Source organism: Oryctolagus cuniculus, chromosome 7, assembly GCF_051225735.1.
Source record: "Oryctolagus cuniculus isolate XC-2025 breed Fujian yellow rabbit chromosome 7, ASM5122573v1, whole genome shotgun sequence".
Taxonomy (NCBI): domain Eukaryota; kingdom Metazoa; phylum Chordata; class Mammalia; order Lagomorpha; family Leporidae; genus Oryctolagus; species Oryctolagus cuniculus.
In genome coordinates this window covers 7536929-7677498 of record NC_142873.1, presented here as the reverse complement: position 1 = coordinate 7677498, position 140570 = coordinate 7536929, and the positions used below count along the sequence as shown (strand labels likewise).

Genomic DNA, 140570 nt, shown 5'->3' with positions numbered 1-140570 from the left:
TGTAGGTGTCGTCACTGAGGCTGAGGTAATGTCTTCTCCACAGAATGTGACCGAAAAGAAAGCAAACATTAAGGAAACTGTTACAACTTGTTTTCCAGTCATGCAACACTACTGGGTCCTCTGTTCTTTCACCTGTAATTTCTTTCATCCTGCCCTAGGGGAGGCAGCTTCTGTGGCTGCCCAAGTTCAAGCTCACAAGCTTGACTGATTTAAAAGCCAAATTTTAATCATGGAAGCTGTGCCTCCAGGGGCTTCGTCTTTTTGGTCAGGGGAGACACAGAAGCAGGGTACCATTGTTTAACAGACGTGGATTTATTTCCAAGGACACAATCTCAGGAAGAACCGAGGGGACTCAAAAGAAGTTTCAGAATAGGAAAAAAAAAAAAAAAAAAAAAAAAAGCTGCACCAGCCATATTTATAGCACCAACCTGCAAAATATATTTCTGAATCGACATCTATATATTTTAAACTAACGATATGGAGTGGGCATTTGGCTCAGCAGTCCGGACGCTGCTTGGGACACTTGCATCCCATGTTGGAGTGCCCAGGTTCAAGTTTCTGCTCCACTTCCAATCCAGCTTCCTGCTAATACACAGCCTGGGTAGCAGCAGGTGATGGCTGAAGTCCATGGGGCCTCTGGCACCTGTGTGGGAGACTGAGACGGAGTTCAGGGCTCTTAGCTTGGACCCACTCAGCCCCAGCTATTCTAGGCATTTGAAGAATGAACCAGCAGATGAAATTTCTCTCTCTCTAAGTTTTAAAAATGGAGGGACACCATAAAAAACAGAAATGGGCACCTCATTCTTATTACTGCTTCTCTTCCTCATCGGCCCCTGTGCCCCTGTAGGGACAGACACTGACACAGTATTTCTGTCTTTGTAAAGAGAGGCTGGCACCTGGGGAGATGACCTTGAGATCCTGAACTGTAAATATGATATGATTCAGAGCAATTTGCTCCTCGTTGTGTCTCTTCGCCAGTATCCCGAAGCAACACTAGGAGAGAGGGGCAGGAATGTACTAGCCACTGAGTGAGTGTGAACCTTAAGGTCAAACATTCTCAGAGAGTCAGTGACTCAAGTCCTGCCTCCGAAGCAGGTTATTTCCCCAAGATCAGCTAAATCCGAGAAGATCCTACAGGCAGTGTCTCTGTGCCAAGTGGTCTCTGCTGGGTGTCACAGAGCAAGACATTTAACTGGACACCTTCGCTCTTAAGAACAGCAACACAACCCTTACTCCTGGGACAGCCGTCTCGTGGAGAGCTGGGCTCTGGGGAGTCCTGGGCAAGGAGGAGGGACAATGAAAAGTGAGTACCAGTCTATTGTCATTAACAAGAAAAACAATCACAGTCTACTGGCAGTGAGAATTGCCCATGACATCAATTTGTCCTACATTCTCAGTGGGCGTGAAAATAGTTTTATAGGTCAAATGAATGTCCATATCCAAAAGACCCCACATCAATGTCCTATCCATAAATCTCCTCCAGTGCCCACCTGGTTCAGCATCCAGCTTGAACCACAGAAAGGGGAGCCCCTGGTCTCCCCCTCCTTGTGTAAGAGCCTCAGAGGCCAATTTAGCTGCTGTTTTACAAGTCAAAAGCTGCCTCCACGTGAGACTGGAAAATTGAGCAGCTCTTTCCCTGCCTCTAGCGACCTGCTGAGTAATTAAGGTTTGTGGAGTGGCTTTGTTTCTTTCTCCTTTTCTGTTGTTTTTAAGTCAGAAGGAAGCTGATAGTCTTCCTGATGACGATGAGGAGGTCATGGGCAAGTTAGAATCCACCCCCAGCTCTCCGGGGAACAGAGCAGCAGAGGGGCTCATTCCTATCAGCAGGTGTGAGTCAGACACACAGGGAGAAGCAACACTGAGGACGAAGGTGCCATTTTGTCATCACTGTTCCCACCACCGCCGCATAGAAATAAATAGTTTGGGAAAAGGACCCAGGATGAAAGAACGATCTGGGTGGGAGTGAGACTGAACAGAGAGTCCCCAGTGCGTGCCGGTTCCACGCAACCCTTTCTTTCATGGAAGGATTCCCACTCTTGTGGAAGCAACTGTGACGAGGAAGTGCTGACAGCCCTGGGAACCAGCCGTGCTGGTTTCATTTCACACTTTGAAATCCAGTCCTATCACTGCATCTTTAGTTGAGTGTAAGAAAGAGAATTTTTTAAAAGAAAGTATTTTTATTTACTTGAAAGGCAGAGAGAGAAAGCGGGAGAGAGAGAGAGAGAGAGAGATCAATCTTCCATTTGCTGCTTCACTCCCTAAATACCCACAGGAGCCAGGGCTGGGCCAGACTGAAGCCAGCAGCCAGGAGCTTCATCTGGTCTCCCACATGGGTGGCAGGGGCCCAAGCACTTGGGACATCTTCCACTGCTTTCCCAAGTACATCCTCAGGAAGCTGGAATGGAAGTGGAGTAACCAGGACTTGAACTGGCACTCTGCTATGGGGTGCTAGCATCCCAAGTAGCAGCTCAATCCACTGTCCACAATGTCGGACCCCATAGCAGTGTTCCACACCATCTATCATTTCCATGTGCTTCAGTGTTAACTGGGAGAGCTATATATAGTTGATTCAGAAAATACTTTGAAAGGAGTACCTACTCTAGTGATAGAATTGTATATGTGTATACATATGCTTATATAAATGCTTTCTCTTGTTCCATCCATTTTTTTAAATAAAAAATTACCCCAAATATCATTTGACAATTCAGTGGTTTCCCACCTATCACAGAATGCACCACTAATGCCGCTGAGATTCTCTGGCAAATCTAATTGACAAAGCTGGTCCAGGGGATTCTGATGACATTCTTGGATAAGAACCACAGATAAAGTTGATCAGATCGAATGGACCCTAATGGGCCCAGCCTTCCCTTCCTCTGTTTATGTTTTTTCCTTCCTTTCCGTCGCTCAGGCCAGAGGTCTTGGAGTTGTCTGTGATTTAACCCTATTGTCATACCCCACATCTAATGTATCAACAAATCTTCTTGGTTCTACTTTCAAAATGCACCCAGAAAAAAATATATACCGAAGATTCATGACTTTTGCTAATATCCTGTCATAGCTAACCATCTACATAGCAGCCAGGGTGATTTTGTTAAAACTCAGATCATTTTAATTCCTTTGTTCCAAAACCTCCCTGAAGGCCAGCTTTGAGGGGCAGGAGCTCCAGCCACTGCCCATGACGGCAGCACTTATGAGTGCCAGTTCAAGTTTTAGGTGCCCCACTTTCTGATCCAGCTCCCTGATGCTAAGTCTGGGAAAAGCAGTGTAAGATAGCCCTAGTACTCGGGTCCTTGCATCCACATGGGAACCCCAGATGGAGTTCCAGGCTTTGGTCTGGCCCAGCCCTGGCTGTTGAGGCCATTTCAGGGGCGAACCAGCAGATCAGAGTTCTCTCTCACACTCTTTCCAACCTTGCCTTTCAAAAATTTAGAAATAAATTTAAAAAAAAATCCCTCACTGTCAATACACACAGGCTCCAAGGTCCAAAGCCTGTCACCTCCTTGCCCTCTCCTCTTATGCTCTGCAACTCCAGCCTTTGTGGCCTCCTCATTCTAGGCACGTTCACGTGTCAGGGCGTCTGCATTGGCTCTCCTTTCTTTGGAGAATTCTTCTCTATAGATGTCCATATGGCCACCTCTTTCACTTCCCTCAATCGTCGCTGCACAGCTTTCCCTGTTACCGCTATTTTGATCTAAGTTTTCTTCTTTCCCTAAAGGACTCATCACCTTTTGATATATAATCTACTTATTATGTTTTCTTTATTATCTTCCCCAGCTAGGCCTCAAGTCCCACAGGCACAAGAATCTGTTTTACCTACTGCCACATCCCAAGCATGCAGAACACTACCCAGCAAACAGTAAGTACTCAGGCCAATACTTGTAGCATTTGATGGTTGAAGATTCTTGAATCAAAAAGGAGCAAACCAGGTAAGTGACACACCTTGCAGAATGCTGCCTCAACGCAGTTTGCTCCAAATTGGGCTTGTCACTATGGGGACACACACAATCACAGCTTGTATGATATTTTAAGATCTTTGTGGTGCTGGATCCTACAACACCATAAAATATGCTACTCCTGTTTTTCAAAGCAAGAACTAAGAGTTGTTGAACCAATTCTGCACCAACAGCTAAATCATAATACTGGCTAGAAATTTCTCTTTCATGGCACATCTGTGAATGGGGTGTAACAGAATAAGGCATTCAGACTAGGATCTCCAATCCCACCAGGTCAGTAGGAGTCAGGGACTGAATCGCTGGAGGGCTATTGTCTAAAACAAGTTAGTAATAGAATAAATGGGGGGGGGGGATTTTACTTCGCATGTCTATTTTTATTTTATTGGACTTTATCTCCATCTTCCCCTGTAATGGTTAGCCCAGCAGGGCAGAGAGATGAAGACCATCTCAAGTGGTTGCGGCTGCCAGGTCACCCCCGGTGGAAAGAGCCCGGCAGCCCTGCCCCTCCCCTCCCCACCCCTCCCCTCCCCTCCCCCTCCCAGGACAATGCTCCTCACCATATTTCCCGAGAACAAAAGCTCCCCACCCTTCACAGGAAGAGCTTTTACGGGAGCTATCTCACTGGGGAAGCGCCAGGCACACAACCACACAACCGGGAGAGAACATACAGGCTGTTCTGAGCTCTGCAGAGAGACACAAACCCTGGATTCTCTGGGGAGCCTCTGAGGTTAGCCGGGCACATTTTCCCTGCACGTGACCAGCATGTGCCTCACATGGCCTGCGGTGGCCAGCCTCACCGGGCCGCTCCTCCTCCCTCTCCCTTGGCCCCTCGCTGGGGTTAGGAACCTCGGGGGGTAGGGGCCTGGGGGAGTGGCAAAACCAGCTTGAATAATCTTTAGCTTGGAGCATCTGGGAAGCAGGAGGGAAGGAGCTGGGAGTTTATTTCAGGTGACAGACATACAGCAGGCCCCTATTTTTTTTCCTGCGACTAATAATATTCCTGGAATGGAGCTGCTTGAATCATATGCCTCTTCACATCGCTGTGTGGGAAGTCTCAGTTACCAGCCTGGTGACTGAAGACATGGTGGTGCTTTTAGGGCGCCATGGGGGGCCATGCAAAGCAGTCCAGAAATAGGCTGGGGGTGGGTGGTGTCGCACTGCCAGCATGGCTGGCCATTGAGGGCTTGCGGTGGGGGCTACTGCCTCACCTGAGCCTGTTGGAGGCCCAAAGCATGGGGGGGGTGGGATGCTGAAAAGCCTCTCTCTCCACCCTTTGGATGTGTTTTTGAAAAGCACAGAGGAAAACAAAACAAAACAAAACAAACGTTATTTAAGTGCCTCTTCCTGAGTAAGCTCACTGTCAGGAAAGGAAAATCCAAACGCTCCAGTATTCTATTTTTGGGCCCAGAGGCTCCAGGCCCTGAGCAGACTCTTCCTCACTCTGCAGGAAAGGAAGCTGGCCTGGGGCCTCCTGGGCCCAGAGGCCGGCGTTAAGGAACCTGAGTTACCCGAAAGGCCTGTTCTCCGTGCTTTGGCTTCCCTTTCAGGGCAGGAGGATAAGGGGCAGGCAGCTCTGGAACAGGCCTGAGGGTGGGGTTGCTTTAAAAACACAAAACTGCTTCTCTGGTTCTCGGCTCCTCCAACGAACGGAACCGGAACCGGGAAGCAGAGTTGAATTAAATGGAGAGTTTTAAGCAGCCACGGGAGGGGCAGGTGTCTCTTGGTCATTAAAGTTTACAGCCAGCACCTGCTCTCATCCTCGGCTTGGCTTCTTGGCTCTCCCATGTAGATAAGGACAGGGCCTGCTCCTGAGTCTCACACTGTGATGCGTGGGGGAGTGAAAGTCCCAAGGCAGTAATAGGAGCAATAAAACGGCAGAGCCCTGGGCAGATAAAGCTCTCTTTGAGCACTCTGCATATACTCTGTGCACTGAGCCCTCAGTCTGGGTGCTGGCCCCCACCCCCACAAACCCCGCATGCACGGCCTGTAAGCACTGGGGAGCGCTCAGGGCATCCTGCCTGGGAAACTGGCTGCAGCCCCTCTCTTCCTCTGCCTCCCTCTGCACTTTGCCAGAGGTCGCCTTCTGCGAGGCCTTGCGCAGGCACGTTGGGCAGGGCTGTCCAGCTTGCTACCGTCCCTCTTGAGGGCTATTCCTGCCTCCTCTGCTCTTCACAGGAGGCAGACCTTAAAAAGAGACCTCTGTTTTTGAAACGGTTTCAAAGGAAGCTGATGAATGGGGACAGAGGAAGGAAACCGGAAAGGTCCAATTAAAGGGAGAGACTGATGCCTTGGCTTTGCTTGTTTATTAATATTCCAAGGTAGCACTGACCTTGGCACACATCGGTCCTTCTAAAATGCAGATCTGATCCTGGCACCTCCACCACCCTGCTGTTAACCCTTCCATGGCTCGCATCAGGATTTACAAGGCTCCTCCTGAGCCCCCGCCTGCTCTGTGCCCTCCAGCACTGCTGAACACACCCCTAGTTCCCCAAAAACGCTTTGCTGCTGGGGCAGCACCATTGCATAGTAGGTTAAAGCCTCCGTATTCCCGCGTGCAAACAGGGCATCCCACATGGGCGCTGGTTCAAGTCCCTCCTGCTCCAGCTTCCTGCTAGTGTGTCTGGAAAAGCAGTAGAAGATGGCCCAAGTGCTTGGGCCCCTGCACCCACGTGGGAGACCCAAAAGAAGCTCCTGGCTCCTGGCTTCGTCCTGGCCTAACTCCAGCTGTTATGGCCATTTGGGGAGTGAACCAACAGCTGGAAGATCCCTTTCTCTCTCTCTCTCTTTCTCTCTCTCTCTCTAACTCTGCCTTTCAATACATAAAATCTTTTTTTTCAAAATGCGCTTTGCTGCTTCTCTTCCCCAGACAGATGTCAAACTCGTTTTTCGTTCTCTCTGCTCCTAACTTCTCCTTACGTGTGTCCCTGGGACACATCTGCTCCGGGCAAGCTTCCTTCAGCAGCCTGCCTCTTGGGTTGGGTTTCTCCTGGCAACCTCCTTCTCTACCTGTCCCTAACACACTGCTTTGTTTGTAAGTGGAAGCACCCAAGGGCAGCCCTAAGCCTTGGTCTTGTCCAATGCAGAGTTCCTAGTGCTTGGCTGGTGACCGGCAAGTGCCAGAGCGTGGCACTTATTTGCTGAATAATGGCGACTGGACCACATGACCACTGAGTCATGAGGAAGGGCCCCAAATTAGAAAGCCTTGTGTGGTGGGTGGGTGGGCTCCGCAGACCCCCTTCTTCTCCCTTTCCTTGCTGGTTTCTCAGGGGCCCTGGTCTGCAGTTACCCCATTCTGCTTAAGGGCTACCCGTAGACCTCCTTGTTTGTGCACATACTGGCACCTGTTAGTAACTGGCTCAGGTTTCTAATGATTAATCTGAAAATTATCAATTTTAGTGATTTTTACTATTTTATTATTTTTTTAATTATTTGTTTGAAAGACAGAGTTATAGAGAGAGGGAGAGACAGAGAGAGGAAGATCTTCGATCTGCTGGTTCACCACCCAATGCCCGCAATAGCCAGGGCTGGGCCAGACCAAAACCGGGAGCCCAGAGCCCCATCTGGGTCTCCCACGTGAGCGGCAGGGGCCCACGCACTTGGCTATTTCTGCTGCCTTCCTATGTGCATTAGCAAGGGGCCGGATGGGAAATGAAGCACCCAATACTCAGACCGGTGCTCGTATGAGATGCTGGCATTGCAGGCATTGGCTTAACCTGCTGTGCCACAATGCTGACCCCGTCATTGCTTTTAAAGTGTTTAGTAGTTGTTTTATTTTTCGCACATTTTTCTTGAGTAGGAAGAATTGTCTGTTTTATCAGTTCTTTCTATACCTACTGTTTCTGTGGCACACAAGCTGTAAGTATTTAATAAATAAACACAGAATGACAAAACCTAGTTACTCTTTAGAAATTGAATTTACTACAGCGCCATTGCAGAAGCGCTTGGAGGATATAGTTGGTGATGTGGCAACTGGACTACGTTTCCTAAAGGAAACTGTGGCATTAGAAGCTGCAGCCCAGAATTGTGTGGGCAGCACGGTGCTGCTTGGTTGGCTGGGGCAGGAGGCCTGCAACCTAGGGAAAATGTTGTTCCAGGGTGCCCCCTAGTGATGCACTGACCAGTGTGTCCCTGGGTCAGAGGCAGGGCCGGAGAGGCTCTTGGTCTTGAGCAGGAAGGAGAATCAGCGGGGGGGTGGGGGGGTGGGGGGGTGGGAGGCCTGATGAAACTATAGGTACCAGCGTCTTCCACAGAATGCCAAGGCAGCTGGGAGATTCCTTTTTTCCAAAAGTTTATTTATTCATTCATTTGAAAGGCAGAGTGACAGAGAGAGAGAGAAAGAAAGAGAGCGAGAGAGAATCTTCCATCCACTGCTTCACTCTGGCTGTTCTGGCCAGGGCCAGACCTGGCTGAAACCAGGAGCCTGGAACCCCATCTGTGTCTCCCATGTGGGTGGTAGGGAACCAGGCACTTGGGCCGTCTTGCGCTGCCTTCCCAGGTGTACTAGCAGGGAGCTGGAGCAGAATTGGAGCAGTCAGGACTCCAGCAGGTGCTCCCATATGGAATGCTGGTGTTCTAAGCTGTGCCGCTTGATGGCCCTGAGATTGGCCCTTTTAATCAACATCTCCAGCACATGGACTTTAGAATGCGGTATGCTCATCAAAAAATAAATACGAATCTCCAGCCATGTAATCCGAGAACAGCCAAGCTCACGCGTGTGCTCCTGGGGACGGATCATGGGAATCTGAGATGAAGAGAGCGCGAGTGTGCTTTGCCTTCCAGTGTGAAGCAGTCGGGCACGCGATAATAGGAAGCTCCCCCAAAAGGGCTGGAGTGTTGAGCACGTATTTTAGGAATGTGTCTCCCTCTCTTGATGTGTCTCTCCAAGGCAGTGGGGCGGGTGGCTAATGAGGATGGGCCCCTCTCCTCTCTTAGCTCCCTCCCTAGCAATGAGGGTGGGCAGGTGCCTGTTTCCGCCCAGCACACACTGTCCGGCCAGCGCCGGGTCAGGCTCTTCATTTATATCATCTCTGAGTGTCCCTGGAGTGAGAGCGAGGAAGGCATTCTTGGCGCCACCCAAGCGCAGGGAAGCCTTGCCAGACAACTGTGTTCAAGCTTCGGCAGCAGCTAGCATTCACTTTCGTGTGTCTGTAATTACCTTGTGTTAAGCGAACTCCCTGGAAAGATAAATAAAGCAACAGCCACATCTTTTCTCTACCATAAAAGGGGCCAATTTGTGTTCAGTAATCCAGCAGACAGTGTCCATCAATGGCAGAGGAAGTGCATAAGTGCATCTCAGCCCCCACCCGGGCTGTTCTTCCCACCCCCACCCCCACCCCCCTTCACTGAAGGCTGCTGCTTTAATTAGGGGCTGTTAGCGCTGTAAGCTGTTTGTTGAACCTTGTAAGGTGATAAGTTACTCTGATGCGCAGTTTAGCACTCACGTCTCATTCTTTTGTATCCATTTTCATGTACTAACTGCACCCAATGAAAGTGGCAAAATGAGAAAACCACACGTGGTGGGACTCTGTTGTGGGTCTGGACACCCTGGTGCCCCTGGAAATAAAGGAGTGTGGATCCCACCGAAGTCAGAGCAGCCCCTCTCTGATGCGGTGTGGCGGGTGCCCAACTAGAAATGAGACCCCAGGGCTGGGGGAGCAGGGGCTAATGATCTCTCTCAATGGGAACGGGCTGAACAGAGAAACACAACCACACACTTGCACACAGACTCTGCTGTTCCAACAGTCGATCACGTTTGTATTTTCATGAGGGCTGGCCCAAATCACACCGTTTGCAGATTTTCTTGGACAAAAGAGTTACTGGATCTCTTTTCTCACGAACCATATTTCCTTTTAGGACCCTCCCCGCCCCTGCCCTGCCCCGCCCTTTCCGCTATACCTTGGAAACAAGCGATGTGGAGCCGGGATGTTGCTGTCTGATTTGGACCCTGCTTGTTTGCATGCAGGAACATCTGAAGCCTAGCCTCTCGGGACCCTTAATGAGAAAGCTCATTAAAAAGCCATCTGGGGCCGGCGCCGTGGCTCAATAGGCTAATCCTCCACCTTGCGGCGCCGGCACACCGGGTTCTAGTCCCGGTTGGGGCACCGGATTCTGTCCCGGTCGCCCCTCTTCCAGGCCAGCTCTCTGCTATGGCCAGGGAGTGCAGTGGAGGATGGCCCAGGTGCTTGGGCCCTGCACCCCATGGGAGACCAGGAAAAGCACCTGGCTCCTGGCTCCTGCCAGGATCAGCGCGGTGCGCCGGCTGCAGCGGCGGCCATTGGAGGGTGAACCAACGGCAAAAGGAAGACCTTTCTCTCTGTCTCTCTCTCTCACTGTCCACTCTGCCTGTCAAAAAAAAAAAAAAAAAAAAAAAAAAGCCATCTGAAAAACAGCGAGACAAACGCCATCCACAGCGCAGGCCACTCTTCCTCCTCATTTCCTTCTCCCCTTTCCAGACAGCCGGGTTCCAAACCACAAGGTGAAGTGAGTCGGTTGTCAGGCCGGGAAGAGGCAGCTCCGAGCCTACCTCGCCGCTTTGATGACATTTCTCTTGCTTCACTGCCGCACTACAATGTTGCCCAAACAGCGGGAGGGCCCTGTAGGCTTAATGATGGCCTCGGTGAAGCCTTTGAGTGTGTGTATTTGGGTGGAACTTGATCTTGTAATTGGCGAGTGCACACATTGTCTCATCTCAGAGCCTGTCCCTGGGAAGCTTGCTTGTTCCCGGGGAAGGCGACTTCTCCTTCCTTTCAGGTGTCTCTCCAGCCCTGGGTGACGGTTTCGTCAAGAGTGGTACTGCAGGATGGCGGAGATCATCCCCCGACTGGCCCCGACACAGAGCATCCCATTAAACCACTCCCTACCTGTCTCTTCCATGAGGAAAACGGTAGCAAGCTGGGGCTTTGTGAGCTGGGGTAGGCTTCCTGGCTTCCCAGAAGTGATGGTGGTAACTGTGCAGAGGAAGAGACAGGAGGTGGGTCTCTCTCTCTCTCTCTCTCTCCTCTTTATCCTGGAGTATGCAAGCGGCAGGCTACACATGCTAAGCAATTCTTCCACACCTGGTGGCTGGGACAAAGGAAACCCTTCCCGCCTTCTTGCCCTTTGATTGACAGGACTCACTGTGAGGCAGCACTTACTAAATGCTGGTACCATTGCTCTTTTCTGTACCGATGCATAGAGACCCCATCCTTTAAAGTCAGAAGACTGAGGTTTAGGGCCTGTCCTTGTCATTTGCTAGCTGTTTGACTCTTGACGGCTTTGCCAAGCACCTCCAATTTGAGGTGCCTACCATGTGCTGGGTACTGAGCCGGGCCCTGAAAATGCAAAATTAGGGAAATCATTGCCTCCGCCCTGAAGTGGTTCATAACCTCCTGCGGAAGACAGCTATGGCAACAGCCACATGTTGTGGCGCGTGCTGCACTGAAGCTATGGGAGAGTCGTTAGTGGAAACAAGAGGAAGAGGATTGTGCAATCTTTAGAAGACTGATTTCATTTATTTGAAAAGGCAGAGTGATGGAGAGGGGAAGAGACTCCCAGAGAGAGAGAGAGAGAGAGAGAGAGATGTTCCATGTGCTGGTCACTTCCCAAATGGCTGCAACAGCTTGGGGTGGGCCAAGCCAAAGCCAGCAGCCTGCAGCTCCATCTGGGTCTCCCACATGTGTGGCAGGAACCCAAGCACTTGGGCCATCTTCCTCTGCTTTCCCAGGAGCATTAGCAGGGAGCTGGATTGGAAGTGGAGCAGCCGGGACTCGAATTGACAAGCAGAAGGGATGCTGATGTTGCAGGCATCAATGCCAGCCCTGATTGTACATGTTTTTGAGGTGGGGGAGAAAAATGAGAAGGTGAGAAATGGTAAGGCCAGTGGTTAGAGAATGGCTCACAAATCAGAGAGGGAGAGACAGACGGCAGCACACACGCACGCACGCGCGCACACACACACACACACACACCCTCTGGGTGATTATGTTAAGAGATGGTAGAGGAAACCTGAGAACAAGGAGGAGTAGGGTAAGGACAGTGGAACAAGCAGCGAACAGCTTCAGATGCTGCCAAAGCCTTGGGGACTGATGTGCATCCCTTGGACGGGATAAATGGGCAGTCCCTGGTGACTTTAGCAGGAGCAGGTTCACCCACACTCGGGGGATGGGTGGGTAGAAGAGGAGCAATGGAGCTAACAGACTGTTAATGTCTAGCAGATGTGGATGTGGGGAGAAAAGAGGGTGTTGGCAAGAGGGGGATACAGGTCAAAGGAAGATTCTCCTGGTTTTTGTTTATGGCTGAGTCTTGGGCACAGTTACATGCCCTAGGAAGGAGGCAGTGGAGAGGAAGGAGTTAATTTAAAGGAGCGAGGGATGGGATTACACCAGGTTAATTCCTACCTCAAAGAGCCCTTCTAAGGATTAGATGAGATCCCCTTGGCGAGCCCTTTCTGGAAAGAGGTATACACACGTGAAGTGCATTATCCTGCAGTTGACATAAAACCTCCAGGCCTCAGCAGGGCATTTGAGCTCACTTATCACTTGGCCACCAGATAGGCAAATGGCCCTCTCTGTAGCCCTTTTGTGTGAGGTTGCTTTCCTATTTCCTCTCCCTGGGCTTTAGACCTCAGACCCAAGCAAGACTAGAGCCCTCCTTGACACTTCTTCCTGCCAAACAACACAACCCACCCGTTCCCCTGGATCACAACAGGAAGCTGGGGCCTGATAAGTGGGAGGTGATTAAGGCACCGGACAAGAGCCTTCTGATTGTTATTGCCCAGTGAGACAAGAGTCCGATCCCTGGGCAACGTTATTTTGCCAGGGTGTCAGCTTTTTATGGGAGGACCTTGGAGCCACAGATGCCATGAAGTGGATGGACTCCCTCCCAGACACCTGGGCCCGTCTTTCCATCTTAGTTCAGGAACTTTCAACCCTAACAGGGCAGAGATTTTTTGTAAGATTTCATTTATTTATTTTGAAAGAGTTACAGAGAGAAAGAGACAGACAGACAAACAGACACACACACACACACACACACACACAGACACACACAGAGAGAAATCTTCCATCTGCTGGTTCACTCCCCAAATGGCCATATGGCCAGGGCTGAGCCAGGCTGAAGCCAGGAGCTAGGAGCTTCCTCCAGGTCTCCCACATGGAGGCAGGGGCCCAAACACTTGGGCCATCTTCTGCTGCTTTTCCCATATGCATTATGCAGGAAGTTGGATGGGAAGCGGAGCAGCCAGGACTTGAACCCATGCCCATATGGGATGCCGGCATTGTAGGCAGCAGCTTCACCTGCTACACCACCGCACCGGCCCTGTGCCTGCAGTGTGACTGACCCGAGGTCATCTCCTTTACAGCAGAAGCTGGGCAGAGGGAAGGCTTTTCCGCTTAAAGCCAACAAGCTCTGCGGCTCTGACCTCCTGGCTTTCCACAGGGAAACCAATGCCACTTGTGGGTGACTGGCCTGTGGGGTCTCCTTGATGGCCAGTCACTGTGTAAAGCCACCTGTCCTTACGTTGCTCTGGCCGCCTAGCTTGCTCCTCTTCCTCCTGATCTGTTAAAGTAGAACACAGAGGAAGGCTTTAAGAGGATGCGAGCCGAGGGGCTGCTCAGCCCCCTCTCTGCTCTTTGGTGGTCACGGGCCTGTTCTGACAGCATTCTTCCTGTGAGATAAGACGATGCCCCCGAGGAGGTCAAACATGATGACCACCTTTTCTATAAATTTTGGAGACATTAGTAAAACTTTTTCTCTCTCCCTTAGTTTGGTTTGAAAAAGGGAGGTTTTGCTTTTTTACTGTGCCCATGGCCAAGTAAATCTAGATGTGAAATTATAACTTAAGCTCTCCTTTAGGCTATGCTATTTGGTCTTCCATATGTGGCCAGGCTATTATTACAGAAAAATGTTAGCTATCTTTTATAAGGTCTAAAGGTCAAACTGTACATCCTGATGGAAAGTCCTCAGAATAGAATCAGTTTTTCGTCTTGAAGAAAACAGAGAAATGAGGAAACAAGTCGGGCTTCCCAGATCACTCACTGTCAATAACTTAATATCAAGTGAGAAGTTAGCAAGCAATTTTAACTGTCAAGTATATCAACTTGGGAAAAGATTTACCAAAAGGTCCAAGGCCTTTCATAATTTTTAAGACAGTACTCTGCATTTGGAAACAGCGCTTAAATATCTAACAAAAGTGTAACTTGTTTGACCAGCAAACCCAAGAAGAAACATGTCAATGAGACATTTTTAGTTTCTTTCTACCAACTAATTTAAAACACTTGATACAGAGATTTATCTAGGTCACATGAACCAAAAATGTATTTTGGGTTAATTTAGCAGTTTAAATTTGTATGAGTAATCTTTTATCTATAAGCCAATTAAAACAGAGTTCTTAATAAATGTTTCACATAGACATACAATAGGTACACAAGTATAACCCATGCATTAAAGGATAGAGTGATAAAGCAGTTTCAGTAATAGCTTCTCAAAATCTTTAGCTTTTTAAAAAAATTACCAATTGATTTGAATTACTTCCTGTTCTTAGTAACTTGAATTAATCATACTTTTCCTCAGTTGGAAAACGTAGTCCATTATTGGCTTTATCTGTTTACAGAACTGTCCCAAAATACTGAACAAGAGAGGTCAAGGAAAAAGAAGTCCTTTGGAACCTAAAAGAGGACACATTTAAACACAGAACCAACGATGTTTTAACTTCCATGTGCAGTAAATCTGACTTTTAGTGTTTGGAGAATACAAAACTGTGGATGACAGAAGACTTTCAGTAGCCATGTTTAAAATTATAAACTCGGGGCGGGTGCTGTGGTGCAGCGGGTAATGCTGCTGCCTGCAGTGCCAGCATCCCATAAGAGCACTGGTTCAAGACCCTGCGGCTCCACTTCTGATCCAGCTCTCTGCTGAGGCTTAGGAAAGTGGTAGAAGATGGCCCAAGGCCTTGGATGACTGCACTCGCTTGGGAGACCAGGAAGAGGCTCCTGGCTCCTAGCTTTGGTTCGGCGCAGCTCCGACCATTGTGGCCAACTGGGGAGTGAACCAATGGATGGAAGACCTCTCTCTCTGTCTCTCTCTCTCTCTCTCTCTCTGTCTCTCTCTGTCTCTCTCTCTTTCTGCCTCTCCTTTCTGTGTAACTCTGAATTTCAAATAAATAAATAAATCTTAAAAAAAGTTATAAACTCAGTAACCAACAAGAAGTCACTTGCTTACTCCACACAGTATTTTTGAAAGAATCTGTAGGATTTTATAAAACATTTATCCCTTTTAGGCCTCTGAGCCTTTCTCATTAAGATAACCATCACATCTGATAGCAACACAAAATTTTTAATTTTTATAACTTTTCAATATTTGTATCAGTAGCATTTTACATCATCATAACTTAAAATTTAGCACTTCACATCTTAGTACCTTTAATATGATTTTTTGAATGCTTGTCAAAGATGCCAAGAAGGTTTAAAATATCTGGTAGAAACAGGATCCCTAAACATCATGGCATAATATAGACCATGTTTGATCATTGTTATAAAGTGATCACCCAAATGCTGTAGAATAAATGTATATGCAAACAAAACATAACTCTTTTTAATAAAGACTCAGCTGTTTTTAACCAATCAGAACAGAGTCAGTAGACAACACAATAGATTCAACAGAACACAAAATCTGTGTCTCTTTGGTTTGTTACCAAAACGAGAAATGAAAACCTTGAATAGCAGAGCACATAGAATCTAGTTCTGACTTTGTTAAAAGTGTTTAAGTTATGAGACCTTGCTGGAGCTGGAAACTGAGTCACTAATAAACAAAAACTATTAAAAAGAGATGCTGCAGTTTTAAAGCATTTTTAAAGGTGATTTCAAAATATGTACATATATATGTAAATATATATACATATATATAGCAAAACCCTCAGTGCTGTAACAGAGGATCAGATTCTAATCCTATGTCAAAGAAAAATAGATTAATAGCTTTTATTTTTGACAGGCAGAGTTAGACAGTGAGAGAGAGAGAAAGGTCTTCCTTTTTCCATTGGTTCATCCCCCAAGTGACTGCTACGGGCGGCGCGCTGCGTTGATCCAAAGCCAGGAGCCAGGTGCTTCCTCCTGGTCTCCCATGCAGGTGCAGGGGCCCAAGCACTTGGGCAATCTTCCACTGCACTCGCGGGTCATAGCAGAGAGCTGGACTGGAAGAGGAACAACCGGGACAGAATCTGGCACCCCGACCGGAACTAGAACCCGGTGTGCCGGCGCTGCAGGCGGAGGATTAGCCTAGTGAGCCCCGGCGTCAGCTGATTAATAGCTTTTGTTTTCAAAAAATTCTTTCATAAACTTCTGTGACCTCCTCACACCTTCTGCAATTTATTTAAACATTTCTATCTTTTTTCTTATTAAAAAAGATGTATTTATTTATTTGAAAGGCAGAGTTACAGAGAGGTAGAGACAGAGAGAGAGGTCTTCCATCTGTTGGTTCACTCCCCAGATTGCTGCAACAGCCGGAGCTGTGCTGATCTGAAGCCAGGAGTCAGGATCTTCTTCTGGGTCTCTCACTTGGGTGCAGGGGCCCAAGAACTTGGGCCACTTTCTATTGCTTTCCCAGGCCGTAGCAGAGAGCTGGATCAGAAATGGAGCAGCTGGTGCTGCGGCTCACTAGGCTAATCCTCCGCCTGCAGCACCGGCACACCGGGTTCTAGTCCCAGTCGGGGCGCCAGTTCTGTCTCAGTTGCTCCTCTTCCAGTCTAGCTCTCTGCTGTGGCCCGGGAAGGCAGTGGAGGATGGCCCAAGTGCTTGGGCCCTGCACCCGCGTGGGAGACCAGGAGGAAGCACCTGGCTCCTGGCTTCGGATTGGCACAGTGCTGGCTGTAGCGGCCACTTGGAGAGTGAACCAATGGAAGGAAGACCTTTCTCTTTGTCTCTCTGTCTCTCTCTCTCACTGTCTAACTCTGCCTGTCAAAAAAAAAAAAAAGTACTTAAGTTTATATTTAGACACATTTATCTCATTTATCTTTACCCAATTTACACTTAGTAATTACACCAAATGACTTCTATGATGCTGATATTATATCATACCTTTATATGAATTAAGGTCAAAATTACATTTTTTTGGTAAAAACTCTAGCTGGAATTCAATGACATAAGGCAGAGACTGCAAAATTCACCTTAGGGGATATAACAAGTGATGATTACCCATTGCTATCTCATTGGAAACCTGTTAAACCAAGTTGCAAAACATGTTTGGCAAGTTAGAAAGCCATTTTTGTAATGGTAGTGATCTTCCTAGATTCAAAATAGAGACATCCCTTTAAACCCATGTCCAGCTACAGTTGAACCAAATTCTCACGCATAAGATTGTTATTTATCAAGTACGTCCTTTAGATTTCAGACTGAATTGGAGCCTAGTCTTTTACCCAACAAGCACCTTAGGCCAACCAAGTCAGATACCTGGGACCATCTCTGAAACAAACATGTGTTCAGGCAGCTGCAAGACAGGTCCCGAGGGTGACTGTGGGCCAGTGGCCTGTGTGTCACAGGCAAGAAGCCCACTGGAAATTGCCAACCTACATTCAAGAGACTTTTAGGTATCACTGTCCCAGGCTGAGAGACAGGAGATCTTCCTCTTCCCTGCTCCCTCAAAGGGGTGGAGTTAACACACTACAAACCAAAGAGAGAAAAAAAGCCTAAACTGCCTCTCTCTCTCTCTCTCTTCTCCGCAAAGAAGGTACAGGCAGAGAGCAGGGGAGTGGGGTTTAACCGTTCAGGCTCTTGTCGGAGCACTGCCCTTCCTGGGACACACTTCGCTGTGCCCTCTGGCTGGCTACTTCTGTTTCATCCTTCTGCAAGGCTTGCCTGAAATGATGCACTCTGGCAGCACCGGTTGGCTTTGCTCCCTGCTCCCTTCCCCCTCCCCAGCTCTCCCTGGTGCAGGCTTTTTAGATGCTTATCTGTGTGAAGAGGCTCAAGGAGAGGGATTGCGTCTTTTTAACAAGAGGTGCTGTTTATTGAGCCTTAAGCCTAGCTCCACAAACTTGCTTAATTCTCACAACCACCACCTGCAGTGGGTACAGTGCATGCTGGCTTTACAGATGAGGAAATGGAGGCTCAGAGAAGTTAAGGAAGTTTCCCAAGGTCACAATGAGCAGGGAACTAAGCCAGGAACTGGATGCTGACACATCCGACTCCAAAGTCTTCTCACATCACTGTGCCGTCACTAGAGTCACCCCCAGCCCTGATGCTCAGATCTTAGCTGTGGGACAGATGAATAACTTGCACCTAAACAATGAGGTTAGCGAGCTAATAGAGGTTTGTACAGAGTTCTTTGAGGGGACATTTATATGGAAGGGAAGAATTTGTTCTTTTGGGGGGAGATGGGAGATTTGCCAGAATGCTTGGGAATTTGTTAGCTGGTTCCACAATGAAGGTTCGAGGTGGAAAATAGTTTTCGGCAGCAAATGCTGGTGGTCAGTATTGGGGGCCACAGCAGCCATTGTCCGGGTCATCACTGCTTCCACATTGGTCAATCTGGGTGCCAGGGATTTAGCCCAAATGCCTGCTGCTACCTGCTTAAGTGATGGCTGGTAACTAGGCAACCCAGGCAGTGCTTTGGTTCGTTAAAATCATATTTGTGTGTGTGTGTGTGTGTGTGTGTGTGTGGGGAAATGACTTTACATAATCACAGTTTTAATCTTACACAATCTACTTGAAATTTAAATGAAATCAATGCACTTTCCAGCTCAGGGCTATATGGAATAATAGGGCAGTAACTCCTAATTAGGTGTTAACTTCCCTCTTGCTCTGTCCCTTAACTGCAGGCATCCCTGGAGTTGCTTTCTCTATATTCTCTCCTTCAGGGAATTAATCTATTTTTTAGGCTGGAACAACTGTAAAATTCTAGAAAATTAAGCTTAAGACTACAAGCAGAGCATGGCTTTAAAATGGATCACACAATACCTTCTTTGTCTGCTCCAGAGGGCATTTGTGGGGGAAGCTCAGTGGGCGGCCGGATACTGTTGGAGGGGCTCTGGCACCAGGCAATTAAGATGATTCTGAACTGCCCCGTTTCCCAGCCGTGTGGCCTTGGGCGCATTACCTAACCTCTTGCAGGCTACATTCCTGGTCCATAAAAGACTGAAAATAACAGGGCTATTGTGAAGATGGATGACACCAGCAAAAGCACTGGTTTGTCTTAAGTAACCAGAAAGTGCTGGTTGTGATGATAATTATTACTCTCATCAATAGCTCGGTGAGGCAGCTTGGATGACAGTGCTTCGAAATCTATGAAGCTCTATGAAGATGCGAAATATTTTGATTATGGTGTGTTCTGATGAGGATTGAGATCCAGCATGGTGGACAGAGCAGCAAACAGGAAACCAGGAATATTGCAATCTGATGCTACCTCAGGCTCTAACCAGCACTGTGGTCTCGGGCCGGCCTCTTTCTGAGCCTGTTTTCTCACTTGCAAATGAAGCAATTTGATTAGATTATCTCGCAGCTCCATGGGACATACTTGGCAAATCTTGACGTTTCTGGATTAGAGTGGATGGTCAATATGCATTATAGATCAATGGCCAAAATACAGTTTTTTTTTTTTTGACAGGCAGAGTGGACAGTGAGAGAGAGAGACAGAGAGAAAGGTCCTCCTTTGCTGTTGGTTCACCCTCCAATGGCTGCCGCGGCTGGCGCGCTGTGGCTGGCACATCGCGCTGATCCGAAGCCAGGAGCCAGGTGCTTCTCCCGGTCTCCCATGGGGTGCAGGGCCCAAGCACTTGGGCCATCCTCCACTGCACTCCCGGGCCACAGCAGAGAGCTGGCCTGGAAGAGGGGCAACCGGGACAGAATCCGGCGCCCCGACCGGGACTAGAACCTGGGGTGCCGGTGCCGCAAGGCGGAGGATTAGCCTAGTGAGCCGCGGCGCCGGCCCAAAATATACGTCTGAAGTTGATAGAAGTTGACTCCAACTGCAGGGATCAGAAAGAGCGATCGAGGGGACTGCGTTGACAAGGGAAACTGCTCCTACACACCTCAGGAATTTAAGAGGACGTGGCAGAAGATAGTATTTTATATCTGTAATAGCAATATTGAAGGAATCCAGAAAAAGATCCAGTTATGTCCAGCAGTGGTACACTGAGGAAAGGGAGTGGGTGCAAGCATCAGTTTTTTTTTTTTTTTTTTTGATTTGGGGCTTTGGATAGTTACATTGTTCTGGAAGCTTTCCCACACAGCTTTTGGGGCTTTGGCTCCTGCTTTTCCAGCGTTTACTGAGCACCCACTATGCACTAGATGTGCTGATAAACTCTGAGGCCAGGGGCTGGCTCTGTGGCCCTGTAGGTTAATCTTCCACCTGTGGCGCCGGGATCCCAGATGGGCTCTGATTTGAGGTCCAGCTGTTCCTCTTCCGGTATGGCCTGGGAAAGTAGTAGAAGACATCTCAAGTCCTTGGGCCCCTGCACCTGCATGGGAGACCCGGAAGAAGCTCCTGGCTCCTGACTTCGGATTGGCCCAGCTCTGGCCATTGTGGCCATTTGGGGAGTGAATCAGCAGGTGGAAGACCTTTCTTTCTTTCTGTCTCTCCCTCTTAGTCTGTAACTCTACCTCTCAAATAAATAAATACAATCTTAACAGCAAAAACAAACAAGCAAACAAAAAAAATTCTGAGGCCAGTGGAACACAGGGTGTATTCTCAAAGACCTGGGACTCTCCCGGGTGCCTTTTAACTGTGGAGGAGACATTGTTCATAGCTGGCCTATTACTCTGTGAAAACAGCGCTGCTGGTGTATTCCGCTTTGGCTTGCTTCTGCACCCTCAGCCCTCCAGCAGCTTCTGGATGTTAAATATTATCTCTTCATGTGAGTGGTACCAGAAGGACAGTCATCTGTTGCTCTTTTACTTCCTTAATGAGCCCTCAAGTTGGTGTGCAGGGCAGCCATGGATCCGTCCTTTTTCTTCCCAGAGGACTGATAAGTCGATTTTCAGCTCCTTGGTCTTATTTTCCCTTAGGACTCAAATGTCATTCTTCCTGTCCCCTTCCAATTCAGTCCCAAATAAAACAAAGTAACCAGAAACAGGGGCAGCCAGGGTTTGCAAAGTGGTTAAGGCAGCCTCTTGGGACACCTGTGACCCCTTCCCAAAGTGCCTGGGTTCAAGTCCCAGTCATATTTCTGATTCTAGCTGCCCGCTAATGTGCAGCTTGGGAGACAGCAGGTGGTGGCTCAAGTGTGTGGGTCCCTGCTGTGTGAGAGACCTGGACTGAGCTCTGGGCTTCTGGCTTTGGCCAGGCCCAGCCCTGACAGTTGTGGGAATTTGGGGAGTGAACCCAAAAGAGTCTCTTCCTCTCTTCCTCTCTCTCTCTCTGTGTCTCTGCCTCCCCCCCTCCCCCAAATAACCACATTAACTATTTTAAAAAATAACCAGAAACAGTAACCAAAAGTAGAAGTAAGGTGTGGTGGCAGCACTTTGATGGATAGGTTAAATATCTCTTTTGCTACTATAGCAACTACTATTAAATGCCTTGTCATTTACCTTTGACTGTCCTTTGGAAATGTGAAAATTGGTTTGCATCTGAATGCTTAAATCACCTCAATTTCCTAAAATCCTTTCATCTCCCTCCATGATGCTTCTTACAGGGACTTCCACCCTTTCCTTCAGATATTTCCATAAATTAGAATGAAGTATTGACAGATTTCTCCAAACTCACTGTTTTTCACATTTCCTGAGAATGACAAGAATGTTATGAAAATCATAACAGAAAAAATTTCCATAAAAACATTTAATTAAAAATAAAAGACTTGGTGCTTAAAGATACTTCCAATTTTCTGGAGAATTGATACCACTGAGTGCTCATTCAACAAATTCGTTAGATAAACAGCTATTAAATGCCTGAAAGTGTCAAGTATTATGCAAATACTGCAAACACTGGGGAGCTGAAGGCATGGCAGCTATTTGCAAGGAGCTCAACTAAAAACTGCTCATGGAGCTGAGTCGCAGTGCAGTGGGTTAATCCCATATGAACATGGATCTGAATCCCGGCAGCTGCACTTCTGATCCAGCTCCCACTAATGCACCTGGGAAAGCAGTGGAAGATAGCCTAAGAGCTTGTGTCCCTACCACACATGGGGAAGACTTGGCTCCTGACTTTGGCCTGGCCCAACACTGGCTGTTGTGGGCCTTTGGGGAATGAACCAGTGGCTGGAAGATCTGTCTGCCTGTCTTTTGCTCTCTCTGTAATTCTGCCTTTCAAATAGATAACTCTTAAAAATGCTTGCTTTATGTCTTGCTCACATTAATATCTATATAGGGGCCAGTGCTGTGGTGTAGTGGGTAAAGCCACTGCCTGCAGTGTTAGCATCCCATATGGGCGCAGGTTCAAGTCTTGGTTGCTCCACTTCCGATCCAGCTCTCTGCTATGGCCTGGGAAAGCAGTGGAAGATGGGCCAAGTCCTTGGGCTCCTGCACCCATGTGGGAGACTTGGAAGAGGCTCCTGGCTCCTGGCTTTGGATCGGTACAGCTCTGGCCAATTGGGGAGTGAACCAGTGGATGGAAGACCTCTCTCTCTCTCTCTGCCTCTCCTTCTCTCTCTGTGTAACTCTGACTTTCAAATAAAAAATAAATCTTAAAGAAATCTTTATAGTGATTTATCTTAATATTTTATAACACACTTTCCACATGTAACAACTCATTCCATTTTCAGATCAATCCTGACTTCATGCTTTACACATTTGACGCTTCTCATTGTTCATTTTTGGCAGCCAGAATGTTCCTTCTGATTATGATGTTGGGATTCCTCCATTATTCCTGCCTTCACTACTGTACACCCAAGGTGGGACTGGGTTCTTAGATGTCTTTCCCACCAAAGCTTTTAGGGAATAAACTCAGAAGTTCATTTCCTACTTTATTTTTGTTCTCCATTTTTGCTTATTCCATTCCTGCTCATGCCTTTCAGGTCATTTGCTATCTAGGAATATTGCTTTTCTCAAAAGACCGAAACAGAGGGGCCCGGTGGGTTAAGCTGCCTCTTGGAACGTAGGCATCCCAAGCAGATGGAAAATCAATCAATCTCTCTCTCTGTCATTGTGCTTGTCAAATATATATATTTAAGTATATATATTATAAATATATATTTAAGTATATATATAATATATAAATATATTTTTTAAGTAGAAACAGAGTTGGCCAGCCTGGGGATTATCCTCCCAGTATGCACTCTTTAAGAGCCGCCAAGCGCCAATAACAACGCCACATAAATGGGTGGCAGAGGTGGGCTTGGGCCCGAGACCTGCGCTCTGATCAGATGTCTTTGGAGACATCTGTGTTGTCTTTAAGTGCCATGTGTGCACTGAAACGCCCTTGCCAGGAGGATGAGCTTCTCTGTGTTGCTGGAAACATTCGGCTCCTGTTGCCACCAGGGCCTGTGTTACAGTATTTCAGATAGCATGGCTGTGTTCACTTCCAGCGTGCACACATCCGTCTAGGAATTATGTGGTCACTGCGTCAGCATTTACCAAGTCGTCTGCTAAATGCCAGGCGTCAAACGGGCATTGAGAACACGAAAACCAATAGGCTTTGGCTTGACTGGATATTGGAAGTATCTTGGGAGCTTGGTAGTGACGGCGCAGGTCTACTGTGAACGATCCTACAAACGGGAGACAGTGAGGAACAAGAATCGAGCTCCAGCGATGCAGATACCGAAGCATTTCGCACGTGGAGCATTCTTTATCTTTCTCCTGGCCAGCGGGCTCCACGTCCAGGGAATCCTGGGGGAACCAGAGGCTCGGAGACCTCGGGGTCCAGGCCTCTCAGCCAGGCCCTGGCAGCAGACCCCGAGCGCAACGCAGACCCCACGGCGCTCCGGCCCTCGCCGGGGTAGGGCTGCGCCTTCCCTCGGCCTCCAGCCCGGGAGGCCTCTCGGCGCTCCTCGGGGCGGGTCCCGCGCTGTCCCGCCCTTCCTGCTCTCTCTGGTCACGCCTCCTGGTGACCCACGGAGCAGGGCCATGGCGGCGGCGGTGTGCAGACGGCGTCTTCCCTGGGCGTGGCTGTGCAGGTGCACCTGCTACTCTCCCCCGAGACCCCCGGGCGGGCCGGGCGTGCGTTCGGAGGGGCAGCCCGAGTGACGCGGCCCCTGTTCCCCGTTGCAGGAGCGCCGGGCAGGAGGTGGGCCGGCACTACCGCGCCGCGGTTTGCGCCGAGCTGAAGCAGCCCCTGGCCATTAGAGACGTGGCCCCTCGTCCTGTCCGGCCTCACGAGGTAGGGTGGCTGGCCTGACCTCGGGTCCCCTCCACCTCGCGCAGCCAGCTGGCTTCCTTCCTGAATCGAGTTCCGGGTTCCCAAGCTTTGGAAGCGACCCCGATGCTGGGGAGCGGCCACAAGGGGGCTGGAGGGTTCCCAGAAAGACCAAGAAGTAAGAGTGTGTCCCCAAACGCACCTGTGGGCCTCTCTCTGAAGGCTGCAGGTCTGGTGCCTTAGAAACACGTGACTGGGCGGAGCCACCTGCACCATTACTGCTGTTCCAGGGCAAATGGACCCTGCCCCTGACATCGTTCTAGCCCAGCGTCTCTCCGTGGGACCCAGCCTTGGCCTAATGCAGCAGCGGGGGATGGGTTAAGCTTAGGGTAGCCAGCAGTTCCCTCCCCCTCCCCCGGAAGTTGACCACTGTGGCCACACGGGTGTCATCTGCTGTGGAGATGGGGACCTCAGTGCTGGGGGCCACTGGGGAGGGGGAGAAAGGCAGCTGCCGTCCTGGCGTTGTCCCTCGTGGGGGACCTGCGGCGGGCAAGGCTTGTTCGGTGAGCACACCGTGGCAACCGCGCAGCTCTGCTTCCTGGCGTTCCCATGCTGCAGGACAGTCACCGTGAAGTTTCCTTCAGTCCAGGTGGAGTGACTTGAGAAAGCGTGTGTACCCCACACTTGTCACTAACTCCTGTGTCACGCACAGAAAGTGCACAGCTGGGCCTGGGTTTCTTTGTTTTGTTTGTCCAGACACCGCATTGTAGGGAGTTAGCTCAGGAGAGCTGACTTGGTGAGGTGTTTGCTCACTTTTTTTTTTTTTTTTAAGTTTTTTTTATTTGGGGCTGGCGCTGTGGTGCAGTGAGTTAAAGCCCTGTCCACAGTGCCGGCATCCCATATGGGCACCAATTCCAGTCTCGGCTGCTCCTCTTCCGATCCAGCTCTCTGCTATGGCCTGGGAAAGCAGCAGCAGATGGTCCAAGTCCTTGGGCCCCTGCACCCACGTGGGAAACCCAGAAGAGGCTCCTGGCTCCTGGCTTCGGATTGGCACAGCCCTGGCTGTTGCAGCCATCTGGGGAGTGAACCAACAGATGAAAGACCTCTCTCTCTGTTTCTACCTCTCTCTGTAACTCTTTTATTTATTTATTTGAAAGGCAGAGTTACAGAGAGGCAGAGGCAGAGGTAGAGAGAGAGAGAGGGCTTCCATCTGCTCATTTACTCCCCAGATGGCTGCAATGGCCAGAGCTGGGCTGATCTGAAGCCAGGAGCCTGGAGCTTCTTTTGGGTCTCCCACATGGGTGCAGGGGCCCAAGGACTTGGGCCACCTGCTGCTGCTTTGCCAGGACATAGCAGAGAGCTGGATCAGAAGAGGAGCAGCCGCCGGGACTTGAACCGGCGCCCATATGGGATGCTGGCACTGCAGGTGATGGCTTTACCTGCTATACCACAGTGCTGGTCCCTTGCTCATCATTAAACCCTGTAGTGTGGGATGGTGCCTGGCATGCTCTCTAGCATAAAAAATTGTTGCAAGAATGAATCGTGCAGATGAAAATGTATTCTCACCCACACAGCCATCTCTGTACTAAATTTACACAAACAAATATGGGTTGGGTGTTTTGCAACCCTTGCAGGGATTGCGGTCCATGATGATGATAGTTTTCTGGGTGCATCAGGGTCACCTGGGGCTTGTTCAAACAGTGGGCTTCGTCTCCAGGGTTTCTGATGCAGCACTTTGAATTCCTGGCAGGTTCCCAGGTGACACTGATGCTGGTGGGGTGGGACCACACTGTCGGATCCACAGGCTGGCCTGGAGAGCCTGTGGGCTACGCTCATGCAGTCTGCCTCAGCTGTGGCACTGCCATGAAACACAAAAACTGAGGAGCCAGGACCAGCCTCCAGGAGTCCAGATCCCCCAGACAGCTGATCATGCTACCCTTCTGCTTAAAACCCTGTGGTGGCTTTGCCCTGCGGCTACTCTGAAGGCTGAGACCCTCAGTGAGACCTGCACGTCCCTGGCCGTGGGGTTCCGGCTCTTGCATTCTAGCGTCATCCCCCTGTGCTCTCAGCCCCTGCTGCAGGGCCGTGCTCTGTGGCCTTGCGTTTGTTCTTGCCCTCCTGTCTCAAGTAGTTCACTTTCACCTGCTATTAGTTCAAGTGTTATGTTCTTTTTTTTTTTCTAGATGGCAAGTATTTTATTGGTGAATGGTGATCTTCTAAATCTGTGCCCGCAAATTCCAAATTCTACTTCAAAAAGCTCAGTTATTTTTGCCACCATTCGATACTCTTATAGAACATAAAATAATAAAAACCCAGTGGGACCAGTAATGCTAGGATGTCAGACTACTGTGCAGGTGGTAGCGTCTCAGTGGTGTTTTTCCTGACTCTGCAGAGAAGTCGGATCCTCCCACACGTACTTTCCCAGCACCCTCGATTGCTGTCTTGAACATTTTGTATTGGAGTTGCAATTTAATGCATGCATCTTCATTATGTTTGGTTAACGTCTGTCTTCTCTACTGTATGTTTAGCTCCGCCGAGGCAGACACCTTGTCCGTTTTGCCTCATGATCGTACAGTGGCTATCAGTACAGTTCCTGGCAGGTAGCCACGGTCTGGCAACTATTTTGGGATCCTTGAATGAACTTTGTCTCCATAGATGCGTACTGCTGTGCTTTGCTACTCTATTTGCTTTGCAGGTCAGAGTGGATGTGTATTTCTGCGGTGTTAACTTTGCTGACAATTTGGTGTGCCGTGGTCAGTATCAGGAAAAGCCCTCTGTTCCCTTCGTACCTGGTGAGTATCGGGGCACTAAGTGACCGGAGGTTCCAGAACCACACTGTTCTTCCAGGCACACCCTGTAGTGTTTGCCTGTCACCAATGATGTTTCCATTTGATATGTCGGTCTCCCTGTAATTAGAATCCCTAGACTGTGAATTCTTTGAAGCCAGTTCTATGCCTGCTTGGCTCACCATTATATCTCTCCAGCTTGATATTGTTTCTGGATTATAGAAGATGCACAGTCAGTCTTTAAAAAAATGAAGAAATGAGCAGATGAGTGTTCACCTGTTGTTATGTCCACCAGAATTCCTTTTTTTTTTTTTTTTTTTTTGGCAGGCAGAGTGGACAGTGAGAGAGAGAGAGACAGAGAGAAAGGTCTTCCTTTACTGTTGGTTCACCCTCCAATGGCCGCTGTGGCCAGCGCACTGTGCTGATCCGAAGCCAGAATCCAGGTGCTTCTCCTGGTCTTCCATGCAGGTGCAGGGCCCAAGCACTTGGGCTATCCTCCACTGCACTCCCGGGCCACAGCAGAGAGCTGGCCTGGAAGAGGGGCAACCGGGACAGAATCCGGCACCCCGACCGGGACTAGAACCCGGTGTGCCGGCACTGCTAGGTGGAGGATTAGCCTATTGAGCCGCGGTACCGGCCTGTCCACCAGAATTCTGTCAATCAGACTCATCACTGGCCCTAATCATTCTCTGACGTTCCTTGTTATTGTCTTAATTTTGGTTTTTCACAAGCATGAGTTCACACCGCAAACTTTCAGCCTCATAGACACATTCCCTGAGAAACCCTAGAGCCAGAGGATCAGAATGAAGAAGAAGAAGTTTTTAGCAGCCCGCTCTCTGATTTTCATCATGTCCAATCTGATTACTTCTAGTTCTTGAATAGAGGGACTAAAACTGGCTTTTGTTGCCAGAATTTATTGGATGAGCTAGACAAACAGCTTAGTGTGTCTATAGCACATGTTTATTTTATAAATGTATACTATTATGAATGCAATGATTGCAAAATAGTTGCTGTGTTTTGATCTAAGGATATTTAGTTGTGTCTTAGTAGTTGGAACCGTGTCCTGTTGGCATGAGTTATTCCTCTGGCAGCTCAAAAGGAAATGCACGCTAATTGCATTCAGAAGTTTCGGAGGTGGAAGAAGGAAGGGCAGACAGCACTGATGAGGCAGTTGAGCCACGTTCTTGAGGGCCTCGTGGTCCCACAGAGGAGATGTGGAAGTGAAATCTTCTATGGTGAACGTGGGAGTTGGGGTGCTGGGGTAGCCGCAGGCCCCAGAAATCAGGGTCAAAGTGCTTGTGCTCCTGTGATTCCCAGTGCTTGGGTCCATCCTTGAAGTCTTCACTTGTCTCACCAAGAATGGGTGTGCTGTAGCTTCGCAGGATGTGGTCACGAAGTCACACTCCTGTGCTTTGGGTACAACACACTGACCCTTCTGCCTAGGCGTATGTGTTGGGGGATGAGTGGTACCCAAAAGCTTCCAAGCTCCATAAAGCTAGCGAGATGGTTTGCTGCTCAGGCCCTTCTCGTTTCCGTGGTGTTGTGCTGTTCAGAAACCTAACCTTTAAACACTGTGTTTTAGGGATGGAGTTTTCTGGCGTGGTGCTGGAGACAGGTGCAGATGTCAACACGGTCAAAGAGGTAAATGGGTTGGAGTCGATGTGTGTGTGGCTGTGGGAAATGTGCTCACCTCGTTTCTAGCCAAAAGATCTTGGCTTCTTCTGGCCATTACCACAGACGCCAAAGGGCAAGCGAGGTGGAAGGGGAAGAAGCCGGGGCTGGTGCTGAGGCATAGCGGGTAAAGCTGCCATCTGTGATACGTCTCATATGGGCACAGGTTCAAGTCCTGGCTGCTCCACTTCTGATCCAGCTCCCTGCTGATGCACGTGGGAAAGCAGCGGAGGATGGTGCAAGTGCTCGGGCCCATGCACCCGCGTGGGAGACCCTGAGGAAGCTCCTGGCTCCTGCCTCTTGACAAGCCCAGCTCTGGCTCTCGTGCCATTTGAGGAGGGAACCAGTAGATGGAAGATCTCTCTCTCTTTTTCCCTCTCTCTCTCTCTCTCTCTCTCTCTGTTCCTCCCTCTCTGTAACTCTGTCTTTCGAATAAGTAAATAAATCTTTAAACAAAAGAGGGATGGGGTAGAGAAACTAACTCTGAGTTGGGGGAAGGGATCTGGTGGGAGGTCCTGGCTTCCTTATACTTCTAGGAATAAAAGGCAGCACCGTGATCTTTGGCTACTAAGAGGACAGAGACTTCTTGAAAGAAATGAATGCTGGGATTCTAATTCGTACCACCCCTTCCCATCATCGAAAATGTGCTGGCACGGGCTTGGCAGCTGCGGCTTTATCTCCTAAACACTGACTCTCAATGGATGTAGAGACCACCCCTGTCTTATGAAGGGTCAGAGATATGTATTTTCTTTCCTTTCCTGATGAATTCAGGAAGAGGGGAGTGTGAGGCCATGCATTTAACCGCATCTTCAATGCTGTTTTCCCTCCAGGGAGATCGAGTTATTGGCATGAGCTCCTTTAATGCTATGGCTGAAGAATGCATCACTGACCAGAAGGTATCCTCTTCCTCTCACTGTTAATGCTTGGAGAATTTATTCCCCCCTCTCTTTTAAAATTTTTTCCCACCGATTCCTTGTTCCTCATTCTCTCCCCATTTCTTTGTATTTGTTTGGCCATATCTTATTTCTCAGCCACGCACTTCTTTCTCTTGAATGTGAGAGCCTTCTTGTCCTGCTGGGATGACCTTGCAGAGAGCTCTGTTTGTGTTGAGTGTTTCAATGAGGGAGGGCATTCTCTTTTCTGAGTCCCTGACCAATCGGCTGGCCGTCTGAGTGGACCCATAGATGGGTAGTTTTGGTAGCAAAACTGGTTTGGGGCATTGGACCGCATGTAACGGGCTCCTTTCCCACACAAAGCTTGTGAAAGAGCTACCCCTGGGAATGGAGCCAGCTCCCCGGGGGGCCTGGTGTGGCCTTGGAGATGTGAATGGTGCCCCCTTGCGGTGCACAGTTCGCAAGTTCCTCCTCACAGCTTTCTCACAGCTCACCCATTTTGGTCCAGCCGTCTGCTCTGTTCTTCCTGAGCCAGACGTCGGCCGTGGAGTTGTGAAGTGTGGCGCACCCACGTCCCGAGCTCGGCTGTGGCTTGCGTGGTTGACTTCCCCCGGGCTTGGTTGCAGGCGTGTGTTTCCCTTTGCCCATCAGCCCGCTCAGTCCAATCTTCATTTGTACTGAGCAGCCTTTGTGACCGGGCACGTGTGTTTAATTCTTAAGTCCCTGCCATCTCTTTTTGTAGAGTCTGTGGAAGATTCCAGAAGAGGTCTCCCTACAAGAAGCTGCTATTCTGCCTGTATCTTATGGCACTGCTATTTTGGCGCTAGAGCACCGGGCCCGGGTCCAGCCTGGGTAAGTAAGCGCTATGTGGACAACAGAATGTAGGTGGGACCCTTCTTGGCTAGTGCCCAACAAGTACCCCTAAGCACATGTTCATTTTGACTAAGGGGGGGGGGCAAAGGGAGGTGGCCGCTTGAGACTGGGGTCAGGTGACTGTGGGGGCCTCCTTTTGTTGGAGAGGGAATGGTGGTCTGTGAAGCTGGCAGATATGAATTTGGAAGGCTCTCTCCTAGTAACCTCTGCTGAGGTCACTCCATAGAAAGCCTCGGTGTTTCGAGAACTGGCTCATGTGCGCTGACTCCACTTTGAGGCAAAGGGAGGCCCAGCTATGGTGTCCGTTTCCATGAGGATTGGTTGGGTGAACCACGCAGGTTATTTTATTTCAAGCTCAAAGGCACTGATGTCTTTCCCTGATCATTCCTGAGTGCTGAGCCTCTGGGTGGCTCTGGACTGGGGGTTTAGCTGAGCGGTGGCCGTTATGTGATCACCTAACACCGGGCAGTGTCTAGCCTGAGGACAATTTTAGAATTTCTGAAGCTTACAGTTGGGGCGGGGGGTGGCTCAGATTACGGATCTTCCTGGGAGATCTTCAGAACTGGCCCGTGCTGGCTCTGGTGCAGGAGCTGCATACACAGCGCCTCCTAAAGACTGCATGACAAGAGGTTGAGTGAGGTGACCTCTCGTTGTAGTTTATTAAATCTCCCTGCTGGATGCTTTCGGAGAGCTTGTCCAAGTGACGCTCATCTTTCTCTGGCACAGAGAAACGGTTTTGGTGACGGCGGCAGCTGGAGCCACAGGCCTCGCTGTGATGGATGTGGCAACGAATGTTCTTCAGGCCAAGGTATTTGCACGTCAGTGTCTCTCCCTGAAAAGTCATCCCTGCCATTTTCAAACAGGAACACAGTCATTGATTTATTAAAAGTCACGTGCAAGGCACAGGGCTTGTTAAGTAAGCTTGAACAGGGTCTTGCTACCCATTTGCTTACCCACTAGCAAGGAGACCTAGAAGGAATTCTCTCGTCCTTGTCCTTCCAGTAACCAGAGCTTGGCAGGGTCTGACCCCCTGCAGGGCTTCGGCAGGTGCCGTTTCTCTGGACCTGTCATTCTTTGATCTGTTTCCTGCTGCATTTGCGATTTAAACTCCAATGTGATTTTCTGCAGAGAAGTATGCTCTGTCCCTCAGGCCAGGTCAGTCCTCTCCCCCTTTGTTCATTTGTGTGTCATCTCAAAGAGCCCCGTCCTGATCACAGCACACCCTCCGTGTGTGCCTCCTCCTTTACTGTGTCATCATGGGATTCACGTCTCTCTCTCTCCCTGGTCTGCAATCCCCATGAAGGCAGGGCAAGTGTCTGGTTCATCGCTGTAGGCCTGGCACCTAGCATGGTGCTTCGACCATAGTGGACACTCAAGAGCCAGTTCCTGAATGAGCGCACTAGCAAATGAATAAGCAAATGAAAGGATGAATCAGGTTTCTCCAGGGGCATCACCCCGCGGCTGTGAGTGTTGGAGAAGGTGGACTTCTTTGAGAAGATAGATTTCCTGGACTAGGTAGACACTTAGACTGACTTTTTTTTTTTTTTTTTTTTTTTTTTTTGATTTATGTGGAAGTCAGAGTTACACAGAGAGAGAAGAGGCAGAGAGAGGTCTTCTATCTGCTGGTTCACTCCCCAGTTGGCCACAATGGCCAGAACTGGGCCGATCCGAAGCCAGGAGCCAGCAGCTTCTTCCTGGTGTCCCAGGGGCCCAAGCACTTGAGCCATCTTCTGCTGCTTTCCCAGGCCATAGCAGAGAGCTGGATTGGAAGAGGAGCAGCTGGGACTCGAACCGGTGCCCATGTGGGATACTGGTGCCACAAGCAGTGGCCCTACCCGCTGTGCCACAGCACCAGCCCCTAGGCTGACTTTTGAGAGACTTGTAGCAGTTGAACTGAAGAGGAAGAGAAACGAAGGTTGTTGTTAGCGGCAGGAGACTGTATTAGAAGGTGGGGCGGAAGAGCCAGCATGGTGCATTTCGGGAGTTGCGTCTCCGGGACACAGGGTTATTTGTAGCATGGTGGAAGGTGAATGTAGAGAGGTAGGCAGAGAGAAGATGTTGAGGGGCATAGTGCGGAGCCAAAAACCTCAGACATTTATTGGAGGCTGTCAGGAGCTATGAGAATTTAAACTAGGGAAGTGGCCCGATCATCTTTGCATTTTGAAACCTTCTCTCTGGTAGCTGTGGGGATGAGGGTGAGGGCTAGGTCAGGGTCGTCCATGGAGGCAGCAGGGCAGGCTCTGGGAACAGCTCTAGGCAGGGGAGATGAGAGCTGCGCTGAGAAGTGGAGGTGATGCATTGAGAGCTACGAGGTGAGAAGGAAAATAGAGACTTTAGTGACTGAAGAGCATCCCCCAGGGTTTGCTCTGCCTGACTTCAGGGCATCACTTGTACCCTAGTGCGCTCTTCATTGAGTTGCTGTGGGCATATTGGAATCACACGTGCACTGTGCCTGTTAGAGGGTGCGGCATGTCAGCGAGAAGCTCTTAAGAACGAAGCCTGTTATTATTAGACTTGGAGTGGGAAGGAGGAAACTAGGTTAGCTGTGGCGTTGTCACTTACCAAGATTGAGCACAGGGGAGGAAATGGAGAGTTCGGCTTTGGACAGGTTGGGGGTGAGGTTCCTGTGGCGCCTGCAGAGGAGGCGTTGAGAAGGCAACTACATATGCAAGTTTGGAGATAACGGATTAGTTTGGAATTCTTTTTGGTGGCATCGCTGCTTTGTCACATGAGGTTCCTTTGGGGGAAGGCGCGTGAGTTCTGCAAGCAATCTTCAATACAAGGAGGTACCGTGTGGAATATGAACGCCCTTCATGTTAGCTCAGCGGGGAGAGAGCCTAATCGGTCCCCTTGTCTAGAGCCACGGGCTGTTTAACATTACTAGGACGACAGAACTCTGTCATTTGCTAGAACTAGTTATAAGAGGTTAAATAGAAAATTTCACTTCTGATGCTAAAACTAATCTGAGCTGCAGTGGGCATTTGAGGACTGGGAGCCACTGAAGTGAAGAAGAAGGGAACTGAAGGCTATTTCGGGAGTGGGGTAAGCAGTTAATCTGTATCCCACATTGGTGTCTCTGGGTCTGATTCCTGCCTGTGGCCCCTAACTCCAGTTTCCTGCCAGTGCAGGCTCTGGGAGGCAGTAGTTAATGGGCTCAAGTAATTGGGTTCCTGCCTCCCACGTGGGAGACCTGGGTTGAGTTCCTGGGTCCTGGTTCCCTGTTGCAGGTATTTGGGTAGTGACCCAGCAAATGAGAACCCTGTCTCTCTCAAAAATATAAAAATTAAGTTGTGTTTTCTTTAGCAGCCATAACAATAACAAAAGCAATCAGAAATAAAAACAGTGTTACCCTGCCACCTACTTGGAATCGGACATTATGATAACACCTTCCACCCACAGCATTTCCTGTTGTTTCCCAAGTGCTTCCACAGCAATTATTTTACCCTCGCTCCTGGGAGATGGGCAATCTAAGTGTTTGTTAGCCCTATGGCCCAGAGTAAGAAAGTGAGGACCGAGGGAGAAAATGACTCACCGCAGGTCTCACCGAGACCCAGTGAGAGTGTTGGGATTGAAGTCAGGTGCCTGACCCCAGCCTGGTGCCCGCCTCCTGCTGCGCTAGGTGCGAATGGTCCTCACTGACCTGCAATGGACCGGGGATCCCCCTGGGAGTGCTTGAGGCTCGCCTTCAGTTTCAAATCCTTAAAGGCAAGCGTGGAATCTTTGAAGAGCACTGATGGTCTTGGGGTATTTGAGTGGCAGATCTGAACATCACCTTGGACCAAAGTACTTGAGCTGATGTGCGCCGCCCAGTGATGAGGTGATGCTTCACTTTTTGCAGCATTTTTTTTTTTGAGACTTCCAAAGCCCACACTTCCCCACAGGTGGCCCACAGCCATCTATGCCATCTGTGATGGGCCTTCGGTATGGTTTTCCTCTGTGATGTTGGAGTGGAAAAGTACAGGCTTTGGAGAAAGGCAGCCCTGGGTTTGAACAGATTTTCTCTCTCTCTCTCTCTCTCTCTCTCTTTTTTTTTTTTTTTTTGACAGGCAGAGTTAGACAGTGAGAGAGACAGAGAGAAAGGTCTTCCTTCCATTGGTTCACCCCCCAAATGGCCACTACGGCTGGCGCTGCGCCAATCTGAAGCCAGGAGCCAGGTGCTTCTTCCCGTCTACCATACGGGTGCAGGGCCCAAGGACTTGGGCCATCCTCCACTGCCTTCCTGGGCCACAACAGAGAGCTGGACTGGAAGAGGAGCAACCGGGACAGAATCCAGCACCCCAACTGGGACTAGAACCCGGGGTTCCGGCGCCGCAGGTGGAGGATTAGCCAAGTGAGCTGCGGCGCTGGCCTGAACCGCTTTTCAATACCTACTGCTTGGGTGGCCCCAGTTTGCTGACTTAACCTGTGAGCCTGTGTCTCCATCTATAGAATGGGAGCATTGACTTCCGCTCTGCAGTGTTCTCCTGAGGTTAAAAATAGCACAGATGATACATGTGTACCGAGAGCTTCAGTTCATCTAGTACTTTGTCTTCCTAAGTGCTTCATTTACAGTGTCCCACTTACCTGGTTTTTTTTCTTTTAAATTTAGTTTCTTTCTTCTGAGTGCCATGACTTAAGGAAATGCCCCAAAGTTAGAGAAAGGACTCTGTTTTGTTTTTTTTTTTAAAGATTTATTTATCTATGGAGCCGGCACTGTGGCATAGCAGATAAAGCTGCCGCCTGCAGTGCTGGCATCCCATATGGGCGCCATTTCAAGTCCCAGCTGCTCCACTTCTGATCCAGATCCCTGCTAATGTGCTTGGGAAGGCTGCAGAATATGGCCTAAATCCTTGGGCCCTTGCACCCGTGTAGGAGACCCGGAAGAAGCTCCGGGCTTCTGGCTTTGGATCAGCCCAGCTCTGGCCATTGTGGCCATTTGGCGAGTGAACCAATGGATGGAAGACCTCTCTCTCTATTTTTTTTTTTTAGAATTTATTTATTTATTTGAAAGGCAGAGATACAGATAGAGAAGGAGAGAGAGAGAGGGAAGGAGAGAGGGAGGGAGAGAGGGAGGGAGGGAGAGAGAGAGAGAGATCAGTCTTCCATCCATTGGTTCACTCCTCAAATGGCAACAACGGCCAGTGCTAGGCCACGCTGAAGTTAAGAGCTTCATCCGGGCCTCTCACATGGGAGAAGAGGACCAAATGCTTGGACTATCCTCCACTGCTTTCCCAGGAACATTAGTAGGGAGCTGGATCAGAAGTGGAGCAGCAGGGCCGGCACCGTGGCTCACTTGGTTAGTCCTCCGCCTGCAGCACCAGTATACCATATGGGTGCCAGGTTCTAGTCCCGGTTGTTCCTCTTCCAGTCCAGCTCTCTGCTGTGACCCGGGAGGGCAGTGGAGGATGGCCCAAGTGTTAGGGCCCCTGCACTCATATGGGAGACCAGGAAGAAGCACCTGGCTCCTGGCTTTGGATCGTCATAGCTCTGGCTGTAGTGGCCATTTTGGGGGTGAACCAACGGAAGGAAGACCTTTCTCTCTGTCTCTCTCTCTCACTGTCTAACTCTGCCTGTCAAAAAAAAAAAAAAAAAAGAAGAAGAAGAAGTGGAGCAGCCAAGACACAAAATGACAAAATGGTGCCCATATGGGATGCTGGTGCCACACGTAGTGATTTTATCTGTTGTGCCACAATGCTACCCCTCTATTTACCTTTTAAAACATAAAGACTTATTTTACTGTAAGTAAAATTTTACCATATAAGCCTTATTTTGCTTATTCCAATGAGGTAACTGAAACCTAGAGAAGTTAACAGGTAGTGCAGAGATTTGAGAGTGTGCACTCTGGAGAGAGATTATTTGGGTTTGGATCTGCCTCCTTTTGACTGTTTGGCCTTCTTTGGGCAAGTTACTTAACTTCTTTTGTCTTGATTTCTTTACTTATAAAATGGAGATATTAATATTGTGTATTGGAGCAGGCACTGTGGCACAGTGGGTTAAGCCACCACTTGGGATGCCCACATCTCATATCACAGTTCTGGTTTGAGTCCTGGCACCTCTGCTTCCAATCCATCTGCCTGCGAATGCACTTGGCAAGCAGGACATTATGGCCCAAGTACTTGGCTTCCTGCCACCAAGGGAGACCAGGAGGGAGTTCCTGGCTCCTGGATTTGGCTTGGTCTAGCCTTGGCTGTTATAGGCATTTGGGGAGTGACCCATCAGATGGAAGACCTCTCTCTCTCTCTCTCTCTCTCTCTCTCTCTCTCTGCGTGTGTTTCACTCATTTTCTTTATCAGTCTGCCTTTAAAAAAATAAATTTGTAAAAAAAATCCAGTGTATTTCACTGGGCTATTATGATTACATGGGTTTTTAAAATATGCAAGATATTTAGAATAGGGCATGGGAAACAGTAGCAGAAAGTGTTAGTTGTTACTAAGTCATTTGCCTAAAGTAATCTCGTTAGTTAGTGGCAGAGCCAGGATTTGAACTCATTTGTCCAACTTCAAAATCTTGCCACCGAATCATGTTGTAGGCTTTGGGGAGCCGCTTCTGAACTTCTCCATCTAGCTTGGGGACGTGCGGTGTGCACCTCGGGAGCCCTGGGTGCTCCTCCCATCACACTGCTTTAGCTTGCTTTCTTGATGTTTAGCTTCACATCTAGCTTATGTCCTTACAACTTAACTCACAGTCGGTACTTGAGAAATGGTGGTTTTCATTTGCATTTGGAGATTTTCTGAATGCCTCCTGAACCATCTGCTAGGTAGATCTGTTATGTCTTTGGGGATTCCCAGAAATGTGGCCAATGAGGCACGGAGAGGCCAGTGGGGAATGGACAGGGGGCCGAGGAATGTATGCTGGAGGGTGACACCAGGCCAGCAAGGACACACCGGTTTCCTGGAGTTGTACCCTCTGGCTGCAGATCCTGGGACGTGTCATGGACCGTTGGAAGTCTTGTGTTCTTCTTCCAGGTCATTGCTGCTGCTGGAAGTGATGAGAAATGCAAGCTGGCGATGCAGAGGGGCGCACAGTCCAGCGTGAACTACACCCAGGGCAGCCTGAAGGAGGCAGTGAGGAAGCTGGTGGGCGAAGGTGGGGTGAACGTGGCCGTGGACATGGTGGGAGGAGATGTCTTCCTGGAGGCGCTCCGCAGGTGCGGGGAGTGGTCTGTCCAGGGCGGGCTGAGCTGGGGCTCCGCTGGGCATCTGCACAGCCCTCCCTTCCTTCCCGTTGGCCTCACTTCTCTCTCTCCTCTCTGCTGTTCACTTCTCCTCTCGGCATCGACATCAGCATCGGCATCAGCGAGAACAGCTGAGTGGGCGGGTGCAAGGGACTAGAAGCCGAGAAAATCAGGAAATGCTTAAATATAGCAAAAACAAAATACCCGGCTGGAAGATGTCCAAAAAATGACTGCAGACTTTAGCTGGCAATGTCAAGTGCTTTAGAATTCATACATGTGTTAAATTCAGCTCTGCCGGCCCCCATAGCTACTTTATATACGAGGATGTGGGGGACTTAGGGGGTCACTGCTCAGCTGTCAGGGCCATGGGGGCGGCAGGGCCCCTACCCTGCTCTGTGCTTCCAGGTACAGGCTTTGCCAATCTTGCTGGCTTCGGAAGCAGCCAGCTGTGTCGTTGTTCCCTTGATTTGTTTTATTGAAACCAAAATCCTTGCTGATTCACTGGGACTCTTGTTTCACATCAGTTCTCATTCTGTTTTTTTTTTTTTTAATTATTGTATATTTTCATTTTATGTGAAAGATAGAGCGAGATGGAGGGATGTCTTCCGTCTGTGGGTTCACTCCCTAAATACTCTAAATAGGCAAGGCTGGGCCAGGCTGAAGTCAGGAGCTGAGAACTGAGTCCCGGTCTCCCACGTGGGTGGTGGGGACGCGGGTGCCTGGGCCATTGTCTGCTGCCTCCCAGGTGTGCGTTAGCAGGAAGCTGGAGTAGCCAGGACTCAAACCGTGCACTCTAAAGTGGAATGCGGACATCCCAATCAGTGACTTAGTCATTACGTCAAACACCCACCCCCAGTCTGTTTTTAACCAAGGACTCCGGAGTATTCTGATTCTATTGATTTTTTTCTCATGTCATTCTGGTAGGAATCATGTTGTGGTTTATCTCCATTTACAATAGAAGGAACAGAGCACAGACAGCGGCCCAGCCACAGAGGGGCTGGTTGGTTCTAGAGCCCCTGAGCTGAGAGTAGGCAGTGTTTATGCTTGGTCATAACTGCACTGTGCCCCAAGAAGAAGCAGCGGAAGGGGTGTGTGGACTAAGTGGAGAGCCAGGACGGACAGAGAGCTGGTGATGCTTGCCCTCCGCTCGCCTTCTGGGTAACTGCATTTGGAGAACAACCTCTCTTTGTCTTCTGAAGAAGAAAAGCACCAAGTGAAAAACCAACCCGGGCCGGCGCTGTGGCACAGCGGGTAAAGCCGCTGCCTACAGTGCCGGCACCCCATATGGGCACTGGTTCGAGTCCTGGCTGCTCCACTTCCAATCCAGCTCTCTGCTATGACCTGGGAAAGCAGTGGAAGATGGCCCAAGTCCTTGGGCCCCTGCACCCGCATGGGAGACCCAGAAGAAGCTCCTGGCTCCTGGCTTCAGATGGTGCAGCTCAGGATGTTGCGGCCAACTGGGAGTGAACCAGCAGATGGAAGACTCTCTCTCTCTCTCTTTCTCTTTCTCCATATCCACCTCTCTCTAACTCTGCCTTTCAAACAAATAAATAAATCTTAAAAAAAAAGAAATAGAAAAAAAAGCAACCATACATATATATATATATTTAATTTTTTGACAGGCAGAGTGGACAGTGAGAGAGAGAGAGAGAGAGAAAGGTCTTCCTTTGCCGTCGGTTCACCCTCCAATGGCCGCCGTGGCCTGCGCGCTGCAGCCGGTGCACCGCGCTGATCTGATGGCAGGAGCCAGGTGCTTTTCCTGGTCTCCCATGGGGTGCAGGGCCCAAGCACTTGGGCCATCCTCCACTGCACTCCCGGGCCACAGCAGAGAGCTGGCCTGGAAGAGGGGCAACCGGGACAGAATCCGGCGCCCCAACCGGGACTAGAACCTGGTGTGCTGGCGCCGCAAGGCGGAGGATTAGCCTAGTGAGCCGCGGCGCTGGCCCAACCATACATATATTTTATATCAAAGAAATTTATAAAATTATTTTTATAACTCATTGCTTAGCATGGTCCATAGGGCATTCTTCGTAATGGGCTGCAGAAGTCTTGGGAGTTTTTGTAGAAGACCATTCAAAGTTCTCTTAAGACGCACAATAAATTACAGGTGTTTTCAAGCGAGTCTGTCTGAAGCCAATGATCCCCCGTTTCCACACATGTCCGTCTGCTGATTCCGCTTCCTAAGTTCAGAATCTTCAGCTGTGAGCGGTCTTCAAGTACAGCCTACGGAGTGACATTTGTTCAAACCCAGTTCCCTTCCACAAAGTGGTTAAGGCTGCTAAGTAGTCTGGATTCCCAAGGGGGTTCCCTTACAATGCTGACCTGTTCTGTTGGCCCCGCGATACCTTGCATATGCCTTCTTTTTCTGTTTTTCTACCCAACGTAGTAAAGAACGGTTCATCCTGGCCAGTTTGTAATATCCAGATGAGTTCCTGGCTGTGGGTTTACAATATGTTACTTTTTACAAATTGCAATAACACAACCGACTGCTGATCATTTTAACCATTTATGAGTGTACAATCCAGGGGCATTAAATAAGATAACAATGCTGTGTAACCAATGCCCAGAGAAACCCTACACCCACTGAGCACTGGCTGCCTCTTTCCCCTGGCCCCTAGTGGCTCCTATTCTGTTCTCTATCTTAGGAATTGATGTATATGGCTTTTTGAAAAAAAAAATTGCACTTTTAAAATTGTGGTTAAAAGCACATACTATAATTTACCACCTCACCTGTTTTAAGGGTTTAGTTCAGTTCTTGTGCAGAAATTTCCAGAACTTTTCCATCCTTTGTCTCCATTAAACATCACCCCGTTTCCCGCTGGCCTCTGCTCACCACATTCCACTGTCTTTTTCTATGAATTTGACTACTTTAGATACTTCATGTAAGTGAAATCTTTTTTTAAAAAATATTTTATTTATTATTTATTTGAGAGGTACAATGAGAGGGAGAGACAGAGAGAGAGGTCTTCCATCTGCTGGTTCACTCCCCAAATGGCCACAATGGCCAGAGCTGAGCCATTCAAAAGCCAGGAGCCAGGAGCTTCTTCCACGTCTCCCACACAAGTGCAGGGGCCCAAACACTTGGACCATCTTCCACTGCTTTCCCAGGCCATAGCAGAGAGCTGGATTGGGAGAGGAGCAGCCGGGACACAAACCGGCGCCCATGTAATATGCCGGCACTGTAGGTGGAGGCTTAGCCTACTACACCCCAGCACTGGCCTCAAATATATTTCACATTTTGTTTATCTGAATGTGGATGGACACTTGGGGTATTGATATGCTTTGACTATTGTGAATATACTATGGCTGTGCAAATATCTCTTTAAGACCCTGCTTCTGGATTGGGCACTGTGGCACGGTGGGTTAAGCTTGGGAACCTGCATCTCTCTTGGAGTGCCTGGGATCCAGCTTCTTGCTCATGTACCTGGGAGGCAGTAGATGAGGGCCTAGGTACTTGGGTTCCTGCCACCATGTGGGAGATCCAGGTGGAGTTCCTGGCTGCTGGCTTTCGTCTGGCCCAACCCCAGCTACTGTGGCGTTTGGGGCGTGAACCAGTGCATGGGAGATCTCTATCTCTCTTTCTGTGTCTCTTCCTCATTCTCTGCCATTCTGCCTTTCGAATGATCAGTCAATCAATGAAGCTTGAAAAGGACCCTGCCTTCAATTCTTTTGGATATACTCAGAAATGGAACTGTTAGACCTACGTTACCTGCTTGAGACATCTTCAAACTGTTTTCCATAGCAGACGCACTGTTTTATAGTCGCACCAACAGCGCACGAGGCTTTCCGTTTCTCATTACAGCCTCCCCAGCACTTTCCTGTTTGGTAATGGTGTGAGTGTGCATTGCTTCTTCTGATTTCTTTTCCTTCCCTTCTTTCCTCGCAGCCTGGCCTGGGAGGGCAGGATTGTGGTGCTGGGCTTTGCTGGAGGAAACATTGCTTCTCTGCCAACCAACCTTCTGCTCCTGAAGAATGTCTGTGCCATGGGGCTGTACTGGGGACGCTACAAAGGCCACAACCCTTCCGTCTTCTCCAAGAGCCTGTCCTCAGCTCTCCAGTACTGCCAGCAAGGCCGCCTCCGTCCGTACACGGGAAGCGTGTTTAAGCTCGAGGAGGTAAGACGGGCTTCAGGGAGGTGGTGTGGAGAGTGCCAGGGAATGATAGGTGTGCACCCAGGGCAGAGTGGGTCTCTGGCTGCTACAGGGGCGAAAAGGTGAACTTGCAATACAGAATGGGGATGTCTCAACCGCTGAGGGTCATGGGATTTCTGGCCGTCTTCTGGGCTGAGTGTGGGTCGGGAGCTATGAGGCTGAACCTGGAGGGCTAGGGCTACGTCTGTCTCCAACAGAGGGCAGCTGCGGGCCTTTGGCTCTGAACCCTGAACCACGCTTGACCTGAGATTCGATTTTAAAATGCAGGCACTTTTTTTTTTTTAAACTTTTATTTAATGAATATAAATTTCCAAAGTACGGCTTATGGATTACAATGGCTTCCCCCCCATACCGTCCCTCCCACCTGCAACCCTCCCCTTTCCCACTCCCTCTCCCCTTCCATTCACATCAAGATTCATTTTCGATTCTCTTAATATACAGAAGATCAGTTTAGTATACATTAAGTAAAGATTTCAACAGTTAAAATGCAGGCACTTTAAAGTACAACGAGATGATCTCAGCTGGGCTTCTGGGAGCAGAACCTAGAATTCATCCCAAGCCTGTCATTCGTCCATTAGTCACTGTAGTTAATTTTGCTGGCTTTTCACTCCCTTTTTTCATTCCCCCACAGTCTCATGAATGTGGCTTAAACTTCCTGCAAAGTGTAATTGCGTGTGTGCATATGCAATATCGTTGTAAATGCGAATCTGTTAGGCATTCACCGTGAACTTTTTTTAAAAATTTTTTTTGGTGTAAGTTATTTTAATGTTCAAAAACCCTGTTTTGCTAGCTCTAGGCGGCTGGCGAGGGAGGCGGTGTTTGGTGTGTGCAAATCACTGGGCCCAAGCTGCAAGTGCAGACTTGGTGGCTCACGGGCTTCCAGTTGAGTGTGTGTGTGTTTCCTGTGATGAGACACATTCTCTACACACCCAGTTCACTTTCTTCCCCTTGCTTTTGGTGTGTGAGTCCAGATGATGGTGTTCCGTGGTAGAGAGGGCCTGAGGCTTGGATTCTGGTCCTGCCGTCCTCCTCCAGCCCTGAGGCTTGGCAGGAGTGACCTCGCCTCTCTGCCTTTCGGTCCCCACATCTCTGGAATGAAGGGGTAGGATCTGGCCGGCGGCTCTCAGACTGTGCCCCAGGAGTCACAGCGGCATGGCTGGGGTGGGAAGGTGTGGACTTGAGAGCTGGGTCCTGTGACTTCTTCTCTCTCTGGGCTTCAGGAAATGTAGAGTCTTACTTTTTTGTTCATCTTTTTTCTTTCCAGAGGAGGTCTTGTGGCTTAACAACGTGGAATCCAGCCATTTAAGTCCTTCTGTACCTCCTGGCATCTGAGGTTTTTATCGCGTGGTTTCTGAACTGAGATCTGTCTTAGCAGAGGCTGTGCCCGTCGGTAGAGGAAGGGAGCCGTCAGGCAGTGTGGGAGTAGAAGCAGGCGTGAGTTCCGGCAGTCTGTTCTCTCTGTTCTGCTCAGGCGTGAATGGAAGCTGCAGGTGGATGGTCATCTTCATTGTCCCCACTGAAGTTAATTCCTCTCTTTTTTATATTAAAAAAATTAAAAAAATATTTATTTCAAAGGTAGAGAGAGAGAAAGGGAGTCAGAAAGAAAAGTCTGCCTTATAATGGTTCACTCAACAGATGGCCACAGGGCTGGAGCTGGGCCAATCTGAAGCCAGGAGCAGGGAGATTCTTCCGGGTCTCCCATGTGGGTGCAGGGGTCCAAGCACTTAGGCCATCTTCTATTGCTTTCCCAGGCACATTGGCAGGGTGCTGGATTGGAAGTGAAGCAGCCAGGACTCGAACCGGAATCCATATGGGACGCTGGTGCTGCAGGCATTGGCTTAACCCGCTATGCCAGAACTCTGGCCCTGCAATCTTTTTTCTTTTTTATATAAATTAACATTCTGGAAAAAATTATTCATCAGAACCTGTTTAGACCTGGAAAATGACCACTATACATCACACACACACACACACACACACACACACCGTGTCAGAAACAAGCAACACTGGTGGTTCCTGGCTGGTATTTTCTCCTGTCTACGTGGGTTACAGATCTGACCATGATAGTTGCTGTTAAGAGGACTGTGAGCCTGGCCTTGTAGCCTTCGCAGTAGGCACAGCCTGTGAGCTTCTGCAGCTGTCTGCTCTTTCGTGTGCCTGTGACCTCTAGTTCTGTGTCAGTCCTTCCCATGGAGTATAAAGCCAGATGCTTCTGCACCTTTGTGTATCCAGCCACGTAGCTGTTGAGTGAACGACTGGCATTGTGTGGCTCTGGAGTTGGACCAGCAGGGTCCAGACCTCAGCTGTGGGCAAAGCCCACATCTTGTTTGTTTGTTTGTTTTTTATTTGAAAGAGTTACAGAGAGAGGTAGAGACAGAGAGCGAGAAAGGTCTTCCATTCACTGGTTCACTCCTCAAGTGGCCACAACAGCCAGAGATGAACCGATCTGAAGCCAGGAACCAAGAGCCTGTTCCAGGTCTCCCATGTGGGTGCAGGGGCCCACAGACTTCTGTTGATTTCCCAGCTGGGACTCAAACCCATGCCCATATGGGATGCCGGCACTGCAGTCTGGGGCCCTAACCCACTGTGCCACAGTGCCAGCCCCAAGGTCCACATCTTTATGCCTTGGTTTCCTCGTCTGTCTTGACAACAGTAGACCTCGCATCCTTGGGTAGTTGTGAAGATTCATAAAGATAACACCTGTACTTTCAGCCAGTGAATTTAGTTAACTATTTAAATGCGGAATGTAGCTGCTGATCCCACTTGCTTGGCATTTGTCTCTTGCAGTGGCTCAGTCCCTGCCGTCACACAGCCAGGCCACTGTCCCAGGACACGTCCCCTAGCCAGGGGATTGTCTCCTGCTCTCGCGAGGGAGGCAGGTCCTGTGTCTCTCAGGTGGGAGCTGCTGCAGCCCCCCTGTGCAGGCTTGCATTGCGTGGACCCGTTGAAGCCTGTGGCGTCCCCAGGAACTGTGTGTGGGGTCTGGAGGTGGCGGTGGTGGGGGTAGGGAGGTGGAGAGAAGTCCACCCCACTGGGCAAACTCACAAACGAAAGGCAGGAGACAAACGGTTCCCTTCTCTCTGGCCTCTCTCGTGAAGTCCCAGAGAACAGAGGGCGTCTGTGTGCTCTCCCTGGCGCTGTAGCCGGCCCTCTACACGCTGCCGTGTGGTTTTTCTCTTTCTTCAAGTCATGCCGCTTCCCCCTCACCCCAAATGAAGCATTCGGATGTGAGTTTTGATGAGGCTTTATTTTCCAAGTCTTTCAGGCTGACACTTTTAAAAGTTACTCTTTTGTGTTTGAAAATACATTGCCTGACTTAAAAAATTATTGATTTCAGAGGCAGAGAGGGACAGATGGACGGACAGACTGAAACACAGATAGACATACAGAGGGAGCTCCCATCTGCTGGCTTACTCCCCAGATGCCCACAGCAGTCGGGGTTGGGCCAGACTGAAGCTGGGAGCTGGGAGCTGGGAGCTGGGAGCTGGGAGCTGGGAGCTCAGTCCAGGTCTTCCATGAGGTCGGCAGGATGCAGCCACTCGAACCGTCATCTGCTTTGTCTCCCACCTTGAACAGTCAGCAGGAAGCTGAAATCAGGGGCAGAGCTGGGACTCCAAACCAGGCACCCTGATGTGGGAGGGGGGCATCCTGTTAGACCAACTGCCCCCAGTCCCTGATTCTCATTTTAGAGCCAAGGTTATTGAGATATAATTTGCATTTAGTAAAATTTCACCCTTTGCAGGTGTGTGGTTGTCTGAGCTTTGACTAACGTGATACAGCCTTGGAACTACCACAGGACAGTCAACACCTTACAACACCCCCGTCAGTCACCCCCACAGAGACCCCTGTGTCCCTCCCCGTTTCCTGCCCCACTGTCCCTGGCAGCTGCTGATCTGTTTCCTGTGCGTGTAACGCTGCCTTTTCCAGAAAGTCTCAGAAATGGAATCGCACAGCAGACCGGAAGCTGATGCTCTTAGCAGGGCATGCCTGACTTTATCAGTAGCCATTGCTCTTTGCCTCAGTTGCAGCTTGAGTCTCTCTATCCCATGATTTTGAAAGCAAGGCCACTGTTACTGCATTCCTGCCAAAGCCCACAGCACACATTTTCTGTGTTTTTTTTTTTTTCTTTTAATGTATGTATTTTGAACTAGAAACTACTCCACCAGCATACAAATGTGTCCAAACTGTGTATTTTAACATTTTTGGGGATTTAGCTTGTGCTGATTTGCTACTATACATTGAATTTTTCATGAATTACCAAAATGGTATCCAAAGTGGTTCTACTGCTTTGCATTTCCACCAGCAACTGTGAGAGCTCCAGTTGCTAGGACTCTGCCAGCATTTAGTATTGTGAGTTGTTTAGTTGTAACCATTCCAACAGGTGTGTAGTAGCATCGGGTTGTGGGTTTAACGTGCATTTCCCTAGTGAATCATGATCTCCAGCATCTTTTCGTATGCCCATTTGCCATCTGTGTCTTTTTGACCAAGTTGTATCAGAGATATGTGATGATGAATATAATTCAGCTATGCAATGAAGCACTGACTATAGGTTTTACCTTTTAAAAATAATCCCAGTCAGTCTCAGATGTATGCATTCATTCATAAATTAATTTTATTCATCAGGCATTCACTGAGCATGTTCGTGTGCCTATCCATAAAAATGTAAGACTTGGTCCTGCCTTATGGGGTTTATTTTTCAGCTGGGAAGATCTCAGATAGTGTTATATGGGGAAGAGCCAGTTCCTAATGATGGAGTTGTTGGCTCCTGGCTTCTGCCTGCTCCAGCCCTGGCTGTTGCGGGCATTTGGGAAGTAAATCTGCGGATGGAATACCCACTTCTATCTGTCTTTTAAATAAAAATGAAAATAAGTGATAAGCGACACTCCCGTTTCAAAGTATGTGTGTTTAACCAGTGTCAACAGCACAACCTGCACATCCCAAAGCAGAAGCAATATTCTTCCTCTGCTCTAAGTTCCAGGTTGGCTGTCTCCAGGGACAGCTATAATTACGTGTTCATCCACCTCAAGGCAGCGAACCCAGGTGCTGGGGACCCCGTGTGTATGTCGGCATCCGCACCGTGCAGCCTCCCCCTGTGTACACAGCCTTAGAATGCAGAAGGAGCAGTGTCCCTAGGCAGCTGCAGCAGCCATCAGAAGGCTGGTCAGAGCCGTGCTTTGTGCATTTTGCTCTGTAGCGTCTCACTCAGAGCCTTATCGCCCTTAGTAAACTTCCAGTCCTTAACTCCACTGGTTGTTTTCCCAGCCCGCGTAGACACCACTAGGCAGCAAGGGTCAGTTATTTCTGGAATCAGCTACAATCACAGCAGAAGCGGCCGCTGGACACGGAGAGGTGACAGAAGAGCTGAGAAACACACGTAAAATCATGGATGTGTAGGATGTTGAGATTCCTAAGTCACGGAACAGGACCGTTAGGCATTCTCCCTGGTATCATCTTGTAAAGGAACCAGGTAGATATGTGATAAAATGATCAAGATTCACATGCAAGATGGTTGAAGCTAAGCTTTGACAGTCGAAGGGACAGCTTTCTTTTTATGTTGGCACCTATTTGCAGGAGATTCTTCTTTTTCCTAGGAGGCCAGCTGAACAGCCATCGGTATCTCAGATAATACTTATTTCAACTATCTCATGTTGTTGGGCTGTGACAAATCTCTGGGGTAAGGCAGCTGAGTCACCTGGGGGTCATTGGCAGGGGCTAGGCTGGTACACACACCTGTCTTAGCCTTGCCCACCTCCGCTGAATGAGTCTAAGTAGGTGAACATGAGGAAGGTCTCTGTGAGGCATAAAGCCATGAAAGGTGCATTTTTTTTAAAAAGGTTTATTTATTTATTTGAAAGGCGGAGTTACAGAGAGGCAGAGGCAGAGGCAAGGAGAGAGAGAGAGAGAAAGAGAAAGAGAGAGAGAGAGAAAAAGGTCTTCCATCCTCTGGTTCACTCCCCAAGTGGCCACAACAGCCAGAGCTGTGCCGATCTGAAGCCAGGAGCCAAGGAGCTTCTTCTGGTTCTGCCACATGGGTGCAGGGGCCCAAGGACTTGGACCATCTTCTGCTGCTTTCCCAGGCCATAGTGAGACCTGGATTGGAAGAGGAGCAGCTGGGACTCGAACCAGTGCCCATATGGGATGCCGGCGCTTCAGGCCAGGGCGTTAACCCACTGCGCCACAGCACCTGCCCCATGTTTTGGAGAATTTCAATTGGAAGGGGTTGGTTAATCAAAATTCTCACTTCAAAGCTTGTCTTGATTGTTGGACCACACAAAGACCATCTTTGTATATTGACACATTTATTTAATACTGTTACGTTCATTTTCCACTGCCTCTCTCCATTCTTTTTCTTCCTTACCAAGTCCGTTTCTGTAACGTGTTTAATATGTCTTTGGATATACTTGTATATTTCACTGTGGAGCACACAGAATTTTTGTGGTGTTAACCATTTTTTCAGTTTTTTTTTATTTGATGGAGACCATTTTTATTAGGAACATTTAAAATATATTTCTTGCTTTTAATTATTATGTAGTAATTTCACCTATTTATGGGGGTTGCTGTATGGCTTTCAATCCATGTATACAAGTGTGGTTTACATCAAGGGTAATTTTGGCACCTGTCACCTCAGACATTGATTGGTCCTTTGTATTGAAAATGTTCAAAATCCGGTCTGCTCGATACTTTGAAGTGTTCAATGAATAGTTGTCGATCGTATTTGGCTTGCGGTGCTATAAAGCATTAGAAGTTAGTCTTCCTGTCCAGCTGCATCCCGTGCCCATTAGCCATTTCCTTGCACGCCCTCTTCTCTTATATGCCTCGCGGTATCTGGTAACCCTCATTCTATTCTTTACTTCTCAGATTAACTTTCTAGCTTCTGCATGTAAGTGAGATCATGCAATGTTTGTCTTTCTGCGTGTGGCTTATCTCAGTCCATATAGCATCCTGTAATATCCATCCAGGTTGCTACGAATGACAGAGTTTCATTTTATATGGCTGAATAATATTCCATTGCTCTTATATACCACATTTTCTTTTTTAAAAAAATATTTATTTTATTTATCCAAAAGAGTTAGAGAGAGAGAGGTAGAGACAGAGAAAAAAGGTCTTCCATCTACTGGTTCACTCTCCAAATGGCTGTAATGGCCAGGGCTGGCCCAGGCCAAAGCTTCTTCCGGGTCTCCCACGTGGGTGCAGGGGCCCAGGCACTTGGGTCATCTTCTACTGCTTTCCCAGGCCATAGCAGAGAGCTGGATTGAAAGTGGAGCAGCCAGGACACGAACCAGCGCCCATATGGGATGCCGGCACTGCAGGAGAAGGGTTAACCTACCATACCACAGCAGTGGCCCCTGCTTTCTGTTCTATTTTTAGAATAGAATTGGTTCACATATCTGTCCCTATACTAATATCAGGTCATTTTTACATTTATAGCTTTGATATATGTAGACTACATGGAAGGCTAACTCTCCCCACTTTGTTCTTTTTCAAATGTAGCCCAGCAATTTATGGATCCTTATCCTTTTAGATAACTTTCAGGATACATTTGTTTAGCTCTTTAAAAACTCCGGGAAAACTCTCTCTCTCTTTTAAGGTTTATTCATTTACCTGAAAGAGTTACGGAGAGAGAGAGAGAGAGAGAGAGAGAGATAGAGAGAGAGAGAACAGATAGAGGGAGAGAGAGAGAGAGAGAGAGAGAGAGAGATCTTCTCTCTGCTGGTTCATGACCCAGATGGCCACAACAGCTGGGTCTAGGCCAGGCCAAAGCCAGGAGCCAGGAGTCAGGAGCTTCTTTTGGGTCTCCCACGTGGGTGGCAGGGGACCAAGCACTTGGGCCATCTTCTGCTGCTTTTCCAGGTGTATTAGCATGGAGCTGGGTTGGAAGTGGAGCAGCCAGGACTGGAACCAGTATCCGTATGGGATGCCAGCATCATGGGTGGCAGCTTTGCCTGTTCTGCCATGATGCCGGCCCCATGGCTGAACTGTTGAATGGAATTTCCTTGACTTTATATATTAAATTGGAGGAAAACTGGTATTTTTTCACTGTTAAGTTGGATTATCTGTGAGCAGGCCAATTATTCAGATCTTTTGTGTTTTTTGATAGAATTGATTTTTTTCTCCATAAGGTCTTGTAGATTATTCTTAGTTATATTAATGACCACTTTCCTATTTTATCTCTGTTATATTTCCTAGTTGATTTTTCCTGATGTGCAGAAACGTTGGTGATTTTTACAAGCCAATCCTGTATCTCACAGTCTTACTTTTTTGTTTGTGGCTTTGGTTAGTTTTTCTTCGTAGATTATTGTCTGCAAAGAATGACACTGTTTTCTAGTCCATTTGTTAGTTTCACTTTCTGCATTTTTCATTTATTTTCTTTTAAAAATAGACTTTTAGAGCAGTTTCAGGTGTATGGAAAAATGCTAGCAGGGAGTATAGAGCGTTCTCACATTCCTTTTCCCACTGCTGAGTTTCATCTTGCATTGGTGTGGGACCTTTGTTGCAATTGATGAACCAATGTTGATTCAATACAGATATTATTTACAGCTAGCAGTTCACATTCAGTTTTACTCTGTGTTGTACACTGCTGTGGGTTTTGCCAAATGCATAATGTCATATGTGCACCACTTGGTGTCACCCAGCTCTAAAACACCCCCTGAGCACCACATATTCGTCCTCACCCCTACCCGGCCTCTCTGGCACCCACTGATTTCTTTGTACTGTCTCCATAGTCTGCCCTTTTTCTGAATGTGAGATAGTTGGAATCTTATTGTATGTAGCCTTTCCAGACTGGCTCCTTCATTTCATTATGAGCATTTATGGTTCCATCATGTCTTTTTTTTTTTTTTTTCTTGCTGTGGCTTGATACCTCATTTCTTCCTCTAACTGAATATTATTCCATTGCATATATATAGTAGTGCTTGTCCATTCACCTGTTGAAAAATGTTTCGGCTCCTCCCACGGTTTGGCAGTTGTGAATAAAGCTGCTGAAAACATTCAAGTGTAGGTTTCTGTGTGGACATAACTTTTCGCGTTGTTTGGGTAAATATCTGGGAGTGTGACTGCTGATTCTAAGGTAAGGATATGTTTAGTTTTGTAAGAGAATGTCATCCTGTCTTCTAAAGTGCCTGTGCCATGCTAGATTTCCACTAGCAGTGGATGAGGGTTCTTATTGTTCCATATCCTTGCCCTTCTGGGTGTTAGCCATTCCTCTAGGTGTGTCGAGGTGTCTCATTCTGCTTCACAGTTCCCCAGTGACATATTCTGTTGAACATCTTTCATAGGCTGTTTTGATATTTGTGTATCTTCCTTGGTCACGTGTCTCTCCAGATCTTTTGCCTGCTTTATAATTGAGGTTTTCTTAATGGTTGAGTTTCAGGAATTCTCTGTATGTATTAATATAAGCTCTTTAATCAGTTACATGTGTTCCAGAGGTTTCTCCCCCCACCCCCATGCTGTGGCTGATTTTTTTATTCTTTTAACAGTGCCTTCTGCAGAGTAGAAATTTTTGGCTTTACTCAATTATTTAAATTTTTATTTATTTGTTTAAAAGGCAGCATGATGGGGGTGTGGAGAGAAGGGAAGGGGAGAGAGAGAGAGAGAGAGAGAGAGAGAGAATCTATCTTTCACCTGCTAGTTCATTCCCCAGAGGGCCACTGCAGCCTGGGCTGGGCCAGGCTGAAGCCAGGAGCTTTATCTGCGTCTCCTATGTGGGTGCAGGGACCCAAGCACTTGGGCCATCATCTGCTGCTTTCCCAGGCCAGAGCACAGAGCTGGATTGGAAGTGGAGCACCTGGGACTTGCACTGGCACTCATATGGGATACCAGCGTCATAGGCGGCTTAACCCACGGTGCCACAATGCTGGCCCCACACTTTTAAATTTTAATAAAGTCAACTTGCATTTTTCCCCCCATGAGTTGTTCTTAGATCTAAAAACTCATTGTCAAACCCAGGATGGCCTAGATTTTCTTCCTGTGTTTTCTTCTGGAAGTTTTATAATTTTGCATTTTATGTTTAGATCTATATCCATTTTGGGGTAACTTTTGAGAAGAATGTAAAGTCTATGTCTGGATTCATTTATTTTGTATGTGGATATCCAGTTTCTCCAGTACCATTTGTTAAAAAGACTACTTTTTCTCCATTGAATTGCTTTTATTCCTTTGTCAAAGATCAGTTGACTAAATTTATGTGGGTCTATTTTTGGATTCTCTATTCTGTTCCATTGATGTATTTTACTTTTTTTTTTTCCACCAATATCACACTTTCTTGAGTACTGTTGCTCCTTTTGAATTTATGTTTTGTAAACTTGTACCTATGAAATATGATTTTGAGATAGAGTGATTACAATTTCAATTATATATGAAATTGGAAAATTTTAATAAAAAGAGAAAAATGGTAAAAAGAAAAAAAGAAGTACTGACTCTTTTGCCAGAAGCTCCATTCTTTCAAAAGTGGCAACACTTTTGAAGTGGAACAGCTGGAAGAGAACTATTATAATAGAGCATTATCAGACCTGCGGGCTTTTTACCTCCTGGCATTTATCTGACAACATTGAAAAATTACAGATTTTGTAGGAAGAAATACTGAGGTTGGGTTATTCTCAGATGTTTTTGTTTTCCGTTGCGTTTATGGTGATTGTCCTAGTTGGTACTGCATTGGACTCATAGCTTAATGCTTTAGTTACTTTCCCAATGCAACCAGCAATAAATGTTTGCTGAAATACATTTATACATAAGTCTGATCACATTGTTTTGGATTTTTTTTTTTTTTTAGGTCAATGATGCCTTCCTCCACGTGATACAGCGCAAATCTACAGGCAAAGTGCTTCTGTCTCTTAAATAAGTCCTGGCCTAGCAGCAAGATCAGCATGTCCCAAGCCAAACCCCTCGTCTCTCCCAGAGCCCGCGTTCCCTCCTGTGTTTCTGAAGGCGTCCCCACCTTCCTTACTAACCCAGGTTCACAATCCTAGGGTCACCTCTGATTCCAGTTTGTTCCTGCTCATAATTCATGTGATCATACAGCTGACTGTCCAAACTTGGGCCTTTTTGAGAGTAAGAGAATGCTTTTAGCAATTACCCAGGAAGCTGGGTTCTAGGTAAGCCAGGAAGTGTGGTTACCCTGTTTATTATAACCCATCAGTTGCCACATTCTGTCATTCCCTCTCTTGGATGTCTCCCATCTGCACATCCTGTGTTTTTCATTCTCAGTATGTCTTGTGACATCTCCGCTGACCCTGTAACTGGCTTTCCTATGCTTAAACTACCCCTCTCTCTCCTTTTTATACATTTTTGCCCTGGTGATCTCCTGGAAGCGTAGCTCTATGTCTCATCTTAGAAAACCTACAGTGGCTCACGTGCCTCCAGGGTGGAGTTCAGACCCTGTGAGTAGCATTTCATCATGGCCGTCATCTCATCCCTTTCTCTTTTCCACCCTGCTGGTCCCTGGTGTGCTCGGAGCTTCTCCGTGTCCCCTGTTGGCTCTGCTCCTGCAGTTCTTTTGCGTCGGCCAGACGGAAGCCCTCACGACCCCCATGAAGGCCCTTTGCCCTGTGCCTTTACCTCAGGAGAGCAGTAATCTCGTCTCTTCCTCCTCTGTCCCCTGTACCTTCTCCTTGAGGAATTGCCACGTGCTGCCCTGTGTCATCGGGCATGGGCAGGGCAGTGCACACAGACTTCTCAGTCTCAGGGGTGGCTTTGAATCCCAGTCTCTCCCCTTCCGAGGTGGGTACTTGGGTCTCTGTGCCTTCATTTTCCTCACTGTAATATCTCTATCAGTATCGGTATCCTCACAAAGTTGTGGACCATTTATGCAACGATTGGGAAGTGCCTGGCCCACAGGAAGCAATTAGCAAACAATGCTGATTACGTTCACTTCTCTTCTTCTCCTTTGTCCAGTGTATCATCAGTTCCTTGAGAGCAGATGCTGTGTCTGATGCACTGTTGTACATCCCATAAGACCTATCATAATGAGTTACCCTTGAATACATGCCAAAGTCATACTTTGTGGGATTAAAGTGAGACTGTGTTGCCTGGAAACAACCCACATGTCCAACGATAAGTGAATGAATAAACAAAAAATAGGGAATATATGCACAGTGGAGTATTATTAACCCTGGAAAAGAGGTTAAATTCTGACACCTGCTATAACATGGGTGAACCTTGAAGACATCATGTGTGAAATAAGCCGGACACCAAGAGACAAACACTCTGATTTCTCTTATCTGAGGTCCTTGGAGTAGACAGATTCACAGAGATGGAAAATGGAACAGTGGTTGCTGGGGGTGGGGGACGGGGGCCTGAGGAGGGAGAGCTGTTTAATGGTACAGAGCTTCATTTTAGGAAGATGAAAAAGCTTTGGAAATAGGTGGTGGCGATGGTTGCAAAGCAGCGGAAATTTACTTAATGTCACTGAAATTTACACTTAAAAATGGCTTAGATGGTAAATTTTATGTTGCATATATTTTGTCACAATTAAAAAAGAATGTTATCCTCACTTCTTAAAATAATTAGTGTTGTTAAAGTTCACATTTTTTTTTAAAGATTGGTTTATTTCATTTGAAAGGCAGAGTTAGAGAGGGAGAGACAAAGAGAGAGATCTTCCATCTTCTGGTTCACTCCTCAAATAGCCACACTGGCCAGAGCTGGGCCAATCTGAAGCCAGGAGCCAGGAGCTTCTTCCAGGTCTCCCACATGGATGCAGGGGCCCAAACATTTGGGCCATCCTCCACTGCTTTCCCTGGTACATTAGCCGGGAGCTGGATCAGAAGTGGAGCAGCCAGTACTCAAACTAGCCCCCATATGTGATGCTGGCACCATGGTGGGTGCCTTTACCTGCTATGCCACAGCGCCAGCCCCCAAAGTTCATGTTAAAAAATTTTTTTATTTATTTGAGTGGCATAGGAGAGAAATCTCCCATCCACCAGCTCAGTACCCGAATGTCCAATATGGCTAGGGTTAGGCCAGGCCAAAGCTGGGCGTGGGAGATGCCATCCAGGTCTCACAAATGGTATCAGGAACCCAACCACTTGAGGCATCACCAGTGCCTACGACGGTGTTTATTAGCCAGAAGCTGGAGTCAGAAACCAGAGCCAGGACTTGAACCCAGGCTCTCCAGTGTGGCATGCAGGCATCTTAGCCAAATGCCCCCACCCTACCCTCACTTGTAAGTGAACCTGTTCAGGGAACAGAACTGAGTGCATATAGCTCAGGTTGAAGGAAGCTCCGGTCCCTGCCTGTGTCCTGGTCTGTGAGGAGAAGTCCTGTGTTTTTGCTGATGCTAAACAATGCATTCTGTTCCACCTTCTGCAAGAGTGATAACTCACAGAAACAAGGGAGTGGGCTGGGCTGGGCTGGGCTGGGGATAAAAACAGACACCCAGCACAACAGGGATATGGTCCTGCTACTTCAAAGAAATTTTAAATAATATATTTTCATTGTATTTGTGCAATGCAAGGCATGGGGGATGGAGGAGCCTGGGGGAGAGTGTTAGCTTCTACCTGCTGGTTCACTCCCCAAATGCCTGCAGCAGTCGGGGCTGAGACAAACCAAAGCCAGGGGCCTGAACTCAGTCTGGGTCCCTGTTGTGGGTGCTCGGCACTCAACCATGTGAGCCATCACTCGATGCCTCCCAGGGTGTGTGCACTAGCACAAAGCTGGATTGGAAGTGGGTTAGCCAGGACTCAGCCAGGCCCGCTGACGTGGGGTGTAGGCATTCCAGTCAGCAACGTGGCTGCTGTGACACCTGCCAGCCCCATGCTATGTATTCTTGATGGTGTCCTCTTTCGATAAACGTGATAAGTAACTGAGGCCATATAAAATCCTCTGTCTTCTCAGTTTTTTTTTCAATAGACATAAAATAGGGACAAATGTTGGGGGAGAGAACTTGAAGAACACAGATGCAGGAGGAAGGGCAGGTCTTCCACACGTCCTTGGTGGTGGGTCCATGTGTTGCTTCTGCAAGGGCCACGCTCATCCTGCTGCCGCCTGTGCCTCCCTCGGCGTACTCCAGGCTGGGGGGCCTCACGCCCTGTGATTCCATTTAAAGAAAAATCAGCAGCAGCTCTGCTTTGTTTTCATTTGAGTTATTTTTGTATTTGAATGAAAGCTGATTTGCAAAAAATATCAAGAAACTCCACATGAAGGCTAATTTCAGAAAATCCTGGTCCTTGTTGGCATCATTGAAGACCTGCTGGATAGATCCTGGGAGAGCGGGGAGAGGAATCAGGGTGGGAAAAGGGGCACGAGCCCCTCCAGGAGCTGCCTACTGCGTTGTCGTGCGACGTCAGGATCGATTGTCCCCAGTTTGTGGAGATGCAAAGAGGCAGAGGTTAGGGAGGGTGAGTTTCCCTCGATTTAGCAGTGCTGGTTAGAACCCCGAGTGGCCTGCTCTCTGCCTGCCGCCTTCCTGCCTCCCTGCAGGGATTTGATTTGGAAGCTTCTGACTCACATTTTAGTCACTGTTTGGTTGTTCCACCATCTGAGCCATGACTTAGTCTGAAAAAAGAAGTCAGTATGACTCCCGTGACGGTATTTATTCGGTAGTCATAGACTTTCCCCAGCCCTTTCTGGTAGGGCTGGTTGCTGGAGAAATCACTCCCACACACCTAGCTCTCCTTTTTCAGGAACCTGGATCTGTCCACCTGCGCACACCTCTCTCGACAACCAGCGTCAGGTTCTGTGCTGGCCGTGGAATGCTCCTGCCCACAACCACCGGCGTCTTTGCCCCTGCTCCTTCCTCTGCAATCCGCAAGTTAGTTTAGAAAACTCTTTGCTAGTTGAGCCTGGTAAAGACAATAAAGGCTTTATTCTTTGACAAACGAAGGCAAATTGAGGTGACTACATTATCCCTTGAATAAAAAAAAAAAACTTAGTGAACTTTAAAAAAAATAGTCTTGCTGTTTTTATTTTTCCTTCTAGAATTGTGTAAGGGGATCTGAGAGTGTGAAAGTCGCGGGAGGGAAGTCCTAATGAGACAAACTGGCATTTCCGATTGTTCTATTGTGCGTCGGCACTTACGCCAGACTGAAGATGGGGATTGGAAATGTGCTGCTTTCTGGCCTCAGGTACACAATGGCTATGGTGTTTCTTCCTCTCCGAGATCCGTTTCTGAGCTTGTGTGGATTGCATCATTCCTGCAGGACCGATATTGGTTTTTTTTTATTTATTTATTTTTAATTTTTTTATTTTTTTTAACAGGCAGAGTGGACAGTGAGAGAGAGACAAAGGTCTTCCTTTGCCGTTGGTTCACCCTCCAATGGCTGCCGCGGCCGCCGCGCTGCGGCTGGCGCACTGAGCTGATCCGATGGCAGGAGCCAGGAGCCAGGTGCTTTTCCTGGTCTCCCATGGGGTGCAGGGCCCAAGCACCTGGGCCATCCTCCACTGCACTCCCTGGCCACAGCAGAGAGCTGGCCTGGAAGAGGGGCAACCGGGACAGAATCCGGCGCCCCGACCGGGACTAGAACCCGGTGTGCCAGCGCCACAAGGTGGAGGATTAGCCTAGTGAGCCGTGGCGCCAGGCCCTTTTAGTATGTTTTTTACCCTTACCTGGTTCACGTGAAATGCAAATGAAATGTATATGAAGTATGTCGTATATTGTCATTTTCATAATAGATTACAAGGTTGCCTTGTACCAGTGTATTTAAATTCATTTCAGAGTTGAAGCAGAAAAAAAAATCTATATATAAAGCATATGCTGGACTGACGTGGAGCAAAAGGATGGTTTGATTTTTTTTAAAAGGCCTCTCAAATAGTTTTACATGTTGGCTGAAGTCATTGTAGTCTTACAGAAGAGCAGACACAGTGCTGGGGCCCAGTGGTCTGCTGTACCTCAAAGGCTTGCGGAGGCGGCCAAGGTCCAGGGAGGGGCACCCAAGTGGAGCAGGCGGGTGGAGTGCTCTTCGTGAGCACTGATAAAAGAATTAAGGCTGCATTCTGGAAAGGCACAATCTGAGCAAGGAATGGGGTTGAAACATAGAAAATCATGAGACTTGTGGGATAAAAATATGAATTATTAAATCCCGAGGAACCAGGGGCAATTGGCCACTTTAAAGAAAGACTTTTAGGGCAAAGTAAAAATAGCGCTTTTTAACACAGGAATATAAACGCATAGCACTTAACGACTCTCAACATTTGCTTGGACAAAAAACAAGTATTGTGAGAAAGATCTCTACTGTTAGTGGACAGATTCATAGATTAGCAAGGAAAACTCAAGCCGCTTGGTTAAGTCCCCTTCGGCTTGGAGAGTGACCACTGAGCGCTCCTGTCCCTCTCTGGCAGCTTTGTCCAGAGCATGCTCCCGAGGGGTGTGTCTGAGAGCAGGAACACAGGTTTGGGCCGGGAGAGCCTGGATGCAGTATCAGCTCTGTGACTGTGGGGGCCAATATCTTCTTTACGCATTGGTTAGGGTTGGGGGAGTAATAGCAACACGACACTTGCCTAACTATGGTGAAAGATTCCAATGAAGTGATTTCTGGAAATGCTTTGTTGTTAACAAACAGATAGTGCCCTTTTTTTTTTTTTTTTTAAAGATTTATTTATTTGAAAGAGAGAGAGAGAGGGAGAGAGAGAGAGGTCTTCCATTCACTGGTTCACTACTCAAATGTCCACAATGACTGGAGCTGGGCCGATTTGAAGCCAGGAGCCAGGAGCTTCTTCTGGGTCTCCCATATGGGTACAAGGGTCCAAGCACTTGGGCCATCTTTTACTGCTTCCCCAGGCCATAGCAGAGAGCTGGATCGGAAGTGGAGCAGCCGGGACTCGAACCGGCACCATATGGGATGCTGGTGACACAGGCCATTGCTTAACCTGCTGCTCTGGAGTGCCGGCTTCTGTGAATTTTCTGTTTTGCTGTAGCCTTTCCAGTCCTCTGCTGGCTTTCGCCTGGTCCTTCCCAACCCTGGCTTCGTTACAGAGCAGTATTTGCCAGCCCAGAAATGAGACATGACGACGGACCAGGAGCAGTCTCTTGTCCAACTCCAGGAAGGCACAGTGAGTGCAGACACCCCCACTCTCATCCCCAGCCCCTGTCTGGTGGGAGAGCTACAGACAGGGAGAGAACACAGCAAACACCTCTCCTCTCCTCTTCCTGGGATGTTTGGGGGAGCAACGTGGATGGAGAGTAACTGGGGCTTCCTGTGGATCTAGGAACCCCAAGAAGAGCCAGCACCAAGGCAGGCTGAGACCCAACACGGTGGCTGGTTTCTTACAGTGTCTCACATGTTTCAGATGTAAGAGAGAGAGAAGAATGGGATCGCCAGTTTCCCTTTCAAGGTGGCCCTCGCGGTTCACTGTGGCAATAAAGCTGGCGGAGAGGTGGGGTGAGAGGGTGCGCTGGCTGCAGGGCCCTCTGAGTGCCCGGAGTGTCTCCTGGGGGATCTGACCTGGCACAGGGCGCTGCAGCCGCAGGAGGAGGGAACTGGAGACAGAGGACTTCCCGTGTTGCCCAGAGCACACAGGAACTGCTTCTCCTGGCCTTTAAGCTCCGCATCCCATGCCCTTCCCTTGGCTTTGTTATCTGTGTACTGGAGTGCAAGGAGAACAGTGCACGAGCCAGGCAGCCCTGGGTCTGAATTTTGCCTTTGCCACTAGGTATCCGTGTGAGCCAGGTTCGGTTCCATAGACTGGTGATGCTAGACCTGCCCCCTTCTCAGTGAGGTCAGATGGGATTGTGCAGCACTTGGTGCTGTGGCCGGCACATCACAGACACTGAGTAAGGGCCAGTCTCTCATGACCCACCAGGTACCCGGGGCTTTAAGGAGACTGATTTCACAAGTTCTGTGAAGCCCTGGGTTAGAGATGCAATCAGGGAGCAAATTCCTTAGACCCAGGACCTATATACGGACACGTACTCCTGTTGCCTGGGGGGCCAAGGACAGGAGAGGGCGCCTCTGGCCTCGGACCAGAGAGAAATTTCCTGCTGTCACATGTGACATGGTAGGATGCTCTGCTCAGCTTCTCACTTCCAGGGGTCCCCGGAGACCTACTCGTGGGTGCCAGAGTTCCTTGTTTGTTCCTGTGTCTTCGAGCTGATGAGGAAGCAGCTGGGCAGGCATTTGTGTTACTGCTGATCTCTCCTGAACAGACAGCAGCCCTTGGATATCCTTCTTCTCAAGCAAAACGGCCTCCAGCTGGCAGTGGGTGCTGCTCTCACATAACAGGGCGACTGCCTGCGAGGTTCTCCCTCCTCTCCTTTGTTTCTCAGCTCTGCAAAATCCGGTGGCAGAAACACGGACGGATTTGCGGCTTTGCTTTCTCCTTCTTCCCGGAAGAGAGGAGCAAGGGCACTGCCTGAGGGCAGGTGCAGGGAAGCGCACCTGCACACCCGCTGCCTCCATTTCTGCTCCTTTCTGATGGGGCCTGGAGCCACTAGGACCCCACCCTGCAGCTTCCAAGTCAAGGTCAGTAACCTAGCTCTCCCTAGGGAACAGTTCTCTTTGGACTTCAGCTCGCAGAATTTCCCATTTATTTATTAGATTCTTGGACTTTTTTTCTCCTCTTTAAAGCTTATTTTTTTTAATGTTAAAAATAATGACAGGAGAACTTGTGATCTTCTTCTCAGTGACCCAGATAGTTTAAGAGCAGATATTTTTAAGACATTGACAGCAGGTTCTCATCTGGGGATATAGGCCGGCTCTCTGGAGCCAATGAGCTAAGCATAATAATAAAATATTAATCCTGTTTGCCACACGTGAAACGCTGCTCTTGCTTTTCCTTACCCGTCTAAGCCCTACTCATCCTTCAATGCATTGGAGAAGCAGCCTGGGACTTGAGGCTGGACTGCTGGGGTCCAGCTCCTGGTTTGGAAAGATATGAGCTCTCTGAGCTTGGATAAGTCACTTCACAGGACTGTCGGCCGTAGAACAGGTAGGCAGCGAATCTCCAGGAGCCAGGGGAGGGCTTAGGGTCAGTCAGGCTGGTGTCTGCAATGCAAAGAACATGATCCCCAAAGCCACACTCATCCAGCTCCAGAAATCCCAATTTGAGTCCCGGAATCATGAATCTCTTCCTCTTTTCTTTTTTTTAAGACTTACTTACTTATTTTGAAAGTCAAACTTATATAGAGAGAAGGAGGGACAGAGAGATCTTCCATCTGCTCGTTCACTCCGACAATGGCCAGCACTGGGCCAGGCTGAAGCCAGAAACCAGGAGCTTCTTCTGGGTCTCCCACGTGGGTGCAGGGGCCCAAATACTTGGGCCATCTTCTACTGCTTTCCCAGGCCATCAGCAGGGAGCTGGATCAGCAGTGGAGCAGCTGGGACACCAACCAGCTCCCGTATAGGATGCTGGTGTCGCAGGTGGTGGCTTACCCTGCGAAGCCGCAATGCCAGCCCCTCTTCCTTTTCTTGGAGTTCACATACTGTTGAGTCTATCTCCACCACAAAATTTAACAGTTCATTAAGCCTTGTCTTTAATATGTGGGTCTAATTTTTATTCCCCCATGTCCCGATCAGATGGACAACTTCTTTGTGAAAGGTGAGGAACACTGAATCTTTCTTGTGTTACACATTACAAGGCTAGGACCCTTGATCCTTGGTGATTGGCTGGGGGAGTACACTACATATTTAACTAAATGTGAGTTTTGTAGCACAGCACAGGGTTTTGCTAATTTGCATCCTTTTCTCTCCAGTTTGACTGCTTGCTGCTGATGGTGAGATAGCGGGAAATCTTGCAGGTTTTCATTAGCTTGTCAGTTTGTGGCTTCTCATCGAGTATATGCCACCTGTGTATTCAGATACTGCTGACTGGCTGCAAACACAAGTTTGGGTTCTTTATCCACTTTGAGGCTGGGTTTTCCCTGAGTCGGCTTTGTTTTCCCAGGCCCACCAAATAACTTTTTCTTACTCTTTGCACGGCTATTCTGCAACGCGAGGACCTCTGGCCTTTTCACTCCTCCAGTGGCCTGAGCGCATTTCTGCATCTGGACATGGACACTCATGGTCACTCTGCCTCCCACACCTCTCCCCACCTCCTGCCCTGGGATACCTCTCACTGGGTTCACCCTCCCCCGAGTCCTCTACCCAAAATGGGCTCCTGTGCCAGCCTGACATTTTCTAGCTTCAGGCTCTAACTTCATTTCTTTCTTTTTCAAAAAGATTTATTTTATTTATTGGAAAGGCCAAGTTATACACACACACACACACACACACACACACACACAGAGTGAGAGAGCAAGAGCGAGAGCGAGTGAGCGAGAGAGAGAGAGAGAGAGAGATCTTCCATCCGCTGGTTTATTTCCCATTTGGGCCATGCCAAATCCAAGATCCAGGAGCTGCTTCTGGGTCTCCCATGTGGGTGGCAGGGACCCAAGGACTTGAACCATCTTCTGCTGCTTTCCCAGGTGCAGATTTCCCAGGTGCTTTCCCAGTTTGGAAGTGGAACAGCTAGGACTCTAACCGGTGCCGTATGGAATGCCAGTGCTGCAGGCGGTGGCTTAACCTGCTGTGCCACAATGCCGGTCCCTAACTTTGTTTCTTTTTTAAAAGATTTACTTACTTGAAAGATGGATGGAGAGAGAAAGAGAAGTGCACAGAGAGGGAGTGAGAGAGAGCTTTCTTCTCTCTGCTGGTTTACTGCCCTCTAGGGCTGGACAAGGCTGAACCCAGGAGCCAGGAACTCCACCATGGTCTCCTAAGTGGGTGGCAGAGACCCAAGGACTTGGGCCATCTTCTGTTGCTTTCCCAGGTGCATTGGTGGGAAGCTGGATTGGAAGTGGAGCAGCTGAGACTTGAACCAGTGCTCCAGTATGGAATGCTGGGGTCACAAGGGGCAGCTTAACCCACTGCCCCACAATGCCTGCCCCTCTAACGTACCAGCATGTGATGGGTTTGTTGGTGTTTGCTTGTCTCCGTGCCTCACTAGTGTGTGGAAGGCAGTTCCCTTTGGTCTGCCTGTTTCATCTCCACACCCCGGCTCTGTTCACATTGCGTGGCACACCCCAAGCTCTCAGTGAACGAATGACCAAAGGAATGGGTCTATTGTGGATTTTGAGCTGTTTACTTGGGAGGAAGGATAAACAGTGATTCAGAATTCAAGGTCAGAGCAGGTGTTGGTCACAGTGGTCAAGTTGCCAGGTGGGACCCCCACACAGCTTATCAGGGTGTCTGAGTCTGTGTCCTGGCTCTGCTTCCAACTCCAGCTTCCTGCTAATGTGCACCCCGGGAGGCAGCAGGTGCTGGCCCCGTAAATGGGAGACCTGCCTGGATTGTGTTCTGGATACCCGCTTCACCCCAACTCTTGTGCACTTTTGGGGGCTGAATCAGCAGATGGGGGCTGTTTGTCTCTCTGCTCTTGATCCAACTGGACCTGGAGGCAAAAGTGGTAGTTTTACCCATGCTAGCAGTGGAATGTTGAACAAACTACTCATGCTCTCTGAACTTGAGTTTTCTCATCTATGAAAAAAGGAGCAGGCTACAGGAGCTCCACCACAGGACATAAAATTCTATAGCAACTCCTTTTATGGCTCACAAGCATGGCGGCTGAGTTTGAACACCACTGTGTGAGATGTGCCTCCCTCAAACCTTGTCATGCCATTGGCGCATTTCCCATCTGGTATGAAAAGAAGAAAAAACATTAGAAAGGAAAAACATTCAGCACACAACATGATTCACTGTAAATACTCAACAAATGTTAAATAATAGAACAACAATGATTAGGTAAGAGATACAAACCATGGATTGCAGCATTTTCTTGTTTTTTTGAAAAATTTTAAAAAAATTATCTGAGAATGCCGGCACCGCGGCTCACTAGGCTAATCCTCCGCCTAGCGGCGCCAGCACACAGGGTTCTAGTCCCGGTCGGGGCGCCGGATTCTGTCCCGGTTGCCCCTCTTCCAGGCCAGCTCTCTGCTGTGGCCAGGGAGTGCAGTGGAGGATGGCCCAGGTGCTTGGGCCCTGCACCCCATGGGAGACCAGGAAAAGCACCTGGCTCCTGGCTCCCGCCATCGGATCAGCGCGGTGCGCCGGCCACAGCACGCCGGCCGCGGCGGCCATTGGAGGGTGAACCAACGGCAAAGGAAGACCTTTCTCTCTGTCTCTCTCTCTCTCTCACTGTCCACTCTGCCTGTCAAAAAATAAAAAAAAAATTATCTGAGAGATGAGAGAGTAAGACAGGCAGAGAGAGAGAGAGAGAGAGAGAGAGAGAGAGAACACACTCCTATTGGCTGGTTCACTCTACGAATGCCTGTGATGGGAGCCAGTCCTCCAGGAATTGAATGCAGGTACTCCAGTGTGGGGACATGGGCACCCTAAGTGGTGGCTGAGCTGCCAAGCCACGCATCACCCCCACTGCAGCACTTTCTGAGGATTTTCCCAGAGTTGTTCAATTGCCCGTCATCAGAACCCTCCAGGCCGTTACTGTTAGCCCTGGTTTACCGATCAGGAAACCCATCCAGAGTTCCGTGGTTGACCTTGTTAGGAAAATGGTGCAGTTTTATCTATGGCGTGATCTACACCTTGATTTATATCCTATGCCCTGGCTCCCGCCACCATTGCTGAAAGCCAGGTAGCCACATGGCCCAACTACCTGTGCCAAGCTCCATCCCCAACCAAATGGGATTGGCTAATTCCTACTTCCCTGCCCGCCTTCCGGCAAAGTTCTAAAAGGGCCTGTTCTTGAACACGTGATTCTATTGGCTCCTCTCCTCTGCTCTCCTCCTCTCGTCTCTCTTCTCTCTGCTCGCTCTCTCCTCTCCTCTCTCTCTCATACTCTCCTTCTCTCTCCTTTTTCCTTTTGTCGCCCCACTCCTCTGGTCTGCTGGGTTTTCCCCAATAAACCCTTTCCCTTACTCTGTTTTGTGGCGGCCTAACAGACCTGACATCAGGGAACTGGAGAGTGACATAACCAGAGCCCCAGCCGGGCAGTGCGGCCTCGGAGTCCACGTGGGTAACTCGCTGGTACCCTGGCCCTGCTCTGAGGATGGACTGTCCACCTTTATACAGTTACTGTTTGGGAGCTCAAGACGTTTTGGTCTTGTGGTGGATAAACATGAGCTTTTTGGGTCTCTTGCAAATAAGTGACTGAGTTTAAGGAGTAAATTTCCTTCAAGGAGAAACGTTGCGACTTGTTATTTGTTGCTGTGGGTTTTGTCCAGCCACGTCTGGGCTAATACTTCCAATCTGCTGATGATCTTGGAAGGGACTTGCCTATGAGACTCTCAGGTATGTGTCTGGGAACATATTAGCCACTGCATTTCCCACTTTTTATTCAATTGCTTAGTTACGGCAGGCAAGTCTAGGAACTTCCTCAAGTTACCCAAGATGTCTGAGCCAAGGTAAATGCCAGGGCATGAATATGTATGTATATATGCTTTTTGTACATGGTCCAAATGTGGCTCTTTTTAAGTAAGAAAAATGTATTGGGAATGAAATTGTGAATTGCCTTAGGAGCAAGATCACAAGTCCCTCGGGAACTAAGGCCCAGAACTGTCAATCCTGGCCTGGACAATAGGGGATTCGCGGCAAAGGTGTACCATTCAGAGACAACACGCACCTCTCCTTTTAATTCCCTCCTCTTCCTTTCTCCATTGGCTTCTTTTCTTCCCTTCCCTTCCTGAAATTAATTTGGGTTCCTCTCTGTCTCCTGACCTCTTACAGCAGTTACTGTGGACATCACACACTGAGCAATTCTTTGCACTCTGTTTTTATGGATAGCCTGTTTATTTCCTTCATTTTATCTGGTTGAGTGGTTATTAACAAGATAAAGGAGAGACAGCAAATTGCCAGACAAGACGTCAAATACAGGCCACATTTATCCTTTGTATAAATCTAAGGCTTAAGCACTTTTTTACCCGCAAAGCATGGGTATGTGTCTTTTCTAGTTATGATAAACCAAGTTCAGCAGGATCTGGTCTGAATATTTGCATTGCAATGTGAGTTGACCTCTGAGAGGCAGCAGCCCCACTGTGTGACCTTGAATAAGTTATCCAACCTCTCTGAATTTTCACTTATTTTTATCTAAAATGATGGGCTGAAGTAGAGATCAATGCTGTGGGCTGAGCATTTGTGTTCTTCCCGACTTCGTTGCAATCCTAACACCCAAGGTGACAGTGTTTGGAGGTGGAGCCCTCGTGAATGGGATCAGCGCCCTTACAGAATAGGTCCGAGGAGCTAGACCAGCCCCCAGCCCCCACCCCCAGAGGTGCAGTGAACAGCAGCTGTCTCTGAAGGGGGTGAGCCCTTACAACACTTGGAATCTGCCAAAGCCTTGATCTAGAACTTCCAGCATCCAGGACTGTGAGAAAAAAAAACAATCTCTGTTGCTCATCAGCCAGCCAGGCTAGGGTGTTGTGTTGAAACAGCCTAAATGCACCAGGACAAGGTCCTGTGGGGATCCAAAACTTGTTAGCACTCTACTTGGGGTTATTTTATGGTGGGAGTAAATGAACGTTTCTTTTTAGGAAGTTGTTTTAGGAGTGTAGTGGTTAAACTGCCCCTGGGGATACTCACATCCTGTATCAGACTTCCTGGTCCTCTCCCACCTCTGCCCCACATTCCAGCATCCGGGAGATGCAGATCCCGGGAGGCAGCAGCTGAGGGCCCAAGTGGCTGGGTCCCTGCCACTCATGTAGGAGACCTGGGTACGGTTCTTGGGTCCTGACTTTGGCCTGGTCCAGCCTCAGCTGCTGTGGGCATTTGGGCATTGAAGCAGCAGATGGGAGCTTTCTGTCTACCTGCCTCTCTTTGTCTCTCTGTGTCTGTATCTCAGACTTTCAAAATAAAATACATAAAGAAATTTTTAAAAAATGCTGCTTGAAAGGAATTACGTAATTCAGAAATTTTACTGAAGTCAGACCTTTTCCTCACTTATGTTTAAAACTGAGAGCTTCCTCTATTCCAGGGTGATAGAGACATACAACATATACCTTCTGATTCACCAACCAAGGTGACTGCACATCTCGAATTTTCCCTGTCACAGTTAAAAAAATTCTGTGCTTTTGTCCATGCGATTCAGAGAATTTAACATCCAAGTATGCTCAAGCATCTCACTTCATTTTACGTCAGAAAGTATGGCCAGGAAGTACACCGTGACCTTGCCTGTATTCTACTTACGAAAAATGTGTTGGTTACTTGGGGTTGTATTTTCCAGTCTCAGGCTGTGTTGTTGAAATGCAAGTGTTGGTCGGCCAATTCCAAGTGCCTTCTTTTCCACAGTCCACATTTTCGCGGATGACTTGTGAGTCATCCCAGGAGGCACCCGCTGAGCTGGAGTGGGAGGAAGTGCGCTGTCAGCACCATCCCTGTGTAGCCTGTGCCCTGGGTCCCTCCCTCCGTGGCAGGTCCTGGGAGATGAGACCCACCTCTGACACAATCTCAAAGCAGAGAGGGCTGTGGGAGGTCTGGGCTAGACGAGTGTTTACACACGGCCTGACTGTCTCAGATAAGCGTAAGAACATCTTTAGAATTCTTGAGTGTGTTTGGAACAGAGAGAGGAAAAAATCCCGAGTCTGTTTAAGATTCAGCAGAGGGCTCAGACGCTCGAGAGCTTGGACATGTTGCCACTTGTCAGTGATTTTTTTTTTTTTTTTTTTTACGTAAGAAAAACAGCTTTATTCTTTCTTCTGATTACAGGAAGTTCTTCTTTCAGAAAATTGAAATATGCATCTGGAATTCCACCATTTAAGATATATAATTAACTTTTTTTAAACTTATACATAGTTATCCTGAAGCACACACACAACTCACAATTTTACAGGAATTGGATGCAGTGAGTGCTATTTTATTGTGAAACCTTTGAGAAAGGTTGCTTGTCTCCCTAGCTGCTGCCCTGCAAATCCTCTCCCCTCAAACAGAGGAAGTAGTATTAACTGCCAGGTATGTATCTTTTATATACTTTCGGAACAGCTTGTGTATAATGTTATATAATTACATCTAATTGTATGTACATAGGTATATGGGATAATTTAATTTTTTGCTCAACAATGTATTGCAGAAACCTCTCCAAACCAATTGGTGAAACTTACATTTATGTTTTGTTATTAGATATTCTAATGTTTCACAAGGTAAATGTCTCATAATTCATTCACCCATTTCCCTATTGATGAGCAAAACACTTTTCAATTTTTCGCCACTCCAAAGTCATAATATTTTCAATGAACTAATAATGCTAATAATAGTCCCTAAGTTTCCTTTTTTTTTTTTTTTTCCAATTTCTAGTCCCGGTTTTTTCTTGGTCAATTATTAACCTGGTGTCATGATTGTTTAGAAGGTCAACATTATATTTGAGGTCTGCTTGGAATCCTCGTTACACACCAGAAGGAATGTGTGTAGTTTCTTTTACTTGACCTTCCCAATATGGTGGGTAGATCATGTTTCCAGCCTTGGGACTACATACTGAACATTCCGTTCGGAAACTCTTGCTGAAACAGAAAGGTTCCGGGAGGCTGACGTGGCATCACAGCAGTGCCTGCCAGCTCTCACAGCAGGCTGTCACGATGGGCTGTGGCAGCAGCAGCAGCAGCAGCAGCTCCTGATGCAGGGACCAGAGATGTAAGTACTTATTTCCACCATTAACCAATTCACTCAAGCCAAACCCGAAGTGGAGAATACCAAGCCAGAGTACAGTTCCCTCTGAGACCCTCCTGGCAGACTCCCTGGAGAAACATCTGGTCTCATCCAGAGTAGAAAGGCACCAAGCCAGCACATGGCTTCAGCAAACCGAAGAACTCTTGTGTGAAAAAACTAAGTCCCACGGTGACGAGGCCACTTTTAAACGCGAGCTCCTTGGAGAGCCTGCGACCCCCCGGTGGGGGCTGTGCCCTGTGGGAAGGCGTGTGTTGCTAACGTGCGGGACGTCTGACTTCAACTTACGTCAAAGTTGTAGGCGAGTCAGATTGTGGTCAGATGAAAGGGGTCTGCATGATGACAGCATTTAGGGAGAGAGGCTGTTAAATATTTCAGGGAGGATCCAAGTTGGTGAAAGCTGACTTAGGGGCAGCGTGGAAACGTCTGCTCTCAAGCTCCATGGTTGAGTAGGGGTGTGGTGCCTGCCAGCCCTATAACAAATGAAACCCTGGCACCGGTCCCGTTAGCAGGAGATGGCTCCGTGGCTGCTGTTCCCAAGGCATCTAGGCTGGAAGTCACGTTCAGAATGTTTTCAGAGCTCATCCACCACGTGTTTATGGGTTGGTAACTGTTTTTGTTTTTTTTTTTTTTGTCTTTCTGTTGAGACTTTTTACCATAAAATTCAGCTCTCGCACAGGACCAGTAGTGACCCACTCTGAGTGTGATGGACTTATCAACAGACAGACATTTTTATGGCCACCTAAGTGGGGGTACCTAAGGGATCGAGAGGGAGAAGTTGTCCCCCTGGGGAATCTTCTGCCAACAGGAGAACAGGTGTTAGGAGAGGAGAGATGAGCACAGGCTGGGAGTGGGGAGATGTGGACAGGTCCTGGCATCGTTCCAGGGAACCATATGGCTCCGTGGGTTTCGGTTTATGTCTGTAAAATGAGTGCACTGGGGTGGATAAAGCTCTTCAGTCCTTGGCTCCTCACCTAGGGTGACTTCCTCCTGCTGAACAGCTTCTCCCCCAGCACTGTCTGGCTTCCCGTCAAATCAGGGCCTGGTGCTTCCCGTATGAAATGGATCTCACAGGGCACTAGCCGGGACTCATCAGATCCTGTAACATGTACCTGAAGGATCCTGGGTGGGCCCACGCGTGGTGTGGTACTGACAGGGTGAAAGTTTGCTTTCAAGAAAGATTTTTTTTTCAAGATTTATTTATTTATTTGAAAGGCAGAGTTAGAGAGAGAGAGAGAGAGAGAGAGAGAGAGGTCTTCCCGTTCTGCTGGTTCACTCCTTAAGTGGCTACAACTGCCAGGGCTGGGCCAGGCAGAAGCCTTGAGCCAGGAGCTTCATCCGGGTCTCCCACGTGGGTGCAGGGGCCCAAGCACTTGTGCTATCCTCTGCTGCTTTCCCAGCAGGGAGCTGGAGCAGAAGCGAAGCCGGGACAGGAACAGGTGCCCATGTGGGATGCTGGTGTCGCAGGCTGCAGCTTTACCTGCTACAGTCGGTCCCCCCAAAAAAGATTCCTAAAGGCAGAGATTCTGCACAGACTCGTCTTAAATATCTGAGTTTCTGTTTTCAAATGGCTGTTTATTGGGACAAGTACCTTTCCAACTGCTGCTGACTTTTTGTTTTCATTTGAAGAGGAGAGGAGGGAGGGAGAAAGAGAGGGAGGGAGAGATGGGGAGAGAGAGAGAGAGAGAGAGAGAGAGAGAGAGAGATTCCATCTGCTGGTTCCCTCTCCAAATGTCCACATTGGCCCTGGGCCAGGCTGAAACCAGGAGCTGGAAACTCAGTCCAGGCCTTCCACATGGGTGTTAGAAACCTGGAGCCACCGGCGCTGCCCCTAGGGTCTGCATTAGCAGGAGGCTGGAGTCAGGAGCTGGGGCTGGGATCTGAACCAGGCACCAATGTGGGACACAGGCGTCTTAGCTGCTAGGCTCAGTGCCCACCCCTGTTGCTGTCTTTTGAGGGACAAAGACAATAGCTTGACACTAAGGAAAAGGAAATTGCTTGAAATAAGTGACCCACAGGATTATGGCTGGAAAGAACTTCAACTGAGTCGAGGAATAAGCCAGGCTGCGGTTTCAAACAGAACAGGAAACATCGCCATTGGCGCCTGCGGCGGGTCCCAGCTTCCTGCAGCTCTTCGCCGGCAGCTCAGCCATTTGTGACTTGGAAGTGTGGGAGTCTCCTAACGTGTTTACGCAGAATGGTGGATAAAATAGATTTTTAAAACATCCTTAGGATATACACTTCCCGTCCATCTTGCCTAACTTTGCTCAAAATACCTATCTACACCGACAGTGTTACCTCGCTCGCGGCCTCCCTCCCTTCCCACAGTCAGGGGTGCACTTCCCGACCTGGGACCACTTCTTCCCCTGGACTCTCCTCCTCAGGCCGCCATGGTCATCACTCAATTCCTGGATTCCCCCTGTGTCTTCAGCCTCTCTTTACTCTTTTTCTACCATGGGAAAAGCGTGTTCCCGTGTATCCTATTTTGTTCCAATCAACCGGCCCGAGACCCAGCCCCATCCCTCCTGTGGCTCTCTTCCTTTTCCGATGATCCCTACCCCTATGGAATCCGGTAGATATTTTTTTAAAAAAGGTTTATTTATTTATTTGAAAGGCACAGTTACAGAGAGAGAGGAGGACAGACAGTAAAAGAGGTCATCTGCTGGTTCATTCTCCAAATGGCTGCATGGCTGAAGCTGAGCCAGGCTAAAGACAGGAGCCTGGAGCTTCTTCCGGGTCACCCACGTGGGTGCAGGGGCCCAAGGACTTGGCCATCTTCTGCTGCTTTCCCAGGTGCACTAGCAGGGAGCTGGATCAGAAGTGGCGCAACCAGAACTTGAACTGGACCCATTTGGGATGCTGGTGCTGCAGGCCAGGGCTTTGATGAACTGCACCATAGCGCTGGCCCCTTGTAGACACTTTCCAATTCTTCCAGTATTTGGTTCTCTCTGGCTCCCTGATGCTGCTACAACTCCGCCTTCTCACTCTTCCTTCTTTCTCTGCATTTTCCCTCATGCAGTTATCTTCTTTGGAAGTCCCTGTCAGGCTTGACACACACACGCCTATGCAGGAAGTTATGACCCGTGTACTGATAACTCCCGGGTTGAAGCCCTCACTCGTCTTCAGCAACGAAGCGCTGGATAAACGAGCGCACCCCGCCCACCACAGGCGCTGAGTATCTGCAGACTTTTCTGGAGAGATCCTGACTCACGGTTGCTGCTTTCGGATCCCCCTGTGCGCTATCCTGCAGACACTGCACCCACGTGTAGCCCAGAGGCTGCGACCCTTTCCTTACTTTCCTTTAGAATGAATGCCTGTCTCCATCAGGAACATCACCACCCCCAGCCACCTGTTCCGGCTGCGGAAGCTCCAAGATCTTCTTCCTTGTGCTTCCTTGCCTTCTCTTGAATCCGACATGCTCACCTGTGCTCACCTGTCCCCTGCACCAGTGCCTCAGTTTGGCCTGCACTGTCTTGAGGACGAAGGCTCACCCTGCCGGCAGGCATACCCCCAACCGTTACCTATATCGTGCCTTGCCTGGTTTCCAAGATGCCAACGTGGTGATGTCATCCACTGGCTTTGAATCTTTCAGGAGTTCCTTGTGGTCTTCAGCGGAGATCCAAGGCCTGTACACATCTGCCCCAGCTTGACCATCTCACCTCCTCTTGCCCTCGTTCCTGGATGGTTGAATATGCTGGGTCCCCAGAGCCTGCCTGCTGAGCCTCCTGCTGTGTTTCTGGAGTTACTGGCTCTCTCTGACCCGCCCCTTCCCTAAGTCACTTGGTTAAGGCCTCTGTTAAGATTCCAGGAGTGCTTTCTCCCCCAGGGAGCCTTCTATGCATGGCTGTCCCTGAGCAGCCCTGGGATTCCTCCCATGCCCAGATATGATCTGTGTGGGCTGGTGTTGTGGTGCAGTGGGTTAAGCCGCTGCCTGTGACACTGGCATCCCAAGTCAGAGTGCCGGTTCGAGTCCTGGACACTCTGCTAATCCACATCCCAAGCAATGCAGCTACGGAGGCAGTGGGAGATGGCCCAAGTGCTTGGGCCCCTGCCCCACATATGGGAAGAATTCCAGGCTTCTGGCTTTGATCTGCCCTTGGCCTTTGTGGTTACTTAGGCGTGAACCAGCACATGGAAGATTTCCTTCTCTCTGTCTCTCCATCTCTCTCTGTCACTCTGCCTTTCAAACAAATAAATCAAATCCTTAAAAATATATATGTGTATATATGTATATATATGTGTGTGTATATATATATATATATAATCTATATAACTTCTACCCTGACACTTACATTTTATTGAAGTCACTATTTATTTTATTTGCCTCTCCAGTTGATAGTGAAAATCTAAGGAATAGAATCACATCTTTGAATTTTTGTTTGTGTGTTCCTAATGCTTTTCAGCAATGTTATTCACTTATTTAGTCTTATTTATTTGAAAGGCAGAGAGAGAAAGAGAGAAAATGAGATCTCTCTAACACAATAGCCTAAGGCACATAATAGTTATTCAATAAATTACTACTAAATGGAACAAATGATGGACAGATGGCTGCCTGCAGCTCCTGGCTAATGTTCTATTATCTCAACCGAGCCCCTGGAAGAAAGGCACCCTTCTTTCTCAGTAGTTCGAGCACGAATTTTGGGTGCATGCTTCGTGGACCCATCTCTGGACATGTGCTGACTACTGAACTAATCACAGACAGAGAGATGCAAGGTTGAAGGAAGCAAGGAAGTTCATCAAAGGAAAATCAGTGTTGGGCCGGCACCGCGGCTCACTTGGCTAATCCTCCGCCTTGCGGCGCCGGAACACCGGGTTCTAGTCCTGGTCGGGGCGCCGGATTTTGTCCCGGTTGCCCCTCTTCCAGGCCAGCTCTCTGCTGTGGCCAGGGAGTGCAGTGGAGGATGGCCCAAGTGCTTGGGCCCTGCACCCCATGGGAGACCAGGAGAAGCACCTGGCTCCCGGCTCCTGCCATCGGATCAGCGTGGTGTGCCGGTCTCAGCACGGCGGCCATTGGAGGATGAACCAACGGCAAAGGAAGACCTTTCTCTCTGTCTCTCTCTCTCACTGTCCACTCTGCCTGTCAAAAAAAAAAAAAAAAAAAAAAAAAAAAAAAAAAAAAAAGAGAGAGAAGAAAAGAAAATCAGTGTTTATCACTAGAAGCCAGAGAACATGATGCTGGGTGGCAGACACAGCAGACGTCCATCATCGGGGTGCACACAGCCTAGGTGTGGGGAGAGCTGGGGCCACACTCTCCTCTCTTTGGCTGGTCCAGGCAGCTGGGACTGGCTCTTCAGTCTCAACTCTCAACACGGGTCTTTGCATTCTAGGCTCAAGCCCCACTGAATGTAAAACCCACAGCGGACGCTCTGTATACACTAGGGCTTCCTTGCATCTCCATCCAGCGAAGAACTCATTCTCTCTAGTTCTCCTTCCCTGCTTCCAGCTTCCATGGAGACCGCTTTTCTGCTGGGCAGCCCTCTCTGCCTAGGGCTGACGGCTGCGCTGTCCGTCCCGTCTGCTTCTTACTGTCACTCTCTCCTGGCACATATCCTTGACATTGCATTTCACCTTGTCTGTGTGCCCAATAGGAAGACAAGGAACAAGTTCACCTTGTTCTCTTAGTGTGGCCTGAACTTTTAATAAATAAAATGATACTTGGAACACAGTAGGACTCAATAAATGCACAGTGAACAAAGTACTCAGTGTTCCACTTTTTTTTTTTAAAAGATTTATTTGAAAGGCAGCATGAGAGAGAGAGAGAGAGAGAGAGAGAGAGAGAGAGATCTTAGATTTGCTGGTCCACTCCCCAAATTCCTGCAATGGACAGGGCTGGGCCAGGTCAAAGCCAGGAGTCCAGAACTCCATCTGGGTGGGAGGGGCCCAAGTACCTGGGGCTTCTGCTGCTTTCCCAGGAACCTAGCAGGGAGCTGGATCAGAGTGGAACAGCCGGGACTGGGATTGGAACTCATATCAGAAGCCAGCATCGTAGGTGACTGGCCAGCCCTCTGTGCCACAGCACCGGCCCCCAGTGTCCCACTGCTAAACTGGAATTGTAAGTAGGAAGATGAGTTGCTTTGAGTTCCATACATACAGTGCTAGGGCTTAGACCAGTGTTATTAGAGGAGCTATGGAGAGCCAGTTTATTTGGGAGAAACCCCTCCCCTTTTATCACAATGACTAATGAATTAATATTTGTCTAAAATATTGTTAAATGAGGAAAACTGTTTTTCATCCTGCCAGGGGTGAAGTTATACCTGTCCTAGTGACATCGTTTGTTTAGTGAGTGGCATCTGGACCAGCATTAGCACATGGTGCCGTCACGGCATGATGTCATGGGGCATATAAAGCATTGCATCTTTGGTGGAGAAGGGCACACCGTTAGCAAGCTTGCTTAGAAACCGCGTAACAGGGCCCCCGCTGTGGTGTAGCAGGTGAAGCCGCTGCCTGCGGTGCCAGCATCCCCTATGGGCACTGGTTCGAGTACTGGCTGCTCCACTTCCAATGCAGCTCTCTGCTATGGCCTGGGAAAGCAGTAGAGGATGGCACAAGTCCTTGGGCCCCTGTACCCACATGGGAGACCCAGAAGAAGCTCCTGGCTTCAGATTGGTACAGCTCTGGCCGTTGCGGACAACTGGGGAGTGAACCAGCAGATGGAAGACCTCTCTCTCTCTCTGCCTCACCTTCTCTCTGTGTAACTCTGACTTTGAAAGAGATAAATAAATATATTTTTTTAAAGAAACCACGTAGCAGAAGCAGTGGTGGGAGTGGCAGGGAGTGTTTACTTGGCAGGCAGAGTCTGCAACATGCATCGATGGGACGCTCCCAGCAAACGGCAAACACTGGTAGCTCCCTGTGATGACCGAGCCGTGTGTGCTGAGAGTAACATCTCCGTCTTCTTGTCATGTCCTTCCATGTCCTCCAGAACCTGAGGTTTGAACTTTGTGTTTCAGCGTCTTAATGGAATTTGTCCTGATGTGCTAAATTCAGCATTGGAGCAGCACTCCTGGGAACTTCGCTATATCTGCTGCCACTTCTTCCAGACTGAGAGAACAAGGGGTGCGAGTGCCACTCAACACGGGGATGCACCACACTGTGCGCACACTTGGGCTATTTCTGAACGTGGAACAGTGGGCAGAGGAGCAGAACACCGCGAAGTGGGATGAGCCTTTATTGGCTGACAAATGGGACAAGGAGAAAATACAGAAAATAGTCTTCGAGTTTTTGCTACTATAATTAAATCTCTCTCTGTTCATTCTCTCCATCATCAGGTTGAATGAACTTTTTTCCTTCAAAGAGATGGTAACCTTAAAGGTGGCAGTCACTATATTCACACGGAATGGGTTTTGAAATAATTGCATTTTTGTGTTAAATACGTACATGGCTATTACTAAGCAGTATGCTTTTCTTAGCAAGGGCATTGAACTAGAGGTCCTGTGATGGATTTTGCTCCACTGGTGACTGACCCTGGCACACAGTGTGAGTTTGGTGATGTCCCTTACCCTTTCTGCTCTTGCTTTTATTGCCTGTTACAGGGACAGACTCTCTGTTGATGCCGCTGGGTAATGAGCGCCGTGAGCGAGGGGCAGGCGTCTGTGGGGGACACAAGCTGGGAACGCGGTGGATGACTGTAATGAGAGAGAGGGCAGAATGAAAACGGAGAACGAGAGTGTCGGATTAGATTTACGCCGGTAATGGAGAGCAGCTGAGGTCAAAGTTAAGGATGAGCTGATGTGGTAAGAGGTAAACAAGAACATGAACCCTGAACAACCTAGCAAGTAGGTCTTCTGCACGGCTCTTTTATTTATTTATTTATTTATTTAAGATTTATTTTTATTTATTTGAAAGAGTTACAGAGAAAGGTAGAGACAGTGAGAGAGACAGAGAGGTCTTCCATCTGCTGGTTCACTCCCCAAAAGGCCTCAATGGCTGGAGCCAAACTGATCCAAAGCCAGGAGCTGGAGCTTCTTCTGGGCCTCCCACGTGGGTGCAGGGGCCCATGCACTTGGGACATCCTCTGATGCCTTCCCAGGCACATTAGCAGGGAGCTGGATAGGAGTGGAGCAGCTGGGACTGGAACTGGTGCCCATATGGGATGCCAGCACTGCAGGCCAGGGCTTTAATCCACTGCACCACAGGGCTGGTCCCATCACAGCTCTTTTAGACAGCAGTGACAACAGCTATTTGTGTTGAACACTGACTACCTGCAGCCTGTGTGCCCAGTGCTTTTCCTAGGTCACCCATTTATTTATTTATCAAATTGTTAATGAGTGTCCACACTCTGCCACGAACAGCGCATTATCTCTTTCATCCAACAACCACCTCGGGAAGGTATCTGTCCCCATGTGCACCTTTAACAAAGGGCGGTGCTGGACTGGCGAGGACAAATAACTTGCTCGATGGCTCACGGCTGATCTGCAGAGGCGTTGGGACTCCCATCCAGTTCCAACAGCAAAGTCTGAACTCTTGGCCTCTGTACGCATTAGCCTAATAGAGAGGGCAGCTCATCCCACCTTGAAGAAAATGAAAGGGACTTGAGAAATAAGGCCAGTGATGTACTGAAAACCCACTCCTCCAGGATCAGGCACTTCTGCTGGGGTTTCTCCTACCTCATCTCATTTCAACCACATCACATTCCCAAGAGGTACTCTGCAGATTTCATTTTAAAGCTGTGGCGTCTGTGGCTCGGAGAGAGCGGGTAATTTTTTCCAAAGGCACGTGGCTAGGGAATAGCACTGCTAAAACTCAATCCAGGTTTCAATTTCTGTTTTTCTTTCCCCTGGGCTTTTGCTAGTCCCCAAAATGATTAAGGGAGGGAAATTTTATATGGAAGCATAAACAAGATGGAGACTGCGCACCCTGGAGAGGAGGGGCTGGTGCCGAGGGTTGTTCTGCAGCTCGAAGAGTTGATGTGAGAGTCTGGGGCACTTATGTGTGTTATCCTAAGGGAAGGACAGCTTGACCCTGAAATACCAGGGTGGGTGTTCCGCTAAGGTGTCTGAGCACCTAGCCTCACTCAGAACAAACAGTCTCCGTCCCAGGTCAGCTGCGAGTCCCTGGACTCCTGAGGGACCCGTAGAGTCTTACATAATAGAGGGTTTTATCTTTCAGCAGAGAGCCTGAAGTGCTGCGTGGGGGTCTGTGAAGGAAAGCCAAACGCACACAAGGCCTTGGCTTCCGTCTTGCTGGCTCAGCCACTGCTTCACCTGCAGGGTGGATTCTTTCCAAGATTCTTTGCAGCCCATCGCTGAGTGTCTGAATGCCTGCTGGTGTTCACAATGTGTCTCTCAAACTCTGCCACTGAATGATGGGGAGTGACGTCTGGGGGTGCAGGGTGTGTGTGTGTGTGTGTGTGCATCCGTCCTGTGGCAAGTGGGGACATTCTCTGAAGTCTTAGGCTTCATTTTAAAAAATGAGCGCAGTGGGGGGTAGATGGGAACTCTTTGTACCACTTCAAAAATTTTGTTTTGTGAATTTAAAACTGTTCCGAAATAAGAAGCTAAGGCAGATTTGAATTTCACTCCAAAATATGTGTTTGTTCAAATTAAATTAAATAAGCTGTTGCTTGGGATATCTCTATGCCATATTGGAGTGCCTGGGGTCAAGCCCCAGCTCCACTTCCAATCCTAGCTTCCTGCTAACTTGTACCTTGGGAGGCAACAGGTGATGGCTTAAGTAGTTGGGTTCCTGCCAGTGTGTGGGAGACCCGGATGGAGTTCCTGACTCCTGGCTTTGTCCTGGTCATTGTGGGCATTTGGAGGGTGAACCAGCAGGTGAGAGATTTTTGTCTTTCTCTCTCCCTGCCTCTCAAATAAAGATCTTCCGGAAACCTTATGAGAATTAGCTTATAAAAGAACATTGCTGCTTGTCCAGTGGTGACCTGCCTTGTCCTGGGGCTGCAAGTATTCCAAGGTGAGAAGAAAGCATTAGGCTATGCTATCTTAGCCTTCCTAATTCTGATGTTCTCAATCATTCTTTGAAGTTATTATTATTACTATTATCGCTATTATTAGTTTTTACTTGAGAGGCAGAGAGACAAAGAGTTCCCGTCCACTGGTTTACTCTCCAGATGTCCGCAAGGGATGGGACTGAGCTGGGTCAGAACCAGGGACTGAGGACTGAATTGAGGTCTCCATGTGGGTGGCAGGAACCCGATTACTTGACCCATCACCACTGCCTTCCCGGGTCTACATTAGCAGCAAGCTGGAACCAGGAGCCAGAGACAGCAATTGAAACCAGGTTCTCTGGTTCGGTACATGGGTGTCTGAACTGGAGCCCACTAGGCTGAGCACCTGCCCTAAGTCATTGCTTTTCTCTCCCTGTGTAGTCCTGTGACCCAGTTTCCCCTGGTTTTCCTGGCTGATGGTGGCACTGGATTATGTGTCAAGTGGAGTCGTGGGTTGCCCAGTCAATCCCTTACTGATACTGGCGCAGAATACCTTGTAAGCGCTTGGCTGTATTTCCAGGAACATGGCCACTGACATTTATTGAGCAGTTATTATAGGCCAAGTAGTTTGTCGATTTTAAATCTGGGTTTGCCCTTGCAATAAGTTTGAAGTAGAAGGTTCCATTGTTATCCCTATTTCACAGATGAAGCAAAGGAGACACAAGAGAACTTCCGTAAGGTCACACAGCCAGCTGATGGGGAGGCTGGGATTCATACCCAGCCTCCAAGTTCATTGCTCCTCCGGGGGAACTTGCATCCCGCTGTTGTGCACTGGGAGAGGGCTCCAAGCACACTGCTGTCCTTCATCTCATTCCGGGGGCGTGTGAGTCACCTCTGCCTGGCGGAGCTGGATGAGGAGTCGGAAGTCATAGCAGCAGCCGTCTGCGGCTCTGCTCCTCCTGACTCAGGGGCTGTCCGAGACGGAAGGCAGGGCTGCTGCTGCCAGGCCAGGGCTCGTGGGGACGCCGGAGCCCTTCTTCTTGAATGGTGTCTGTCTTGTGTCTTGGTGGCAGAGGTGGGAAGTGGGCAGATCTGCAGGCAGCCAGGTCAGTAGCCTTTTGGTCCCAAAGGAAACTTGCACTGGGCTTAAATTCTCCATTCTGAAGGCTGAGGCTAGAGTAGCAATTGCAGAACCGGCACTGGTGGCTTCCGGTGCTGTGCCAGGCTGATTGTCTCTGGCACAGGTACTGTTTTCCTGGCACTCCTCCTCCTCATGACTGGCACTGCCGTCCAGGGCGTGCTGCCCTGCCTCGTAGAGCCCGCCACCGCTCCCCTGAAGGGAGGGGTCAGACCACCGGTGCCCGATCCCTGCCTGAAGCCGCAAGTTGCAGATCCCCGAGGATGGCTCCAGGGGGCGGCGTTGTGGGACTTCAGTGACCGCCGTGCACTTAACCTCCAGCCCTTGACTCACTTGGAGGCAGAGATGGGCCAGGCCTGCGGCTGGCAGAGCCCCCGTGCATCAGGTGTGTGCAGAGTAGCCAGCCCTCCCTATGTTGACTCAATTTATGATGATTACCTTGATTTAATGCTTTCCTTTCTCTGTCCTGTTGGAGTGCATCTTGAAGGTATAGTTAGGGACCTCAGTTTAATAAGGTAGGCAGAGAGTTTGTGTCTTCTGTCTCATTTATGTCCCATATGGCAGACATCCTTTTTTTTTTTTAAAGATTTATTAATTTATTTGAAAGTCAGAGTTACACAGAGAGAGGAGAGGCAGAGAGAGAGAGGTCTTCCATCCGCTGGTTCAATCCCCAATTGGCCACAACGGCCAGAGCTGTGCCCATCCGAAGCCAGGAGCCGGCTCTGAGTCTCCCACGTAGGTGCAGGGGCCCAGCCAGGACTTGGGCCATCTTCTGCTGCTTTCCCAGGCCATAGCAGAGAGCTGGATAGGCAGTGGAACAGCTGGATCTTGAACCAGCGCCCATATGGGATGCTGGTGCTGCAGGCCAGGGTGTTAACCTGCTGTGCCACAGTGCTGACCCCATGTGTCGCAGGAGGAAAGCCCCAGGCTGCCTTCTTTCAGAGAGGAGGTCTGGCACTGTTGTAGACACTGCAGACCTCGCACACACAGAGCACGGAAGGTCAATGTCTCTGCGTTGTTTAAAGTCAGTCTCAGTGTGCAAAGAAGACACCTGCTGACTGAGAGTCCACTCCCACTTTCCATGCTGGCCGTACCTAACTTCACCGAGTTTCTCTTAGCAAGTGCTTGCCCTGGAGGGAGTCAGTAGAAGGCAGAGAATTCTCAGGCCTCACCCCTGCCCGTCTTCACCTCCTTCACCCCTTTCTCTGAGGACAAGGAGCCCCTTTCTCATAGTGGGGGGTAAATGTTGTCAGCGGCTTTGGCCATCACATTTTTCTTCTCAGAGCTCTGGACAGTTGTAGCCAACTACTTAGTGGCCATAGTTATGTGTATGTCCCAGAGGTCCCAAATTGACTTCACCATCTTCTCCACCACACTGGCTCCTTTCCCAGGATTCCTAACCCTAGAAAAGGCAGCGTGGTTTCATCCCTACCGTCTGGACGTTTGGAATTGCCTTTGACTTCCCTTCTGCCTCCTTTTCTAGAGTTAACAGAGTATAAAATAGTATTTATTCTATTTTATAAGTACATATGTTTACATATACATGCATGTATATGTGTGTGTATCTTTCTATCTACTGATCATCTATCATCTGTCTATATCATCAACCCATCTATCTCTATCATCTCTATCTATCTATCTATCTATCATCATCATCCATCCCTCTGTCCGTCCGTCCATCCGTCCATCCCTCTATCCTACCTCCCGCAGCTGCTGCTGTGGCTCAGGCGTTCATCTGTCTGGCTTGATCCGTGGAACAGTCTTGTCTTGAGCAGCAGCCTCCCCATTCTAGTCTTGTGCTTTCCCCTGCGCTTCCTTCCACCGTGAATCAGTGATCTCCCCTGCGCTTCCTTCCGCCGTGAATCAGCGATCTCCCCGTTGGAACTGTGAGTGCGATTCCAGTGTCTTTTGGTCCACTGGATTGGGTGATTCTTTAGGGCTAGGATTGTATGCTATCCTTGTATCCCACTGCATGTGATAATGCTGGGCAGAGTAGGTGTTCAATAAACCTGGCTTCATGAATGAATGATTTGAACTCTACCCAGAATAGTTAATTAGTATTGAAAGCTTTGGGGAGTCACTACCCCATATTATCAACTGGATGCCTAATTAATTATTGATGTGACAACATACTTAGATATACTATTGATTAAAAAACCAACATTAGTTTGTTAAATCAACAACAGGAGTCACTGTGCACTTACTCCCCACATAGGACCTCTGTCCTTAATGAGTTGCACTATGAGAATTAATGGTAAAACTTGTCTTCAAACAGTACTCTATACTTTGTGTGTCTGAGTGGGTGCAAACTTTTGAAAGCCTTACTTAGTATAAAGCTGATCTTCTGTATATAATCAAAAGTGAATCTTAATGAAAAATGGGGTGGGAGAGGGAGTAAGAGGTGGGACGGGAGTGGGGGTGGGAGGATGGGTATAGAGGAAGAACCGCTATATTCCAAAAGCTGTACCTCTGCAATTTATATTTATTAAATAAAATCTTTCTAAGAAATAATGTTAGTTGGGATGGGTACTATGGCATAGCGGGTGAAGCCACTGCTTGGGAGGCTGCAACCCATATAGCAGTGCCTAAAACTGAATTCTGACCCTACTTCTCATCCAGCTTCTTGCTAATGCACACCCTGAGAGGTATGAGATGATGGTCAAGTATTTGTGTCTGTGTCACCCATGTGCAAGACCCAAGTGGAATTCTTGGCTTCAGCCTGACACAGTCCTGGATGCCACAGGCATTTGGGGAGTGAGACAGCAGATGCAAGATCTCTCTCTTTCTCTGTCTCTGCCTTTCAAGTAAGTAAAAGTAAATCGACATTAAAAAGTAATGTTAGTTGATTTTGTCCTTTAGCATAATTTATAATTGTTGAAAAGTTAGAAAAGGTGAACAAGCAAGAAGAGAAAACTAAAATCCCCCAAAGCTGCATTGTGCAGGAGTTGGAACTACTGCCAACACATTGATGCAGAGCTTCTCAGTTTATTGTCTAAATCTTTACTTTCAGTAAAGGAATTGGGTCAAGCCCCAGGATATCTCCTCTGCTGATGTGTCCCTTGCAAGAGTAGCCAGGCATCACAGGGCAGTGCTCAAGGACTCACGGCCAACCTGCCTGGATCTTAGTGAGTGTTCATATCCACCAGCATTAACCTACTGGCTAAAGATTGGGCAGTGATACAATTTTTGTTAGATGTCAAATGAAGGCAATGTCTTTGTCCAGGCTGCCATAACAGAAAACCATAGACTGGGTGCCTTACACCACAGACCTTTACTTCATACACTCTGGAGGCTGGGAAATGCAAATCAAGGTGCTGTGGGATCTGGTATCTGAATGGGGCTCGCTGCCTGGTTTGTAGATGGCTTTCTTCTGCTGTATTCTTACATGGTGGAGAGGAGGGGAGGGGAGAGGAGAGGAGGGGAGGGGAGAGGAGAGAAGGGGAGGAGAAGAGGGGGGAAGGGAGGGGAGGAGAGGGCAGGGAAGGGGAGGAGGGGGAGGAGGGAAGGGGAGGGGAGGAGAAAGGAGGTGAGCGGAGGGGAGGTGTTGCTGTGGATTTGTTTCTGAGAGGAGGAGCATGGTGGAGGCGAGAGACACAGAGTCACCACACAGACCCCGGGAGCCGGGAGAAAGCAGGCTAGAGGTGAGCAGCCCACAGACTCGTTTATCTCAGTTGCTACAGCTGCTTATATAGCCAAGGCAGCCAATCTGGTCAAGGGGCAGTCTATGCCCTAACCAATCACAGCCTGTTGCCAGGCAGTTTCCAAAGCCATCCAATCACAGCCTGCTGCCAGTTAGGCTCTGTTGCCAGGCAGTTTCTGAAACCATCCAATCACAGCCTGTTGTCAGTCAGGCTCTGTTGTCATGTGGTTTCCGAAGCCATCCAATCACGGCCTGTTGCCAGGCAGTTTCTGTTGTCAGCAGCCATCTTGGCATGACCTTTTCACCTTCTCATTCCACCACATTCATGACCTTCTCACCTTCTCATTCCACCACAGGGAGGGGAGGAAAGGGAGAGAGGAGAAGAAAGAGAGAGAGAGCGAGTTCTGGGTCTTTTTTTTTCTTTTTATTAGACAGGCAGAATTAGACAGTGAGAGACAGAGATAGAGATAATGGTCTTCCTTCCATTGGTTCACCCCCAAATGGCTGCTACGGGGCTGGTGTGCTGCACTGATCTGAAGCCAGGAGCCAGGTGCTTTTCCTGGTCTCCCATGGGGTGCAGGGCCCAAGCACCTGGGCCATCCTCCACTGCCCTCCCAGGCCACAGCAGAGAGCTGGACTGGAAGAGGGGCAACCGGGACTAGAATCTGGCACCCACATGGGATGCCAGCGCCGCAGGCGGAGGATTAACCAAGTGAGCCACGGTGCCGGCACCCATCTGTGTCTTTTTGTGTGGGCACTAATGCCATTCATGAGGGCCCTACTCTTGTGACCTAACAACCTCCCCAAAGTCCCGATTCTTAACACCATTGAATTGAGAATTAGGAATTTGGACGTATGCATTCTGGGGGGACAAACTTTCAGTCCACAGCAGGAAGTTTCTCCTGTTTGAAGGAAGATCCTAGGCGGTGGTTGGGCATTTGTGGAGGAGGAGAGGGACTGGGCCAGGAACTCACATGGATTCGCAGGCTGCTGGGAACCAATGCCGCGGCTAGTCGGGAGGCAGAGCGGGAATGTGGGATGAGGACAGGGCACTTGGGGCAGGGATTCTGTGAACACTGCAGCTGTTTGGGCATGAGGGAGCCTACAGGATTATCCGAGGGTGATGCAACAGAACACAATGTGGCAAGATGAGAATTGAGCTCCTCATATACTGTCAAGCTGGTTGAATTTGGTTTAGAAACCAGGAGGCGTTGAGCTGTCAGGTGGAAAGACTTAGTAACTCTAGGTATGGGGGCTGGGGAAGGGAGGGACTGAGGGGTCCCAAACCCTCTGGGTGGTGAGATCCCACCACAATCTATTTTATTCTGTGACCCATATAACTGCTGTATGCCATATGTCTATGAAAATAATTAAAGCTAATTAAAATTAATTTTGGTTGGCGAGTATTTGAAAAGTTTCTTAATAACTCTGGAGATAATTAGAGATGCTTTGGGATGTCTCAAAACAAGTATTTTGAGGGACACAGAGAGATGTTTAAACCAGAGGTGCTCAGTGCAGGCTGGTAACGGAACAACAATGCTGCAACCGAAGGAACAAGAAGTGAGGAACTAAGAGTTTGGGTCTGAAGCAAGTAGGTTAGGAAACTGACTCTGAAACCAACCAACCAACCAACCAACCAACCACTGTGCTCTGCACCGTTTGCCATTTCTGTGGTGTAAGTACCCTCACCATGGTGGATTTCAGATTACCCATGGCTTAACAACTAGTGCGCACAATTCCTGAACACTTATTTATTTTTAAGATTTATTGATTTATTCAAGAGGCAGAGTTACAGAGAGGGAGAGACAGAGGTCCTCCATCCACTGGTCCACTCCCCAAATGGCCACAATGGCTGGAGCTGGGCTGATCTGAAGCCAGGAGCCAGGAGCTTCCTCTGAGTTCCCCACATGGGTGCCATCCTCCACTGCTCTCCCAGGCCATCAGCAGGGAACTGGATCAGAAGTGGAGCCGTCGGGACTCTGACTGGTGCCCATGTGGGATGAGGCAGAGGCCTAACCCACCATTCCACAGCGCTGGCTCCAATTCCTGAACATTTAATAACAGCTCTTGTAAATCCCATGCAAGACAGCTAAAGCACACCATCTGTATTCCTCACGGAACTTCTAGTTAGCTTTGCGATCTTGGGCAGATCATTTTAAATTCTGAATTTTAGTTTTATCATCAAAACATCCGATTGCTATAGCTCTAGGGTCCTTTCTAAAGTTACCATTCCAGGAGCGAAGCTGGGTGAAGGGCAAGAGTGATGTCATATAACCGTCCAAGGGTGACACAGCAGAACACACAACTGGGTATGGGCTGTGTCTTCCTCCAGGTTCTCACTCCTGCTGGCCATGTGCGTGTCCTTCTCCACGGCCTTTCCTTGGGAGGATTGAAGATGACGGTGCAGCCGCCGTGAGCCGCGCTTCATGGAGCATTGGTGAGATAGGAAGGCATTACCCACAGCCAAAACATCCCGCAGTCAACCGTGAGGTCCCAGGCATCAGCCGAGAGAAAATCTTACAGCTTTAGAACATGACCCTACCCAAGCACGAGACCCAAAAGTGGTGGCTTTCCTTGACTGGCTAATTTGGACACTGGCTCGAGTCCCGGCTGCCCCACTTCCAATACAGCTCCCTGTTAACACACCTTGGAAAGCAGTGGAAGATGGCCTCTGTTGTTGTGGTCATTTGGGGAGTGACTCAGCAGATGGAAGATTTCTCTGTCTCTCCCTCTCTCTCTGTAGTTCTTTCAAATAAATAAATAAATCTTTTAAAAAAAGAGATAATGCAGGGTCTGTGTATTTAAGATTTTTTTTTAAAAAAGATTATTTTATTTACTTAAAAGGCAGAATTACAGAAAAAGCGGGAGAGACAGAAGGAGAATCTTCCATCTGCTGGTTCACTCCCCAAATGGCTACAATGGCTGTGGCTGGGTGAGGCCAAAGCCAGGAGCCAGGAGCCTCTTCCTGGTCTCCCACATGGGTGCAGAGGCCCAAGCACTTGGGCCATCTTCTGCTGCTTTCCCAGTCGCATTAGCAGGGAGCTGGAGCAGAAGTGGAGCAGCCAGGACTTGAACCAGCGCTCATCTGGGATACCGGCACTGCAAGTGGAGACTTAACGTCCTGCACCACAGAGCCAGCCCCCGCGTCTTTCATACTGATGTGTGTCAGGTCCTGGGACACATAGGAACTCAGCAAGTCTTTGTTGAAAGTAAGAGTTGGGATTTTTATAGAGCAAATGCTGAATCGTAGAATATTAATTCAAAGGACAGGCAGTGTCTCCTCTCCGCGATTACCTTAACAATGGCCAAAGACGTATTTTTCCAACGCGAGAGATTAGGTTTCTGTTGTAACAGAACCCATTTCAGTGCCTTCAGTTCAACGTTGGGCTTTTCAGTCTGTCCTCCAGCTGGATAAGAGAATTGACAACGCCCCCAGAGCCCAGTGGAGAGGAAACTGAAAGAGAAAACCCACCCAGGCAGCTCGGGGTCCCTCCCCACCCGCGAGCACTCCCCTTGCTGGGCAGTGGCCTGTATTGGCGCCTATCTTTGGAAAAGAAAACATTGTTTATTTACAAAGCATACTTATTTCTTTTTTTTTTTTTTTTTGACAGGCAGAGTGGACAGTGAGAGAGAGAGACAGAGAGAGAAAGGTCTTCCTTTGCCGTTGGTTCACCCTCCAATGGCCGCCGCTGCAGCCGGCGCACTGTGCTGATCCGATGGCAGGAGCCAGAATCCAGGTGCTTTTCCTGGTCTCCCATGGGGTGCAGGGCCCAAGCACTTGGGCCATCCTCCACTGCACTCCCTGGCCATAGCAGAGAGCTGGCCTGGAAGAGGGGCAACCGGGACAGAATCCGGCGCCCCGACCGGGACTAGAACCCGGTGTGCCGGCGCCGCAAGGTGGAGGATTAGCCTATTGAGCCACGGCGCCGGCCTAGCATACTTATTTCTGTACCATGTGTTACATTACCAACACTTGATCCTCATAAGGACCCACCTGAGCTGGGTGTTGGCATTCCCATTTTAAAGAAAGAGAAACTGAGACTCAGAGAGGCAGAGCCAGCCAGGGGCGGAGCCAGGAGTGCACACTACGGAGGGGGTGCTGCTTCAGGCCCGTGGGGCTTCCTCTCCCTCGTGCCTCTCTTCCGTGTTGGCAGTTGGGCTTTGGCTGCCTTCTCCTGAGAGTGAACCTGGCTCGGCCCGCGGCCAGGCAAACAGAAGCACCGGCCTCCGACAGGGTTCTGAGCAAACACACCAAGTCAGAGCCGTCCCGGCCGAGGGAGCTGGCCTGCACTTTGTCCCAGTGAATCAGCTGCACGGAGGCCGGGCCGTTGCAAAGAGCAGCACCTGGCTGGAAGTGAGGGCCAGGTGAGCTGGTACATGTGGCACCTGGACTTTGGCAGTGTCCCGGGGGCCCGGAGGCAGTACTGGGCCAGCTCCCTGGAGCAGCGCTGAAGGAAGGTGGGAGTCGTCTGAGCAGGTGTGTGGGGCGCGAGTGCCCGTCTTTCCCTGTTTTGCACTGTGCTTGCTTCGCTGTAGTTAGGAAAGGCAGCATGGCCCCTGCCCGGGGCCAGGGGAGCTCATGCCTGGGATTTGGTGCGGTGGATGTCATCCTGGCCCTTGGAGAATCTTCAGTGCTGTTCTTAATTGTAACCTGAGCTCCAGCTGCCTGGAGAGGATGTCTCTTGGCAACAGAATGATGTGATCTTAGTGAAGGGCTTGGGTGCTGCGCTCTGTGCTGGGGGACGGGCTGCCCCCCCCCCCCCCCCCCGGGAAGTGCTCTGGGGACAACGTGACAGTGGCTCTGTTCCTGCTCGGCTTCCTTTGTGTCAGAGGCTGATGTTTCATGGCCGTCACCAAAGGCCCTTCCACGGTGTCCGGGGCACCTGGCTTTCCTGGGAGGCGCTGGCAACCGTTCTCTTTGCACCTGGCTTTTTCGAGGAAGTGAGCAGACTGTAGTGTAGGGGAAGGCCCGTCTTCCCCCAAACGGTGACTGACTTAGAGGTGGAAGGCCCCTCTGTGCCCTGCTCGGCACATCCATTCTGCTGTCTCACAGCTCCTGGCCCAGAGCTGTGATCTGGCCCCTTGACTTTGAGCCGTGTGACATTCTGGTTTCGAAACACACACCCCTTTGACCTTTTGTCTGATATGAATATTCAGATGAAGCTGGGAGCTTCGGAGGTGGGGCTGGTTAAGGATGCAATCAGCGTTTGCAGCCTAAAATAGCTCCCAAGGAAGAACAAAGGTGGAAGTGGACGCGGCCAGGGTGCTGGGGTCACAGGAGACTCCGTGGAGGGGAGTCAGGGCCAACGTGTGCTGTCCCTGGGCAGGTGCGCCTCGGTGCTGTGGGCAGAGGAGTGATTTTCCATTTTGAGGAACAAGTGGTGACAGTGAGTGTGATGCAAGAGAGATGTTTAGGTTTTAAAATCTCAAGCCAGGAAGAACCCGGAGACCTGGCTTCCTGTTTCCTCCTGTCAGCCACTCCAAATGTGTATCTTCTTGGCTTGCTGGGAGGAGGGGTAGGCATGGGCACATCACAGGTCTAGTTCTTGCAGAAGGTTAAGGTAAGGATTCAGCAAAAGTGGCTCTTTCTCACTCTCTAAGATTAATTTATTTAGAAGCTAGGGTTACAGAGAGGAAGTAAGAGAGAGAGAGAGAGAGAGAGGGAGGGAGGGAGAGAGAGATATCTTCCATCTTCTGGTTTACTCCTTGAATGGCCACAACAGCTGGGGCTGGGCCAAGCCAAAGCCAGGAGCCAGAAACTCTATCCCGTATGTTTTCTGTGACTCTGCCAGATGGTAGTAACGGCCTCCAAATTACAGGTGGGAAACCTAGGGCTGACACTTGTAGCTGGTAAGTGGCAAAGTTAGGATTTGAACTCTGATCCAGCTCCCTCCAATGCCTGCTCTATCCCTGTCGTTTTTAAGATTTAGTTAATTTATTTGAAAGACAGATGACAGAGAGAGAGAGAGGGGTGGGGGAAAGGAAAGGGAGAGAGATCTTCCATCTGCTAGTTCATTTTCCAAATTGTCGCATTGGCCAGGGCTAGTCCACGCCAAAGCCAGGAGCCCAGGGCTCTATCCAGGTCTCCTGCGTGGGTGGCAGGGAGCTGGATCAGAAGCAGAGCAGCTGGGACTTGAACCTGTACTCTGATACAGGAAGCCACGTCACAGCAGTGACCTAACCCATGGCACCACAGTGCCAGCCCGGCCCTGTACCATTTCTATGACGCCGTGGGGGCATCCATAGTTGGTGTGAAATAAATATTTGCTGGTGGAGTAAATAAAGAAACTGTAATTGGGATTCCTTATAGCACCTTAGCCGCATCTATTGCCTTTATCCGTCTCCCACATCTGCTATCCCATATGTACTTCCTAATTTTTAAAACAACATCAATATAATTGTCTAGCCTGTTATTAAGGTCACGTTTCTGCTGGAGATTTTAGACTTCTCTAGGCTGGTGCCCATTTGGTTGGTTTTAGATCGATTTTTGACGACCATCACTGCTCTTTTCATCGAACCAATTCAACCACGTGTGTGCTCAGAGGCTTAAAATGCTGAGTTTTCCTTTTTCTGTTTGGTCTGCAGGAAGCTAAAATACCTACATAACTGACCCAAAACCCAAGGGAAATTCAGAGGGGCAGGAATGGAGCCGTGGGTTCCTCAGTGGCCCCCTCCATCTCGGGGAAGGCCCAGGTCGCCAGTGCCGGACTCAGAGCGAGGACTTCAGAGAGACGGATACCATCGGCCTGCTCCACACTCTTGGCACAACGGAGAGAGGCTTCCCCAATGGCAAGACGTCCAGGGGAGCCCCCAGCCACAGCAGGACCCCAGGGCAGGTCCCCAGCGGCCCCAGCACGTGCCCAGGCTGGGGGCATGGCAGCAGCATGCACCTGCGGTTGACTATTACGAAGGTGGTCATCGCGGTCAGTTGTATTCAAGGTATGGTTTTAGGGTCTGGCCTGAACCCGACTCTCCTTCACGCTTACGGACTCTCTTCCTTCTTCCTTCCTTTTATTTATCTTTCCTTCTCTACCCTACTGCCCTGCCTTAGCTAAAACCTATCCCTATCCATCCCAAAATGGTTTCTAGCAACTGAAGGCCATGTTTTCCTCCCCTGAATCTCTCCATGGAGCCTCCTGAAGAAGCCATCACAGTGGGGGCGGGTGTGAGGGGAGGGGTGGGGGCAGAGAATCAGGAGCGCCATGGAGGAAGACTGCAGGGAAGCTTTGCTTAGGGATTCCTGGAAGGAGTTCCTCACTGTCACTGGCCCAGTCTGACCCAATTAGTGTGACAACCCCAGCTCCAAGAGGAGTCTTTGTGCCTTGAATAGCACCTGGCGTGCAGCAGGAGCCAACAGGCCTGCACTGCATGAATGGGACTTTCTGAAATGTCAGCCTTTCCGAAAGGGAAGCAGGTGTAGACTCGCAGGCTCCAAGTCCAGGAGGAAAAGTCTCACGGCGAGGCCATGCGAGGCTGGAACGCTGGAAGGCATCCGTGTTCTCTTTAGCTTTTCCAGTTTGGATGACATTCACCGGCCTACAGATTGAAGGTTCAAATTGTGCTAATTATTGCGAAGAATTTTCCTCTATGAAGTATGAGCTGTTATTGATAAAAATATTAACAATGTGGTACTTCTTCCCCAGTCCTTTTTGGATTGTTGAATTCTCAAGGGGATTTGTGTTAAGGACAGCAGCTGTAACGGTGATCAGATTCAAGATAGTCCAACTTGAGTTTTTCATCTCATTTCTATCTGTAATGTGCATGAGAGTTAAAATAATGCAATGGATCCTTACACAGTCATATAGGAAGGACTTTTCTCTGCTGATGTTAAGATGGGGTTTTCTGGCCGGTGCCGCGGCTCACTAGGCTAATCCTCCGCCTTGTGGCGCCGGCACACCGGGTTCTAGTCCCGGTCGGGGCGCCGGATTCTGTCCCGGTTGCCCCTCTTCCAGGCCAGCTCTCTGCTGTGGCCTGGGAGTGCAGTGGAGGATGGCCCAAGTGTTTGGGCCCTGCACCCCATGGGAGACCAGGAGAAGCACCTGGCTCCTGCCATCGGATCAGTGCGGTGCGCCGGCCGCAGTGCGCTGGCCGCGGCGGCCATTGGAGAGTGAACCAACGGCAAAGGAAGACCTTTCTCTCTGTCTCTCTCTCTCTCACTGTCCACTCTGCCTGTCAAAAAAAAAAAAAAAAAAAAAAAAGATGGGGTTTTCTTTTGTAGTATATTATTTATGTATTTATTTGAAAGGCAGAGAGAGAGAGAGAGAGAGAGAGAGAACACTCCCACCTGTTGGTTTACTCCCCAAATGCCTGCAACACATAGGATTGGGCCAGGAACTCAATCCAGGTTTTCTAGGTTTGTGGGCGGCATGGGCCCTGGTAACAGGGACATCACCTGCTTTCTCCCAGGGTGTGCATCAGTAGGGAGCTGGATCAGCAGCTGAGCTGGGACGGGAAGCCCAGCACACTCCAACATGGGGGGTGGACATCCCAAGCAGGGTCTTAATCACTGTGCCAAACGCCCACCCCCAGCACAGCACTTTCTAAGACAGCATCTTCTTGTACTGTTGGATTGAGTGTATTTGAGCAGTAAGAGTTTTACTCTAAAATTTAAAAAAAAATGTAATTAAAAAAGAACTTTCTGGAAAGTTTTTTTAAAAACTGCTTTACTATAAAAATCCCAGCTGTGTTATGTAATAAAGGCCCTACTGCTGCTCTGATTCTCTGATCTGGATTTCCTGTGTATAGGATCTAGAATTAGCTGGGACTTTCCAGGCAGATTCTAGACTGGGGATGCAGCTCTGTCCTCCAAAGTCAAGTAAAGTCAGGTCTCACCCTGGAGTCTCTTTGCATACTCCCCTCCAACGACTGGCTCTTTGTGATACTTTAGGCCGAGTTATGAGAGCCTCTATCCAGCCCTGACGGAAGACTATGCTTACGGAAGCCACTACTACCATGGACACCCGCAGTGGCAGCAGGAAGGAAGAGGTATGGGATGATCTCCAAGGAACCCTTAGAGCCTCTCCTTGGGCAGGCGGGACCACCTCAGAAACACTGCTCCGAGCAGCCTTGAGAAGGCAGAAGGGCATTGTATGCATGTGTGGATGATGGTACTGCAACTGTCCTTATGTTACCAGTGCTGGGGAGAGTTTGCCCTCCATCCTAACCACCAGGATTATAGGTTCTGACCAGGTAACAGTAAAGTCAGCTCTTTAGGGTATCCAGCATGTGTGGACTGTAATAAGGGTATGACCACCACTTCACTGAGCTGCGGCAAATGTGCACCAATAGGAGTTGTTGTTGTTTAAAGATTATTTATTTGAAAGGCAGAGTTACAGAGAAACACAGGGAGAAAGAGAGAGAGAGAAAGGTCTTCCATCTGCTGGTTCACTCTCCAAATGGCTGCAACAGCCAGAGCTGGCCCCATCTGAAGCCAGGAGCTTCTTCCGGGTCTTCCATGTGGGTGCAGGGGCCCAAGGTCTTGGGCCATCTTCTACTGCTTTCCCAGGCCATAGCAGGGAGCTAGATCAAAAGTGGAGCAGCCAAGACTCGAACTGGTGCACATACGGGATGCCAGCACTGCATGTGGTGGCTTTACCTGCTTTGCCATAGTGCTGGCCCCACCAATAGGAGTTTTATCAACCACACTGATAGGTTTAGGGTGTGAACTAGTGGCAGAATCTTTTTTTTTTTTTTTTAAAGATCTATTTATTTGACACAGAGAGAGGGAGAGAGAAAGAAAGAGAGAGAGACAGAGAGAGACAGAGACAGAGAGAGATTGGTCTTGCATTCCCTAGTTCACTTCCCAAATGGCCTCAATGGCTGGAACTGCCCCAGGCCGGAGCCAGGAGCCTGGAACTCCATCTGGGTCTCCGATGTGGGTAGCAGGGGCTCAGATACTTGGACCTTCCTCTGCTGCCTTCCTAGGCACACTAGCAGGGAGCTGGATCAGAAGTGGAGCAACTGGGACGTGATTCAGCGCTTCTGTGTGGGATGCCGGTGTTGTGGGCGGCAGCTTAACCTGCTGCGTTACCTGCTGGCCCCTAGTGGCAGCTTCTGACCTGCTAGGAAAGAGAAGTTTGTTTCAGTGTTGAAAACACACACACACACACACACACACACACACACACACACACCCTGTCTCCACCATATGCAGTTTGGAGACTCATGCCATCAGCTGGGTTCAGGGAGGACCAAGGGGCATCTTAGGGACTTTGGTTGTTAGATCTCACCCAGCAATTTAATTCCACTGGGCTAAGGAGGTTTTGAGCCCACTATGTTCCAGGAACTTGGGTTCACAGTTTGCTAGGGTCTTCCTGAAGGAAGCTGAGAAACAAGATGTGACCGCATTTTTTTGTTTGTTTGTTTTCTCTGAGGGTGCAGTGCCAAGGCAAGGGAGTCCTTATGTGTGGCATGACAGTTACCGGGATCAGAGACACCTCAGCGAACATCGTCCTGAAAACCAAAGCAGGACGTTCAGAAGAGATAGTGAAACCCAGTTCCAGTAAGTGTGAAAGGAGGGGCCGGTTGGACATGATGCAGCCCAATGTGGATTATGTCAGGCGGATTTCTGTTTAATGTAAAATACTGACTTATGTATTTGAAAGGCAGAGCGACAGGGAGACACATAGAGCTAAAGAGCTCCCATCCGCTGGTTCACTCCCCAAATGGCAGCAGTGGTCAGCGCTAGGGCAGGTGTAAGCCAAAAGCCAGGGACTCCATCTGGGTCTCCCACGTGGGTGGCAGGGGCCTGAGCACTTGAGTCATCTTCCGCTGCCTTCCCAGGACAGGAGCAGGGAACTGAATGGAAATGGAGCAGCTGGGACTCGAACTGACACTCCTCTATGGGATGCAGGCATCGCAAGTGGTGGCTGAACCAGTTGCACCACAATGCTGGCTCCAGTGTCGGGCAAATCTTAGGGATTCTGATGCAGGTCCTCTGTTCTAGCCGCAGGGCTATGTGAGTAGCCCTCGATGGCCTGGCCAGCTGTTAAGAGGATCCTGGGTGGAGAGGCTCCGGGATGAGCTCTGTGAAGTCACCCGAGGTCGGTGCTAAAAGACAGCCTGTTCTCTGGGGCCTCAGAACACAGGTGGCCTTGGAAAAGTGCTCCTGATTGGGTCCTCCTGTGGCTTCTCCTCTGTCCACTCCTGGGTGCTGAGAACGGCACATCTACCTGTTAAGGCTGGGCAGGGAAGACACTTTGAGCATCTACCTTGGAAGTGACCGACCCAAGTGCTCTGCTTTTTGGCATACCAGGACATCAGACTGCAGAGAGCAACCCTTCTCCCTGGGACCCGAGGTCACTTCCAGTGCCTGTACCGTGGAACCCCTGGTGCCCCTGTTTTTCTGTCTGAGGAAGTGAATTGGGGTGGGGGTGGGGGTGGAGGTGGATGTCAGGCACTGATTTTCCCTGTGGCACTTGGGTCTCCGACACCCACCCGCACTCGGAGCAGGGTAGCCTCGCTGTGTGCCCAGGCCCCTCTCACTGTTTCTGTTGTTTTTCTAATAGACGATCTAACAGGCGAAACCCTCATAAAGATGGCCCTGCCTCCAGCTCTGGGCAGGAGAGGCCCGGAGAGCTGTTTGCAGAGGGTCGGCTCAGCTGGGGCCTGACGAGTCAGGTGAGCTGCAGTGGTGTGGGGACTGCAAGCCCGTGGCCGGGCGTCACAGCAGCCCTGTCCGTGGAGGCTGGCAGGGCCCTTGAGGACAGGGTTTCCAATGTCTGTGGTCTGCGGGGCCCATCCCCCCATCTTGGCAGAGCTCCACTCACGCCTGCTCATCTCCTGGCTTGCCTGCCTCCGGCATATGGGTCTGAAGCCCTGAGGGCCCCTTTGCATTTTGGTCACAGCAGGAGGTTCAAAAAATGTCACCCAAGTCACCTCAAGGGGCTGAGGAAGACACGTGGAGCCACCAGTGTTAGGTGTTAGGGACCCCAGGAGGCTGGCCAGGTCAGCTTGGCAGGAGGTGGAAGTTGCTAGAACCCTCCAATTCAGGTCGGAAAGCAGGGCTTTTTACAACTTTCGTGGCTTTTTCATCTCTTCCCACCAAAATCTTCCCGTGTGTACCAGCTGGGCCACAAAATAGAACTCTTTATTTTTAAACCAGAGACCTTACTTTTGGAATAAGCATAGATTGATGGAAAAGTTGCAAAGATACTGTAGAGATGAACCATTAATTTTTGGCAGTCTTGTGTTCATTTTGTAGCCCTGGCTAGATGCGTATGAGTTTTGAGGACACTGTCTCTGTACAACTTGTAGCCAGCGATGCAGGGCACATAGTATTATGTCTAAGGCTAACAACACAGCAACAGCAGCCACACACATACTGATAGCACTTGGCGGTGCACAAAGAGCTCCTGAATCTATTGTTTTACTCAGCAGCCTCTAACAATCTAAGTTCAAAGATTTTTTTTTTTTTTGGTACAAGGGAATGTGTAGCACATAGTAGATGTTCATTAAATTAGTTGACAAATAAATCCATGAGTAAGGCCTTGAAGCATACAGGGCAGATATGTTCATCTGTGTCACAGATGAGGGATTGAGCTCAGAGAACCCAGGTTCAGGGTCATGGCAGCAGGGTACTGGAGTCCAAAGCTGAGGTTTACAGCCCGCTGCCTCCAGGGCCCTAATGCATCCTTTATCAAACACCTGTCTGCTGAATGATCCCTTCTTCCTGCAACATACCCACTTTTACTGTATTTACTGCAAAGTTTAAACTTGTTTCTTTGAAGAAACACTCAGGAGGCCCCTGGCACCCTTCCCACGTGTTTCCCTCGGTTTGGATTTTCAGCCGTCGTTGGGCAGCAAGTCCAACCTTCTGCAGCAACGTGAGGCTGGTCTCAGCTCCAGCAGCTATGAGCTCAGTCAGTACATGGTGGACGCCCCCGAGCTGTATGATCCTGCCGCTGCAGCGGGCTGGAGGCCAGTCCCAGCCGGTGGGTACGGAAGTGTTCACAGGAGTTGGTTGAGTGTGATGGGGAAGGCTGGGTGGAGAGTCGTCCTTACCTTGGATTTCCAGGAATGGGTCAGCATATGCCTATTTTGGTCTTCCAGGCAGAAAGGCCAACTTCGGCTCCATTTCCCACTTTTTCTCCTAGAATAGAGATCGCATCTTGGCGGGTTCTTGGAATTGAATGCTGCCTTTGGCCATTGGCAGGCTGGGAGCTTTTAAGCTGGGCTTTTAAGTAACAGGTGACGACCAGGAAGAATTAAGCAAAGCAAAAACAGGGCCCAAAGGCTAACTGCTCGTCTAGAAGTAGGAGACTTGCTGTGAGTGCAGCAGCTCTGAGAGACAGAGACTCCCTGGCCTCTCCGCATTGCTGAGAGGCTGGGCTGGGCGCATCAACCTTGGGACTAAATTGCCAAGTCCTTACATTTTAGTCTGACATGTTCTTGGAGGCTTAAAGCTGCCTGATGCATGGAGTATAGCCCACCCAGGGTCTTATCTGGATTCCAAGTGGCATGTTTCTAAAGAAAAGCAGTGGGAGAGATTTTAAGATTTATTTATTTGAAAATCAGAGTTACAGAGAGAGAGAGAGAGACAGAGACAGAGACAGAGAGATCTACCATCTACTTGTTCACTCCCCAAATGGCCGCAATGTCTGGAGCTGGGCCAGTTGGAAGCCAGAAGCCAGGAGCTTCTTCCGGGTCTCCTACATGAGTGGCAGGGGCCCAAGCAGTTGGGCCATTCTCCGTTGCTTTCCCAGGCCACAGCAGGGAGCTGTATCGGAAGTGGAGTGGCTGGGGCTCAAACTGGTCTCCATCTGGGATGCTGGTGTTACAGGTGGTGGCTCTACCCACCATGCCATAGCACCAGCTCCAAGGGGAGTGTTGCTAATAATGTCCATCTGTGTCTGTTGGTCAGAGGACATCCCAGTGGCTGGTCCCAAGGCGCCCAAGAAGTTCTACATCCCTCACGTGTCTGTGGGTTTTGGGCCAGGAGGTCAGCTGGTGTGTGTGAGTCCCAGCTCTCCCATGGATGGCCAAACCGCCCTTGTTGAAGTGCACAGCATGGAGGTAAACAAGACCCCGTGTCCCTGGGGTGTCGGCACACTGCTCACCCAGCTCCTCCCGACGCATGTGCCCTGCTTGCCTTGCCTGGACCTCGGCAGTCCGGGAACGAGTGCTCTGGTGGGGCGCTGGGCTGGAGGCTGTGGGAAGGGGTGGGCTCTTCTCCGAGGCAAGTGATGGCTGGAGTTCTGTTTCTCCTGCGATGCTAGCGGCTCACCTTCGGCATTCCGATGATTCATGTCTGTCCTGCCCTCGCCTGAGACACTGAGCCGTGTCCTAGGGCCAAGGCCTTGGGACCTGGACGTGACTGATGGGCCCTTGGCTGGAACAGTCCTGAAGGCCAGATCGTATGTTCTGCAGGTGATTCTTAACGATTCGGAAGAACAAGAGGAGATGAGAAGTTTCCCGGGACCCCTGATCAGGTCAGTTATGTAAGACCTATAAGGTAATTACGTGAGCATAAGCATTTTTGAAATCTGAAAAGTCTTCCTGTCCTGGGTCAGCATTTTGCGAACTTGGAGCAGAGTCATTTCAACAAGGCGTTTTGATGGAGGAAGGACAGAAAGAAAAGTTAGCGTAGCTGTCAGGAAACTTGAAATCTGTCCTGTGTTGTGGCGGCGGCGTGGTAGGGAGCTGTGGTGTCCCGTGTGCTTCATAGAGATGGGTAGGAAGGTGGCGTGCAGCCTGGGAAATGACCCAGAGGTGGGCTGCCGTGGGGAGACTGACAACAGCGGCTTTTTCTCTGGAGACAAGGATTCAGATGCTGTGCAAGTCTTCCCTCTGCAGGAGTGAACTGGAACTGTTCACTAGGCATTCGGTGGTTGCTGGTACCGGTTAGGGTGCCTTTGTTGTGGAGAGTCCTGGCTGGGCGGCAGCTCCTGACTCCCAAGTCCCGGCGTCCTACTGACCAGTGGCACCAGGGTGGGCTGGTCACTTGGGCCTCTCGCAGCCTTCGTTTTCGCTCTGAGAAGCAGTGTTGCACCTGCCCGATTGCAGGCGGTGCCTGTGAGGCTCGGGTGAAATCAGGTGCAGGAAGGCTTTCAGGATGGTTGTCACTGCACAAATGTGTTCTTACCCCAAAGCTCCTTGCCAAGAAAATCCCCTGGGGGCATTGGAGAGCTTCTTCAAGTGGAAATGAGCGCTGTCCCCCGCACAGCTATGCAGGTGTGGGGCAGAGAACCAAGTTGGGTATTCAAACACTTGGATATTGATCCCAACCTGGCTTTAATTTATAGCAAGTCCTCAAGAAAATGACTATGCTCATGTATTGAATGTGTAATATATGTCACACAGTTGCTAATTCCTTTATGTGTGGAAGCAGATTCTTTTTTTTTTTTTAAAAGATTTATTTATTTGACAGGCAGTTACAGAGAGGCAGAGGTAGAGAGGTAGAGGTAGAGGTAGAGGTAGAGGTAGAGAGAGAGAGAGAGAGAGAGAGATAGGTTTTCCATATGATGGTTAACTCCCCGATGGCCGCAATAGCTGGAACTGTGCCAATCCAAAGCCAGGAGCCTGGAGCTTCTTCTAGGTTTCCCATATGGATGCAGGGGCCCAAGCACTTGGGCCATTCTCCACTGCTTTCCCAGGCCACAGCAGAGATCTGGATCAGAAGTGGAGCAGCCAGGACTCGAACTTGCGCCCATATGGGATGCTGGTACTGCAGGCTTTACCCACCACGCCATAGTGCCAGCCCCCAGATTCTTTTATTGTCACTATTTTAGGGAACAAACTGAGGCTCAGAGGAGGTAAGAGACATGCCTCAACTGAGCAGTGGGCGAGCAGGTTTAGATCCAGGGTTATCTGTCTCCAACGTCTGGGCCACTGGCTGCTCTCCTGTGCGGTCACTGCAGGTCTCTGGCCTCAGTTTCCTCATCTGTAAAATGGGTACCCCTCCTTTCTGTTCTACAAGGAAGCGCTCTCCTGGAGATACAGGCTTTGCATCGTCAGGCTTCTGTCTCAGCCCCAGCCCAAGCACACCTGCACGGCTCAAGGGCGCCTGCGGTCCTGAACAGGGGTGGTGTCTGCCGGCTCACTCACTGCCCCCTGAAATCTCTCCGCAGGGAGGACGTGCACAAAGTAGACGTCATGACGTTCTGCCAGCAGAAGGCAGCTCAGAGCCGCAAGTCTGGGACACCGGGCGGCAGAGACTCTGCTCTTCTGTGGCAACTGTTGGTTCTCCTTTGTCGCCAGAATGGCGTAAGTCTTGTGCTGATGGGGTAAATCAGATTTGGCAAGATTCCGACAAGCAGGCGTAAAGGGAGCAACACATTTCCCAAGGGGAAAACCGCTCGGGTGCCCACGCCAGGTTCAGCCTCCGACACTTCCACTGGTGTCCTTCTACCCTGCCCTGGGATCCTCCTACATTTCCCGAGCTACCTACCGCGTAGCCAGATGGTACACCTGTGACGCCACGTGTCTCCAGTGACCTGTGTGGCTCCCGACAGCAGAAAAGAACCACGATAGTGAAGCCAAAGTCTGAAATAGAGCAACCCAAAGAACAGTGTTGACATGACTGGCCTCCTTGCGAGAAAGCAGGTCCATGCCTGCTGCCTTCCTGCCTGCTTGGGCCGGCAGCACGAGGATTCCCAGGCTCCGCCCCCAGAATGCACCTGTTTGCCTTGCAGTCCATGGCGGGGTCCGACATCGCTGAGCTGCTGCTGCAAGACTGTAAGAAACTGGAGAAGTACAAGAAGCAGCCCCCTGTGGCCAACCTCATCAACCTGGCCGATGAGGACTGGCCGGTGCTGAGCTCCGGGCCGCGGAACCTGCTCACCGGGGAGACCCCTCCCAGTGTGGAGACGCCTGCGCAGGTGGTGGGAAAGTTCACTCAGTTGCTCTACTATGGAAGGAAGAAGGCAAGTACACCCTTCCTCCAGCCTCCATCTAAAAAGAGAAGCACCACTCCTCTCCCTCAGCCCCTCCTCTCTTACAGGAATAGCACACGCTCATTTTGGAGCATGTGAGAGGTTCATGCAGATGAAAATAAAAACACACCTACCATTGTTTTTAACCACTGATACTACAATAGTAGTGTAGTCCCAGCATTAGAAGATTACACCTGTTAACATTTTTTTAAAAATATCATTTATTTATTTATTTTATTTGACAGAGACAGTGAGAGAGAGAGACAGAGAGAAAGGTCATCCTTCCGTTGGTTTAACCTCCAAATGGCCGCTACGGCCGGCGCTGCGCCGATCCGAAGCCAGGAGCCAGGTGCTTCCTCCTGGTCTCCCAGGAGGGTGCAGGGCCCAAGAACCTGGGCCATCCTCCACTGCACTCCCGGGCCACAGCAGAGAGCTGGACTGGAAGAGGAGCAACCGGGACTAGAACCCGGAGCCCATATGGGATGCCGGCGCCGCAGGCGGAGGATTAACCAAGTGAGCCACGGCACCGGCCCTATTTATTTATTTGAAAGTCAGAGTTACACACAGAGAGAAGGAGAGGCAGAGAGAGAGAGAGAGAGAGAGAGAGAGAGAAGAGAGAGGCAGAGAGAGAGAGGTCTTCATCCGCTGGGTCTCTCCCCAACGGGCCACAATGGCGGGAGCTGTGCTGTTCTGAAGCCAGGAACCAAAAACTTCCTTTGGATTTTCCCATGTGGGTGTAGGGGCTAAAGGACTTGGACCATCTTCTACTGCTTTCCCAGGTATATTAGCAGAGAGCTGGATCAGAAGAGGAGGACCTGGGACTTGAACTGGCATCCACATGGGATGCTGGCACTGCAGGCGGTGGTTTTACCTGCTACGGCACAGCGCCGGCCCCCTTTAACATTTCAATACATTTAGTTCTAGCATTTCTAATATATACATGAAAAACGAGTGGCGTTCACAGGAGTTCCCCTTTATCTCTATTTTTTTGCTTTCTGTGGTTTCAGTTACTCAACCACTGTCTGAAAATATTAATACTTGGCTTGATTCTTTTGAGACCACATTCATGTAAGTTTTATTGTAGTATGTTGTCATAATTGTTCTATATTATTATTAGTTATTTTGTCAATCTTTCATGGCAACTAATTTGTAAATTAAGCTTTATTATAGATATGAATGCACAGGAGAGGATACTTGAGGTTTTGGTCCCATGCATGTTTGCAGGCACCCACTAGGGTCTTGGGATGTATCCTCTGTGGAACGAGACTACAGGACAATTATAGTTGTTTACTACTCCCTTTTCACTTACGATTACACTTGGATGGTGAAATACCCCAAGGCATTAATTATACTCCAACAGCATCACGTAGAATAACCATGTTTTATTTAATCATCTACTGCAGTTGTGTACAACTATTTATAATTTTGTCACCCATTATAAGTTATACTATTTGAACATCTTGTTATATAAGTCTCTGGCTGATCTAATTATTATTATTATTTTTTCAGAATAGATTCCAGGAAGTTTAATTACTGGGTTATAGAATGTGTGCTTTTTAAAAATATATTTATTTTATTTATTTGAAAGAGTTACAGAGAGAGAGAGAGAGAGCTTCCATCTGCTGATTCACTCCCCAAATGGCAGTAACAGCCAGGGATGGGCCAGGCTACAGTCAGGAGCCAGGAGATTCATCCGGGTCTCCCATGTGGTTGCAGGTGTCCAAAGACTTCAGCCATTTTTTGCTGCTTTCCCAAGCTTATTAGCAGGGAGCTGGATTGGAAGTGGAGCAGCCAAGACACGAAACAGTGCCCATATGGGATGGCAGCATTGCAGGCGGCAGCTTCACCTGCTACGCCACAATGCTGGTCCCAAGTCTTGTTTACTTTGGAAGTTGCGCTTATGCTTTTCAAAACTCATAAAGTAGATTAAATTTCCAGAGATCTTCCATTGCACATACAATTATTTTGTTCTTGTGCTTCTTCGGGCGTACCTGATGCCATTCCTGTACTTCCATTTGGTATTTATCAGAATACCTCAGAAAACATCATTGGGGTTGGTAAACTCTTTCTATGAGGGGACAGATTGTAAATCTTTGGGCTTTGCTGGCCGTTGGGTCTTTTTGCAACCCCTCAGCTCTGTGAAAGCAGTCAAAGACAGTATGTATGTGAATAGGTATGGCGGTGATGTGCTAACACTTTATTTATGGACATAGAAATTTGAGTCACATACAATTTTCCGTGTACAACTAAATAGTACTTTTCTTTGGATTTTCCCCCCACCATTTAAAAAAGGAAAAATTGAGTTTCAGATGGTTTTTGCTGCCCTTGCTCTTTTTTTTAAAGATTGTATTTATTTATTTGAGAGGTAGAGTTACAGAAAGAGGGGAGGCAGAGAGAGAGAGGTCAGTCTTTCATCCGCTGGTTCACTTCCCAGATGGCTGCAATGGCCAGAGCTGGGCCGATCTAAAGGCAGGAGCTTCTTCCAGGTCTCCCACGTGGGTGCAGGGGCCCAAGCACTTGGGCCATCTTCTACTGCTCTCCCAGGCCACAGCAGAGAGCTGGATGGGAAGTGGAGCAGCCGGGACTCAAAGCTTATATGGGATTTTGGCGTCACAGGCAGAGGCTTAGCCCACTGCGCCACAGCGCCAGCCCTGCCCTTGCTCTTTACTGTCACCTTTTGAACGCATAGCATCTGCATCACCGTCTCTGTCAGTTGTTGCTCGTTGCTTATGGCTGCAGGGTTTCCTGTGGATGCACTACAGTTCAGTGAAAGCCCTGTAGCTGGACTTTTAGGTAATTCTCAGTTGTTGGCTGTCAGGCAAAGCTGAATGAATCAGCATTGTCATTATGCTCAGGATGACAGCATACGCATTTCTAGATGTGGAAATGTTGGGTCAAAGGGTAAAAGGCTTAGAGTTTGAGAGAGAATGAAAATTGCCTTTTTAGATGTTACAGTGATGCATTCCACGAGCAATCTACAAATGCACCTGTCCCCCACATTCTCACTATTCTCACCAACCAAAATGCTATTCAACTGTTTTCTTATGTGCCAATCTGAGAGAGAAAAATATAATTTGGTGTAGTTATTTGCTTTTATGAGTGAAGTTTTGTACATTTTATATCTGTTAAGTTTTTTTTGCCATGAATTTTACATATTTTTCTGCTGGGTCTTTTTTCCTCACTTGTTGATTTGTTGGAACACTTCTTTTTTTAGGACTTGCCATCCAAAATCAGATTATTTTGAGTGGGGGATCATATTTAGAAAGGCTCCTCATACTTCAAAATTAGCTATAAAAATGAAGTTAAAGTCCTTTTGTGACTTCATCTTTGTACTTAAATATTTCTTCTCTTGAGATCTTTGTATATGGTATTTTTAAAATGAGTGACAGACACGATACTCAGTAAAAGTTAGTAGGATCAAATTATAACATATATACATATATATAAACACTCACTATATAGGAAGGACTTGTGATTTCACCAATGATTCATTTATTTAGTCAATATTTATTAGTAGTTTTTACTTATTCTTTTAAAGAAACCTATCTTTTAATTCCATCTTCCATGAGTTTTTTAAGAAATATATTTATTTAAAAGGCAGAGAGAGACAGGGGGATTTTCCATTCACTGGTTTGTTTCTCAAATGCTTGCATCATCTGGGACTGGGCCAGGCCAAAGCCAGGAGCTGGGAACACAATGCAGGTCTCCCACGTGGGTAACAGGGACCTGAGTACTTGGGCAACCACCTGTTGCTTCCCAGGGGGTGCATTAGCAGGAAGCTGGAATTGTAACTGGGGCTGGGACTTGAACCCAGGTACTTTGACATGGGATCCCAACCAATGTCTTAACTGCTGTACCAAATGCACGTCCAGCAGCTACCACTTCTAAAGCATTGAACCCAGTGGAGGATACAGAGCTAAATTTATGATGAACTCTTCTTCTTCTTAAAAATTTATTTGAAAGATGGAGGTACAGAGAGAGGTAGAGTCAGAGATAGAGAGAGATTGAGAGAGAGAGAGAGAGAGAGAGTGCGAGAGAGGTCTTCCATATGCTGGTTCACTCCCCAAATGAATGGCTGGAGTTGGGCCGATCCAAAGCCAGGAGCCAAGAGCTTCTTCCGGGTCTCCCACATGGGTGCAGGGGCCCAAGTACTTGGGTCATCTTCTGCTGCTTTCCCAGGCTGTAGCAGAGAGTAGGATCGGAAGCGGAGCAGCTGGGTCTTGAATCGGCGCCCATATGGGATGCTAGCACTGTAGGACAGGGCTTTAACCCGCTGCACCACAGGGCCAACCCCTGAACTCTTCCTCTATGAAAAGTAAATATTGACCCTATCCACAATAATAACAAAGCTAAGATTTAACAATACCTTCTATATGCCAGGCACTTGCTTACCATCTCTCATGTGTTATCCCATTCATTGCCATAGAAATCTTGTAAGTCAGGGTCTAGTCTTGATTTAATGTATTTGTAGGGCAGTTGGTTGGTCATGGAGCTGGCATTTGGAGCTTGGAAGCCTCATACCTGAGCCTCAGTTCTAGCACCCCACAACCCACCCTTGACCAAAGGTAAATAAGGGGTAGATGGAGTCCATGAGTTCAGAGTAACTTGGGGTGAGTTGGATACCAACATACCTTTAAAACCTTTATTCATATTTACTAGGGTCTTATTTCTGGCATCGTCTACTATTGATACCCTCGATATAAGTTCTTGATATCTTCACTTATTCTAAAATTATGGTTTTGGAAGAGCAGATTTCTGAGTAAGCTGGTGATTCCCAAACCACGCATTAGTAAGTCCTTTTAAAAATAAAAAATCATAGAGTGAGCATTTGGCATAGTAGTTAAGATGCCACTTGGAATGCATTTTGCTCATATCAGAGTGACTGAGTTTGAGTCCCGGCTCTGCTCCTGATTCCAGCTTCCTGCTAATGTGTGCCCTGGGAGGTAGCTGGTGATGGCTCAAGCAGTTGGATTCTGCCACCCATGTGGGAAAACTAGATTGAGTTCTTGGTTCTTGGCTTTGGCCCCAGGTCTTGCAGGCACTGGGAAGTGAACCAGCAGGTAGATTTCTCTTTCTCTCTCTAAAATAAAACATACAAGGGCCGGCGCCGTGGTGCAGTAGGTTAATCTTCCGCCTGCAGCACCAGCATCCCATGTGGGCGCCGGTTCTAGTCTGGGCTACCCCCTTCCAGTACAGCTCTCTGCTATGGCCTGGAAAAGCAGTGGAAGATGGCCCAAGTCCTTGGGCCCCTGCACCCATGTGGGAGACCAGGAAGAAGCACCTGGCTCCTGGCTTCAGATCAGCCCAGCTCCAGCCATTGCGGCCATTTGGGGAGTGAACCAACGGAAGGAAGACCTTTCTCTTTGTCTCTTCCTCTCACTGTCTGTAACTCTAACTCTCAAATAAAATAAATAATAAAATCTTTAAAAAAAAACATACAAAAACTAACTCTAGACACCATTTTTTTTTTTTTACTTGTAGTGGATGTGAGGCTGAGTTCCTTAACTGTGGCTATTATCTCTTTCTCTCTCTGTGTGTGTCTGTCTGTTTTCAATAGGATTATATGGGGGAGACATTGGGATGACCAAGGAACTTGTCACTTGGACGTAGAATGACCTCATTAGTGGCTTCCTCTCCAAAATCACATTATTATTTTTCGGTACCAAGGAAGTCATTAATACCAGCTAAAAACCTCACATACAAACTATACCTTTAGGAAACTATTCAGAAAATTGAATGAAAAGGTAAATGTACGTGTTTTAAAATTTGCGGCACTGACCCATCTCACCTAGTGAGTGATGTCATTTACTTGGCATATGCAGGTGTTTGATAGCTAACAAGCGATCAGTTACAGCATTAGGTGGGTAAGTTAGCTGCTACATATATCGACAAAATGATCCAGTTCCTATGCGAGGGCAGGGCAGGGCAGGGGAGCCGCTGCATGGCGCTGGTTAGGGACTCAGGAGGTTGGACCCTCTCCCTTCTCCAGTCTAGAGTTCTAAGGCTTCTAGGGGTCATCTGCATGCCTGCCATATGGCTGGGGAACTGCATTTGGAGCCCTGGGTATGTGTGGTTGTGTGGGCCTTACCTGGAGTGGCCTATGGCATTTCCACTTCCATCCCATGACCTAGAACTTGGCCACATCCAAGTGTCAGGGAGCCGGGGGGAATGTATCCTACCTCTTTGCCCAGGGAGAACATGGATTTGGGTGAGCAGCTCTCAGTCTCTGCCACAGCTGCTTAAAAGGGCGCTGTTCCTTTAACACACCCCGAGAGAGAGCCTTTTTGTCCCTTTGGCTACTCACATTTTGAGATCAATCCTTGAGGTGAGGCGCTTCTCTCCCTTTTGGTACTTAGGTTCTTACAAGTGTTCTGCTATCTTCTGCTAAAGAGATAAACCTAACTGGCAACCATGCTTGAGGGAAGCTAATGAAATAGCTTCATGGATTTTGATAAGGTGAGGGCTGGAGAAGGGGACAGCCTAGAGAAAAATACTGAGCAGGTTAGCACCTGCGTCCCGCCACTTCTTCTTTGTGAACCTGTGGGAGGCTCCGCGCGAAGTCCCGACTGCTCTGGGTGGGCGGCAGTGCTCGAGTGCAGGCTTCATAGCTGCTGTTGGAGGCTCTGCTGAATGCGATGCTTTGGGTTTCAGGAGGCCCTGGAGTGGGCCATGAAGAACCACCTGTGGGGCCATGCTTTGTTCCTATCCAGCAAGATGGAGCCAAGGACCTACAACTGGGTCATGAGTGGGTGAGTCTGGGCTGACTGTGGAGTGGGGGTGCCTCCTTTTCCAGGGTCTGCAGGGGGGCTGGGGGGTGGGACATAAGATGTGCCGAGGAGGCCCACACTGCAAGTGCCCTTCCGGTTTCTCTTCCAAGCTGCACACAGTATCTCTCGCCTCCAAGACTTACATCCGAGGCACAGAGACATCCTTCCTACCTGCTACCCCCGTGGTCACAGTGTCTGCTTTGTCAGCGTCTTCTCTCTTTGGGAGGGGCTGTTCCTTCTGTTTTGTGGGGGAACAGGTGATCACTTAGGTTCACCCGAGGGAGCCTCCTGCTGGAGGGTTTGGATGCGAGTAGCTGTCAGCTGCTTAGCCTCACGGTGGGGTTCTGGGTGCTGAGAAGTGCGGAGGGACATGGAGTGCCAGGGAAACGGGGTTACCAGGACTGGGGATGAGACCCAGCAGCGGTGGTGTTGAGACTGAGGGGGTGAGGGGGTGCACTTAGTAAGAAATCACATCAGCACCCCACAATCTGAGCACCATGGGTGGACCTCTAAGCAGGTCCAGACCAGAACAAGATAGAGGAAAGATGGTCCACAGGCCTGCGTGTGGAAGAGGGGTTATGAAACAGGAGGAAAGAGAACCAGGATCGAGTGGAGGCGGTGGTATGGGCATGCTGGAGAAGTGATCTGAGCGAGTCCTCCAGGCTCTGGCTAGCATGCGTGGGAGGCAAGGACCACATGGGGCAGGGCGACCCTCCTGGACGGGACCGGCTTGGTGGACCGTGAGGAGGATGTTCCCTCCGAATGCCTGTCTCCCAGCATTGGCTAAAGCTGGGCTGTGGCTCTCTCAGCTTAGCTTCCACTCGAGTTGGCTGGAAATCCTTTTGGGCAGAGAGTCGATGAGATGGCCACCTCCACTTTGAATTCCTTCCGTGGACCTAGGAACTGGCCCTTTTCCTGGGAGCCCATTCTTCCTGATTCCGGAACCCTCAGTCTTCCCAGGGACTAGAAACAGTGCCCTGTACTTTGTCATGCCCAGAGCTGGATGGCGAGTGCCCTGAGCTTGTATGGCAAGGGTGCTGTTCTGAGCGATGATCTTCCTTTGGGTTTTGGAAGTGAACATTCCAGCCATACACGGCAGCATACATCTCTACAGCAGAGTTTTGCTTTGGGCCATTGATTTTTGATGGGGCCCAGTGAATTGTGAGAAATCTCCCTAACCGTGTATGCTTAAGTCTCAAATCAACTGTGGAGCATATTATGTCCTTGTTAAGCACATCCCATGGATCGTCACCAGCAGGATCACTTCTGGTTCCTGTCCCACGCCTCTTTGCTTATTGAAAATGGCCAGTTAGTGGTTGTGAGTAAAAAAAGCACTCCAGACCCGGGCTTGTCATGAGCCACAGATGTGACACTGAGAGCTGCAGGCTTTGGCGTGGAGGAGGTCAGTGGCAAGTAGGAGCACAGGGCGGCTGGGATGGAGGGGAGCTTCCAAGCCAACTTCCGCAGCTCCCCCAGGAGCTGAGATGGCCCTGCGTCATCTCGGCGATAGAAGAAGGCCGACAGAAACGGATACTCAAGAGCCGGGGTGTCAGTGTCAAAGTGTAGAAAATACCCGCCAACCACGAGACGGGTGTGGGGCGTGTGCTGAAATGCCGTTCCTGCCAATCTCCCCCTGGAGGGTGAAGCAGAGACCCAGCAGGAACGCCCAAGGCCTGGAACCTCATAGCGTGTGCAAGGAGGCTCTCCGGGCCTGGTCCCCACGCACCGCCCCCTCTCTCTGCAGCTTCACCAGCACGCTGGCGCTCAACGACCCCCTGCAGACCCTCTTCCAGCTCCTGTCCGGGAGGATCCCACAAGCAGCCACGGTGAGCATTGTTCCACTGTTCCCTCCACCCGCAGCCAGCAGAGGGACAGCTCAGAAACGCAGTAGAGTTTCCAGGATGCGACACGTGTAACAGAAGTTCACCAGTCCTAAGTGCTAAGTGCTTCGATGCGAATCATTTTGCTTCACACATGGGGAAGGGCCGTAGAACCTGAGGTGCAAAGGTGTGGAGTGATCCATGCTCTCAGAGTTAGTGGGTAGTGGGGTGGGCACGCACCCAGTCTGTCTCAGTGCAAAGACCACGCCATTCCCCGTGCTCTCGCAGCGGCCGGCTTTGCTGCCTGGCACGAGCTGGTGGGCTCCAGATTTAGCCAGCAGGATGCCCTCCTTCCCCCACCCCCAACCAAGGATGGCTTTCCCCTGTGACTCCCCAATCCTTCAGAGCTGGACGGGGATGATCCTACGTGCTCCAGAGCTGACTGTGGCTGAGGGAAAGCCTGGGCCAGCTTCACAGCTTTGCCACCTTGAGGGACTGAATCTTTCGGTTCCAAGGAATTCCTTTTTTGTCTCTGAAGTCTCCTAGCTTCTGGAACAGATGGTGTCGAGTGTCTGGGCCTGTTTTTTCTTGGGGCATCCCATGCCCTTTTAATATGTACATTTGTATTGCAGAGTTCCAGAGAAGTCTCCTGAATTACACCCTCAGTATTTTTTTTGTTCCATTATTTTGACTTTATTTTTAGAAACTCCAGGCATACATATTTCATAGGTATAAAATATATGCACACTTGTATGTTTAGCTAATAAAACTTGCTGTTCTTTCTCTCCCTCCATCCATTCCTAGTTTCCATCTTTCTTTTTTCTCTTTTTTTCCTCTCTTTCTTCCTTCCTTTCTTTTTCTCTTTCAAATTTGCTTGTTTGCTAATTTGAAAGGCAGAGAGACAGACAGATAGACACACACACACACACAGAGATATCTCCCACCTGCCTGTTCACCCCCAAATGCCCCACAATACTCAGGACTGGATCAGCTGTCAGGCAGAAGCCAAGAGCCGAGAACTCTCTCCGGGCCTCTGAGGTGGGATGTAACCTTCCCAGGTTGCATGGCAGCTGTCATCAATCACCCACCCTTCTCTCCTCTGTCCCACACTCCCTTCATTTTTTCTCTTTCCTCCATCCTTTCTGTGCCTTACTGGGTTTTTACCAGTGTCTCTCGCTTCTGTGCCCTTCCCTGTTTGTCTGATCTTGGGCTTCTTCCCTTCTTCCCTGAGCTGTGCAGGTCGGGTTGTCTCCTCCTGCTGTTCTCCCTGGCTTTCCTGAGTTTTTAGGACCCAGCTTCATGCACTTGCTGCCTAGCAGTGATTGTTTTCATTATTGATCCTTTCACCCACCACTTCCCGTTTGGCTGTGGGTGCGTGGCTGTGTGCAATGTTCTCTCACCCGCCGTTTATTTTCTGTGTTACTTTCCTCCTCCTGCCTTGTAGGAGTTTTGTATTTTATTCTGGGCTTGTTCCTTAGAATTATGCACCTGTACAGGAGTTGAATCTTTCCGGGACTGGTGTTGCTGGGAGGTCTGAGCTTGGGTGGAAGCAGCTTGTCTGGCATTTCCCACAGGCCTGGGGTTTCCAGGGTAGGCCTGCTAGGGTCTGCTTCTGCCTAGCCCACGGAGAGACCTTTGACCTCTCCCCACCCGTGTCCATGCTCTGCTTCCTCCTGGGTATCTTTGGTATTTCTTGTATCGTGAGAGTATTTACTTATTTTTGCCGACAACTGGCTTGAATGAAAATGGACTTCATCCACACTTCTGCTTTTCTGTCATTATTGCTTGTGATGAGAGAGAACTGATGGTGTTCACACCCCATCACCAAACCCCTCAGTGGTTGTGGGTCACTGTGTACTGCCCAGCTCAGCACAGCTGTACCACGGCCCCAGGCACTGCACGCAGCCACCTAGGCAATCAGCCTGTGGATCCCTGGCTCACCCTGCAGTCGGAACTTAGCTTTCTAGGGGAGAAAGCTGAGAAGCCAGAGGTGCTGTGGCAGTGCAGTACTTGATCTGAGAGCCGGCAGTTTCCTGGCCTCCCCACACCTCGTCAAAGGCTAGATTTCAGTCACCTGTGATGAGCAGTGCATGGGCCCTGGACACCCAGGCGTGCGTTTCATCACAGGTGTAACCTAGAGTTTCTCCTTGCCGCTGTCTGAATTTGGTTTTGCGGCTTCATCTCACAGAGCCTGCCTCTTTGCAGGAGTTTTGGTGCCTAACCAGTAGAGTTATTATGAACAATTAAAGGAGAAAGAATATCTGAGCATATCAACCACGGAGCCTGGCCTGTTGAAGTTAGTTAATAAAGGACTACTCTTTCTCTGGCCTCCTAGACCTGCTTTATGCCATTTTTTCCCTCAAATCACCTAAGGAAGAGACAGAATAATGGCTTCCAAGGGTGCCTCCTTCCGAGGGATTTTATCCTCTTTGGCTTGTTCCTTTCAATTCAGCAAGAAGAGGCCTGGCTTACATGTCCAAGGGAGGGCGATACTCAGACGAAGCCCATGTGGTGCTGGTAGGAGGAATGCCTGGCAGAGGGTGAGGCTCATGGTCTGAGCCAGGTGATGAATGAGAGCTATTGTAATCATTAGATGTCTCCTCCAACCCCCTCCACTGCATTGTCCAGTCTGGGTGGAGCAGGTGTGACGTGTAGCTGGGTGGAGCGTGTTTTATTCTCTGGGGTCATTGCAAGTGCCAGGTGACTGTGGAAGCGTTGATCTCAGGGCTTAGTTATTACTGTCAATCCTCTGGCCGACCCTCCCACACGACAGCTTGGAGTTAGACCGGCCTGCGAGCCGCCCCTTTCTTTCCCTCTGTTGAGCTTCCCGCTGTATGTTTGTGCTTGTGTTCTCATGTGTGAGGCACTTCAACAGATATGGGAAAAATAGAATGAAAAGATGTTTATCTTGATAAAAAGTGCTGAACTCCACGCATAGCTTCTTTTCACAGTGTTTATCATGAACTTTGTGACGAGCCCTTTATTCACACCTACATGTTATTCATAAAGTGAGAGCCAAGTGTGGCATACTATTCTGTGTTCCACATAGCTGTCTTCTCCCTAAATTGCAGCCCTGTACATGATCTCCATTCTAGAGACGAGGAAACAAAGGTTTAAAGCCAGTTGAAATTTTGCACTGGTCACACAGCTAAGAGGCAGGGAGTGGTGAGGGGAACGCTGGGCCTGTGTTGTTTTAGGACATCATGTTGTTTACTGATATTCACCCCCCAACCCAGCCACCCTGCTGTGCCAGGACCAGACTCTACCGGGAAAGCGCCCGTGGGCAGGGCTCTCTTCCCACTTCCCCTTTGCTGTTTGCTCTCTGCTGCCCCTGGTGGAGGCTGCTTCCTCTGCTTGGCCACTGCTGGGATGGGCACTGCCCTTGGCTGGGAGGGAAATAAATGGGGACTGACTGCAGGCTGGGCCACTTGGCTTGATTTTCTCATTCTAAAGGGCTGATAGGAATTAGAATACATGAGGTGGCTGTGAAGATGACATAAGATGATGTGTGTAAAACTAGGAAAACTTAACTTGACCTTGGTGATGGGCTAATGTGATTTCTACTTATGAAGCAAGGGTGTTTTTTTTTTTTCCCCTTTGACTTGACTAGCTATTTGGCATGGGGGTGCTGGGAAGAAATTTGATAATTAGTAAAACTCTTATTATGTGTCTATTTGTATTTACCTATCTTTCTATTGCTTGTAGGAATTTTGATTGGTTTATTTTTTTTTTTTTTGGTAAATAAGAGAACTTGAAACCAATGAATGGAAGCATTGCAGGCAGCGTGATGGACCTGTGTGAACTCCTCCTAGCCAGAAAGCAGCAGTCCTCTTACCAACACTCGTGTCACCATAAGTTCTGTAAGCTGTCATCATTTTTCTGCTGTTTTTCAGTGCTGTGGGGACACGCAGTGGGGAGACTGGAGGCCTCACTTGGCTGTGATTCTGTCGAATCAGGCTGGGGACCCGGAGCTGCGTCGACGTGTGATTGTCTCCATGGGGGACACCCTGGGTGAGCAGGAACCCGCACCACCCCCCTCCCCACCCCACAAGGGTATGCCTTTAACTTCGGGCCCTTAGTTTCTTAGATTCAGTGCAGGGCCAGAGTCTGGACCTCAGGGCATCAGTGTTTTGAGGGAAGAAACTTCAGGGAAAGGAATGTCCTTCCTGCCAGTTCACTGGCATCTCTGCTGCGAGCCAGCTCAGGCCAGGGCCCCGAGACCTGGTGCTCAGCTGCTGAACTTCTTCCTTAGGAGAGATTCCCTTGCAGACGGACTGGACGCCTGGGGACCTGGCCTCTAGCACCATCCGTCCCTCAGTGACCTTGCTCAGTCAGGGAGCAAGTTCTGCTTTTGCCGTAACTACCCTTCAGAATCCTGCTGCCTTTGTTTCTTTCATCTCTCTATGACCGTGGCCTTATAAACACACACCGGGTATTGAATGTTCCAGGTCAGTGGCTCTCAAATTTGGTCAAGAGGCAGAACATGCAGAGTTCATAGTGTTCTTTGAGGGACTTTGTAAAACCTTGCTGTGTTCAACTTAAAACAGCCATGCGTCAGAGTGTGCCATGTCAGATGTCAGGTTCTTGGGCATCCTGGAACCCCGGACCAAAGGGAGCAACATCTGCTGAGCCCTTCTTGGGTGCTAGGCACTGTGCTAGTGGTGTATCTATTTTAGTTAATTCAATTTTCAGCCAATGGAAAATGTATGGGAGTACCTTTTAACATTGGGAGCAATTTGGTTATTGATTTGATTTTTATGAGCGTGGGGGAAAGTCTTCTATTGTTTGCTGTTAGCGCCCTGGGAGGCCTCAACTAAGGACCCCCATTCGTGAGGGTCCGCTTCTCTGCTGAGGTGTGGGCCTCTCTTCTCACCTCTCACCCTCAGGAAGAACTCCAACGCTTGGAAAGGTTCCTAGTTACTTGTCTGTTATACAGGATATGAAATAGCTTCCTTTTCTGGCAGAAGAGAATTGAGATCAAATGTTTGAGGCCCAAAATGCCAGTGGGAGAGAGGGTGAGCTCTGGGGTCCATGACTCAAGCGTGTGAGAAGTTCATGTGTTCATTCATTCATGCACTCCCATGTGGCTTCTCCCCTGACCCGTGGCTCTGCCCTGTCTCTGTTGTCCTGCAGCCAGCAAGGGGCTGGTGGAGGCAGCCCACTTCTGCTACCTCATGGCTCAGGTGCCCTTCGGACACTACACTGTGAACGCGGACCGTCTGGCCTTGCTGGGCAGTAGCCACAGGTGTGTGACCTTCTAGGGGACGGAGAATGGCCAGGGATGCTCCCGGGGGAGCTGTGTGCTCCTCTGCTGGGTTTCACAGCTCCTATTTGCCATCTTCCTGTGAGCTTTCGGCTCTCGCTGGTGCCCTCCTCTGGTTAAATGCAGAATCTGCAGGCTTGGACCAGTAGATGCTCCCCGGGTGCCACTTCACACCACCAGGCGGCCGTCAGGCTGCATTGCGCCGCTCTGGCCACTGGGTGGCACTCTGGCTCTGCAACCAGGGATCAATTAACCCAATCAAACAAAAATAAGGTTTTACTTGTGAGGCTTCCGCTCTGTGTCAGGCCGCCCTGAGTCCTTTCTGAGAGCCCACCCTGAGCAAAACTAGGGAGCAGCAGAAGCGCGTGTTGAGGCCTTCTATTGGGGGGTGCCCCAGCGCCCCTACTTGTTGCATGTTACTCTCTGCGGGCCACTGCACACCTCTCATCACGGGAAAACCCGGTGGGCCCCGGGGAGAAGGAATGGTTGACAGACAGGCAGTTGGCTCCCTGGGGCCCTTCTGAGCTCTCCACCCCTCCCCCCATATTTGAGATTTCCTAAGCTTGCAGGTGGTGCCAGGCCTTTCTTCGCTCCGTTTCCCTTGTTACACACTGCCCCTAAGAAGAAGGCATTTTTAAGAAGGGAAACTGAGGCACAGCAAGGTGAAAAAACGTGTGGAAGACAGGGCAGCTGGAGTGCGGTGGGGGCGGCCGGGCTCCCAAGCCCTCTGGTGACGGCGGCGCCAAGCTGCCCAGCCCGGCCGCCGGGGGCCTCATGTCCCACACGGGAACGCCGGGGTCCCGTGGGGACCCTCAGCGCGTGGGTGACTACGAGGGCTCTTCAAAAAGTTCATAGGAGGGGCCTTTTATGAAAAAAAAAAAGCGTAGATTTCAAAAAAAAAAATTTTTTTTTTCTTTTTTTGTTTTTGCACCCAAATGTTTCGCTTCCTTTTTCCAAGTTTTTGACGCCTCCAGGAACAACGCGGTGCCTGGGATGTGCGGCCCCCGGCAGGCAGGCCGGTGAGGGCAGGGCCGCGGGGGCGCCTCTCCCCAGGCCCCCCGCGTCAGCCCAGTCAGAGCCGTCGGGGAGGGCGGCGGCGGGCGGCGTCCCGCCACCTCACGCGCCCTGTTGCTCTTCCGGTTCCAGTCAGGAGTTCCCGAGGTTCGCCTCCGCGGAGGCTATCCAGAGGACGGAGGTCTTGGAGTACTGTCGGACGCTGGGCGGCCGCCCGGGCCTCATCGCTTCCTTCCAGGTAGGCGACGCCGCGAGGCGCCGTTGCGACTTGACGCCTCGGCCGACTTCCCCTCAGCAGCGCGAGCGCGGGAAGGTGCCGGGTCTCGTCCCGCGCGTCCCCTGCAGCCTTGTCTTTCACGCCGCGAGAGCTGGACCTCGCAGGGGCCTCCCTGCCCGAGGCTCCGGCCTCGCCGTCGCGGCCCCGGGCCCCTGCGGCCAGCTCCCGGCCCTGCGCGGCCCCGGCGCCCCAGGCCCGTGTGCGCCTGCGCAGCCGCCCCGCCCCGCCCCTGCCGCCGCCGCCGCCGCCGCCGGGGCTGGGGTCTCTCCCGCGACCCCTGAGACTTCTGCCCCTGCAGCTTTTTTTTTATATATATATATATTTTATTTTATTTAATGAACATAAATTTCCAAAGTACAGCTTATGGATTACAATAGCTTCTCCCCCCCCCCCCATAACTTCCCTCCCACCCACAACACTCCCCTCTCCCACTCCCTCTCCCCTTCCATTCACATCAAGATTAATTTGCAATTATCGCCGCTGCAGCTTGCTCCCTGCTCCGTGCCTGGTCCCTCGCCGCCAGCTGCACGTTCTCCTGGCCTCTCTCCTCAACCTCCCGACCTGTGGCCCATGTCACCCACATTTCTCACATTTGTCACGAGTGTGGCAGTGGGCTCGGCTGAGGCGGGGGTGGCCCCAGTGTCTGTTGAAGGCGCCCCCCGCGGGAGCCAGCGAGCTCCTGTCTGGAACGCGGGGCAGTGGCGCCAGGCACGAAGCCCGCTGTCCACACTGGACACCGCCTCCCACGGCTGGCTCCGTGGCCCCCATTTGACACGTAGCTCTGCTGCCCTGTATTTCCTTTGCTTTTTGTGTGCAGGTAACTCATCTTCCTGTGCACATTACCTTCGTATTCTTTTTAAAAAAGAGATTGGTTTATTTATTTGGAAGTCAGAGAGAGAGAGAGGGAAATTTTCTGTCGACTGGTCACTCCCTAGATGGCTGCAATGGCCAGGACTGAGCAGTTGGAAAGCAGGAGTGGGGAGCTTCCTCCAGGTCTCCCACGCAGGTGCAGGGGCCCAAGGACCTGGGCCATCTTCCACTGCATTCCCAGGGCATAGCAGAGAGCTGGATCGGAAGTGGAGCAGCCAGGAGTCGAACTGGTGTCCATATGGGATGCCAGTGCTTCAGGCCAGGGCTTTACCCGCTACGTCACAGCACCGGCCCCTACCATGTTTTCTAAGTACTTTTTCTGGATGATTTCATTTAATCGTCACAGCAGAAGAGGTGGTAGGCGGTGTTACTATAGAAATCCGTGTTGCAGTGGGTACACTGAGGTCAGTAGTCCAGTGTGCCACACTAGGATGGCGCTCGGGTTTGAACCGGAGTCTGTCTGCCACCAGAGCCCTCACGCCTGGCCCTCGCCTCGTCCCTCAGGCTTCGGCAGGAGATTACTTGTATTCGTCTGTACTCTCCACGGGGCTTGCACCAGGGCCTGTTTTTGCTTGTGTTATATGTGCCCTGTCACCTGGTCTCTGCCCCAAACAGAACAGCAGGCTCTCTCGTACCACAGCCTGATGGATAGGGAGTAAGCACTTCGTACATTTCCACGGTGACCAAGGCCTAGAGTGGAGCTGATGGGTTGTCTGTACTTCTCTCTATAACTCAGGAACCACGGGCTGGATTTGGAGTTGTGCCTGTACACAGATAAAATGCCCCAGATGGCACAAAGCTGTGGATATGTGGATGCCAGTGCTGCAGGAAGCTGGCAATCATTTGACTTGCAAGAAGTCTTATCTGCGTCCCCCCCTATCCCTCCAGCCCTGTCTGGTGGACTCATCCCTGGCCCGGTTCCTCTCCGCAGGTGTATAAGCTCCTTTATGCTTCCCGCCTGGCGGACTACGGCCTGGCGTCCCAGGCCTTCCATTACTGCGAAGCCATTGGCACGGCCGTCCTGAGCCAGGCAGAGAGCAGCCACCCTGTGCTATTAGTGGAACTCATCAAGGTGAGCGTCTCAAAGGGTTCTCTGCAGGTGGTTTATCTTCAGTGTTCAGAGCAAGCCATTGGAGAGCAGCTGAGGCTCCACGTTTCATCTTTTTTGAACACGCTGTACAATTGGAGCCCACGGCTGTCTTTGGCCACGGCTGTGTGCCCAGATGCGATAAGCAGAGTCCGAAACACACAAGGGAGGAGGCTGGGGGCGGGGGCGGGGGGATTGGGGGCCTGGGAACACCATGCATGTACTTCTTGACAAATTCATTCTTGCACCTGCTTTTCTGGTACAGTAAAATGGCATGCAGCGGTAAACCATTCTGTTTGTAAAAGCTGGGCTTGGAAAATGTAGTTAGTGATTAAAACAGGAAATGATCCTTATTAAAATACTTTTAAATGCATGGAATATTTTATCACATGTGGGATACATTTAAAAAAGAAAACAAAAACATATCAACTTTCAGTTTCTGGGGAAGAAAACAATAATCAGGCAAATACTTGTTTCAGTTAATTGAAGAAAAAGTCCATTAGAGAGCAAAAAGGCAGCCTGCCCTTACATTTTTGTTTTGGTGTGGATGAGGCCCAAGTGCTGGATTCTGTAGGCAATAACGTTAGTGGTGTTCAGGCCCCACACACTGAGATTTCTGCCCACAGGTTCATGTTTGCAAGGAACCCAGGGAGCCAGAATGGTTGACTGGGGAAGTTCTGGGACTTCATAATGGAATAAGGCGGAGCAAGTGTTATGGTACAGCTGGTTAAGCCACTGCCAGTTGTCAGCATCGCATATCAGAGCAAGTCCAAGTCCAAGTCCCCACTGCTCCAGTTCTGATACAGCTGCCTGCTAACGAGCCTGGGAAAGCCGTGGATGATGGCCCAAGTGTTTGGGGGCCCTGCCACCCACATGGGAGACCAGGATGGAGCTCTTGGCTCCTGGCTTTGGTCTGGCCCAGCTCTGGCTGTCGTGGCCATTTGGGGAAGGAACTGAAGATAGAAGATCTCTCTGTTTCTCCCTCCCTCTCTTTTGCTCTGCCTTTCAAATAAATCAATAAATCCATTGGTTCACTCCCTAGATGGTGGCAATGGTGAGGGATAGGCCAGGCCAAAGTTAGGAGCCAGGAGCTCCATCCAGGTCTCCCATGTGGCTAGCAGGGGCCCAAGAACTTGGATTATCTTCTGCTGCTTTTTCCCAGGCCATTAGCAGGGAGCTGGATTGAAAGTGGAGCATCTGTGACACAAACCAGCTCTCATATGGGATACGGCTTCGAAGGTGGCAGCTTTACCTCTATACCACAATGCTGTCCCCAGTTAATAATTATTTTTTTAAGATTTATTTATTTATTTGAAAGTCAGAGTTACACACAGAGAGGAGAGGCAGAGGGAGAGGTCTTCCATCTGCTGGTTCATTCCCCAGATGGCAGCAATGGCTGGAGCTGTGCTGATCCGAAGCCAGGAGCCTGGAACTTCTTCTGGGTCTCTCACGTGGGTGCAGGGGCCCAAGGACTTGGGCCACTTTCCACTGCTTTCCCAGGCCATAGCAGAGAGCTGGATCGGAAGTGGAGCAGCCGGGACTTGAACCGGTGCCCATATGGGATGCTGGCACTGCAGGTGGATGCTTAGCTGCTACACCACAGCACAGGCCCCCTCAATTATTCTTTATAATCCAATTTACAAGGCAGTTGCGGCTCTTTCTGCTTCCCGTCATTGCCGCCTCGCCCTCTTGGTGTTCCATCACTCTGATTGCCCTCTCTGTCCCTCTCCCACTGACTCGGCGCAGCTGGCCGAGAGGCTGAAGCTGGCAGACCCGTTGGTTCTCGAGAGGCGCGGGGGAGATGAGGCCTGGGAGCCTGACTGGCTGCAGCGGCTCCGGCGGCACCAGGAGCTGCAGGTGAGCAGGTGGAGCAGGGGTGGCAGGCTGGGCCTCAGTTTCCCTCCACTCTCCCTGAGCTGCAGAGGGGCATGGACATCAGCAAGTCCTGGCCGCATGCTTCCCTGTGGTGTCCCCATCACCCACGAGCTGCGCCCCGTGTCCCGGGAAAGGGTGGGACTCTGAGCTCCTCGCCTGCTTGGCTCCCATTTTGAAACCATTTCCTCTGTGTGTGTGTGACCCAGGTGGGTGGAGGCGGAGTGGGGAGGGCTCTCCCAAACCCCTTGCCGCCCTTCTCTGAGGTCCCAGGGCGCATGTTTGATGGCTAAGAAAGCTTCCCCATCTCTGCTGGGAACAAAGGATCAGAGAGACCGCGGTACTTTCATGTAATGTAGGCCAGGCACTCACTTAAAAGACGTCCGGGCCTTTCCTCTCTGTTCTCACGATTGCCCAAGCTGCTGGTCGTCATCGGGACAGTAAGAGGACCAGGGCCTCCTCCCTCTCTTCCTCCCATTATGCCTGAAGAAAGGACCAAGTGGATGTTTCAAACCCAGCCCTCCTCCTTCCCTCCCTGCATCCCTCTGCTGTGGCCTCTCAGGCCTGTGGTTTCCCTCCTTCCGTGGGCCCTGACCTGCGGCCAGCGCTGCCGGCTCTGAGCACAGCTGGGAGCCCTGGAGCCAGTGCCCTGCTCAGGCCACTGGGCGCTCAGCGGAGGTTCCCTTACCGTGCCACTCCCACCGGAGATCCTGTCTGATTTAAGTTCAGAGTCACCCCGTTCCCTACTCTTGTTTCTCCCTGTGCCGCGGATAAAGGAGTGTGCTTTATCTTAAACAGCAAAAGGCAGCTGCAGACGCTGGGGAACCTCATTCTGCAAACTTGGATACTCCAGGAGCCACAGGAACAACAGGTGCTTGGGACAACAGCTGACGCTCAGGGTCTGATTGCACGACACAGACTTTTCCAGGGAATTCTAGCCCCTCCCTCCCCTGAGTGCCTTCCTTGCCTGTGTCAGTGTGACCCACCCGCTGGGCCAGGTACCTCCTGCACACAGCCCCTCTTTTCCCACGGTTACACGGGGTCCTCACCTCTTCCCTTCCAGCCATGCCTCTTGTGCTTCCTTCAGGGGTGAGCAAAGGGAAGGGGAGGGGGGGCAGGCCTTGCTTCTGGTCTCAGTGAAGGGTGGAGCAGCACCAGGCCACTGCCTCTTGTGGCTGCTTCCTCACAGCCCTGTCCGCTGGTGCCCACACAGCCCTGGGACCTTGGGCCAATCTTGGGCTTGTCCCCACCTGCGTTCATCTCATCAGCAAGGCCCCCTCCAGGGCAAATGGATTGTGCTGCTTTACAAGCAAAGCCATCGCCTCTCAGATCTGATCTGGGCTTTTAATGAGAAGTTTTCTTTCTTTTTGATTTTTAAAATTTGAGAGGTGGTGGTGGGAGGGAGGGGATGAGAGTGAGAGAGAGAGGGAAGGAGGCAGAGAGAGAGAGGGATAGAGAGAGAGAGAAAGGGGCTCTGGTTCATCAGTTCCACTCCCCAAATGGCCTCAGTGGTTAGGGCTGGGCCAGGACCAAAGCTGGGAGCCGGCAACTCAATCCAGGTCTCCCATGTAGGTGGCAGGGACCCCACTACTTGAGCCATCACCACTGCCTCCCAGGGTCTGCACTGGCAGGAAGCTGGCACCAAATCCAGAGGCCTTTTCCCAAACTGGAGGTCTTCCAGGTTTCAAATACCCAAGTCCGTTAGGAACTCCTTAAAGGAGAAAGAGTTGATCCAAAAATACAGAGGTGTGGAGTCGGATGGGGTGGTCATTTCTCCCCTCCCAACCCACTGCTGGAAGGTGTGGAGACGGCACGAGGATGTGAGCCACACTGGTGCTACGATCACCGTGCTTTGCGAGGCCTCAGGGGCAGGAGCTGCACCCTGTGGCCGGTCTTGTTTCTGGTCTGATTCGTGTGCAGATGCCACAGTTCAGGTCTCACTCCTTCCTCTTGTGTCCGCAGAAAGCACTTTCTACCAGGATCTTCCCGCATATCAGCGCTTCTCAGACGCCCCCGGGTGCGAGCCAGCGCCATGGCCAACACCTACGCAGACTGGCCTGCCCCAGCCCTTTCCCCTCCAGCCAGGGCCCGCCGCAGGGCCGGCAGGGGCACCTGTGCCTCTCTATTCAGTGCCTGAGACCCACTTCCCGGTCAGCACGGAGGAACCACAGGCTGTTGGAGGACAGGTCTGGGAGGACACGCGGCAGACACACTCAGCCCCTGGTAAGACCTGCTGGCCAGACTGGACGCCCGGGGTACCGAGTCTTGGGGCAGCGGAAGCAGGGGAGGGAGGTGCAGGCAGCAGTGGGAGCCGGTGGGCTGGAGCCAGTGCAGACTTGTGGTGGGGTGTGCACGTTGCTGCGGCTGCTTTGTTGCACTGGAGGAAGCGTGTTCTCTTCCTGTCTGTCCTGCCCTCGCTGTGGGTTGCATAATCTCTGGGCAGTGGGAAGACTGCAGGGTGGAGAAGAGAAAAAGTCACCTGCACCACAGCATAGGCCTCTTTCTGCACCCGAGAGCTCACTGTCAGGGGCCGTGGCAGGAGCCCGTGTGTCTGTCCTGGCCCCTCGGACTTGGGACAGCAGGGGCAGACATGGGTGAGCGGTGCTGAGCTGTGCCAGGGGAGAGCTGGGCACTGTGAGGATGAGATCTCAGACCCGAGACAAGGTCCTGTCCAGGCTGGAGACTCAAACGGGGGATGCCTGCGATGCAGACAGACATTGGAAAGGACCACCGTGCTTTTGGGGGACCCGTGCGTCCTGGGGCGGCTGGAGCTGAGAGAAGCCGTGCACCTGGACTTGGATTTGCTGTGGTCTCAGAGAAAAACGGGCTCTGACTCCAGCCACTTTGCAGCTGGGAAAGTCTCTGTGTCTCCCACCACCCTTCATCAGGGTGCCTGGAGGAAGCACGGCTCTGAAGCAGTTTCTGTGTGTGTTTGGTGCTGCAGGAGAGAACATAGCGTCTCCAGAGACCTTCCAGGAGCCTGAGGGTCTAGAGGTCATTTCCACGCCACAGGTGAGTGGACGAAGCAGGGTGAAGGTGAAGAGGTGCCTGCTGCTGGGTTTCCCGTGCATGTAGGTGCCCTGGTTTCTGAGTTCCCTGCAGACTCCTCCCCACCACGGCGCCAGCTCTCTCTCCCACTCTGTGCCTCTTCCTCACTGTTTCTAGCCCCAGTCCTGGGGGGCAGGGAGGAGCCTGTGTTCTTACTTACATTCAGTCCCACCCCATGTGTCCTGGGAGGTGGAGTGGAGGGAGCAGAAGAGCTGGTTTAGTTTTGGCCTCATGGATCTTTGCCCCCTTGGCATCCTAACTGTCTGTCTGTCTATCTATATCTATCTGTCTGTCTATCTATCTATCTATCTATCTATGTATCTATCTGAGAGAAAGAGACAGAGGTCTTTCATCTACTGACTGATGCCCCAAATACAGGCCTAGGCCAGGAGCCAGGCACTCCATCCTGGTCTCCCACATGGATGGCAGGACCCAAGTTTTTGGACCATTGTCTACTACCTCTCAGGTACATTAGCAGGAGGCTGGATCAGAAATAGAGTAGCTGGGACTGAAACCAGCACTCCAATGTGGAATGCAGATGTCCCAAGCAGTGCCTCAACCCACTGCATCGCAATGCCTACCTTCTCTTCTTTTTCTAAATTTATGTATGTATACGTGTACTTTTCTTTCTTTGAAAGGAAGAGATACACAGAGAGATAGAGATAAAAAGATCTTCCATCTGTTGATGCACTTTTCAAACACCTGCAACAAGAGGTGCTGGGCTGGGCTAAAGCTAGGAGCCAGGGACTCAACCTGGGTCTCTCACATTGGTGGCAGCTGACCCAAGGACTTCAGCCATCATCTGCTGCCTTCCAGGGTATGCATTAGCAGAAAGCCGGAACTGGTAGTAAAGCCAGCACTTGAACCCAAGCACCAGTGAATGAGTGGAGGGGAGCGCTTACTCTCTCTGCCTTTCTCATTCTCTCTGCCTCTCAAATAAAAAAACAAGAAGTTTAGGGGCTGGCACCGGTAGTAGGTTAAGCCTCTGCCTGTGGTGCTGGCATTCCAGCTTGGAGTCCTGGTTGCTCCACTTCTGATCCAGCTGTCTGCTAATGGCCGGCTAAAGCAGTGGGAGATAATCCAAGTACCTGGGCCCCTGTACCCATGTGGGAGACCCAGAAGAAGCTCCCGGCTCCTGGCTTCTGATCGGCCCAGCTCCAACCGTTGTAGCTATTTGGGGAGTGAACCAGCAGATGGAAGACCTCTCTCTATGTCTCTCCCTATCTCTATCTGTAACTCTGCCTCTCAAATAAATAAGTAGAGCTTTAAAAAAAGATAAATTTATTTTGAAATCTATGTATAACTTTTTCATAATATGCATTTCCACGAACTTCTTGAAAAATCATTGTGTATGTACATATATACTTAAGTGTATATGTGTGTATGAATAGATGTGCATAAAACATATGCATGTGTGTTTTTAAATGGTGAAGAAAATGTCCATGGAGAGCTTTATTTCTTATTTTTAAAAATATTTATTTATTTGGAAGACATAGTGACAAAAGGGAGAAACAAAGTGAAAGAGAATTTTTAAAATTTTTATTCTATTTTTTTCAATTTCCCCCCTTGCTGCTGCCTTTTTTTTTTTTTTTTGATAGGCAGAGTTAGAGAGAGAGACAGAGAGAAAGGTCTTCCTTCCTTTGGTTCACCCCCCAAATGGCTGCTACGGCCAGTGCGCTGGACCAATCCAAAGCCAGGAGCCAGGTGCTTCCTCCTGGTCTCCCATGCGGGTGCAAGGCCCAAATACTTGTGTGGGGAGCAATCCGGACTGGACTAAGTTACTGGAATTAAGACTTATTCTATGCATCTGCTCTCCCACAACATGGCGCTGGGAGAGAAGTAAACAGCTTCCGCACAGCTGCCTCCAGTTCAACCAATAAACAGTAGGACTTGCTCCTGATTGGAGGAGAGCAGCGTACTCGGCGTGTGGGCAGCCGAGTTAGGATTGGCGGAGGAGGACTATAAAGGAGGAGAGAGACGGCATGCACCGGGGAACATCTATGGGGAACATCTAAGGGGAACATCTAGCTGAAGGAACACCTGTGCAGCCCCCCGAGAAAGCCGGCTGGCGGTGTGCCGCTCCCCTGCGGAAGTGGGGAATGTGGCCAGGGGGAACTGCCCTTCCACGGAGGTGGAAGGGATAGTAGCCAACCCGGGAAGAACCAGCAGCAAACCCGGGGAGGGCCGAGCAGACGAAAGAACAGCGCAGGGTCCTGTGTCGTTCCTCCGCGAAGAGGGGGAGCGACATAATGGTGCTGTGACTCGGATATGAAGCCTAGGCAGGGTTTAGTGTCATTCCTCCACGAAGAGGGGGAGCGACATAATGGTGCTGTGACTCGGAAGGAAACCTAGGACGGATAGCAAACTTAGGAGGGAAGAAACGGGAAGAAACGGGAAGAATTGGGAAATTATCGGAGAGAGAGACTAGCAAACAGCCTAGGGAAAAGCCGGACGAAAAAAGGTGCCGGAAGAAGCTATGGAAAGCCTAGGCATAGACTCAGATACGGACTACGGGGGGAAGCTGGGAGAAATCTCTAAGGTCGAAAGCGAAAGTGAAAGCTAGAACAAACAGACTCGGATGCGGACTGTGGGGAGAGGCCAGGAGAAATGAGGGAGGAGTATTGTTGGAGGAAAGCTTGGGGAAACATACCGGGTAGAGAAAAATGTTAGGGAAATTGAAGCCGCGGGGGGCAGGCCAAGGCGGAAACGGAAGCCACTTTGGGATTCTCAAGTTAGCCCGGGAATAGGGGGCGAAAGGTTGAAACCAGAAGCTGAAACGTAAGCCAGATTGGGATCCGTCTGATTAGCCCGGGGAGCAAAGGACGGGAAGCCAAATCGTGGGGCGGAGACGTAAGCTGGGTTGAATTCGCCAGGCTAGCCCGGGGAACTTAGATTGAATGCTAGTGGCGGACACGTAAGCTACGCTGTGTGACTCGCGGAGGCTGCCGTGCGCAGAGAGAGCGTGCGGGGCACAAGTAGATAGGGAACGGGGCTGGCGTAGGCCGTGGTGCAGACGCAAAGGGCGTGGAAAGCGGAGCCGCGCAGATGAGAGAGGCGCTGGCTGAAGCGGCGCAGAGCGGGAAGCTGCGGGGATAAGAGAAACAGAAGTTTGGAAGTGGAGTGAGAGAAATGGGAATGTTGGCAGACAGAAGTAAAATGGGAGAAATAGGAATGCCCGGAGATAGAGAAATAGAGAAATAGAAAGGCCTCCCTACAATACAACAATTAGAAGGCTTGGATTCGGTCTGCCCGATTAGTGAGGCGATGAGCACCTGGGCGGCTAGCAGCTTATGCGCCGCAGGTCACCGAAGACAGGCACGAATTAACATCAGTAAGGCCTCCCCACAAAAAGGCAATGAGAAGGCTTGGATTCGGTTTGCCTGATAGGGCTTGTAAGCCCCTGCAGGCAGAGCAGAGCATGCGCTGCAGGGCACCGAACACAGGCACGCATCAGCGCCTAAAAACCTCCTCACAACATGGCGAAGAGAGGACCCGGATTCGGTTTGCCTGATTGATAGGACTTGTAAGAGCCTGTGGCAACTCTAGCAAGTAGAGCAGAGTGTGTGCCGCGGGACACCGAAGACAGGTGCGTATCAACGCCAAAAAATAAAAAGAAAGGGGGATCTGTGGGGAGCAATCCGGACTGGACTAAGTTACTGGAATTAAGACTTATTCTATGCATCTGCTCTCCCACAACATGGCGCTGGGAGAGAAGTAAACAGCTTCCGCACAGCTGCCTCCAGTTCAACCAATAAACAGTAGGACTTGCTCCTGATTGGAGGAGAGCAGCGTACTCGGCGTGTGGGCAGCCGAGTTAGGATTGGCGGAGGAGGACTATAAAGGAGGAGAGAGACGGCATGCACCGGGGAACATCTATGGGGAACATCTAAGGGGAACATCTAGCTGAAGGAACACCTGTGCAGCCCCCCGAGAAAGCCGGCCGGCGGTGTGCCGCTCCCCTGCGGAAGTGGGGAATGTGGCCAGGGGGAACTGCCCTTCCACGGAGGTGGAAGGGATAGTAGCCAACCCGGGAAGAACCAGCAGCAAACCCGGGGAGGGCCGAGCAGACGAAAGAACAGCGCAGGGTCCTGTGTCGTTCCTCCGCGAAGAGGGGGAGCGACAACTTGGGCCATCCTACACTGCCTTCCCAGGCCACAGCAGAGAGCTAGACCGGAAGAGGAGCAACTGGGACAGAATCTGGCGCCCCAACCGAGACTAGAACCAGGGGTGCCGGCATCGCAGGCGGAGGATTAGCCAAGTGAGCGCGGCGCCGGCCAAGAATTTTCATCTGCTGGTTCACTCCCCAAGTAGTCACAGTGGCTGGGGCTGAAGCCAGGAGCCCAGAACTCCATCTGGGTCTCCGGTATGGGTGGCAGGGGCCCTAACAAAGGGCCTGTTGGTGCCTGTGGTCAGGGAAGGTGTGAGCTCCTGGTGCCTGTGGTCAGGGAAGGTGTGAGCACCTGGTGCCTGTGGTCATGGAAGGTGTGAGCACAGCAGCCCTGGTGCCTGTGGTCAGGGAAGGTGTGAGCTCCTGGTGCCTGTGGTCAGGGAAGGTGTGAGCTCCTGGTGCCTGTGGTCAGGGAAGGTGTGAGCTCCTGGTGCCTGTGGTCAGGGAAGGTGTGAGCACCTGGTGCCTGTGGTCAGGGAAGGTGTGAGCACCTGGTGCCTGTGTTCAGGGAACGTGTGAGCTCCTGGTGCCTGTGGTCATGGAAGGTGTTAGCACCTGGTGCCTGTGGTCAGGGAAGGTGTGATCACCTGGTGCCTGTGGTCAGGGAAGGTGTGAGCTCCTGGTGTCTGTGGTCAGGGAAGGTGTGAGCACTTGTGCCTGTGGTAATGGAAGGTGTGAGCACCTGGTGCCTGTGGTCAGGGAAGGTGTGAGCTCCTGGTGCCTGTGGTCAGGGAAGGTGTGAGCACCTGGTGCCTGTGGTCAGGGAAGGTGTGAGCACCTGGTGCCTGTGGTCAGGGAAGGTGTGATCACCTGGTGCCTGTGGTCAGGGAAGGTGTGAGCTCCTGGTGCCTGTGGTCAGGGAAAGTGTGAGCACCTGGTGCCTGTGGTCAGGGAAGGTGTGAGCACCTGGTGCCTGTGGTCAGGGAAGGTGTGAGCTCCTGGTGCCTGTGGTCAGGGAAGGTGTGAGCTCCTGATGCCTGTGTTCAGGGCAGGTGTGAGCACCTGGTGCCTGTGGTCAGGGAAGGTGTGAGCACCTGGTGCCTGTGGTCAGGGAAGGTGTGATCACCTGGTGCCTGTGGTCAGGGAAGGTGTGAGCGCAGCAGCCCTGGTGCCTGTGGTCAGGGAAGGTGTGAGCTCCTGGTGCCTGTGGTCAGGGAAGGTGTGAGCACCTGGTGCCTGTGGTCATGGAAGGTGTGAGCACAGCAGCCCTGGTGCCTGTGGTCAGGGAAGGTGTGAGCTCCTGGTGCCTGTGGTCAGGGAAGGTGTGAGCTCCTGGTGCCTGTGGTCAGGGAAGGTGTGAGCTCCTGGTGCCTGTGGTCAGGGAAGGTGTGAGCACCTGGTGCCTGTGGTCAGGGAAGGTGTGAGCACCTGGTGCCTGTGTTCAGGGAACGTGTGAGCTCCTGGTGCCTGTAGTCAGGGAAGGTGTTAGCACCTGGTGCCTGTGGTCAGGGAAGGTGTGATCACCTGGTGCCTGTGGTCAGGGAAGGTGTGAGCTCCTGGTGTCTGTGGTCAGGGAAGGTGTGAGCACTTGTGCCTGTGGTAATGGAAGGTGTGAGCACCTGGTGCCTGTGGTCATGGAAGGTGTGAGCTCCTGGTGCCTGTGGTCAGGGAAGGTGTGAGCACCTGGTGCCTGTGGTCATGGAAGGTGTGAGCACCTGGTGCCTGTGGTCAGGGAAGGTGTGATCACCTGGTGCCTGTGGTCAGGGAAGGTGTGAGCTCCTGGTGCCTGTGGTCAGGGAAGGTGTGAGCACCTGGTGCCTGTGGTCAGGGAAGGTGTGAGCACCTGGTGCCTGTGGTCAGGGAAGGTGTGAGCACCTGGTGCCTGTGGTCAGGGAAGGTGTGAGCACAACAGCCCTGGTGCCTGTGGTCAGGGAAGGTGTGAGTGCAGCAGCCCTGGTGCCTGTGGTCAGGGAAGGTGTGAGCACCTGGTGCCTGTGGTCAGGGAAGGTGTGAGCACAACAGTCCTGGTGCCTGTGGTCATGGAAGGTGTGAGCACCTGGTGCCTGTGGTCAGGGAAGGTGTGAGCTCCTGCTGCCTGTTGTGAGGGAAGGTGTGAGCTCGTGGTGTCTGTGGTCACGGAAGGTGTGAGTTCCTGGTGCCTGTGGTCAGGGAAGGTGTGAGCGCAGCAGCCCTGGTGCCTGTGGTCAGGGAAGGTGTGAGCACCTGGTGCCTGTGGTCAGGGAAGGTGTGAGCACCTGTTGCCTGTGGTCAGGGAAGGTGTGAGCACAGCAGCCCTGGTGCCTGTGGTCAGGGAAGGTGTGAGCACAGCAGCCCTGGTGCCTGTGGTCATAGAAGGTGTGAGCACCTGGTGCCTGTGGTCAGGGAAGGTGTGAGCTCCTGGTGCCTGTGGTCAGGGAAGGTGTGAGCACCTGGTGCCTGTGGTCAGGGATGGTGTGAGCTCCTGGTGCCTGTGGTCAGGGAAGGTGTGAGCTCCTGGTGTCTGTGGTCAGGGAAAGTGTGAGCACCTGGTGCCTGTGTCAGGGAAGGTTTGATTACAGCAGCCCTGGTGCCTGTGGTCAGGGAAGGTGTGAGCACCTGGTGCCTGTGGTCAGGGAAGGTGTGAGCACCTGGTGCCTGTGGTCAGGGAAGGTGTGAGCTCCTGGTGCTTGTGGTTAGCGAAGGTGTGAGCACCTGGTGCCTGTGGTCAGGGAAGGTGTGAGCTCCTGGTGCCTGTGTCAGGGAAGGTGTGAGCACCTGGTGCCTGTGGTCAGGGAAGGTGTGAGCTCAGCCACCCTGGTGTCTGTGGTCAGGGAAGGTGTGAGCACCTGTTGCCTCTTGTCAGGGAAGGTGTGTGCACCTGGTGCCTGTGGTCAGGTATGGTGTGAGCTCCTGGTGCCTGTGGTCAGGGAAGGTGTGAGCACCTGGTGCCTGTGGTCAGGGAAGGTGTGAGCACAGCAGCCCTGGTGCCTGTAGTCTGAGAAGGTGTGAGCACCTGGTGCCTGTGGTCAGGGAAGGTGTGAGCACCTGGTGCCTGTGGTCAGGTATGGTGTGAGCTCCTGGTGCCTGTGGTCAGGGAAGGTGTGAGCACAGCAGCCCTGGTGCCTGTGGTCAGGGAAGGTGTGAGCTCAGCCACCCTGGTGCCTGTGGTCAGGGAAGGCGTGAGTGCAGCAGCCCTGGTGCCTGTGGTCAGGGAAGATGTGAGCACAACAGCCCTGGTGCCTGTGGTCAGGGAAGGTGTGAGCACCTGGTGCCTGTGGTCAGGGAAGGTGTGAGCTCCTGGTGCCTGTGGTCATGGAAGGTGTGAGCACCTGGTGCCTGTGGTCAGGGAAGGTGTGAGCACAGCAGCCCTGGTGCCTGTGGTCAGGGAAGGTGTGAGTGCAGCAGCCCTGGTGCCTGTGGTCAGGGAAGGTGTGAGCTCCTGGTGCCTGTGGTCAGGGAAGGTGTGAGCACCTGGTGCCTGTGGTCAGGGAAGGTGTGAGCACAACAGCCCTGGTGCCTGTGGTCAGGGAAGGTGTGAGCACAGCAGCCCTGGTGCCTGTGGTCAGGGAAGGTGTGAGCTCCTGCTGCCTGTGGTCAGGGAAGGTGTGAGCTCCTGGTGCCTGTGGTCAGGGAAGGTGTGAGCTCCTGGTGCCTGTGGTCAGGGAAGGTGTGAGCGCAGCAGCCCTGGTGCCTGTGGTCAGGGAAGGTGTGAGCACCTGGTGCCTCTGGTCAAGGAAGGTGTGAGCACCTGGTGCCTGTGGTCAGGGAAGGTGTGAGCACCTGGTGCCTGTGGTCAGGGAAGGTGTGAGCACTTGGTGCCTGTGGTCAGGGAAGGTGTGAGCATAGCAGCCCTGGTGCCTGTTGTCTGAGAAGGTGTGAGCTCAGCCACCCTGGTGCCTGTGGTCAGGGAAGGTGTGAGCACCTGGTGCCTGTGGTCAGGGAAGGCGTGAGTGCAGCAGCCCTGGTGCCTGTGGTCAGGGAAGGTGTGAGTGCAGCAGCCCTGGTGCCTGTGGTCAGGGAAGGTGTGAGTGCAGCAGCCCTGGTGCCTGTGGTCAGGGAAGGTGTGAGTGCAGCAGCCCTGGTGTCTGTGGTCAGGGAAGGTGTGAGCACCTGGTGCCTGTGGTCAGGGAAGGCGTGAGTGCAGCAGCCCTGGTGCCTGTGGTCAGGGAAGGTGTGAGCACAACAGCCCTGGTGCCTGTGGTCAGGGAAGGTGTGAGTGCAGCAGCCCTGGTGCCTGTGGTCAGGGAATGTGTGAGCTCCTGGTGCCTGTGGTCAGGGAAGGTGTGAGCACCTGGTGCCTGTGGTCAGGGAAGGTTTGAGCACAACAGCCCTGGTGCCTGTGGTCAGGGAAGGTGTGAGTGCAGCAGCCCTGGTGCCTGTGGTCAGGGAAGGTGTGAGCTCCTGGTGCCTGTGGTCAGGGAAGGTGTGAGCACCTGGTGCCTGTGGTCAGGCAAGGTGTGAGCACAACAGTCCTGGTGCCTGTAGTCATGGAAGGTGTGAGCACCTGGTGCCTGTGGTCAGGGAAGGTGTGAGCTCCTGCTGCCTGTTGTGAGGGAAGGTGTGAGCTCCTGGTGTCTGTGGTCACGGAAGGTGTGAGTTCCTGGTGCCTGTGGTCAGGGAAGGTGTGAGCGCAGCAGCCCTGGTGCCTGTGGTCATAGAAGGTGTGAGCACCTGGTGCCTGTGGTCAGGGAAGGTGTGAGAACCTGGTGCCTGTGGTCAGGGAAGGTGTGAGCACCTGGTGCCTGTGGTCAGGGATGGTGTGAGCTCCTGGTGCCTGTGGTCAGGGAAGGTGTGAGCTCCTGGTGTCTGTGGTCAGGGAAAGTGTGAGCACCTGGTGCCTGTGTCAGGGAAGGTTTGATTACAGCAGCCCTGGTGCCTGTGGTCAGGGAAGGTGTGAGCACCTGGTGCCTGTGGTCAGGGAAGGTGTGAGCACCTGGTGCCTGTGGTCAGGGAAGGTGTGAGCTCCTGGTGCCTGTGGTTAGGGAAGGTGTGAGCACCTGGTGCCTGTGGTCAGGGAAGGTGTGAGCTCCTGGTGCCTGTGTCAGGGAAGTGTGAGCACCTGGTGCCTGTGGTCAGGGAAGGTGTGAGCTCAGCCACCCTGGTGTCTGTGGTCAGGGAAGGTGTGAGCACCTGGTGCCTGTGGTCAGGGAAGGTGTGAGCGCAGCAGCCCTGGTGCCTGTGGTCAGGGAAGGTGTGAGTGCAGCAGCCCTGGTGTCTGCGGTCAGGGAAGGTGTGATCTCCTGGTGCCTGTGGTCAGGGAAGGCGTGAGTGCAGCAGCCCTGGTGCCTGTGGTCAGGGAAGGTGTGAGCTCCTGGTGCCTGTGGTCAGGGAAGGTGTGAGCTCCTGGTGTCTGTGGTCAGGGAAAGTGTGAGCACCTGGTGCCTGTGGTCAGGGAAGGTGTGAGCACCTGGTGCCTGTGGTCAGGGAAGTGTGAGCACCTGGTGCCTGTGGTCAGGGAAGGTGTGAGCACCTGGTGCCTGTGGTCAGGGAAGGTGTGAGCTCCTGGTGCCTGTGGTCAGGGAAGGTGTGAGCACAGCAGCCCTGGTGCCTGTGGTCAGGGAAGGTGTGAGCACAACAGCCCTGGTGCCTGTGGTCATGGAAGGTGTGAGCACCTGGTGCCTGTGGTCAGGGAAGGTGTGAGAACCTGGTGGCTGTGGTCAGGGAAGGTGTGAGCACCTGGTGCCTGTGGTCAGGGATGGTGTGAGCTCCTGGTGCCTGTGGTCAGGGAAGGTGTGAGCTCCTGGTGCCTGTGGTCAGGGAAAGTGTGAGCACCTGGTGCCTGTGTCAGGGAAGGTTTGAGTACAGCAGCCCTGGTGCCTGTGGTCAGGGAAGGTGTGAGCACCTGGTGCCTGTGGTCAGGGAAGGTGTGAGCACCTGGTGCCTGTGGTCAGGTATGGTGTGAGCTCCTGGTGCCTGTGGTTAGGGAAGGTGTGAGCTCCTGGTGCCTGTGGTCAGGGATGGTGTGAGCTCCTGGTGCCTGTGTCAGGGAAGGTGTGAGCACCTGGTGCCTGTGGTCAGGGAAGGTGTGAGCACCTGGTGCCTGTGGTCAGGGAAGGTGTGAGCTCCTGGTGCCTGTGGTCAGGGAAGGTGTGAGCTCCTGGTGCCTGTGGTCAGGGAAGGTGTGAGCTCCTGGTGTCTGTGGTCAGGGAAGGTGTGAGCACCTGGTGCCTGTGGTCAGGGAAGGTGTGAGCACAGCAGCCCTGGTGCCTGTGGTCAGGGAAGGTGTGAGCACCTGGTGCCTGTGGTCAGGGAAGGTGTGAGCACCTGGTGCCTGTGGTCAGGGAAGGTGTGAGCACAGCAGCCCTGGTGCCTGTGGTCTGAGAAGGTGTGAGCACCTGGTGCCTGTGGTCAGGGAAGGTGTGAGCACCTGGTGCCTGTGGTCAGGGAAGGTGTGAGCACCTGGTGCCTGTGGTCAGGGAAGGTGTGAGCACAGCTGCCCTGGTGCCTGTGGTCAGAGAAGGTGTGAGCACCTGGTGCCTGTGGTCAGGGAAGGTGTGAGCACCTGGTGCCTGTGGTCAGGGAAGGCGTGAGTGCAGCAGCCCTGGTGCCTGTGGTCAGGGAAGGTGTGAGCTCCTGGTGCCTGTGGTCAGGGAAGGTGTGAGTGCAGCAGCCCTGGTACCTGTGGTCAGGGAAGGTGTCAGCACAACAGCCCTGGTGCCTGTGGTCAGGGAAGGCGTGAGTGCAGCAGCCCTGGTGCCTGTGGTCAGGGAAGGTGTGAGCACAACAGCCCTGGTGCCTGTGGTCAGGGAAGGTGTGAGCACCTGGTGCCTGTGGTCAGGGAAGGTGTGAGTGCAGCAGCCCTGGTGCCTGTGGTCAGGGAAGGTGTGAGCACCTGGTGCCTGTGGTCAGTGAAGGTGTGAGCACCTGGTGCCTGTGGTCAGGGAAGGTGTGAGCTCCTGCTGCCTGTGTTCAGGGAAGGTGTGAGCTCCTGGTGTCTGTGGTCAGGGAAGGTGTGAGCTCCTGGTGCCTGTGGTCAGGGAAGGTGTGAGCGCAGCAGCCCTGGTGCCTGTGGTCAGGGAAGGTGTGAGCACCTGGTGCCTCTGGTCAGGGAAGGTGTGAGCATCTGGTGCCTGTGGTCAGGGAATGTTTGAGCTCCTGGTGCCTGTGGTCAGGGAAGGTGTGAGCACCTGGTGCCTGTGGTCAGGGAAGGTGTGAGCACAGCAGCCCTGGTGCCTGTGGTCATAGAAGGTGTGAGCACCTGGTGCCTGTGGTCAGGGAAGGTGTGAGCACCTGGTGCCTGTGGTCAGGGAAGGTGTGAGCGCAACAGCCCTGGTGTCTGTGGTCAGGGAAGGTGTTAGCTCAGCCACCCTGGTGCCTGTGGTCAGGGAAGGTGTGAGCACCTGGTGCCTGTGTCAGGGAAGGTGTGAGCGCAGCAGCCCTGGTGCCTGTGGTCAGGGAAGGTGTGAGTGCAGCATCCCTGGTGTCTGTGGTCAGGGAAGGTGTGAGCACCTGGTGCCTGTGGTCAGGGAAGGTGTGAGCTCCTGCTGCCTGTGGTCAGGGAAGGTGTGAGCTCCTGGTGTCTGTGGTCAGGGAAGGTGTGAGCTCCTGGTGCCTGTGGTCAGGGAAGGTGTGAGCACCTGGTGCCTGTGGTCAGGGACGGTGTGAGTACAGCAGCCCTGGTGCCTGTGGTCATAGAAGGTGTGAGCTCCTGGTGCCTGTGGTCAGGGAAGGTGTGAGCACCTGGTGCCTGTGGTCAGGGAAGGTGTGAGCACAGCAGCCCTGGTGCCTGTGGTCAGGGAAGATGTGAGCACAGCAGCCCTGGTGCCTGTGGTCATAGAAGGTGTGAGCTCCTGGTGCCTGTGGTCAGGGAAGGCGTTAGTGTAGCAGCCCGGCTGCCTGTGGTCAGGGAAGGTGTGAGCTCCTGGTGCCTGTAGTCAGGGAAGATGTGAGCACAACAGCCCTGGTGCCTGTGGTCAGGGAAGGTGTGATCAGCTGGTGCCTGTGTCAGGGAAAGTGTGAGCACAGCATCCCTGGTGCCTGTGGTCAGGGAAGATGTGAGCACCTGGTGCCTGTGGTCAAGGAAGGTGTGAGCACCTGGTGCCTGTGGTCAGGGAAGGTGTGAGCGCAGCAGCCCTGGTGCCTGTGGTCAGGGAAGGTGTGAGCACAGCAGCCCTGGTGCCTGTGGTCAGGGAAGGTGTGAGCGCAGCAGCCCTGGTGCCTGTGGTCAGGGAAGGTGTGAGCACAGCAGCCCTGGTGCCTGTGGTCAGGGAAGGTGTGAGCACCTGGTGCCTGTGGTCAGGGAAGGTGTGAGCGCAGCAGCCCTGGTGCCTGTGGTCAGGGAAGGTGTGAGCTCCTGGTGTCTGTGGTCAGGGAAGGTGTGAGCTCCTGGTGCCTGTGGTCAGGGAAGGTGTGAGCGCAGCAGCCCTGGTGCCTGTGGTCAGGGAAGGTGTGAGCACCTGGTGCCTGTGGTCAGGGAAGGTGTGAGCACGGGGACTGGGCTCTGGCCTCATCCTGACTCCTCAGCAGTCACTGAGGTCAGTCCCGTCGGAGCATCCTGTGGTGTATGCAGTGATGGGTTGTAGAGGGAGCCACATAATATGTGGCATTGAAAGACAAATGCCCTAAATAGCACTCTGGCCTCAGAATCAGACTTAAGGCATTCAGATCTGGATAAAAATCCCTTGAGAGTATTCAGGCATGGAAATCCAAGACACTGTGGCAAAAAATGACTTACATTAAAGATCTCTGTGAGTGAGATCCCAGTGGGAAGAATGGGCCATCAAAGAAGGAGGTACCTTTCTCTGAAGGGAGGAGAGAACTTCCACTTTGACTATGACCTTGTCTAAATAAGATCGGAATTGGCTAACTCGAGAGGCTTCCATAGCCTTGGCAGCTCATGACTAGAGCCTCGGGTGATTACTGACACCATAAACAAGAGTGTCAATTGTTAAATCAACACAACAGGAGTCACTGTGCACTTGCTCCCCATGTGGGACCTCTGTGCTTAATGTGTTGTACTGTGAGAATTAACGGTAAAACTAGTCTTCAAACAGTACTTTGCACCCACACAGACATGCAAAGTATAATCTGTTGAAATATTTACTTAGTATAGAGTTGATCTTCTGTATATAAAGATAATTAAACATGAATCTTAATGAAGAATGGGATGGGAGAGGGAGTAGGAGGTGGGATGGTTTGGGGGTGGGAGGGCAGGTATAGGGTGAAGAAGCACATTAATCCATAAGTTGTACTTATGAAATTTATATTTATTAAATAAAAGCTTTCTATAAATTTTTTTTTTTTTTAAAAATGTGCTTCATCTACGGTCATTGCTAAATAGATGGGCACGTTTCCTTCCTTCCAGGAGCTGCTGGCTCCCAGAGCACAGAGTTTCTCTGAGAGCTGCCCTGGGTCAGTCAAGGAGGCCGACGAGGAGTCCTCTGATGAGGCAGGCAGGAAATCTGCCCGCAGTCCCGCGCACACGGGGAAGCTGGCTGATGCGACAGCGAGCGCTAAGGTGGAGTCCTTGCTCTGCTCTTCCCACCCTTCCTTCGCCTTCCAGACCCTGGGGTGGGGGTGGGGTGGGGGTGACGTCTCCGTCAGCAGGGAGCACCAACCCCACAGCTATGAAGACTCCTCTACCCTTCCAGACCCTGGGTGGGGGTGGGGTGGGGGTGACGTCTCCGTCAGCAGGGAGCACCAACCCCACAGCTATGAAGACTCCTCTACCCTTCCAGACCCTGGGTGGGGGTGGGGTGGGGGTGACGTCTCCGTCAGCAGGGAGCACCAACCCCACAGCTATGAAGACTCCTCTACCCTTCCAGACCCTGGGGTGGGGTGGGGTGGGGGTGACGTCTCCGTCAGCAGGGAGCACCAACCCCACAGCTATGAAGACTCCTCTACCCTTCCAGACCCTGGGGTGGGGTGGGGTGGGGGTGACGTCTCCGTCAGCAGGGAGCACCAACCCCACAGCTATGAAGACTCCTCTACCCTTCCAGACCCTGGGGTGGGGTGGGGTGGGGGTGATGTCTCCGTCAGCAGGGAGCACCAACCCCACAGCTATGAAGACTCCTCTACCCTTCCAGACCCTGGAGTGGGGTGGGTGTGACGTCTCCATCAGCAGGGAGCACCAACCCCACGGCTATGAAGACTCCTCTACCCTTCCAGACCCTGGGGTGGGGTGGGGGTGGAGGTGGGGGTGACGTCTCCATCAGCAGGGAGCACCAACCCTGCAGCTATGAAGACTCCTCTTGCCCTTCCAGAGGTCGGGATTTGGCTGGTTCAGCTGGTTTCGCTCGAAGCCCACCGAGAATGCCCCCCACTCCGGAGACGAAGACTCATCTGACAGCCCTGACTCAGAGGTGACCTCTGAGGGAGGAGAACGCCCCCTCTCCTGTGCACCTGCCACAGGGAACTTGCTCCGCCCCTGCGGGCACCTGACTCCACCTCTCCCTGAATGAAACAAGTTTTGTGTTGGGAGTTGGCAAGGAAATAAATCTCTCTTGGGAGGGCAAAGGCAGATGGAGAAAAACCTTAAAAAGTTAGCCTGAAGGGTTTTAGCTTCCGAGGTGCGCAGGCGGGAGCTGTCGGGGTTACTGAGCAGAGGCAGGCACGTGCAGAACAGGGTTCGGGGAGTGCTCCAGCTGCCGTCACACGTGGAGGCTGCCATCGTGGCTGTGGGCATACAAGCAGGCTGGCCTGAACTTGCGCATGACCAGTGTCGCCAATGCTGCCCTTATTTCTCCCTCCAGCAGGAGAACCCCAGAGCACCTTCTCCCCGGGAGGCTGGCCTGGGCCTCTCACCGCCACCCCTCCTTGAGTCCCCGCCCCTGCCAGGGGCCAGCGCTTTCGGCGGGGGCACAGGTACCAGCAGCCTCGCATCCTTGGGGCCATCTCTGAGCCTCTCGGTGCCCCCCTGGGTGTGAGGGGTGTCTTCTGGCAGTGTGGGGGTCCCTCCGTCCTGAGCAGAGGACACAGCTCTGACTCATTGCTCTCCAGGAAGGGGAGAAGCCCAAGGAGCCATGTCCTCTCAGGAGACAGCTGCAGGCACTGGCACCGGAGGCTTGTCTGGGCCTGAGGTGAGCAGTCTGTGGGCTGGGGCCTGGCATCCCGACGAGGGTCGTGTGTGAGGTCTGAACTTCCAGCCTGGGCTGCAGGCTCCTGGGGAATGCTGGGAAAGCTTGTACGTCTAGTTACGCAGACTGGACTACCATCTGTTACGCAGTTACTACCGTCCCGGCGTACTGCAGACTTAGAGGGCTTCCATAGCAGACGTTTGTCACAGCTCTGGGGGCTATAAGCGCAAGATCCGGGTGTGGAAAGTCTTGTTTCTCCTGAAGCCTCTCTCCGTGGCTCGTGGCTGCCGTCCCCTCCCTGTGTGTGCGGTGGTCTTCCCTCTGTGTGCGTCTGTGCTCACGTTTCCCCCTGGTGTACGGACACCAGGCAGATGGTGCCACGCACCCGTGGGACCTCAGCTTCCCCTGATGGCTCTTTAAAGATGCCATCTCCAAATACAGGCACGTGATGAGCTTCAGGATGCGGATTTGGGGCAGGATGCAGTGCAGCCCCTAACAGCTTCCTTGGGTGAGGTCCACAGAACTGCCTCTGCCCTGTCTTGGGGGAGCCAGAGTTCAGCATTTCTCTGGCTTGGGCTGTAATATAATTTTTTTAAAAGATTTATTTAAGAGGTAGAGTTACAGAGAGAGAGGAAGAGACAGAGAGAGATGTCTTCCATCTGCTGGTTCACTTCCCAAATGACTGGAACAGCTGGAATTGGACCGATCCAAAGCCAGGAGCTTCCTCCAGGTCTCCCATGTGGGTGCAGGGGCCCAAGCACTTGGCCATCTTCTGCTGCTTTCCCAGGTGCATCAGCAGGGAGCTGGATTGGAAGTGGAGCAGCCAGAACTTGAACTGGTGCCCACATGGGGTGCCAGTACTGCAGATGGCAGCTTAACCTACTGAGCCACAGTGCCGGCCCCCTGTAATAGAGACTAGACAGCTTTTTCATATCAGCATGGATTACATACCTATTTCTGTGTAAAGCATATTTAAAAAATTCCTGAAGCCTGTTTAAGTACTCTTGTTGTGTGTGATGTCTTGGGAAGAGTGTGATGTTGCCTCTTACGACGCTGCCGGCGTTACTGTGGCTCTTTCTTGTATCAAGGCCACTGTGTTGTTGCCATAGAGCCAGGTTGTGTGACCCTGGACCGTGTTTGCTTATAATTTCCTGCATTGTATCAAGAAACCCTTCCCATGTACCCATGTGCTTCTCTTGACCAAAGTTGACGCTCAGGGGAGCGCTCACCATTCTGGAATCTGGGAAGCGGCTGCTGATAGGATTTCCCATTATTTTCCACCACAGAGTGCGTCCTCTGAGCTCTACTCCAACCCCAGCGTTCTGCTTCCTCCGCCTTCCGTGAAAGGGGCTGTTCCGCTCTACAACCCATCTCAGGTCCCGCAGGTAAGGAGCTTAGGGGTCAGGGGAAGGGGTGGGGACCACCGGCCTTGGATTAAGGAGATTTGGGGTTATAATTCAAGTTTACTGCTTACTATATGAGCTGCGACTGTGAGCAGTTGTTTAACCCAAAGCTCAGTGTCTGTGTCTGTACAATGGGTCTGGTAGTAGCTGCCTCTTGGGTCCATGGAAGGCTTGGCACCTAGACAGTGCTTCATAAATGCAGCTGTCATTAGTATTGCTTCTGGTCTTTTGTTTTTGTTTTTGTTTATTTTTGACAGGCAGAGTGGACAGTGAGAGAGAGAGAGACAGAGAGAAAGGTCTTCCTTTTGCCGTTGGTTCACCCTCCAATGGCTGCTGTGGCTGGCGCGATGCGGCCGGCGCATCGTGCTGATCTGAAGCCGGGAGCAGGTGCTTCTCCTGGTCTCCCATGGGGTGCAGGGCCCAAGCACCTGGGCCATCCTCCACTGCACTCCCTGGCCACAGCAGAGAGCTGGCCTGGAAGAGGGGCAACCGGGACAGAATCTGGCGCCCCGACCGGGACTAGAACCCGGTGTGCCAGCGTCGCAAGGTGGAGGATTAGCCTAGTGAGCCACGGTGCTGGCCTCTGGTCTTGAGATGAGAGAGACCCAGGTGTTGTTGGTATCGGTGTCATGGGAGCACCACCCTGTCCTGGCGTGAGGGGTTCCTGGCAGACTTGGAGAGAATCCAAGCTCCCTGTTCACGTGTCATGCAGTCTCGCTTTTTTTTTTTTTTTTAAATAAGCTTGAATTTCTTTCCTGTTTGCATATATAAGAGGTGAAGGTATTAGGGAAAGGTGCAGAATTAGAACAGAACCCTGCGAAGCCCGCTGCCGCTGGAGTGCTCTACGCAGACACAGAAGGTCCAAGAGCTGGAAGCTCAATCTGGGTTCCCACATGGGCGGCAGGGACCCAGCCACGTGAGCCACCACTTCTGTTTCATGGCGTGCACACGAGCAGGAAGATAGAAACAGGAGTGGAGTCAGGACGCACACCCAGGCACTGCAGTGAGGGAGAGGGGCGTCCCGAGTGACAAACACCTGGCCCTCCTCTGGTCTAACGCTTGTTCTGCTTTTCCAGCTCCCCACGGCTGCTGGCCTCAGTCGGCCAAACCGCCTGGCTCAGCGCCGCTACCCCACGCAGCCCTGCTGAGAATGACTGCACGTCCCAGGCTCATCCCCGGGGAGTGTGACATTGATGCAGCTCTGCTGTCTCAACCCCCCAGCCCTTCCAGAGGTCTGCACTGGTCTGTCGCCTCTGCTGGGCTCCCAGGAGCCAAGGGGACAGCGTCTCCCTCAACACGGTGCCATGGTGGCAGCATGTGAGGCGGTGGCCGAGAGCCCGAGGAGCAACGTTGGGGCCCTTAGAATCCACAGCCAGACTCCGCTGGGCTCTGACGGGTGTGGCAGAGCAGCAGGGGCACAGAACAACATTCTGGACTCACTGCTGCTCCTCCTTCAGTCTTCGCTGTAGATCAGTCCATGGCTCTTGGTGGTGAAGCTTTGTTCCCGGAACTCGGTTGTCTCTGCCCTTCCCCACTGCCTCCTTAGTGACAGCTCAGCCGTTTTCCCCCTGGTCCCGGTTCTGCGCTCATCCTCCGTGTGGTTCAGATTAATTATATCTCCTCTCACTTCCTAGCTGGTACTAGTTTTTTTTCTTTCACATTCTGGCATCTGGCTATCACGTTAGATTGCTGAAGGCATCCCATTGTCATGGTAACTACTGAACCTAATGATGCAGATGGATGGAACATCAGTGTATTAAATGATGGAAGATGTCTCCTAAAAACTCATCCCTTTCGAAAGAGGGAAGAAATGAGTGCCTGATATGTTGTTAATACCTCCCTCCTACTCCAGGCCTCTGCAAATTGATGCTCGGGGGTCACTGGAGCCGGAGGGAGGCGGGGTCGTCTTGGAAATTTCCATTTCTCCTTTCAAACCCAAAATAGGAATGACTCTCACTGTTTGTCAGATTTGCTGAAAATTGCTGCTCACAAAGAACTTTTTTTTGGTACTTGTAATTGTACATACAGTTTTTTACTTTGATGTACTATGGTTCTGATGTTGATAGCGATTAAACCCAGATAATTTTATAGCAAATGCATGTCTCTGACTGATTTCTGTGGAGGGAGAGAGTGTCTTCCCTGGCATCAGGGTGTGAGGAGCTGGGCAAAGCTCTTTGTTCGTGAAGAAGCTGGGCACTGATCCTCTTAGCTTTCCAAGTCTACTGTCAAGTCATCATCTTTTCAATTAAACAGTGCGGACGAAACCTCCACGGACACAAGTCAGACATGTCACTGGATGTTGTGTAATGTTCCCCAAGTTTTTCCCCCCACTTCTTAGATT

The 140570-nt window shown here is 50.7% G+C and overlaps 2 protein-coding genes and 1 non-coding gene across 15 annotated transcripts; all 3 read left to right on the top strand.

The window, feature by feature from the left end:
- Positions 1 to 23896: 23896 nt before the first annotated feature.
- On the top strand, positions 23897 to 53750 carry LOC100357845 (protein Cryzl2). Of its 7 annotated transcripts, none has more exons than XR_016236913.1 (10): positions 23897 to 23964; positions 24059 to 24167; positions 26839 to 26935; positions 28512 to 28570; positions 29431 to 29496; positions 30236 to 30345; positions 31093 to 31174; positions 37311 to 37431; positions 41406 to 41634; positions 52436 to 53750. XR_016236913.1 is itself a non-coding variant. In XM_008263811.5 (10 exons), the coding sequence occupies exons 1-10, from the start codon at positions 23915 to 23917 to the stop codon at positions 52502 to 52504; spliced, it is 1053 nt and encodes a 350-aa protein (XP_008262033.4). In that variant the 5' UTR covers positions 23897 to 23914; the 3' UTR covers positions 52505 to 53750. The 7 variants fall into 7 exon arrangements, 6 of the variants coding, with proteins under 6 accessions (XP_008262033.4, XP_089192938.1, XP_089192939.1 ...); XM_008263811.5 differs by having other exon boundaries at positions 37311 to 37492; XM_089336812.1 differs by lacking the exon at positions 37311 to 37431.
- A 9356-nt stretch (positions 53751 to 63106) lies between these two features.
- LOC127493874 (small nucleolar RNA U13) lies at positions 63107 to 63210 on the top strand. Its single transcript, XR_007924411.1, has one exon. It is a non-coding gene; the product is annotated as a small nucleolar RNA U13 (small nucleolar RNA).
- A 4824-nt stretch (positions 63211 to 68034) lies between these two features.
- Positions 68035 to 140324, top strand: SEC16B (SEC16 homolog B, endoplasmic reticulum export factor). Of its 7 annotated transcripts, NM_001082014.1 has the most exon segments (28): positions 87256 to 87312; positions 89421 to 89774; positions 91723 to 91820; positions 93216 to 93336; positions 94343 to 94454; positions 95623 to 95767; positions 96697 to 96848; positions 97203 to 97264; positions 98903 to 99038; positions 99467 to 99697; positions 106358 to 106455; positions 108218 to 108299; positions 112187 to 112304; positions 113427 to 113538; positions 114703 to 114808; positions 116649 to 116789; positions 118551 to 118661; positions 119475 to 119547; positions 120639 to 120733; positions 120735 to 120753; positions 120756 to 120899; positions 121621 to 121688; positions 135116 to 135268; positions 136014 to 136112; positions 136503 to 136614; positions 136750 to 136829; positions 138113 to 138211; positions 139306 to 139970. In NM_001082014.1, coding segments are annotated over 27 exon segments (3135 nt in total). In that variant the 5' UTR covers positions 87256 to 87312; positions 89421 to 89478; the 3' UTR covers positions 139378 to 139970.
- The last annotated feature ends 246 nt before the right edge of the window (positions 140325 to 140570 follow it).

Excerpts from the sequence above, each read along its gene's own strand:
- LOC100357845 (XM_008263811.5), top strand. The coding sequence starts at position 23,915 with ATGGCGGCGGCGGTGTGCAGACGGCGTCTTCCCTGGGCGTGGCTGTGC. Across the intron at positions 23,965-24,058 it reads CCCTGGGCGTGGCTGTGCAG|GAGCGCCGGGCAGGAGGTGG; the intron begins GTGCACCTGCTA and ends TCCCCGTTGCAG. Across the intron at positions 24,168-26,838 it reads GTCCTGTCCGGCCTCACGAG|GTCAGAGTGGATGTGTATTT; the intron begins GTAGGGTGGCTG and ends TTTGCTTTGCAG.
- SEC16B (XM_070076624.2), top strand. The coding sequence starts at position 89,479 with ATGGAGCCGTGGGTTCCTCAGTGGCCCCCTCCATCTCGGGGAAGGCCC. Across the intron at positions 94,455-95,622 it reads GCTGGGGCCTGACGAGTCAG|CCGTCGTTGGGCAGCAAGTC; the intron begins GTGAGCTGCAGT and ends TTGGATTTTCAG. Across the intron at positions 136,113-136,502 it reads CTGACAGCCCTGACTCAGAG|CAGGAGAACCCCAGAGCACC; the intron begins GTGACCTCTGAG and ends TTCTCCCTCCAG.